The 111,495-nt window shown below is 43.7% G+C and overlaps 6 protein-coding genes and 1 pseudogene across 9 annotated transcripts; 4 read left to right on the top strand and 3 right to left on the bottom strand.

Moving 5' to 3' along the window:
• Positions 1-2,859: 2,859 nt before the first annotated feature.
• On the bottom strand, positions 2,860-6,407 carry LOC306793512 (annotated as a pseudogene). The gene is made up of 6 exons (XR_013773199.1): positions 6,400-6,407; positions 5,246-5,395; positions 4,921-4,993; positions 3,916-3,989; positions 3,693-3,800; positions 2,860-3,548 (listed from the first exon to the last, which is right to left on the bottom strand). The product of XR_013773199.1 is annotated as an uncharacterized misc_RNA (transcript).
• Positions 6,408-10,310: 3,903 nt separating this feature from the next.
• On the top strand, positions 10,311-13,825 carry LOC306793511 (hepatic sodium/bile acid cotransporter-like; the record flags this gene model as incomplete). Its single annotated transcript, XM_079291153.1, has 7 exons — positions 10,311-10,529; positions 10,618-10,704; positions 10,932-11,044; positions 12,191-12,392; positions 12,665-12,843; positions 12,939-13,138; positions 13,764-13,825. 7 exons carry the CDS (start codon positions 10,311-10,313, stop codon positions 13,823-13,825), a joined length of 1,062 nt encoding a protein of 353 aa, XP_079147279.1.
• Positions 13,826-21,286: 7,461 nt separating this feature from the next.
• Positions 21,287-34,918, top strand: LOC306793510 (hepatic sodium/bile acid cotransporter-like; the record flags this gene model as incomplete). The annotated part of the gene is made up of 7 exons (XM_079291152.1): positions 21,287-21,505; positions 21,594-21,680; positions 21,909-22,021; positions 33,108-33,309; positions 33,582-33,760; positions 33,856-34,055; positions 34,681-34,918. 7 exons carry the CDS (start codon positions 21,287-21,289, stop codon positions 34,740-34,742), a joined length of 1,062 nt encoding a protein of 353 aa, XP_079147278.1. The 3' UTR covers positions 34,743-34,918.
• A 721-nt stretch (positions 34,919-35,639) lies between these two features.
• srsf5b (serine and arginine rich splicing factor 5b) lies at positions 35,640-40,814 on the bottom strand. 2 transcript variants are annotated; one of them, XM_079291486.1, is made up of 8 exons: positions 40,692-40,814; positions 40,247-40,396; positions 39,588-39,658; positions 39,298-39,453; positions 38,973-39,045; positions 37,573-37,646; positions 37,350-37,457; positions 35,640-37,205 (listed from the first exon to the last, which is right to left on the bottom strand). In XM_079291486.1, the coding sequence occupies exons 2-8, from the start codon at positions 40,370-40,372 to the stop codon at positions 36,845-36,847; spliced, it is 969 nt and encodes a 322-aa protein (XP_079147612.1). In that variant the 5' UTR covers positions 40,373-40,396; positions 40,692-40,814; the 3' UTR covers positions 35,640-36,844. The 2 variants fall into 2 exon arrangements, with proteins under 2 accessions (XP_079147612.1, XP_079147613.1); XM_079291487.1 differs by lacking the exons at positions 38,973-39,045; positions 39,298-39,453; positions 39,588-39,658; positions 40,247-40,396; positions 40,692-40,814 and adding an exon at positions 38,149-38,870.
• A 1,028-nt stretch (positions 40,815-41,842) lies between these two features.
• Positions 41,843-75,798, bottom strand: susd6 (sushi domain containing 6). Of its 2 annotated transcripts, none has more exons than XM_079290656.1 (7): positions 75,777-75,798; positions 69,979-70,156; positions 47,362-47,556; positions 46,651-46,845; positions 46,394-46,532; positions 45,114-45,604; positions 41,843-44,884 (listed from the first exon to the last, which is right to left on the bottom strand). In XM_079290656.1, exons 2-7 carry the CDS (start codon positions 70,115-70,117, stop codon positions 44,859-44,861), a joined length of 1,185 nt encoding a protein of 394 aa, XP_079146782.1. In that variant the 5' UTR covers positions 70,118-70,156; positions 75,777-75,798; the 3' UTR covers positions 41,843-44,858. The 2 variants fall into 2 exon arrangements, with proteins under 2 accessions (XP_079146782.1, XP_079146781.1); XM_079290655.1 differs by lacking the exon at positions 75,777-75,798 and adding an exon at positions 75,575-75,764.
• Positions 75,799-80,294: 4,496 nt separating this feature from the next.
• On the top strand, positions 80,295-83,295 carry acot20 (acyl-CoA thioesterase 20). Its single transcript, XM_079290533.1, has 3 exons — positions 80,295-80,802; positions 80,892-81,094; positions 81,696-83,295. The coding sequence occupies exons 1-3, from the start codon at positions 80,346-80,348 to the stop codon at positions 82,284-82,286; spliced, it is 1,251 nt and encodes a 416-aa protein (XP_079146659.1). The 5' UTR covers positions 80,295-80,345; the 3' UTR covers positions 82,287-83,295.
• A 1,383-nt stretch (positions 83,296-84,678) lies between these two features.
• gpr176 (G protein-coupled receptor 176) lies at positions 84,679-92,653 on the top strand (the record flags this gene model as incomplete). Its single annotated transcript, XM_079291357.1, has 3 exons — positions 84,679-84,907; positions 88,892-89,144; positions 91,417-92,653. 3 exons carry the CDS (start codon positions 84,679-84,681, stop codon positions 92,651-92,653), a joined length of 1,719 nt encoding a protein of 572 aa, XP_079147483.1.
• Between the last annotated feature and the right edge of the window lie 18,842 nt (positions 92,654-111,495).

Below are 111,495 nucleotides of genomic sequence, written 5' to 3'. Positions count from 1 at the left end.
TGCTTGAAGACAGTGTCTGGCGGTAGGTTTGGGAGTTGATTTTGAGTCCATCTTCGACCCGAAAAGGTCCAACTAGCTGGTATTATTAAAGATGAGCTGGTTGGACCTTTCCACTGACAGAACCCATGAATGGAAGGCTTAGTACCGTTATTGAAAAGAAGGGGGGCTATAATGGTCACTGATCTTTTTTTTTGAAATATTAGAAATGTTTATTTGTACATTTTGAGTTGTTTATTATGCTCACTTTAACAGATGAATATAAACGAGATGGGAACATTTTTGTTTTTCATTTAGTTGCATACTAATTGTGCACGCAGTGTACAACTGCAGGACAGCCATTTTGTTATGCCAAGTCCTTGATTGTGAGTTTTATAACCGGAATTTCTTTGTATATTTCTCAATAAAAATCACAGATCAACAAAAACAATGATTTTAGTTAAAATTGTTTTATTGTTTCAGTCCACCATAGTCAAAAGTCAAAGTCAAAGTAGCTTTTATTGTCAATTTCTTGCATGTCAGGACATATAAGGAATCGAAATTACGTTTCCCACTCTCCCACGGTGGAACATAAAGTGCAAGCACGACACATAAAACACTTCCTAGGCTAGGTAAAGACAGATATCCTAGTTAAAACATATACTATACTACAATAAAACATTCAATACACATAGGAACGTTCAATACACATAAAAACGGGAAAAGTGGGCAATTAATATAATAATTAATAATGTAGGGGCAAGTGGGCAATTGATATAATAATGGGAAAAATGGGCAATTAATATAATAATGTGTGTGTATGTGTGTGTGTGAAAAGTGGGCAATTAATATAATATAAATATAAATATGGATACATATTTACAGTACTTCTGTACTGGGGGGGGGGGGGGGGGGGTCAGCTTCAGCTTCCCGTCAGGCTGGAGGATATGATTGGGGGGAGTGAGGGGAGAGAGTTCAGTGTCCTGACAGCTTGGTGGGTGAAGCTGTTCTTTAGTCTGGTGGTGCGGCAGCGGAGGCTCCTGTACCTTCTTCCAGAGGGTAGGAGGCTGAACAGACTATGTGCAGGGTGACTGGTGTCGCTTGCGATTTGAGTGGCTTTCCGGGTGAGGCGGGTGGTGTATGTTTCCTGTAACGAGGGGAGTGGGGCACCGATGATCTTTCCGGCTGTCTTTACAATGCGTTGTAGTGCTTTTCTGCTGTGTTGGGTGCAGCTACCGCCCCACACAGTGATGCAGCTAGACAGGATGCTTTCAATGGTGCCCCTGTAAAATGATTTCAGCACTGATGTGGGGGCTTTTACTCTCTTCAGCTTGCGGAGGAAGTAGAGGCGCCGCTGGGCTCTCTTTGCCAGTGATGCGCAGTTGGTGGCCCAGGAGAGGTCGTCACTGATGTGCACCCCCAGGAATTTGGTGCTTTCTACTTGCTCCACAGCAGCACCATCGATGGTCAGTGGCGGGTGTACAGTGTGGCCTCTCCTGAAGTCAACAACGATCTCCTTAGTTTTGGTGACATTCAGCAGGAGATTGTTGTCGCTGCACCACGTGGTCAGAAGGTTGACCTCCTTCCTATAGTTGGTCTCATTGTTCTTGGTGAGGAGACCAACCAGAGTGGTGTCGTCTGCGAACTTCACCATGTGATTGGTGCTGTATGTAGGTTCGCAGTCGTGAGTCAGCAGGGTGAAGAGCAGGGGGCTGAGCACACAGCCTTGTGGGGCCCCAGTGCTTAGGGTGATGCTGCGTGAGGTGTTGTTGCCGACACGTACTGCTTGTGGCCTCTCACTAAGGAAGTCCAGGACCCAATTGCACAGTGGGGTGTTGAACCCCAGCTGGTCCAGTTTGCAGATGAGTTGTTGTGGGATTATGGTATTAAATGCTGAGCTGAAGTCTATGAAAAGTATTCTTACATATGAGTCTGCTTTTTCTAGGTGGGTGAGGGCTGGGTGGAGAGCAGAGCAGATTGCGTCCTCTGTGGAACGTTTTGCTCTGTATGCAAACTGAGAGGGGTCCATGGTGGGGGGGAGGATGGACTTGATGTGGGCCATGACTAGCCGTTCAAAACACTTCATAATGATGGGGGTCAGTGCCACGGGGCGATAGTCATTTAAGCATGAAACGGCCATCATATTTTTCACTGAAAATAAAATCCTTACGTACAAAAATGTTGCTTTTTCTTTTTCAAACTCTTGTCTACAAGTTCATTTAAACCACAGTAACAGACACAGTACCTACACGCATTCTTGGAATTACATTATACACATACTGTATGTAAAACAAAAGTCAGCAATGCTGTACACAAAACCCTAATCCAAAAAATAAAAAAGGTAATTACAATGCTAGAATAAACTGCATTCTTTAAACAACATTTTTGAGTGTTGAAATTAAAGTGTTGACCTTATCCTCAAAAGTAGTTTTTACATCTGCCATCAAAATAAAAGTGGACAGTGAACGGCAAGAAGACGTAAGATCCATCACATTAACAGTTAATTTACTCTACAGCTGTTTAACTGTTGAACTCTGCACATCTGCAGTGTTTCTCGATACTGCCAATGCCAATAATACAACTCAAAATTTTGATCAAACGAAAATCACATGCAGGCATCCTCAGGTATAGATATCACACACACCAGCTGTCCAAGCCACAGTAGGTCAGAATACAGAAAAAATTAGGCGAAAAAATGTGGAAATTGATTAAAAGTTTAAAAGATTTAGTTTAAAAGATTAAAAGCAAACGAATTGCAGGGAAAAAAAAAAAAAAAGTAAAGAAAGTGGTCACAAATTACAGATTCCCTCTTCAAAGTTTGAGTGTGTAGTGTGTGTGGATTGCTAAATTTACAGACCCAATAACAGACACTTGACGCTGGTTCACTCGGGACGTGTGAGGAGAAACGACGGTGCAGCAGAAGAGGAGCTGCAGCCTCGATGGATGAACTGGGCGTAAACATATATGGAGGATCACTGTGAAACAAATGTCTTCCGTTTACGGTATTTCATTTTTAACGCCCTATAATTGCAATTAAATATACGAATGAATATAATTGTTCCTGTCTGACAATGTGTCGGTGTTTTAAATGTGAAAAGCTTCATGGATAATTATGATGATCCAGCAGGAGGAGAAAAAAAAAAAAAAAAAAAAGTGAGAAAAGCTCTTGTCTCTGTGTTCAGGAGAGGTCATGGGAGCTCCAGATCCTGCTGAACCAAGTCGTTTCTACCGCCGATTCCCATTAAACTTAAAACGCAGTGTTTAGCGCTGGCTGTCGGTAGAAGGGGAGCGGGAGCGAGAGCGGGAACGAGAGCGGGACACGGGGGCTCTCTGGGCGGGCGGAGAGGAGGGCGGGGTGGCGGACTTGCTCGTCTTGGACGACCGTTTGGCGGCTTCCTTCGATTTGGAGGACGGGGAGGAGGCGGCGCCGACGGGGGACCCGCTGGGGGAGCGGGAGCGGGATCGCGAGCGGTTGTGGGCCCTGTGGGCGGGGCTGCGGGAACGCCTGGGGGAGCGAGATGGAGAGCGACCGCGAGCGAGAGGAACTCTCAGACCGGGAACGACTTCTCGACCTGGGAAATAACGAGAGAGAAGAACAACATTAAGATAATTATATATTTACATAACACACAGCACAACTGGATCTCTTTCGCCGCGGTGTTTGTACAATTAACTGATACAGCATCAATGTGTAGTGATGCAGTGAAGCAGCTCACCTCTTCCTGGCTGCCTCAATGAGCTTGATTTTCCTGCCATTGATTTCCTTTCCAGACAGTTTGTCCATGGCGTTTTTCAGATCGCTGCCAGAAGCAAACTCAACGACTCTGTGGAAACAACACGAGACCGTATTAAGTACAATCGTAGATAAGCTTGATATGGTGCACGAGACTCATGCTGTGATATTCACGAGGGGCTCGACGCCAACAGAGACGGTCTTACCCTTCGTTGAGCTTGGGCCGGTGTGCATCTGCAAATGTCACCTCTCCAGCTTGTCTCATGAAATCTTTCAGATCCTACACATGTAAACATCAGTCAACTCACGGAGAGGCTCGGGACACAAGCAGTCAGAGGCACATAACAGGACTGATTTACCCAAAAAAAGAGATGGTTCGATTTTCTGAGAGGACTACACAGGCTACTGCAGATAAGGAGGATGAGTCCAAGAACCTCGGTGGCCGATTAATCATTCAATAATGTGTTTTATGAAATAAAATACAACAGATTAGTAAAGATGTAATGTTTGCCAATTTAGATAACCAATTTTCACAAGCGCTATTATCAGTGTACAGTATTTGAAAATTCTTTGAGATTCTTGGACTCACCACAACTACAGAGACATGAACACCATCTGCATGAACTGAACTGCAGTGGCGCCACTTGGGCAGCCTTTGGCACCAAGAGCCCCATTTTCCCTGGCAAGGAGGACACAGGGCTCCATGCCGGGACCGCCCCGTCTCGGGCATCGCTCACATGAGCAGCAGGCGTCAACTAGGAGTAGGACAGACTGGCTGAGGCCAGAGGCTCAACCCAGACAGAAGGACCCAGAAGGGGTTAACGCCACCATAAGCGACCTCTTCCATATGACACAACAGTCAGGCTGGCAAATAAAGGGGTGAAGAATTGGTTAAAATTTTGAAAAAAAGAGGAACAAATTAAGTGTGTTCTTGTTGTTACTGCTATTTGAATCATTACATAGCTGCATGAGATGCAGATTTAATAGGACATTTCTAAACAATTTAGTCCTCATCACAATATAACAGTTTGATTAAACATATTAGCAAGTTAAGCAAATTATCAATTGGATTCCAGCTATTCTATGGTTTTTAGCAGCATTGGAATCTACATTTGCATGTGTGTATTGTTGGAGGCAGACTGCTGGAGGTAATAACATGTGTGGTGCTGCAGCTTGTAGAGACTTGTGTATGATAATGTTGCATTACTAACCTGCCAGCTGACTCGAGAGGACAAGTTCTCTACGATCAGGCGGTTCTCAGTGCGCATCGGCGGAGGGTTTCGGCTGAAAATGTGAAAAAGACTCAAATCAGCTGATTGACGACATTGTGGGGCTGAGATACAGAGGAACAGAGCGTAGCAGCTTCCATTAGCTACTTCACAATTATTAAAAAATAAACTTTTTTGTTTTGTTTCGTTAGCTGTACTTGCACACATGTTCCTTCCTCATTTGAATGACATCCAGTGAAACGTATCTGCCTGCCATCATAACGCAGGTGACCTGTTACCATAACTATGGGTGGTGCGACTACTTTACCTCCGACTGTTCTGGGAGCCGCGGCCATAGCGATCAGAGAAGCGGCCTCCTGCACTGCCGCTGCCGCCGCCGCCGCCGCCACCGCCGCCGCCGCCTCCGCCACCACCACCACCACCACCACCTCCTCTACCACGGCCGAAAATGCAGAAGCTTAAATTGTGGTAAATATAACGTTTTCGGTGGACACCGGTCTGTCTGTCTGTTTAGTTTCCAGGTCAGTGTCTGACAAAACAACACGCACAAACTCACGCTACATTCTCCCCGCAGCGTTTAGCTGTTCCCTACTGATTCAAACAGGGCTAAGCAATCGCCACAAGTTTGTAAAAGAAAACAGCCCAAACTGATTCAATTATCCGGACCCTGACCCCACGCAGGACGGGATGCTTCGTAATTAACGGACAATGCATATGGTCAAAATCGATGTAATTAACACAATGACAAGAGCAAACTCAAAAGAACCGTCACACATATTCACAACAAAGCATGACAAAACAATCCAGCAACGCTCACATTCAATTTACATCAGGGAACAATATATAATATACATATCTAATATCCATAAACGACACGATAGGCAAAATGAACACACTGCAGATATAAAGAAAACAAAAGCAGTTTCACTTACCAAATGCTGTTCTATTTCAATACAAAGTCCATCCTCCTCTTTGTTTACAAAGAGGTCAATAACTCGGCTGTGCAGTACATCCGTGCGTTTCAGTTCCAGCAAGAGGTTCTTTTCAGTATTTCCCTATTCTTCTTAACTTTTTCAATGTGGAGCTCCGTTTCCCTGCGAACTTGTTCGTTGATCTGGAGATCCACTCGGGTCCTTTCAAACGTTTTTAAGAGCACCGTAGCTTGCAAGTGTCCCGCCGTACTTTGGTGTCGTGTAGCGGCTTTGCTCAGGCAGCTTAATGTCCTTCTTGAGAAAGGCGTTCCCAGTAACTCCGCCACTAAATCAGCTTCTCGTCCTTCCGCCATTTGATGTTAAAAAAACAAAGCAAAGTAAAAAAAACTAAAAATGCCATAATTTCTTCCATATCTTTCCACTTGAACTCTGACTGCTAACAACCTCAGTTCTGCTAGCAAGCACAAGTTTCACTTTAGTCACGTGCTCGCCCACTGACCAATCACAGCACACTCTGCAGCGCGTGCACCTGGACATGAGCGGTACATAATGCTGACGTCATTATAGGCCGCTAGCCGACGCTGACAAGTCAAAGAATACGCGCAACATGTCAAACTAAAGCTCTGATTGGTTGAACACTATGACAATCAACAATATCGTCCCCATGTACTTTAATCTGCACTGGCGGCAGAGCCGAGGCTGCAGGCATCTGGCATAGACACACATAGAGGTGAGATCTGAGAGCAACTGAGAGCAACTGTAAATAAAATATACATTCATTCAATGTTAAACACAGCTTATACGCGGATATGTGAGTTCTAGTGCACGAAGGTCAAAAACTCCAGGCGGGGCACTCTAGCGCTCGCCTGAACAAAGTGGAAAATACTAGAACTCTGAAGGATAGCCTTTGCCCCAGTTAAATGTCACATAGTCTTACAGAGAACTAGTTTCAACTGCCTGCTCCATCTTAGAGATAGAAAGAGGCGCCCTAGCATATCTAGCGCCCTGCTTATCTAGTCGACCGAACATAACAATATGCTGCTACATCAACATGCACACGCACTGATGACGCAGAGAAGGAGGTGCTGGGACGTGAGCCAGTGTGGGCGGAGATGCTCAGAGCTCCATCAGGCCATCTGAACGCTAAAAACAGATCCGCCTCCTACTTTGTATTCAACCAATAGGCTTCCATCCGAAGAACCTATTCACGGCTCGCGCACTCTGTCTAAGCGCCTGTTAGCTTTTCATTCGCTCCTACAGAGTGAACTTTTCTAGGTCCGTGCACGTTTAACTGCTGGACATAATACTTCTGTTACAAATAAACCTTATTGCTTGAATTGAGCTAAACGCCTCGACCTAAGTCTCTTCACCTGAGTTTTCTCCTCAACATGAGTTTTATTCTCAACACAACTGAGGAAGACAGCTGTGCAATGAGAAAATAAGATAATGGGAAAAATATTTTTATAAATTATAATACATGTAGTGCATTTAAGAAAAATTATTAAATTATAAAATAATTTTTTTTTTTTTTAATTCTTTATTTTTAAAAAATATAAATAGCCCCTCCCTCCTCCTCCTTCACTTACTGCCTACTGCGCGTGCAGTGCTGAGCGTCAGGCTAAACGGCTGAAGCCAACTTCTTCTCTGACCCGGAGCATCAGACAGACAGGTAATGACAGTGCAATACCCCGACGTTGTTTGGTGATAAATTAACAACAACAATTAGCGCCGCTGAAAACATTACGTCGCAACTGGTCCGACGTTTGCTAAAAAACAAACAAAAAAAACCCTCACGAAATCCATGATTTAAAAGCCTTGCCCAGTTGTTTTACTGACGTTTGTCATGTTTAATGAAGAGAGAGGGGAGAGAGGCAGGCAGACATTAATTATTTTAATTATTAAAAAGAAAGGTAGGTCTTAAGTTGAGCTACATGACAGTCTGGTGAGGTATTGTGGTAGGCTATAGGCTATTATTAGTGTAATGCTGCTTATGCTTCAACTGTCAGAAAACAGTAAAAACATGGGTGTGTACTGTGTTGTCAGCTTTAGAGAGATATGTAATGTCTTGATTATTATGCACAACATTGATTTATGTCATTTAAAAAAAATTGCAGCATAATGCCAAGAAAAGAGAGACTACAAAAACAGAAGGACAGGGAAAAGCAGCAAGCAGAGAAATCTGGAAGCTATAATGATGCTCCTCAATGAGATCTGCGAAAGACATCCACCTGACCTGGCCCTAGGGGATGCAAAAATGTACAAAAATGCGATTAACTTCGCATTCATTCTCTGCATGGAAATCACCACCCCAGCATTTGAAGTCACTGCTCTTGCATCAAATGCCATCAGCCCGTCTTTGTTTTGTCTTTGTTTTTGTCTGGCCTTGTTTTTGCCTATTATTCATTTATTTATTCAATTTGATAATTTGAGTTAGTATTGGTTGCGTTAACAAAAATAAATATATACGTTGAAAATATCCGACTGTGTTATTTATTTATTTATCATTATTTTAATTTCATGTATAATTTTGGCGATGGGTGCCCTTTTTTTTGCTTGAGCACCTGCCCCCCAAAATGTCTGTGCACGTGCCTGATCAGATGTGAGGAGTGAATGCTGTAAACCTCTCTCATATAACGCTCAAGCTGCAGAAATCAACAGTTGCAGTAGATGGCACCCCTGTACAGTAGCCTCCATGTGTCATTTGTGACCTGCAGAAAAGAGAGCGCAAACACAGACGTACATTCTGTTCCATAGAGAGAGCAGTAGAGAAGAGGAACATCTGGCCCAACAGGTAACAACACAATATATGAAATATAGCGCTGAACAAATGTGTCAGTTTTACACTTCTAGCAGGGATAAGTGTTTGTTTGTCTGGTGAATCCTCTCAGGAGGCGTTTTCTTGTATTTTGTTCAAACTGATCTCCAGGAATAGGTGTGCAATTCTCACCTTCGGAACAGTCGAGAAGTCAGTTTGCAGTTGAGTGACACATTTATGAAGCTGTGGGGTCTTATCTTTTCATGCATGTGTGTGTGGTTTTTTTATGGGTGCAAAAAAATACTGTGAAGGCAATTTACCTGCACACAGCATGAGAGCATGCCAGTCGGGAGGATGTGGTTGGTTCTCTCGGCATCGAAGCACAAACGACGGGGAGGAAGAACGCAAACGCCAGATTTAAGTGACTTGTTGCAGAAATATGTGTTTTTGGTTGGAAAATAAAAATATAAAACAAGCATATTGTAAAAGTAAATTGAGAGGCGTTTGCGTCTCTTATTCTGTTTGAAATGACATATCTGGAAATGGCTCATCGTGATCACTTTAATTGGATAGCTACAGCAGAACGCACGTTGTTGATATTTGAAATGAATTAAGATTACTGATGAAATGGTGTAACCTTTTATTGAAACATGCTTCAGGAGTTCTTTCCAGATTTCTTCAATACTTTTAATATTGTCAGCCTCAGTTTGTTTTACTATTTCTCTGCTTTGCATTCCTCAGAGTAACAATAACTTGATAGCAACACATCTGTACATAAACCTTGAATAAATGGTTTATAATGCACTCAAATGTAGTTGTAAGCATTTATTAATTATAAGAGAATTAAATATATTTCTAATAATGTGAAGATCACACATATCTATCAAGTTACGTCTCTTTATAGGGTATTGGATTTGTAAGCTTCTTGATATTGAACCAAAATATGAACACATTTGGAAATACAGGGTCTTAGCCATCAGTGGAAAAACTTGACTTCCTTTATAGTTGGAGTTTATATGTTTCAGACTGTACGGCTGAACTACATTTACTGTCTCAAGATCATAAAATGTGTACTTTGAACTGAAAGATAAGGCTCGCACTGCAGAAAAGCACTGCTTTCTAACACAACAGCGACCCGTCCGCCTGTTCAAACACAATAAACGCTTCACATAAAACAACGCAGAGCACACAGAGAAGTATGCAGAGTTATTTATTAAATCAATAAAAGTATCTGACTTCAGAATCTCAATATTTCTGGAGAGGACAGAGTGCATGTTGCGTTTTCTTCTTATCTAAATGACCACAATGGTTATAAGATTAAAAAGAACAGTTTAAGAGATTGGGCAGCACTTTCTATGTAGTTTATATCTATAATGCATTGTAATATCATGTGTTATAATCTGCTTATAGCACAGTATAATAGCATAATAGCATAAAAGCACTCACTCGCGTCGTAAGTATGTTTGTTTTGCATTATAGACGTGGCCGCCATAGAAAGTGCGACTGAAAATGAACTTTGGTGACTCTTTTTATAAATGTGTTTCAAAGCATGAATTTAATGGTGAAAGTGAAAACTATGAAGAAATGTTAAAAGTCGTTGTGGCCACTGGATCTATTACGTCTCTGTGTAACTTTGTGTCCAACACATTGTGCTTTAAGATTACATCTCAACAAGCTGCTCCGACATGGAAGACTCCCTGGACGACACGTCGGATCTCTTCTCTCATCCAGATTTGTGGGAAAATCAAAGCTTCTTGTTCAACATGACGGCTGCCAACACAAGCTCTGTTTTCGAGGCCACCATGTCGCCGGTGATGAATAAAACCATCAACATACTCTTGCTAATCATCACGTTCATCACGATGGTTTCGCTGGGATGCACCATGGAGTTGTCCAAGATGAAGGTGACTTCATCGATGTCCATCTGTTTATAGACAGGCTTTACCATCATGTTGAGATGTCTGTACTAAAGCATCTTTTCCTTCTTTCCAGCGTCACATAGTGAAACCTAAAGGGATGGCGATAGGAGTGCTGGCACAGTATGGTGTCATGCCTCTAACAGCATTTTGCCTGGTTAAGGTTGGTGTTCCTTTTTAATAAAAAAATGTTTAAAAATGTATTTACTTTTTTTGTATTTTACAATACAGGACATGTGTGAGGCCTCCTCCTTTCATTGCTGTTTTCTTTACTTCCACATATTTTCAGCCCAGGCATCACTATTACACATTGTTTTCAGTAACGGACACGGGCAACACAGTCAGGCATCCGATCGCTGTATGAATTCATGATGTCGTTTCACTCCGTAGGCCTTCCAGCAGACTGGAATCACGGCTGTGGTGGTTATGATCTGCGGCTGCTGTCCTGGAGGAGTCCTCTCCAACATCATGGCCCTGGCTCTGCAGGGAGACATGAACCTCAGGTGCACGCCAACAACCTGTCCAACAAATATGCTCCAAAACAATATAAACTGAGGTGACGTCGGTGGCTCCTGAACCTTTCGTGGGCTTAGTAGTACATCAAGTAGATTAAGTAAAAGTATAGCAATACCGCAGTGTAAAAATACTCAATCCAATGATATCACATCACTGCATTTTAAGTATTGATGCATTGATGTGTAAGCATGTGGCAGCTGGTAAGGGTGGGGTTAATGGTTTCATGTAGCTGCAGCAGTTCATGCTGGGTCAATCAGAGCAAACCCTGTAATTTAATAGTAGTACGTTGAATGAGTTGAATGACCTGCAAGACATCACCAGCCTGATCATAAAACTGTGATATTATCACAATAAGGTGTTGCCAAACCCCTTGTCAACCGCTGGGCCATTCACCCCATCAGACACCTTACTCATTGAGGACGACGCGTGTTGTTCAGGAAATGCCTGCTCTGATATCTGATGTGGATCTTACCTGCTCTACAGCTGTTCTGAAAGGACGGGCTTGATGCATTAATGAATCAGCCTTTTTTTTGTTTCAACTAACCAGCAGACAAATCAGAATCAACATGTTGTTACAGGGTAATTCTCAACATTTTACAGTGTTCATAGAGTGTAAAGGGGACTGCTGCATGTCGTTAAGCAGCTACAGGACAATACACTTTGTAAACCTTGCAAAAGCCTCACATGCACACCCTGGAGGCTTCAATGTGCACGACACCTCACATGTTTGGCAACACACTGTCAAGTTTGCTTCATCTCCAGGTGGTAGGACTCATTCCTGCAGCACTTTATTGAACTCTACTGTACTCCCTGTTAAATAGAATTACAGATGTGGGTTTTTTTAGGGACTTTTTTTTCCATGTTAGCTTCAAATCTGAGGTTCAACGTTTAATTCTTGACCCTGGAGTAGCTGTTCTTATCAAAAGCTCCAGATCAGCGTGTTGGTGACATTGTTTTCTCAAGAGTTGGTCAAGGGAGCATTTTAACCCACTTGGTGGGCCTGAAAAAAAGGTCATGGGTCACCAAACTAATAAGGAGTCAAAGATTTATATCACATTTCCTGGCAGTCTTGCTGTTTGCACGAGGTTGGGAGAGAGAAAGTTATCCCCCCCCCACCGTGTGTTTCCCCTCAGCATTTTGATGACGTCCTGCTCCACGTTGCTGGCTTTTGGCATGATGCCTCTGCTGCTCTACCTCTACTGTCAGGGCTTCAACCTGCAGAACGCCGTACCCTACGTCGAAATCACCATATCGCTGGTCATGATCCTCATACCCTGCGGCATCGGCATCCTCATCAACCACTACAGGCCGCAGTACACCAAGACCATCACGAGGGTTAGTGCATACACACAACTTCTGCACCCTGTGTGTGGCACTCAGTCACAAGCCCATTGGCGAGCACTAGAGACATATATCTCAAAAACATCGTAAATGTATCATTTCACTGTCATATTTTGCACATTTTGTTAAATAAGCCACAGTGCTCAAGTCCATGGTGCTAAAGGAACATGTCACACAGTGTTTCCAAAAGCTGTGGATGTCTGTGGAGCGGTGTGTCACACGGGATTTTAATAAATCGAATGTGTCTCCTGTTCTGCTGTTCTCAGGTGGGCCTCACTTTCATGGTAATTGCTGTGTTGGGGACCGTCAGCCTTACCATCTTTTCAGTCGGAGGTGTAATCCTGACGGTGCTGTCTCCTCCCCTCATGGTCACCAGCGCTCTCATGCCCTTCATAGGCTACTCCTTCGGATACATCATCTCCTCGCTCTTCAGACTCAACCAATCGTGAGTCATTTGGTTGAAATATATTGTGACGGGTGGTGTTAACCATGTTAGAGAATAAAGAGCCTTCCTTTGTGTATCCGTGACTTACGAATCAGGGAGAGGAGGACCGTTTCGATGGAAACAGGCTGTCAGAACGTCCAGCTGTGCTCCACCATTCTGAAACTGGCCTTTCCCACGGAGGTGATCGGCCCTTTGTTCCTGTTCCCCATTGTCTACGGGGTCTTCCAGATTGTGGAGGCGGGGCTACTCATATTGCTGTTCAGGTGTCACCAAAGATTCACACTCAAAAAGAAAGGTGAGACTGATCACAGGCTTTTAACGGGTTCATTTAAAGGGATAATGTGAGCACCACACAAAGTGGTTTCGTTTCATTCCAAGTTATTTCTGAGGGGAAAAAAATGCCATCTAGCATCCCCAATGTGAGGATTTGCTGAATTCCTCTGTTTTTAAACAATATAATTAGAATATATTTGGGTTTTGAACAGTTGGTCTGATAAATCGAGCAATTGTCACCTTGAGTTCTGAGAAACTTTCTTTTCAGACACCTTGGCACCACTGATTTGATAGACTAAAGGATTAATTGGTTGATTGAAAACACAACCCTATGAATAGATTTTACCTGAGTGAGTAACACAGACTGATGCAGGATGAAGTCATACCACTGTATTCATGGAGGTGGACAAAAGTCATCCAAAATATTACCTCTCTCAAGTTGATGTAGTGCAGTAAGAGGAATCATCTCAGAAACGTCTAACACCATTTAGTTCAGTCTAGTATTTTACCAGTTATTGACATGTTTGATACAATTATAATTTTTATATATTTAAAATGCGGAATCAATGCACCCGAGTCTGTTGTATTAGCGTAAAGCTAATGAAAATAGTTTGCATTAATAATCTGCTTGTCTGCCTGACCTACAGATAAATACCAGCCAGCCATCACTGAGGACCAGAAGAAAGAGGACCCTGAGGAGACTGTATGACGGATGCATCGTAATATAAGTTTTACTAATGTCAACACTTTCTGATCAACTACCGGTAAATGAAAATTTTCCCATCTCACTTGTTTATTTTCATCTGTTAAAGTGATAATGAACAAACTCAACATGTACAAATAAACATTTCTGACATTAAAAAAAAAAAATAGAAATCAGTGACACTATAGCCCCCCTTCTTTTCAATGACAGTAATAAGCCTTCCATTCATGGATTGTGTCATTGTCTTGATCTGTTGACAATCAACCACAGCCTCCCAGGCACTGTTCAGAGAGGTGGACTGTTTTCCTTCACCGTATATCGTATACACAAAGCCACAGAGAGGACGAGGCTCCACTCCCTCCATTAACCCCGGCACAAACAAACGCATGACTGGTATTGATGGCATGTGCAATTACAAGTCTGGCTGCTATTGTGATGTGCATGGTGTCAGTTTACGGGTTAGAAAGAACACGTGGCCGATTTCTGTATCTGAAGAACCACTGAAGACACTAAAGTATAATAATATACTGAATACACTTTAGACTTTGCTCCCAGCAGTACATTTTCAAGTAGTGTTGATCACATTCTGTGACACACACAAAACACTAAAGACGTATTTGAGCATGTGATCAGCTGGAAACCAAGACTTGTATTGACTCTTAAAACACACTTCTTACATCGAGCGCGGCACTTTATATCATTAATCTTCGTAATTAAGATCCAAGAATGTATTTAAGCACTCCCCTCTGGAGCTGCTCTGTGTGCAATTACTTTGCAGTCATGGACATTGAGTGCCCCGGGTGATTTAACGTGAACACCTAACAGACTTCTCCTGAATATCACTTCTTTGAATATTTTCTCGGTGAATCACCCAATAATCTGGAATAAAAATGTTCTACTAAGCGACAGCCACTTGCCATTTTAAATGTTCTTGTTTGTTTTTTTTACAGAATTCAACTATTCTTGATGCAGTGTTTCCTGAGATGTTCATGGAGGAGGGTTCACACAGCAGATGACACACACACACATGTGTGTGATAGGTGTGGCTGTCATGTAGGCCGTCATCTAAGACCGAATGGATTACAAGACTAGATGCATCCGGATCTGGGCGGATTATCACCTCTACTTAAAAATTGGGTTATATGGATAAAATGTTTCGTGATATATTTAATGATACACCAGCATATCAATACATAGGCTACATTCTCTGATGGACTAATGTACTAACCAGACAGGAGGAACGTCATTATATTAAAGAAATATATCAGAATACACGCTGAGAAGCAACGGTTTATAGACGCATGTCACCTAACTTCACTTCTGAACGACTTCAAACTGTACATATATATTCCAGACTGATGTAGCTTCTGTTTCATTGCATGAGAGGTTTATGAGCATCTCACTTTAGGATGAAGAACAAACAGGTTTACTGATATCAAACTACCTTCATAACTCCGGGTAATTGTACTACATGTTGCGGTGCCTTCTTAGCTACCTGGTATGAACTACGGGAGTTGTTAAGCACATCAGGCAGCCCGAAAAACAGGTGTCCAATTACCTAAGAACACCCATTATCAGCCATCATAAAACCGATAGCTTTAGCCAGCTGCCTGAGAGGACACGCCAGCCGAGCGGCTCCCTCCGTTCTATTCATACCTGACCACGACACTTTACATAACTGCTCCGGGTGGCGCAGCTTCCTGGATACCGATGTCCGTCTCACACGGTCCGCATGAACGCCGGGTGGAGAACGTGGAAAACCTTCCTTCACTAAAAACAACGTGGTAAACACCAATAAAGCAGAAGCTGCAGCGGGGCGAATGACACCACTGGTGTAAAAATAAAAGTAAAAAGATAGCATAAAATCAACAGCATGTTCTGTGAAGCTAGACTCCAAATAGAGCTGCAACAACAGCTGGTTTCATTTTTGATTCGATTATTTTAACACTTTAGTCTATAAAATGTCGGCTAATAGTGTAAAATGCCCTGAGAATCCACGGGGACATATTTAAATCTTGTTTTGTTCAACAAACAGTTAGGAAGCCTCAGGATATTAAACTTGCTGCAATGTCAACATTTGAGAATGAACCTGTGAATTGTAGACTGTTTTGTATTTAAACGATTATATAAACGGTTGCCTGTTCATGTTTTAGCTTTACAGGACATAAAGCAGTCTGTCAGTATCTTATCTCACAAACCCACCGTGTAGGCAACATTTTCAATATCTGCCACACCGTTAGTGCTCACAGATTTTATTTCAATGCTTGCCTCAATGATGCATCTTTTTTTATCGAAATTATCAAATTTGAAAAAAAGTGCCATTTTGAAATTACAAGAGCTGAAATTTAAATTATACCGCACAAAGCCAATTTACCAGTGTCTTAACAAGCTGCAGCAAGTGAAAGTTTAAGCTGGCCGCGTTTGAAGCTATTAAATATTTCCCCAAATAATTCAGCTCTATTTATATGCCTGCAGATTATAAAGCTCTTACAGGAGACATGCAGCGATGGAGGCAACTGTCTGAGTGACACAAACAGCCATCAGGAGATACATATTTTATAGCTTCTGTAATGATGGTAAGTGAACTGAAATCAGGTTTAGAGTTCCTCAAGTGGCTCTGTGATGACGCAAAAGCAACCACGATCACCAGCAGAAAAAAAAAACTATTTCTATCTTAATATCGCGAATGTATATTCTAAAATGCAATCCTATTGATCCCTGAATGCCTTTCTGCACTCTAATGCTGGCAATGTGACTGGAGGTAAGTCGTCGTGTTGTGTGCATCAGTGGAGTCGTGCAGCAGGGTGGTGGTGGAGGAGGTGATGGTGTTTTTTTCCTCTAGCGCCAGTGTGCGATGCAGCTATACCTCATTCATTTAGGCTGCCAGCCCTTTAGTGGGCCTGTAGAGAGAAGATGGCTCTAATCACTGGCTGCAACACAGGAAAACATCCCGCAGCACCTCCTTCCTGACACGGAGGCTTGTCCGAGATGCAGGCGCGGCTACACGCAACAAGCACCTTCTGTTCATCGTCACCCTCATCGTGAATGCGGCACGGATGCAAAACGGTCTCTCTTTACGGAGATGACCTAGATGTGTAATTTGCAAAAAGAAAAAGAAAACAAATGATCAGGAGTGGAACCCCCCGTGGTGTGAGGTGAAGCACCGCGGGGGAAACGACTCGGAGAGACTAACCGACTGCCACCGCTCACAGAGAGATTTGTATTATAGCAGGGAAATAATAAACATGCTACAATAAAGGCTTTGTAGCGGGATAAAGCTTCGGTCTAAATATAGACGTCGTGTCACAGTCTCCCTATGGCCGCGGACAGGCAGGATGGGGACACCCTGCAATGCACTACCGAGGGACACTCGCTACACGTAATTATATAAATGCACTGTAGTTCAATGCCACAGAAGATTACGTGCACGAATATTAATTTTAAAAATGTACTTGTGCCACAAGGCAGAAATAAGTACGTTTGAGCGACATCAACCGCCACAGAATAACCGTATCGGTCGATTAAATACCGGACAAAATAAGCAGAATGTGATGGATAAATCAACTTTACAACAACAGTTAAACATTTCTCAAGATTGGAAGAAAAAAAGAATCCCCCAGCATTACGCACCACACAGTGATATCTCGGTGAGTCTTCCTGCAAAGAAACAGAACAAAAAGTACAATTGTAGCCACATTTGTCCAGCAAATCTTACTGCCTCGCTGAAGTCACTAGAAAGTTAAATTTAACAGGTTTATAATAACGCTCTGTGGCGAGAAAGGCTAGTGTTGCGTTTCAGTTAACAAGAAGCCCGATAAAAACACACTTATGAAGACAGAGGAGCTATCAGGCTTACTGGGAGCTAACGCTAGCGGAGCTAGTTCAGCTACATCGCCAGCTAGCTACATAACATCCGTAAAAAGCTCAAAGTGGCCATACTCACGTCACTATCGACTTCGATATCATCGTTGTCACTCATTCTTCGATAAAATGGGCTAGTTTAAAGGGACGCGTGGCTAAAAAAACAACATGGATCAGTTTAGCACCGACCGGCGCTCTAACAGACTGCTAAATGCTCACGTTCTGTTTGGACAGAACCGAAGTGGACTCTCCACGTGACTACACTCCACACGCTCAGGTACCACTGCGCAACGCGGATGCGCAACATCCTGGGGGCGCGTGGGAAATGTAGTTTCTCGAGTTGTTTCTTCCGTCTATCATTTAAAAGATATGACATTTCTTAGTGATTTTTACAGTAGATTAATTTCGAAATAGAGATGGATTAAGCGATGAAGGGTTTTAACACTAGTACGTTCTTTAATATTATCAAAAGAGAAAGCAATGTTTATTCATAAACTACAATATCCAGGAGTCATTTAGCTTGCATGTAACGTCACAGCGTCTTTCCCTTCAGGGGCTTTCTGGGAATTGTCGTTGGTCATATTTGTATGCCAGAGAAGTTAAATAAGGCCATGGCTGAGACACGTGGATTTTAAGAATGCACTCAAGAAACACACACACACACACACACACACACACACACACACACACACACACACACACACACACACACACACACACACACACACACACACACTCATGTCCAAATACAACAGCCTGCAAATATGCACTAATCATGTGTTTTCTTTCTCTTACCACCTATAATTCAGGTCTATTTACTGATATTTCTTTCATTTTTCTTTATTTTTCAACCACAGTCCAAATCCATAGAGCTGTACTGCTACAATAACATGTGTTGATCTAAAACAGTTAGTCAATGAATTGATAAACCAATTTGCCAATATTTTGAAAATGTATCAATTATTTAACGGAGTTGTACCCCAAACCGGACAGTTTTTAGCTAATGTTTCAATACAATTCACTTACAATGTTGATAAAAATGATCGTGTAATGTTTTCAGTTGATTTAATGGTGTTAAACTGAAGTTAAACTTCGTACCTTTCAAACGAAATATTGTTGTAATTATTACAGTTAGCTTTGCCTTTACCAGAGTCGTTAAAACGATGCTAACACGGGTGAATTAGCCGTGCACTGCTCTTGGCCTGTGTGTGTGTACAGCCCTATTGCATCTTTTTTCATTATCCTCTGGTCTCACCAGTATGATAATAGTAGCTGTTGAACTGCAGGCCTGTTTACTTAGCAAGCTGTTTATACACCTGTTCCCATATTCCTCTGAGTTGCTGGAACGTTACCGCAAAGGGAGCTCAGACGACGGCGAGACTTGTTGTTGGATACTTTCTCTCTGCACATAAAGTACCTTGGGTGAGCATATAATCTAGTTTAAAATGCAGTTCTGTCAATTACAACACATGCAGTCCAGGCAAACAAATTCACAAGAATTTAACTTCCAAGTGTTTAATAAAAGTATCCGTTTCGCTTTCATAGAAATACAAACCGATGCGTTTAAGTGCCGTCACCATCACTGTTTTGTAATTGTATGACCGAAGGCTTTGATGAGGTGTAAACTACAATACTTCATCTATATATTTACAGTAAAACAGTACATTCTCAGGAAATAAAATGAGAGTGGCGAAAAGGACTTCTGCTACATTATTTCAAATACTTACTTGTGTGTAAGTTAAACCTCTTTTCATTTTGATTTTTGTGTAATCGTGCTGTTGGGATGTGGTGATGAACTTGACATAGATGTCATTTTGTATGTGGGAGATCTTAATTAATTGGATTGGATGTGTTTTGGTGTTTTTAGATTCGAAAGAAGTTTTCCTGCCTTCAAGAACACGACTGTTTATGTGTTAGAACCAGTTTTACCAGTTTACTCAAACTATTCTTTATCCCATTGTTCAGTGGCGGGCCGTGCATTTTATACCTGGCCCTTCACTGCTGTTTTACCACCTAATAACCTCATGATGGCGCCACAGCTACGGTTATTTGTTTCTAGGGGTGTAACATCACGTATTCGTTTTAAACCGTTCGGTACAAGGCTTACAAACCGAACAATAATACTGGTGCATTTGGAAAATGCAGAAGAAATCCCAGTTTGGGGCTTAAGCGTCTCCTTTTATCCTTGATTTGGGCTATCTGTTCTCCCCCCACCTATTCTGAACACATGATTTTCATCCCACCCTTTTGTGTGTGCGTTTGTCTCCGGAAAGCACCAGACTTTTCCCTCTCGTGTGTATGAGTCACCTCTTACAGCAGAATTCCATGTCTCATGACTGTTTTTCCGACCCACACCCAAAAACATCTGTTCCTGACTCACTCGGTCTGCTGACACACTATGACACACTGTTTCCACATCTCAGCTCCGGTACACAGAACATTATTATAATCAGTTTTTACATTTGTTAAATCACTCTATGCATTAAACATTTGTTATATAATGATCATAAACCTTATCTTTCGAATACACTTTAACTATTGATTTCTGAGTATATGCTTCGTGCTTTTATATCCTGTCTTTCCCCTGAACGTGTATGCATGTATCCAAGGCGGCTTTCTCTGTGAGCTCAACTCTTCTTGACAAGGTCAATAACTCGGCTGTGCAGTACATCCGTGCGTTTCAGTTCCAGCAAGAGGTTCTTTTCAGTATTTCCCTATTCTTCTTAACTTTTTCAATGTGGAGCTCCGTTTCCCTGCGAACTTGTTCGTTGATCTGGAGATCCACTCGGGTCCTTTCAAACGTTTTTAAGAGCACCGTAGCTTGCAAGTGTCCCGCCGTACTTTGGTGTCGTGTAGCGGCTTTGCTCAGGCAGCTTAATGTCCTTCTTGAGAAAGGCGTTCCCAGTAACTCCGCCACTAAATCAGCTTCTCGTCCTTCCGCCATTTGATGTTAAAAAAACAAAGCAAAGTAAAAAAAACTAAAAATGCCATAATTTCTTCCATATCTTTCCACTTGAACTCTGACTGCTAACAACCTCAGTTCGGCTAGCAAGCACAAGTTTTCTTGTATTTTGTTCAAACTGATCTCCAGGAATAGGTGTGCAATTCTCCAGGAATAGGTGTGCAATTCTCCAGGAATAGGTGTGCAATTCTCACCTTCGGAACAGTCGAGAAGTCAGTTTGCAGTTGAGTGACACATTTATGAAGCTGTGGGGTTCTTATCTAAATGACCACAATGGTTGTAAGATTAAAAAGAACAGTTTAAGAGATTGGGCAGCACTTTCTATGTAGTTTATATATATAATGCATTGTAATATCATGTGTTATAATCTGCTTATATCACAGTATAATAGTTATAAGCACTCACTCGCATCATAAGTATGTTTGTTTTGCATTATAGACGTGGCCGCCATAGAAAGTGCGACTGAAAATGAACTTTGGTGACTCTTTTTATAAATGTGTTTCAAAGCATGAATTTAATGGTGAAAGTGAAAACTATGAAGAAATGTTAAAAGTCGTTGTGGCCACTGGATCTATTACGTCTCTGTGTAACTTTGTGTCCAACACATTGTGCTTTAAGATTACATCTCAACAAGCTCCTCCGACATGGAAGACTCCCTGGACGACACGTCGGATCTCTTCTCTCATCCAGATTTGTGGGAAAATCAAAGCTTCTTGTTCAACATGACGGCTGCCAACAAAAGCTCTGTTTTCGAGGCCACCATGTCGCCGGTGATGAATAAAACCATCAACATACTCATGCTAATCACCATTTTCATCACGATGGTTTCGATGGGATGCACCATGGAGTTGTCCAAGATGAAGGTGACTTCATCGATGTCCATCTGTTTATAGACAGGCTTTACCATCATGTTGAGATGTCTGTACTAAAGCATCTTTTCCTTCTTTCCAGCGTCACATAGTGAAACCTAAAGGGATGGCGATAGGAGTGCTGGCACAGTATGGTGTCATGCCTCTAACAGCATTTTGCCTGGTTAAGGTTGGTGTTCCTTTTTAATAAAAAAATGTTTAAAAATATATTTACTTTTATTTGTATTTTACAATACAGGACATGTGTGAGGCCTCCTCCTTTCATTGCTGTTTTCTTTACTTCCACATATTTTCAGCCCAGGCATCACTATTACACATTGTTTTCAGTAACGGACACGGGCAACACAGTCAGGCATCCGATCGCTGTATGAATTCATGATGTCGTTTCACTCCGTAGGCCTTCCAGCAGACTGGAATCACGGCTGTGGTGGTTATGATCTGTGGCTGCTCTCCTGGAGGAGCCGTCTCCAACATCATGGCCCTGGCTCTGCAGGGAGACATGAACCTCAGGTGCACGCCAACAACCTGTCCAACAAATATGCTCCAAAACAATATAAACTGAGGTGACGTCGGTGGCTCCTGAACCTTTCGTGGGCTTAGTAGTACATCAAGTAGATTAAGTAAAAGTATAGCAATACCGCAGTGTAAAAATACTCAATCCAATGATATCACATCACTGCATTTTAAGTATTGATGCATTGATGTGTAAGCATGTGGCAGCTGGTAAGGGTGGGGTTAATGGTTTCATGTAGCTGCAGCAGTTCATGCTGGGTCAATCAGAGCAAACCCTGTAATTTAATAGTAGTACGTTGAATGAGTTGAATGACCTGCAAGACATCACCAGCCTGATCATAAAACTGTGATATTATCACAATAAGGTGTTGCCAAACCCCTTGTCAACCGCTGGGCCATTCACCCCATCAGACACCTTACTCATTGAGGACGACGCGTGTTGTTCAGGAAATGCCTGCTCTGATATCTGATGTGGATCTTACCTGCTCTACAGCTGTTCTGAAAGGACGGGCTTGAGGCATTAATGAATCAGCCTTTTTTTTGTTTCAACTAACCAGCAGACAAATCAGAATCAACATGTTGTTACAGGGTAATTCTCAACATTTTACAGTGTTCATAGAGTGTAAAGGGGACTGCTGCATGTCGTTAAGCAGCTACAGGACAATACACTGTGTAAACCTTGCAAAAGCCTCACATGCACACCCTGGAGGCTTCAATGTGCACGACACCTCACATGTTTGGCAACACACTATCAAGTTTGCTTCATCTCTAGGTGGTAAGGCAAGGCAAGGCAAGTTTATTTGTATAGCACATTTCAACAACAAGGTAATTCAAAGTGCTTCACATAAAACCATTAAAAGCATCAAAACATAAGGCAAAAGAAAAGGAGATTTAAAAACAATTAAAGAAACAGTGTAAGAAATAAAATTCAGTAGTAAAAAGTAAAGGAGATTTAAAACATACATTGAAACAATAATTGATGTCTCCCTGAGACATTACGCTGCACGCAATCAACCATACACTGCCGCAATTCTGCAATTACTCGCACACAAACCACGTCTGGAAAAGATCTCTGCCGATCTGCGTTTTATAGTGTACGCCTTGCACGAACTCGGTCCCGGAGGAAATGGCGATATATTGTGCAGTCCTTTTAAAACCATTAAAAGCATCAAAACATAAGGCAAAAGAAAAGGAGATTTAACAGCAATTAAGAACAGTGTAAGAAATAAAATACAGTAGTAAAATGCAGAAATGCAGGAAATTGATTAATATATTAATTGAATGTGGTTCAATTAAAGGCAGCAGCAAACAGAAAAGTCTTCAATCTTGATTTAAATGAGCTGAGGGTCTCAGCAGACCTGCAGCTTTCTGGGACTTTGTTCCAGATATGTGGAGCAGAAAAACTGAATGCTGCTTCTCCATGTTTAGTTCTGACTCTGGGAACAGAAAGTAGACCGGTCCCAGACGACCTGAGGGGTCGGGATGGTTCATAAGGTAGCAGCAGATCAGAGATGTATTTTGGCCCCAAACCATTCAGTGCTTTGTAAACCAACAGCAGGATTTTAAAGTCAATTCTTTGTTGGACAGGAAGCCAGTGCAAATACATCAGAACTGGGGTGATATGATCCACCCTCCTGGTCTTAGTGAGGACTCGAGCTGCAGCGTTCTGAATCAGCTGCAGCTTTCTGATGGACTTTTTATAGAGACCTGTAAACACACCGTTACAGTAGTCCAGTCTGCTGAAGATAAATGCATGGACAAGTTTTTCCAAATCCTGTTGAGACATAAGTCCTCTAATCCTTGATATATTCTTCAGGTGATAGTAGGCTGATTTTGTAATTGTCTTGATATGGCTGTTAAGGTTGAGGTCTGAATCCATAACTACACCTAGATTTCTGGCTTGGTTTGTGGGTTTTAACATCAGTGACTGAAGCTGAGCGGTGATTTTCAATTGTTCATCCTTGGTACCAAAAACAATTACTTCTGTTTTATCTTTGTTTAATTGAAGAAAATTCTGGCACATCCAGTTGTTGGTTTGTTCAATGCAGTTACCCAGCCCTTGTATGGGATTATAGTCCCCTGGTGACATAGTTATGTAGATTTGTGTGTCGTCTGCATAATTATGATAACACACTTTGTTGCTTTCCATAATCTGAGCTAGTGGAAGCATGTAGATGTTGAACAGAAGAGGCCCCAGTATTGAACCTTGGGGAATACCACATGTCATTTTAGTCAGCTCTGATGTGTAATCAGCCACAGACACAAAGTATTCTCGGTCCTTCAAGTAGGATTCAAACCAGTTAAGTGCTGTGCCAGAGAGTCCCACCCAGATGTTTAGTCTTTCTAGGAGTATGGCATGGTCGACCGTGTCGAATGCAGCACTGAGATCCAGTAACACTAAGACTGAACTTCTGCCATTGTCTATGTTTAAGTGGATGTCGTTGAAAACCTTAACAAGAGCAGTTTCAGTACTGTGGTGCTGTCGAAAGCCTGACTGGAAAACATCAAAGCGGTTATTTACGGTTGTTGTGAAAATAAAGCTGTCTTTCACACTTAGAGCAGATTTAAGAATGAAACAGAAGCTCTCAGAGGCGTATAGTTATATTAAAGCAATAGATTTATTTATCAACAGAGTTATTCAGCCCAGCAATCAAACAAGCTTGGGTGCTAATGGTTGAACTTCGCAGAGATTCACCATGAGACACACTTGAACACGGCAGTGTGAAGCTTAATATAGGGCTCCTCCCCTTGATGTACATTGGTCAAAGTCAAAGATGCAGGCGTGGCACGTTTGTACGTTATGACACCTGGATGGAGGCCGTGGACGTCCGTCCACCTTGGCCCCTCCCAGAAGGCGTTGGCTTCCATCAGTGTGCATGAAATGTTGCATGAAAACGGACCTGAGAAACAAGTTGTCAAGAGTTGGGCTCTGATGGGGCGTTGTCCCTCTCTTGAATCTCACTGTCCATTGTTCCTGTCTTATCTATCTGAAGATGGCGTCCTGTTCCTTGTGGCGCAGTTAAGTCTGTAATCTCTCTCCTGCTTCTTCCTGGCCCTAGTGTGTGCTGTGGGCACTGTATGAGTGGTTAATAGAGCTGCATAAGCTAATGGTTATTAAAACTACAAATATGCTAGTGATTAATTAAACTGTATATAAGCTAATTGCTACTTAAAGCTGCATATAAGCTAGCTGCTGATTAAAGCTGTATTTAAGCTAATTTTATCAACAAATCCCTCTCTTGACGTCTGAAGGACGTCACTTTCTTAACCTTCCTACCCTGTTCACACGCTTGTGTCTGGCTCTGCCTCTCCTGACCCTACCAGGCTGTTCTGCTCTTCCCATACTGGGTAAGCTCCATAAGGAGGGGGTGGTGGTGGTTCCTTGGAGAGGGCAGTGGTGATAGGACGGCCAACCAAAGAACGAATACAGGGTATTATACAACATCCACATGACACCAGTATTGCAATGAACACACCCACTGACACTGCTATTGACAAGATCAGGTGCTTCCATTTTCCAAACATGTTTTCCATCCAATCTCCAAATGTATTGTTTACACCTGATGCTTCCTGCATTTCTTTTGACAGTGCCTTCAGACTATTCAGTGCTTTTGTGACTGAACCGTCCGGCGCAGTGTTGTTGGGGATGATAGTGCAACACAGGTCTCCAAACATTGAGCAAAAGCTCCAAAGCCATTCTGTTTTGCATAGAAATCAAAGAAGTTGGGGCCAGCTGCTCAGCCAGACCCTCTATTGCATCCCTAGTATGATTAGCCAAACGAAGAACATTGTAATGCACATAATTGATACGATCAACATTTTTATTCACTTTTATCCATGGAATTATACTCACGATACTCTCAAAACCTGCTGCAATTTGGTCTATCAATTTGTATTCATTAGGCACTCCTCTGGGCACTCCGATTGCATCTATGTAGGTTGGACCTTTGTCCAGACTGAACTCAGTTCCAGCTGCTCTTTTTGCTAAGATATGTCTGCGTCTGCGTTGGGTCAGGCTTTGTACTTTAAATATGGATGCCAGAGTCGTGCAATTTGGTGGAGTAGCCATTTTAGTCATATTTGTCATGCACGCGTATCCTGTTGGGTCAGATTCAGGATATAGTGGTGCTGGTTCGGTGAACATAGCTGGTCTAGCTGCAGCACAAGCTACACAGCCACTCATTTTTTTTTTTTTTATAGCATTATCAACAGTCTAATTTAACCAAACATTGTCGCTTCCATGTCCTGTAGCTAATTGGATCACCTGTTGGTGGTTGCTGAAAAGTCAAATTACAAATTACAAAACAAATTATGCATTTTGCGTCAGATTACCTCGGACCTCTGCTAGAGGTCTGGACGGCTCAGGTGCTGGGGCACAGTGTGACAGGTGGTGCCAAGGTGCTCCTGCTTTACCTATGACTTGGACCGAGTGTGAAGTAACCTCCTTCACTTCGTACGGCCCTGTCCACCTGGGGTCAGTCCACTTTCTCTTATGAACTTTGACCCTGACCCAGTCACCCACTCGGATGAGATTTTTTACCTTTTCCTGGTCAGCTGCACTGGTTCGCTGGACCTGTTTGGAGAGAGCCTCCGTGAGAATGATTAATGCAGTCATATATGCCTTCATTTCAACTTGCTGCACATCTAGGGCAGGAATATGACTACCGTCTCTTGGAGGACCAGGCATTTGCCTCCCTGTCATTAACTCATGTGGTGAAAGATGCGTCTCATTTCCTTTTGCGCTCCTCATTGCCATTAGAGCTAGTGTTAAAGCTTCAACCTATGTCAGCTTTGATGCTACACATGTCTTCGCTATTTTTGATTTTAGCGTCTGATTTGCCCTCTCTACCAGTCCTTGTGACTGTGGATGATACACTGATCCATACCTATTTCCTGCAAATGCTTATTACTGAAATGTGAACCATTATCGGACCTTATGCATCTAGGAACACCATAGCGAGGTATCAGTTCTGTTTGCAGCCACTTTATTACTGTCTGTGCGTCTTCTCTTTTAGTTGGGATTGCCTCCACCCACTTTGAGAATCTGTCCACCATTACCAAGATGTACCTTTTTCCTTGTACTCTGTTTTCATGTCCCATGTCAGTGAAGTCTATGCTGATGTCTTGGAAGCAGGCTGATGGTACAGGATAAGAGCCCATAGGTGTTTTGTACGGTTTCTTCACATTGTGATCCCCACAGGTGGTGCATTCGTCGCAGAAGAGGGACACCATACTTTCCATGTGTGGATGCCACCACAATACTTGCATTCTTTGTAATGTTCCTTTCTTTCCTTCGTGCGTGCCTCTGGTATCAGTGAGACACACAATTCTGCCGGTGCTACCACTCTGCCATCATGGGATCTCCAAAGTCCACTTTCTCCTTTTGTTGCTCCTTTCCTTTGCCATTCGGACCATTCGTATGGTCCAGCCTTCTTCTGTATCTCAATCAGTGTTTCTTCAGTGATTTCTGGTTCTTGTATGGCTGTTTTCAGAACCATCTGTTTTCGTCTGTATCCTCCTTCTTCTTTAGCAGCTTCATCTGCCAGCTGCGCTGATGCTGGTTGAGGTAGGATACCTGATGCTACTATTGCGTGTTCCATATCTTCGAATTGTCTCTCCACAGCATAGGATGCTGTGTTTCCTTCATCTCCTTTGTAGCAACATTCCTCCTGTTTCATAGACAATATGTGCTCTTGTGCATTCTTTTTGAATTTTCCGATTTTCTTGCAGCTCCGAACGTGGATTCTTTGCTTAGGAGGATTCTTTGATGCAGCTCCTTCTCCCCCTTTTTTCTGATACAAAACTGCATTTACCATCCCTCTTTTTGTTCAGAAACATCTAGGTGGAAAGGGAATGAATAGTCTGGAGCTTGAAGTGCCGATGCATGTGACAGAGTCTGCGTGTGAAATGTTGATCAACTTTATTATTAACACGTAAGGTGAAGAGAACGAAAACAGTACAGTTATAAATTTATTTCGAAGTCTCTGTGTGAATAGATACAAGAGCTCTTGTCCACTATACTAAGATGGCAATTTTCAGCCCTAATCTGATGGTTTAAGCAAGCAGTTACTTTCAGGGTCACTGTTATCTGTTCCTGTCGTGCGAACGGGTGACGGAATGCCCCATTCGGCGTTTTTGACCTTCTTACAGTGACCTCACAACTCCGCAATATAAGCTTTACAAGTATAACGCATATTTTTAACAGTGTATGAATGTATTTTATTTACAAATCCCCCTTTTCACCCCTGCTAGGTGTGAACTGCTATGTTTTTGGAATTACTAATTCAATGGCTGTAACTCTATGTTTTAGATCATCTATCATCTGAATCAGAAGTTGGTGGGGGTGCTTTGTCTAGTACGGGTGTGTGTGTCTGATGCGGGGATGGAGAGGGAAGAGGGGCAGTTGAATTAGATAGGTGCTGGTGTGTGTGTTACGTGGTTTCGAATTTCTCAGATTAGTATGGCAACTATATGCTCATAACCCCCCCTTTTTAGTTTTCTTCAGCTCTCTGTCCTTGCAGTCGGACACAATCCAAGGCTGCACTGTTCTTTCTTATCAGGAAAGCTCACACTCCTTAATATTCTCACAGTCTGTCTGGCTGAATGAATGCTCGCTGTGTTTCCGCAATAAACTTTGCTAACGGTCCCTAGGGAGCACAATTTTCCAATAAATCAGTAGTTTTTTAACTACGCCAGTAAAACTGACACTTATATTAACCCTCAGCTGTCTCTCAGTCTATTCTAATGTTTTTATGTTTGTGTGTGATTGCAACGCCTGTGTGTAATGCGTGTTTTTTTTTCTGCTCAACTGACCATCAACTTTGAAATCACACACGAACTTGTTGCCACACATCAACTCAGCTTCAGCTCTCAGCTCTCAGCTGTCTCTCTCTCATATGTACGCTTCAAACATCAACTCTCATTCATACCAAATAATCAAAATCACACGCTGCCGTCTCTGAACACTCGACAGTTAATCCACTTTCTCCAAACTCAGCAAACCGACTGCTGTGCTGACTGACCTCTTGGCCACCGCACAAATGACAAACTGCTTCTCAGCAAACAAACACAGTCAAATGATAAACACAAATTAAAATCAAATCTGAAATGCGCACAATTCACAAGCACGGTCCCCGAAGGAAATGAATATCTTTACAAATACAGTCAATTAATAAACATTTCTTTCCCTAACCAACACACAAAACAAAACAACGCTATTTTAATACATCACAACGGCCGCTGCGTTTCATAAAATACATGTTACAGCCGGGTTCGAACCCGGACCTACCGTGTGGAAGACCGTTATGTTAACCACTTCGCTATCAGCACAGTATATCAACAACACATTTAATACACTTTAAATATCCTAGGCCTCTTCTCTGGACCTGTATACTTCTGGCTACTTTCGTTAATATCTTCCGTTATTAACTACACACCGATACAATTAAATTCTGTGCTCTCGTCCAGAAACTTCGTCAAGGGAACTCTAAGCAGAGTAACACTATTTTCCACTGAACGCCACCCACGATTTAATGTCCGAGGACTCGGAGGTCTTAATACGGGAATCAGTTTTCTCAATACAGTTTATCAATGACATCAATGACATATACATATACCCCCGTCATGTTATACAGTTTCTTCGTAGTCCAAAACATCTTATAAATTACGTTAAAGATCACGCTATTTGTGGCATGGATTCGAGTGCTTCGTGATCCACGCATGTGTGCGTTTCACCCTACTTCACATCTACAAGGCCACAGGTGCGTTATCTTTCGCCTTTTATCTAACGTTTTCTGCTGGACTCATTCACTCATATGTACAGACCCCCCAAATGGCTGGGCTGAATAACTCCGCAGCAGTATGATTATTCTTTACCAGTACTCTATGACTATGCCATACTCACAGTTCGGTCAGTCGGATAAAATTTGGATCATGTCTATAATACAATATGCAGAATTCAGTTAAATAGGTTTCTGCCTACCTTGTTAGTTGTGTCGACACTATCAGACTGTTCCCGAACCGCAGGCACGACCTGGTGGAAAATACCAGGGCTCCCAACCTCCAGGGAGACTCGCATTTTTTTCTGAAACACAGATAGAGAGGTCTGTTAACATTCCAATCCGATATGCTCTGTATCAAACTTGCCTGCGCATCCTCCACCAATTTGTTGTGAAAATAAAGCTGTCTTTCACACTTAGAGCAGATTTAAGAATGAAACAGAAGCTCTCAGAGGCGTATAGTTATATTAAAGCAATAGATTTATTTATCAACAGAGTTATTCAGCCCAGCAATCAAACAAGCTTGGGTGCTAATGGTTGAACTTCGCAGAGATTCACCATGAGACACACTTGAACACGGCAGTGTGAAGCTTAATATAGGGCTCCTCCCCTTGATGTACATTGGTCAAAGTCAAAGATGCAGGCGTGGCACGTTTGTACGTTATGACACCTGGATGGAGGCCGTGGACGTCCGTCCACCTTGGCCCCTCCCAGAAGGCGTTGGCTTCCATCAGTGTGCATGAAATGTTGCATGAAAACGGACCTGAGAAACAAGTTGTCAAGAGTTGGGCTCTGATGGGGCGTTGTCCCTCTCTTGAATCTCACTGTCCATTGTTCCTGTCTTATCTATCTGAAGATGGCGTCCTGTTCCTTGTGGCGCAGTTAAGTCTGTAATCTCTCTCCTGCTTCTTCCTGGCCCTAGTGTGTGCTGTGGGCACTGTATGAGTGGTTAATAGAGCTGCATAAGCTAATGGTTATTAAAACTACAAATATGCTAGTGATTAATTAAACTGTATATAAGCTAATTGCTACTTAAAGCTGCATATAAGCTAGCTGCTGATTAAAGCTGTATTTAAGCTAATTTTATCAACACGGCCAAGAAGTTGGTCAGCTGTTGGAAAACCGCTTTTTCAATTATTTTACTTAAAAATGGGAGGTTTGATATTGGCCTATAATTTTTCATCGTTGCGGAGTCTAAACTAGCCTTCTTTAGGAGCAGTTTAATAACTGCAGTTTTTAGGGTTTGTGGGAAGACACCTGAGAGAAGGGATGTGTTTACAATATGTAAGAGATCAGTGGTCATGCAGTTTGAAATATTTTTGAAAAAGTGTGTTGGTAGAATATCCAAGCAGCAGGAGGATGACTTCAGATGTTGTATAATGTCTTCTAGGCTTCTACGGTCGATTGAATGAAATTGTGTCATGATATTTGAATGGATGTTATTCAGAGATCGGGACAACACATATCCTGTGGTTGATGTGGAGGCACTGACTGCTTGTCTAATTTTCTGAATTTTGTCAGTAAAAAAGGAGGCAAATTGATTGCATGCCCAGGTGGATTGGAGCTCAGCAGCTACCGACACTGGAGGGTTTGTTAGCCTGTCGACGGTAGCAAATAAGGCGCGTGTATTGTTCTTGTTTTTGGTTATGATGTCAGAGAAGAATAACTGCCTTGCATTTCTAAGTTCCAAATTATAATTGCGAAGTCTCTCTTTATAGATGTCACAGTGAACCTGGAGATTCGTTTTTCGCCACCTGCGCTCAGCTTTCTGACACTCTCGTTTCTCTATTTTGACCAGCGTAGCATTTCTCCAAGGAGATCTTTGCTTACCCGAGACAACCTTCACTTTAGTGGGTGCAATGGCATCAATAATATTTTTAACTTTAAAATTGAAGCCATCTACAAGCTCATTGACTGAGTGGCAAGAGAGGGCTGGTGTGGAGGAGAACTTCTGAATAAATAGTTCACTGGTGTTTTCAGAGATGTAACGCTTTGTCACAACCTTGGTTTGGACATTTGTGTGCAAGGAGATTGCACTCTCAAAGAAAACACAGAAATGATCAGAGAGTACAACATCAGTCACAGCAACCTTGGAAATGTTTACACCTTTGGTGATGATTAGGTCCAGAGTGTACCCCCTGTTGTGGGTGGGTCCTGTCACATGCTGAGTCAGATCATAGTTATCAAGGACACCACATAGTTCTATAGACTCTCTGTCCTGGGGATTATCAACATGGATCTTAAAATCACCAACAATGACAACACAGTCAAAATCAATACAGATTACAGACAGCAGTTCAGTAAACTCATCAAAGAAGGTTGCACAGTATTTAGGCGGTCTGTAAATGTTTAGGAATAAAGCTTGAGTGGAATTCAGAGCCACATATTCAAAAGAACTAAAATGACCAAAGGACATCTGCTTGCATTGAAGAGAATCATTAAATAAAATAGCAACTCCACCTCCTTTCTTATGCGCTCTTGTTTCGCTCATGAAACTGATGTTGGGAGGTGTTGATTCAATAAGAACAGCTGCACTGTTATCTTGATTTAACCAAGTTTCAGTTAAAAACAAAATGTCCAGTTTGTGCCCAACAATAAAATCATTGATTAAAAATGTTTTTCCTGACAGAGAGCTGACATTTAATAAAGCTAAGTTTAATGTGGTTAAAGCTTTCTTTGCCCAATTTATTTGGACAGGCTGACGAGGAATGTATGCTAAGTTTGATAAGTTTGCATGTTTACTATTGTTTCTTCGCAGCCTCACCTTTCTTTTTCTATAAACTTGCAAGACAGGAATTGAAGCGGCTAGCTGCATACAGGGCCCCGACTTTTCCTGGAGAGAGTCATTGGTGTCATTAGCCTTGTAGCCTGGACCCAGAAGATATCAATTATTTCCGTTATCATGTAGGGGAGACAGAAGATGGTTGTGGAACCATCGAGGTTCTCATTCCTGCAGCACTTTATTGAACTCTACTGTACTCCCTGTTAAATAGAATTACAGATGTGGGTTTTTTTAGGGACTTTTTTTTCCATGTTAGCTTCAAATCTGAGGTTCAACGTTTAATTCTTGACCCTGGAGTAGCTGTTCTTATCAAAAGCTCCAGATCAGCATGTTGGTGACATTGTTTTCTCAAGAGTTGGTCAAGGGAGCATTTTAACCCACTTGGTGGGCCTGAAAAAAAGGTCATGGGTCACCAAACTAATAAGGAGTCAAAGATTTATACCACATTTCCTGGCAGTCTTGCTGTTTGCACGAGGTTGGGAGAGAGAAAGTTATCCCCCCCCCACCGTTTGTTTCCCCTCAGCATTTTGATGACGTCCTGCTCCACGTTGCTGGCTTTTGGCATGATGCCTCTGCTGCTCTACCTCTACTGTCAGGGCTTCAACCTGCAGAACGCCATACCCTACGTCGACATCACCATATCGCTGGTCATGATCCTCATACCCTGCGGCATCGGCATCCTCATCAACCACTACAGGCCGCAGTACACCAAGACCATCGCGAGGGTTAGTGCATACACACAACTTCTGCACCCTGTGTGTGGCACTCAGTCACAAGCCCATTGGCGAGCACTAGAGACATATATCTCAAAAACATCGTAAATGTATCATTTCACTGTCATATTTTTCACATTTTGTTAAATAAGCCACAGTGCTCAAGTCCATGGTGCTAAAGGAACATGTCACACAGTGTTTCCAAAAGCTGTGGATGTCTGTGGAGCGGTGTGTCACACGGGATTTTAATAAATCGAATGTGTCTCCTGTTCTGCTGTTCTCAGGTGGGCCTCACTTTCATGGTAATTGCTGTGTTGGGGGCTGTCAGCGTGACCATCTTTTCAGTCGGAGGTGTAATCCTGATGGTGCTGTCTCCTCCCCTCATGGTCACCAGCGCTCTCATGCCCTTCATAGGCTACTCCTTCGGATACATCATCTCCTCGCTCTTCAGACTCAACCAATCGTGAGTCATTTGGTTGAAATATATTGTGACGGGTGGTGTTAACCATGTTAGAGAATAAAGAGCCTTCCTTTGTGTATCCGTGACTTACGAATCAGGGAGAGGAGGACCGTTTCGATGGAAACAGGCTGTCAGAACATCCAGCTGTGCTCCACCATTCTGAAACTGGCCTTTCCCACGGAGGTGATCGGCCCTTTTTTCCTGTTCCCCGGTGTCTACGGGGCCTTCCAGATTGTGGAGGCGGGGCTACTCATCCTGCTGTTCAGGTGTCACCAAAGATTCACACTCAAAAAGAAAGGTGAGACTGACCACAGGCTTTTAACGGGTTCATTTAAAGGGATAATGTGAGCACCACACAAAGTGGTTTAGTTTCATTCCAAGTTATTTCTGAGGGGAAAAAAATGCCATCTAGCATCCCCAATGTGAGGATTTGCTGAATTCCTCTGTTTTTAAACAATATAATTAGAATATATTTGGGTTTTGAACAGTTGGTCTGATAAATCGAGCAATTGTCACCTTGAGTTCTGAGAAACTTTCTTTTCAGACACCTTGGCACCACTGATTTGATAGACTAAAGGATTAATTGGTTGATTGAAAACACAACCCTATGAATAGATTTTACCTGAGTGAGTAACACAGACTGATGCAGGATGAAGTCATACCACTGTATTCATGGAGGTGGACAAAAGTCATCCAAAATATTACCTCTCTCAAGTTGATGTAGTGCAGTAAGAGGAATCATCTCAGAAACGTCTAACACCATTTAGTTCAGTCTAGTATTTTACCAGTTATTGACATGTTTGATACAATTATAATTTTTATATATTTAAAATGCGGAATCAATGCACCCGAGTCTGTTGTATTAGCGTAAAGCTAATGAAAATAGTTTGCATTAATAATCTGCTTGTCTGCCTGACCTACAGATAAATACCAGCCAGCCATCACTGAGGACCAGAAGAAAGAGGACCCTGAGGAGACTGTATGACGGATGCATCGTAATATAAGTTTTACTAATGTCAACACTTTCTGATCAACTACCGGTAAATGAAAATTTTCCCATCTCACTTGTTTATTTTCATCTGTTAAAGTGATAATGAACAAACTCAAAATGTACAAATAAACATTTCTGACATTTAGAAAAACAAATAGAAATCAGTGACACTATAGCCCCCCTTCTTTTCAATGACAGTAATAAGCCTTCCATTCATGGATTGTGTCATTGTCTTGATCTGTTGACAATCAACCACAGCCTCCCAGGCGCTGTTCAGAGAGGTGGACTGTTTTCCTTCACCGTATATCTCTCGTAAGGGCCCACGAGTTCTCACTATGGTTTAGGTCAGGTGAGGACGGGGGCCATGTCATACTTTCATCTTTAAGGTCTTTACTGGCGCGCCACGCAGTGGAGTACTTTGATGCATGCCATGGAGCATTGTCCTGCATAAAAAAAATTATGTCTTTTTCCTGTACCACTGCTTGAAGACAGTGTCTGGCGGTACGTTTGGGAGTTGATTTTGAGTCCATCGTCGGCCCGAAAAGGTCCAACTAGCTGGTATTATTAAAGATGAGCTGGTTGGACCTTTCCACTGACAGAACCCATGAATGGAAGGCTTATTACTGTTATTGAAAAGAAGGGGGGCTATACTGGTCACTGATCTTTTTTTTTTAATATTAGAAATGTTTATTTGTACATTTTGAGTTGTTTATTATGCTCACTTTAACAGATGAATATAAACGAGATGGGAACATTTGGTTGCATACTAATTGTGCACGCAGTGTACAACTGCAGGACAGCCATTTTGTTATGCCAAGTCCTTGATTGTGAGTTTTATAACCGGAATTTCTTTGTATATTTCTCAATAAAAATCACAGATGAACAAAAACAATGATTTTAGTTAAAATTGTTTTATTGTTTCAGTCCACCATAGAAACGGCCATCATATTTTTCACTGAAAATAAAATCCTTACGTACAAAAATGTTGCTTTTTCTTTTTCAAACTCTTGTCTACAAGTTCATTTAAACCACAGTAACAGACACAGTACCTACACGCATTCTTGGAATTACATTATACACATACTGTATGTAAAACAAAAGTCAGCAATGCTGTACACAAAACCCTAATCCAAAAAATAAAAAAGGTAATTACAATGCTAGAATAAACTGCATTCTTTAAACAACATTTTTCAGTGTTGAAATTAAAGTGTTGACCTTATCCTCAAAAGTAGTTTTACATCTGCCATCAAAATAAAAGTGGACAGTGAACGGCAAGAAGACGTAAGATCCATCACATTAACAGTTAATTTACTCTACAGCTGTTTAACTGTTGAACTCTGCACATCTGCAGTGTTTCTCGATACTGCCAATGCCAATAATACAACTCTAAATTTTGATCAAACGAAAATCACATGCAGGCATCCTCAGGTATAGATATCACACACACCAGCTGTCCAAGCCACAGTAGGTCAGAATACAGAAAAAATGAGGCGAAAAAATGTGGAAATTGATTAAAAGTTCTCCAAACGACCAGCAAAAACAAGCAAACCAATTGCGGAAAAAAAAAAAAAAGAAAAGTAAAGAAAGTGGTCACACGACTTATCAAAAGCGTCGCAGTACTGCCAAAAAAAATACAGATTCCCTCTTCAAAGTTTGAGTGTGTAGTGTGTGTGGATTGCTAAATTTACAGACCCAATAACAGACACTTGACGCTGGTTCACTCGGGACGTGTGAGGAGAAACGACGGTGCAGCAGAAGAGGAGCTGCAGCCTCGGTGGATGAACTGGGCGTAAACATATATGGAGGATCACTGTGAAACAAATGTCTTCCGTTTACGGTATTTCATTTTTAACGCCCTATAATTGCAATTAAATATACGAATGAATATAATTGTTCCTGTCTGACAATGTGTCGGTGTTTTAAATGTGAAAAGCTTCATGGATAATTATGATGATCCAGCAGGAGGAGAAAAAAAAAAAAAAAAAAAAGTGAGAAAAGCTCATGTCTCTGTGTTCAGGAGAGGTCATGGGAGCTCCAGATCCTGCTGAACCAAGTCGTTTCTACTGCCGATTCCCATTAAACTTAAAACGCAGTGTTTAGCGCTGGCTGTCGGTAGAAGGGGAGCGGGAACGAGAGCGGGAACGAGAGCGGGAACGAGAGCGGGAACGAGAGCGGGAACGAGAGCGGGACACGGGGGCTCTCTGGGCGGGCGGAGAGGAGGGCGGGGTGGCGGACTTGCTCGTCTTGGACGACCGTTTGGCGGCTTCCTTCGATTTGGAGGACGGGGAGGAGGCGGCGCCGACGGGGGACCCGCTGGGGGAGCGGGAGCGGGAACGCGAGCGGTTGTGGGCCCTGTGGGCGGGGCTGCGGGAACGCCTGGGGGAGCGAGATGGAGAGCGACCGCGAGAGCGGGACCGCGAGCGAGAGGAACTCTCAGACCGGGAACGACTTCTCGACCTGGGAAATAACGAGAGAGAAGAACAACATTAAGATAATTATATATTTACATAACACACAGCACAACTGGATCTCTTTCGCCGCGGTGTTTGTACAATTAACTGATACAGCATCAATGTGTAGTGATGCAGTGAAGCAGCTCACCTCTTCCTGGCTGCCTCAATGAGCTTGATTTTCCTGCCATTGATTTCCTTTCCAGACAGTTTGTCCATGGCGTTTTTCAGATCGCTGCCAGAAGCAAACTCAACGACTCTGTGGAAACAACACGAGACCGTATTAAGTACAATCGTAGATAAGCTTGATATGGTGCACGAGACTCATGCTGTGATATTCACGAGGGGCTCGACGCCAACAGAGACGGTCTTACCCTTCGTTGAGCTTGGGCCGGTGTGCGTCTGCAAATGTCACCTCTCCAGCTTGTCTCATGAAATCTTTCAGATCCTACACATGTAAACATCAGTCAACTCACGGAGAGGCTCGGGACACAAGCAGTCAGAGACACGTAACAGGACTGATTTACCCAAAAAAAGAGATGGTTAGATTTTCTGAGAGGACTACACAGGCTACTGCAGATAAGGAGGATGAGTCCAAGAACCTCGGTGGCCGATTAATCATTCAATAATGTGTTTTATAAAATAAAATACAACAGATTAGTAAAGATGTAATGTTTGCCAATTTAGATATCAACCAATTTTCACAAGCGCTATTATCAGTGTACAGTATTTGAAAATTCTTTGAGATTCTTGGACTCACCACAACTACAGAGACATGAACACCATCTGCATGAACTGAACTGCAGTGGCGCCACTTGGGCAGCCTTTGGCACCAAGAGCCCCATTTTCCCTGGCAAGGAGGACACAGGGCTCCATGCCGGGACCGCCCCGTCTCGGGCACCCTGCCTCGGTAAAGAGAGTGAACAGGGTGGAAGAGAGGAAACTACTACCTGAGAGCGAAACCCCTTGGGGTGGGCCGCACAGCTCTCCGAGCCCACCATAACCAGATTATATCCATGGGCACCTGGGAGGAATTCACACTCTCTCTCTCGCGATGTGCGGGGGACGGGAGGGGGGGATATCGATCGACCGAAGCCCCTCAAATTAACGAACCATCGGTCAATACGGCACCACCATCGACTCTCGCTCTTTCCTCTCCTTTCTCTCTGCCAACTCTCAGTTTCCTCTCTCTCGCTCTCAGCCACACACCAGTCAGTCATCCCCCTGCCTTCAACAGGGGGCGTTGCGAGCGAGCGTAGGGGCCGACCAGCACCTCTAGTGTGGAGCGATCGCTCACATGACCAGCAGGCGTCAACTAGGAGTAGGACAGACTGGCTGAGGCCAGAGGCTCAACCCAGACAGAAGGACCCAGAAGGGGTTAACGCCACCATAAGCGACCTCTTCCATATGACACAACAGTCAGGCTGGCAAATAAAGGGGTGAAGAATTGGTTAAAATTTTGAAAAAAAAAAGAGGTACAAATTAAGTGTGTTCTTGTTGTTACTGCTATTTGAATCATTACATAGCTGCATGAGATGCAGATTTAATAGGACATTTCTAAACAATTTAGGCCTCATCACAATGTAACAGTTTGATTAAACATATTAGCAAGTTAAGCAAATTATCAATTGGATTCCAGCTATTCTATGGTTTTTAGCAGCATTGGAATCTACAATTGCATGTGTGTATTGTTGGAGGCAGACTGCTGGAGGTAATAACATGTGTGGTGCTGCAGCTTGTAGAGACTTGTGTATGATAATGTTGCATTACTAACCTGCCAGCTGACTCGAGAGGACAAGTTCTCTACGATCAGGCGGTTCTCAGTGCGCATCGGCGGAGGGTTTCGGCTGAAAATGTGAAAAAGACTCAAATCAGCTGATTGACGACATTGTGGGGCTGAGATACAGAGGAACAGAGCGTAGCAGCTTCCATTAGCTACTTCACAATTATTAAAAAATAAACTTTTTGTTTTTGTTTCGTTAGCTGTACTTGCACACATGTTCCTTCCTCATTTGAATGACATCCAGTGAAACGTATCTGCCTGCCATCATAACGCAGGTGACCTGTTACCATAACTATGGGTGGTGAGACTACTTTACCTCCGACTGTTCTGGGAGCCGCGGCCATAGCGATCAGAGAAGCGGCCTCCTGCACTGCCGCCGCCACCTCCGCCGCCGCCGCCGCCACCACCACCACCACCACCTCCTCTACCACGGCCGCCACGCAGACGTACCCGGGCGTGCTCAATAGTCACCCTGAAATAACAGGAAAGGGTTAAAAAAAAGAATAAAATAATACCGTGGAAAACAGGTAACAACGAGAGGATAAATAAAGTTCATACAAATTCAGTTTTTTCACATTTGTATTGTCATTTATCACAAATTCCTACCTTTCATTGCACAGCTCTTTGCCATCAAGCTCATAAACAGCGTCTTCAGCATCTCGGGGGTCGTCAAACTCCTACAACAAACAGAATACAACAAGTTATGCTTTTTCAATGTGTGAGGAGAACAATGACAAACTATTTTAAACATGTCCGTACAGCCTCTCTCACTTAATTCTTTACAGCTGTGGGTCGTTCCTGTGCGCATCATCTTGTGGCACAATAGCACCCATCAAAATATCCATATCAAGGGTTATGGAAATATTGGAAGAAAATTGACACTAACGGGGCATATTTGGGCACCATTTGCAAGTAACTACCAAAGCAATATATAAATGCAAGTAGGGTCAAATTTGCTGTCGAAAATCCTGTTTTCATTTCATCATTACAGTTTATTAAATGTAGATAGAGGGTGAAAAGTAAATTTGACCTAGTCCACAAATAAAGAGTACAAAAGGACACGTGAATACTTTATATATCACGTGATTGAGGCAGATTTAGTCTCTAGCTAATTTAATGTGTGGGTGCGTCATCCGGCTGAATGTGGAGAAAAATGAAGGCGGTAAATTACCTAATGTGATAAATATAATTTACGTTTTTTGAATGTATAGCTGGCGGACATTGAAGTGGTCCTGACTCATTGCCATTAAATTCCGGTGACTCACCACAAACCCGAAGCCTCTCTTGAGATCGATGTCTCGGATGCGGCCATATCCTTTGAAGAATCTCTCCACATCCTTCTCTCTGGCCGAAGGACTCAATCGGCCGATGAAAATGCGACATCCGCTCATTGTTGATGTCGTTGGTGACGCAATCTGCAAACAGACAAGTTACCGTAAATACATCGTTCTGAACGGCTGTAACGTTAGCTAACACGGAGAAGGATAAATTACGTAGTTAAACATGCAGCCGTATAACAGCTACGTTACTTGACCTATGTCGTCTCTGTTAGCAAGCTAACGGTGGGGCCTCGCGACCAGACGGTAACGCACCCAAGCGACGCGCTGCTTTTAGCTAACGGCATGCACACACACGACAGCTCACGTTAGTTTTAACAAACCGATAACTGCATGGCGATGTTACGCTGCATTTTAAAATGTGTACACATACGATTGAAGTGGTCCTGGTGGTGTTTTCCTCGCAGGCTGTCGACAGTGACCGTAAAATCAAACAAAATGGAGCCTCTGCTGTTCAGTGAGAGGGCACGTAAACGTAGGTCCTCCTCCTTCTTCTTCTGCTCCTTCTTCTTCTTCGTCTTCTTTTTTTCTGCTTCTTCTCTGAAAGATTACCGCCACCTTCTGGAGTTAGTTAACGTTAACTCCTACAGTGCGGGGTACCCTTCTGTTTGTTATTGGTGTTTCGTGAAACAAGGTGTTACAATTGTGATTCCACCCCAATATGATCAAGTGAAATGGTGAATTCTGAAAAATCTATTAAAATCAATTAACTTTTTTTTTCCCCCGCAGAATATCTTCAACATTATTTTTCAAATAGCTTCAAATAACAAAGAAGCAAATGTTTTCTCATCCAGAGAAATATCAAAGGGACATTATTGTCCAACATTAAAATGAAGCCTTCCCTTTTATGTCATACATTTGAAATGTAGTAACTAAATGTAAACAACAATGATCATAAAGTAATACAATAACAAACAGTTATTGTAATATTCATGTAACTCTGTCAATGTTTTTACCTTATGTCAAACTCAAAGACATAGTTCACACAGAAAATAACAATAAAGGTAGTTAAGTCAACTGCAAAGGACCCCTTACACCTCACTCGCCACATTGATCACGTTCTCCATCACACAATGATTCCATATGTTTACCTTTAATAGAGTAAGTCATCTTTTAACAGAGAGCTTTGGACAATTATTGAATGTGTTTCTTCTTCCAAGTGAGTGACATAACTTTCTGAAAACAGTAAACAGAGATGGGCAGCAATAGCTTTCTTGGGTGGCCATCAGATTTTGGGTTAAATGTTAAATGCGCAATATATTCCCGAACACGAAAAATTCCGAAATATGGAGAGTCACTCATCTCCCATACTAGTTCCATTAGTGCCGTTTCTAATTGTGACCACTAGGTGTCACTCAGACCCAATGTTATTGTACAGAGAGGAGGAAGGGATCACATAATGTACAGCAGCTATAGATGAAAAGGACCCGGAGTCACAAACAGTAAAACAGCAGGACACATAAGAAACAACCACAAGTTCAGCCAGTAATAACCTTTTTATTCTTCTTCATAGTTTAAAGCATACAGAATTGGTTATAAGAAGTAATTTAACATGTGCTATGGCTTTTATGCCAGACAAATTTCCCCTTGGGGATGAATAAAGTACATTTCTATTCTATTCTATTTCAAGCTCCACAGACATTACGCAGTCAAATCAAACGCAGCAGCATAATCCAGGAAGCAGTTATGAAAACAAGCTACGACCACAGTTGACCAAGAAAGCTTCTCTTTTGAGGAGTAAAATATTGATTTTGAATTGGGAGCAGATGGAGTACCACCCTACTCAGGATATATATTTGGTAAACGTTTAATGAGGTACTATAATGTGACTATATACCTAGGAATACCTTTAGAGATATTACATTGACGTAAGATAGTGTATTCATTCAAGCTGATACTGAACAGAAGCAGGTTTTTCATGTGCAGAGGGTTCAAATCTTCCGGGATCTAATCCAAAGGAAACCGTGGATGATAGTTACTGGAGATGTGTTACCACCTGACCTCATTTCAGTCTGAAAATGTGAACTTTACGTCAGTTAGAGACACATTTTCCTTGAATGAAGCCTGACATTGGCTTAAATAATGACACCTCGTCTTCCACATTCAAAAGAAAGCTTTAATTAGAAAGTTATATACACACACTGTAAAATTAAATTAAACTTTATACAAATATTAAATTACTATCTTCACACCCACTGCCATGTACAGAGGAAAAACAAATCAAAGCTGAAAGCAAACTAAGAATCAAGATGTGTACTTTTATAACCATAATCATTTTTCAGGGACGCAACACTGTACAACAGTGCTTCTGAATGCAAAGGTGATTTCAGTTTTTGTTCTTCTTTTTTCGATCCCATAATATTGTAATGCCTTGTAGCAAAGTAGAAGCAAAAGAATAGTGAAATATAGGTGCTTATAGGTTCATCGTCATCATCATCACAGTCGCTGTAAAAGCTCGGGGAGGACAGAAGAAGAATGGACATTCTCTCAGTCGTGTCCACAGCAAAAGTAAACTGATAAATACACAAAGACAGTTTTATGCATAGAATAGAAAAGAACAGAGTAAGGCCATTTGGGAAAACAGAAACCGTTGCAATATTGTAAAGCAACCAACGAGGAGGCTTAAGATTATACAAAAACAAAAAAAAATGTACAAGTCTAAGGCAACATTCTGTTTACATTAATAATGTAGCCGTTGACAGTGACAGACAGCCGCAAACGCCAAACTAAAATCAGAAGAGCCGATTCTGGGTTTTTTCGGAAGCTTGAAAAGCAATTCTCAGGATCCTCCGGAGCCATGCTGTTTCCAGGGTTACCAGCTCAACCGCCGAAATGTTTCAACTGGAGATGAACACAGAGGATTATTTCAGACAACACACCGTGATTCTCTCCTAAAATGTTTGCACTTGGCATGAGGAGGGTGAGTGAGTGTAGGGCGGGAGGAGGGGTGCTATATAAGCAAACTTCAGCATTACACTGCAACCAGTTGCAGTTGTGTCCGTGACGCACTAAAGTGGAGAGTCTTCAGGTTCAGACGAGAGCCAGTTCCTCTGGAGGGGATTTGTGTTTTCCAGCCATTCAGCAGAGAATGATAAATATTCTAGCTGGAGAGTAGATGAATAATACACACATTGTGTCGTGGACTCGTTGCCTGAAGTGACGCTGGTTTGTTCATGTGACTTATTCAATGCTGGGAGGGACGTTTTCCTTTGGTGAAAGACGGGGGACATTGTGAAGCCAGTCTCTGATCTGAAGAGCGGCAAGTCAGGAAATGGCTCTATCGAGGCCGACCATATGAGGACATGTGCTCTCCTGTCTGGCTGACGCACACACACACACACACACACACACGCACACGCAATCAGCAACTCAAAGCAAACTGAGCAACACACCAATAAATACAGGGAAGAAAACTAGACACGCACAACCCTAAAGTTTAGTCGTGTGCCCGATCACCACATTGAACGACAACCGTCTCCTCATCTTTCAGACTAAAAAGTGAAATGATGTCTCCTCCTCCAAGTAAGATGTGCAGCACGGTCCTGGAACCAAAACACCAATCATTCCCACTCATGCGACAGAAGGAGCACCTTCCCGATAGTGGGTGCAGCTGGCAAACAGAAAAGAAAAAGGAGAGTGTCTTTTTTTTATCGTTGTGATATGGTACTTCGTAAAAACGCTGCACCCTGCTTTTAGCTCTCCTGAAGTGGTTCTCATTCCCACTAATCCACACGCTAGACGCCGCCCTGATACTCAGAAAGAGAGAGAGAGAGAGAGAGAGAGAGACAGAGAGAGAGAGACAGAGAGACAGAGAGAGAGAGAGAGAGAGAGAGAGAGAGAGAGAGAGAGAGAGAGAGAGAGAGAGAGAGAGAGGGACACAGAGGGGGCTTCATGCTTCATTCAGAGTGCTGCTGTGACAGCAATAACTAAAAAAACAACATGCAGCATTCGCAAAGCGGGCCACAAAAACCCAGCTGTCACTCACAACTTTTCAAGTACAGCGGGAAGACGATTGTGAGCGCCACATCGTCAGGAGCGAACATCACAAGTTGTTGTTTTTTGTATCTGCAGTAATCCCAGACAAGAGTCGGCGCGTCTCCATTGCTAGAGCCTTCGCAGATGAAGCCTCTGTGAGCATTGTTGTTTATAGAGAACTACACCCTGGGAGGGGGCAAGTGTATGGTGCAAACATAGCCTAAAGTACACAACCTTGAATCCGTATGCATGTTTTACATTGACATAGGATCTACAGGATTTATGCTGAGCTGGCACCACTTTATTTTGTCCGGATTGTCTTTTGATCCGGTAGCTGGGTCCAGTGGTGCTCCATCACTGCGAGTATTGGTTTGTTGGCTTTGCGCTGCATTGGGTAGTAATGGCAGAAGAGGTTGCGTGGGGAACGGTGAATAGTTCTAGTCTTTTCTCAGCTGGCTGCTGGGGGGGGGGGGGGGGGAGTAGGTTGACAGCAACAGTCATGTCCTGGTCAGCAGTGAGAGAGAGAGAAGTCCGGCTGCTGATGCTGATAGCAGGCTGGGAGGCTTCATGCTTCCTTCAGCAGGGGGATATCTGCAGGAGAACCGAACATACACGTCAGAATAGAGAAGTGGCTCTGGAGTCAGCTGTTTACCCAGTAATCACATAAAACATTCCCGTGTAACTGGACTTCATGTTTAGGTCCTCTATGGTCCTCTATGTAAAAATAAATAATGCTGACGTCATTATCTCAAATAGCAATATTGGTACCGGTCGTCTCTTTGTTACAAAGGAAATGTGTGGAATAAGCGTTTTCTCTTACCGTCAGAAAAGTCGTCTGCAGAGGTGACAGAAAGCAGACTGTGCTGGTCGCTACTCTCAGAGTCTCTACGGAGAGGTAGGGGGCCCGCGCACGCACCCCCAGGGTGCTCTCGAGCCCATGACGATGAAGAGGAGGAGGAGGAAGAGGGCGCCTGATGAACCAGCACCGTCTCTGCATGACGGCGGGAGGAGGAGAAGGACGACGAGGAGGACGTGGAGGGGAGACAGAAGTCTAAGTCTCTGTTGTGGCGTGTTCTGCTGGTGCCCTGGCCTCCCGCGGCTCCCTGAGGAAGACCCTCGGAGAGCACGATCGGGACCCGAGACTCTGGGGGAGCCGGAGGAGGAGGAGGAGAAGGAGAAGGAGAGGGAGGAGGACCGGAAGCACCGCCGGGTCCACCGCTTCCGTACACAGCCTCTTCGTAGGAGGGCAGAGCCACCTGGACGCCCTCGACCATGATGGAGCTGGACTGGCCCGAGACTCCCTGCTCCCTCCTGCCGGTCAGAGAGAGAGAGAGACGGAGAAAGAGTGAGACGGACATGTTGGAACAAGGTGGGTCACGACAGCCAGGATGCAGGCCATGTGTGTCGCAGCAGAACCGCTAAGAGGAGGTGATTAGCGTCGACTGTACAATCCCTTTATAGCGGGCTGCACTAAGCTCTCGGGCCGACAACACAATCAACAAGAGTGCCAATGAGCATTCGATCAAATCATCAAGGCTGTTTTTAATCACAGAGGCCGTTACTGACGCTGACGGGATCAACTCCTACTTCTACTTTCATTCCTCAAGTATTTAAGAAATGCCAACTTGTAAAACTAGTTGTCAGGTCTTGTGCATCTTATGTGGGCAACTAGTTTCAACCAAAACTGAACAATAGGTGTGTCCACAGAAGGAATGGAAGTCTAAATCTGCTGCGTCACTTTGTCACCATTGCAACATTTTTGTCGTCCGTCTCACTCTTTAAGACTCTTCTATATTAAACAAAGATAGGGTCTACATTAGCCTTTTAACAGCTTGAATTTCATGCAAGGAAAAGCTTTATTCACTTGAAATAAATTGTAGTTACTGTTGAGTTACTGTGTGACTATAACTATGATTTGCATGGCACCTAAAATAATGTAACGTAAGAAACTCTATTTGTAAACAGCAGCACCACCAACTGCTGGCTAGTTATTATACCAAGTGATCATCAATTCATTTTAGAATTCTAATATGGTGGCGCTTTGGTATGTATTTGGGGTGAGAACACAGTAATGTGTGTGTGTGTGTGTGTGTATCTTACCTGTTGTGATGGAAGGACTTGAGTTTTGGTTGTACAAGAACAAACAGCACCACTAACAGCAGGATGAGGGCCACAGAGCTAGCTGTGGACGCCACGATGGACAGAGTGGGTATCCCCAGCGGAGAGCTCGGCTCCTTGTCTGACGGGCACAAGAAGAGACGGAGAGGAAGTGAAAATGTGGCTCACATATTTCCACTTACATCACGTGAAAATATAAGGCGATCAAAACAGGTGAAAGTTATCCGAGGCGGCCGGACCTTGCGTGAGTCGGCAGCTGATCTGCATGGGGCCGTCCCACTCGCCGTTCTGGCAGGTGAGGAACTTGTAGTCTCCCTTCAGCGCGTACCCCTCGTCACAGAAGTACTCGATGACGGTCTTCTGGGTGAGGCTGTGGCAGGGAGACGGGTGACAGCGGTAGCCCCCGTTCTCTGGCTCGGTGGGGGGGGAACACACTGGGAAGAGGCAGAGGCGGTAGAGGTTTTAATAAGCGTCGCTGTTGTTGTGTACCCGAACATGTGCTAGCTGTTATTTCTACCTGTGGTCAGGCTTGATTCCCGTGGTTTAAATGCTCATATTGAGGGAAACTGCCCAGTGTTCCCTGCTGGATCTCAAGGACATTCCTCACTATTGGTGTAATGATACTACGGGACACTGAACTGATGCGATGTTGCACTTTTCATGCAGTCATGTGTGTTAAGCACACACCTGCTCAACCTCAGACATCAATAAAGCTGTTTTTTGAGGAAGTGAGAACATGCAATGCAAATGAATTATTCCGGTTACAATGAACGTTTTCTATAGAAAGACACATTCGGCCTGCATGTGAGCATACGTAGCAAAGAATGGCCTTTTAAAAAGCTGCAAAACAGACCATCCACTGCTTTATATTGGATTGAAAACAAAAAGTAGACAAAATGATGTTCTTGTGAGCTTTGTTTCGCGTGTGTATTTGTTTGAGACTCGCTCACCGCTGCTTCTGATACAGCGCGGAGGCTGATGGGACCAGGCTCCAGAGCTGGTGCAAATGATGGTGGTGGTTCCATCTGCAGTGTAGCCGGGCTCGCAGCCATAAGTCAGCAGGGTGCCCGGGGGAAAGGAGCCACGGTTGGCTTCGGTCTGGTTCAGCAAGTCTCCGTGCTGCACGCCGGGGGGCCGCGCACAACCTAAAAAACAAAAAAAGGGGACACAGGAACAAGTGACAATAATAAGAATTAGCCGGCTGATAGAAGACCTTCAGGTTGGACTTATGATCGTCTACCGGCAGCAAAATTGAGATCCTGAACTATATTTTAATTATGTGAGGTAACAAGGTAATTATAAAAGCATGTAAGTAAACTAAGCAGCGTTACAAAACTGCCTGTAGACAGGATATGAAACAATTTATGCAGGGATTGAAATGTATTACAGGCCTGCTGGGGCTACAAGGACAATTTGTCTCACATGTGGCCTCGTTCTTTGACGCATAATGTACCAATATTCTGTCAACTAGACGGAGTATTTACGACCACTAATGGGGCTCGTTATGGCTCCATCACAGTCTGATAGAGAACCTTGATGATTTCAGTATTACAGTAATGTGGTGCTGCTGGGATATGTTGCTGTTCTATCATTACGCCGACACAAACTGTCTGCTGGGCTCCTCTGCAGGCAGTTGCCGCCGGGTCAAACCGCTTTTGAGTTTCAAAGTTGACAGGTTGAGCTGATAATTAAAGCTCAGAAGTATTGTTCGGTGAAACTACAGGCTGCATTTTACACGGAAGCCCTGTATCAACATGACGAGTTAGGTGGAGCCATCACATATAGATCTAAATTTCTCCTGCTCATTAAAGTGTCTTCATCCCAGGCCAGCACTGGGTCTATTTGTCCAGCGGTGAGACGGCATCTTCATTTACTTTGCTCCAATGACAGACCCGAGGCTCTAAGCCAGCCAATGAAGACAGTACGAGGCAGAAGTGTCAGGATCCCTGTCTGACCCACTGTGTGGTTACCTCTGTTTCCCCTCCAATCTCCTCTCCTCATGTGTCTGTCATTCCCCTGTGTGTGTTTTGTTATGCCATGTGCTTGGTGTTTTCTCGGACCTGCCTCCAGACTCCTCCCACTGCTACCGCTCTGATGGATGCCAGCTGCGGACAATCTGGCTCGTTACCCGGCAGCATATAAGCCCTGGGCCTGCAGGCTTGGGGCGTCAGTCTGTATTGTCTTCTGCCTCGGTAGCGTCCGCCGTGTCGTGAGTAAACCCCATGGTATCTTCCTGTGCTAATCTCTCTCCTCTCTGCTACGGGTGGAAAGTACTGGGCGATCTACGAACTCTCCGGTGTCGAGCCACGGGACATCACACCGTCGATCTGTCAACTCTTCAGTGTCGAGCCACGGGACATCACACCGTCGAGCTACCAGCCCCCGGTGTCGAGCCACGGGACTCACACCAGCCACCCACTTGTCTACCAAATAAACCTGTTTCATTGGACTTTGTCTCCTGTGGTCTGCATTTGGGTCCTACCCGTGAACTCCCGTGACAGAACAGACTGACCATAAAATGGACGCAGCGACCACAGGAGCAGCTACGCTGGCCGGACATAGCACGCAGCTGGAGGCACACCAGCAGATGCTCATGGAGATGCGTCAAGCCCTGCAATCCATGGCAGGTGAGGTCTCTGAGGTTGGCCGCATCTTGCAGGGACTGGTTCGGACAGGCCAGCTTCAGCCGGCTCCAGCCCCGGACCCATCACCTGCACTCCCCTCTCCAGGCCTCGCCCCGCCGGTTCGGGAGTCCCCCGTGCCACCTCCGGAGCCCTATGACGGAACGCTGGGGAGATGCCGGGGCTTCCTGTTTCAATGCAGGCAGGTGTTTGACCGACAGCCCCAGATTTTCGCCTCAGACAGGTCCAGGGTTTCTTACGTGGTCGGCTTACTGCGGGGAAGGGCTTTGGACTGGGCCACGAACACACTGAGCATCGACCAGCCTAATCTTGTGGATTATGTCGACTTTGTGGAGGATCTGAGGAGGGTTTTCGACCACCCAGTGGACTCCGAGGATGCAGCTCAACGCCTCCTCCGCTTGCGACAGGGTCAGGCGAGTGTAGCAGAACACGCAGTGGACTTCCGCATTCTCGCCGCCGAGTCCGGGTGGGGAGAGACGGCGCTCAGGGGAGTTTTCCTTCACGGACTATCCGAAGCCATGAAGGATGAACTGGCAACCTGTAATAAGGCCGGTTCGTTGGAGGAGCTGATTAAGCTCTCGATCGGGCTGGATAATCGGATGCGGCAGAGGCGACGTGAGAGGAACTACAGGTCCCTAGGGGCATCACCCGTGACATCGCCCTCTTCCAGCTTCCGCCTGCGTGCTCCGGCGTCAGCCTATCCGGAGGAGCGGAGAGGGCCTCAGGCTTGGGATTCGGTCCCCTTTTCCACGCCGGAGGAGGAGCCTATGCAGCTCGGGCGTGCCCACCTTTCGCCACGGGAGAGAGATAGGCGGATCAGAGCAGGCGAGTGCCTGTACTGTGGCCGCCTGGGACATTCCCTTTCCTCCTGTCCGGTTCGGTCAAACGGGGGCGCTCGCCAGTAAAGGTTGGGATACTGGTGAGCGGACCCGAGCCTTCTCGAGACTCCCTACCAAGACTGTTGTTGCCGGCATCTCTCTCGCTGCACTCTCGCTCTCTCTCTCTCTCGGCTCTGGTGGACTCTGGAGCAGAACAGAATTTCATGGACACGGAGTTTATCGCCAGAGTCCAGATTCCCTTGGAGAGACTAGAGCGTCCGCTAGTGGTCAATGCCCTAGACGGCAGCTTCCTAGCCCGAGTCACTCACCGGACCCAGCCGCTGCAGCTCATCCTGTCCGGTAATCACAGAGAGAGACTTCAGTTTTACGTTTTTCCTTCTCCGCAGAACCCCCTAGTTCTGGGCCACCCTTGGCTCACCACCCATAACCCTCGGATTGACTGGGCGGCAGGGAGGATTGCCGCATGGAGCCCCGACTGTCATGCTAACTGCCTAAGATCGGCGCAACCCCCTGGAGGACCTCCCCAGGACTATCACGAGCCTTTGCCAGATCTCGCCTCCGTGCCCACCGCCTACCATGACATCGGGGAAGTGTTTAGCAAGAGCCGGGCCCTCTCCTTACCACCTCACCGTCCCTACGACTGCGCTATTGACCTCCACCCGGGCGCTCCGCTTCCTTCCAGTCGGTTATATAACCTGTCTAGGCCGGAGAAGGCATCCATGGAGGAATACATCTCACAGTCGTTGAGGGCTGGAATCATCCGCCCGTCCTCATCACCACTCGGAGCTGGATTCTTCTTTGTCTCTAAGAAGGATAAGAGCCTCCGGCCCTGCATCGACTATCGGGGTCTGAACAGCATCACTACCCGGAACAAGTACCCTCTGCCACTGATTAATTCTGCGTTTGAACCCTTGTCTGGAGCCACAATCTTCACCAAGCTCGACCTTCGCAATGCATACCACCTGGTGCGGATCCGAGCAGGAGATGAGTGGAAGACGGGGTTCAACACCCCCCTCGGTCACTTCGAGTACTTGGTCATGCCGTTTGGACTATCCAATGCCCCAGCAGTTTTCCAGGCGTTGGTAAACGACGTACTCCGGGACTTCCTGAACCGTTTTGTGTTCGTGTACATCGATGATATCCTCATCTACTCTGCGGACCTTCTGGAGCATCAGCGCCACGTTCGGTTGGTCCTCCAGCGCCTACTGGAGAACAAACTGTTTGTGAAGGCGGAGAAATGTGAGTTCCATGTGACCTCAGTTCAGTTCCTGGGATTCATCATTGAGAGGGGTCAAGTAAGAACGGATCCAGAAAAGGTCAAGGCGGTAACTGAGTGGCCGACTCCCTCCTCCCGGAAACAGCTCCAACAGTTTCTGGGGTTTGCCAACTTCTACCGTCGATTCATCAGGAACTACAGTAACCTCGCAGCCCCGCTCACTGGGCTCACCTCTTCCAAGACCATATTTGTATGGACACCGGAGGCCGGTCGGGCATTCAAGCTCCTCAAGGAACGGTTCTCCTCCGCCCCCATCCTGATTCAGCCCGACGACACCCGTCAGTTCGTTGTTGAGGTGGACGCCTCTGACACAGGTGTGGGGGCCATCCTGTCTCAACAGTCGGACTCGGACTCAAAGTTGCGCCCTTGCGCCTACTATTCCCGCCGGTTGAACCCAGCAGAGAGGAACTACGATGTGGGAAACCGGGAACTGCTGGCAATTAAGCTGGCTCTCGAGGAGTGGAGACACTGGCTAGAGGGGGCTGTTCATCCGTTCGTGGTCTGGACAGACCATAGGAACCTCGAGTACATTCGGACGGCCAAGCGGTTAAACTCTCGCCAGGCTCGGTGGTCATTATTCTTCGGACGGTTTGACTTCACCATCTCCTACCGCCCAGGCCACAAGAATACCAAGCCTGATGCTCTCTCTCGCCAGTTCTCTCCCGAGGGTCGCTCCTCCAGTCCTGGGACCATCCTCCCTACAACCTGTGTGGCAGCCGCTCTCACCTGGGAGATCGAATCAGTGGTGCAGGACGCTCTCCGAACCCAGCCAGATCCCGGAGGCGGGCCTCCCGGCCGCCTCTTTGTTCCCCTGTCCGCACGCTCCCAAGTGCTCCAGTGGGCGCACACCTCTCGGTTCTCCTGTCACCCTGGCGTCAGACGCACCATTGATCTGCTTCGGAGAACCTTTTGGTGGACATCGCTGGAGGCCGATACTAGAGCCTTTGTCCTCGCCTGCTCAACCTGTGCCCGCAATAAGGCGTCACACCGACCTCCCGCCGGCTTGCTGCAACCCCTCCCGGCGCCTCATCGTCCCTGGTCCCATATCGCCCTGGACTTCGTCACGGGCCTGCCACCCTCTCATGGAAACACGGTCATCGTTACGGTGGTTGACCGCTTCTCCAAGGCGGCTCACTTCCTCGCTCTGCCCAAGCTTCCCTCAGCTCAGGAGGCGGCGGATATCATGGTCAGCCAGGTGTTCCGTCTGCATGGGATCCCGGTGGACATTGTGTCGGACCGAGGCCCGCAGTTCGTATCCCAGGTCTGGAGAGCCTTCGGCCGGGCCCTCGGCGCAACCATCAGTCTGTCCTCGGGGTTCCACCCCCAGTCCAACGGGCAGACGGAGAGGCTTAATCAGGAGCTCGAGGCCTCCCTCCGCTGCGTGGCAGCATCGAATCCCTCCAGCTGGAGTACTCACCTGCCTTGGGTGGAATATGCCCACAACTCCCATACATCATCGGCTACGGGCCACACTCCATTCGAGGCCTCCCTGGGTTACCAGCCACCTCTGTTCCCCGCCCAGGAGGTGGAGATAGCTGTTCCCTCAGTGCAGCGCCACCTTCGTCGCTGTAGGAAGGTGTGGAGGGAGACCCGGGCCGCCCTTCTCCGCACGGCGGAACAGAATAAGCGTTTTGCGGATCGCCGCCGCATCCCTGCTCCACATTACCAAGTCGGTCAAATGGTGTGGCTCTCCGCCAGGGACATCCCATTACGGACCGAATCCCGGAAGTTGTCTCCCCGGTTCATCGGTCCGTTTGCGGTCCAGGCAATTATCAACCCGTCCGCAGTTCGTCTGAAGCTTCCCTCATCCATGAGGATCCACCCGACGTTCCACGTGTCGCTGATCAAACCGGTGTCCACCTGTGCCCTGTGCCCTCCGGCCAGACCCCCACCACCCGCCCGACTCATCGACGGAGGTCCAGCGCATACGGTCAACAGACTGTTGGATGTTCGCCCTCGGGGTCGGGGTTTCCAATACCTCGTGGACTGGGAGGGTTACGGTCCTGAGGAACGCTCATGGGTGCCCCGGTCTAGGATCCTCGACCCCACTCTCGTTCGGGATTTTCATCGACGGCACCCGGACAAGACTGGCAGACCGCCTGGAGGCTCCCGTTGAGGGGGGGGGTACTGTCAGGATCCCTGTCTGACCCACTGTGTGGTTACCTCTGTTTCCCCTCCAATCTCCTCTCCTCATGTGTCTGTCATTCCCCTGTGTGTGTTTTGTTATGCCATGTGCTTGGTGTTTTCTCGGACCTGCCTCCAGACTCCTCCCACTGCTACCGCTCTGATGGATGCCAGCTGCGGACAATCTGGCTCGTTACCCGGCAGCATATAAGCCCTGGGCCTGCAGGCTTGGGGCGTCAGTCTGTATTGTCTTCTGCCTCGGTAGCGTCCGCCGTGTCGTGAGTAAACCCCATGGTATCTTCCTGTGCTAATCTCTCTCCTCTCTGCTACGGGTGGAAAGTACTGGGCGATCTACGAACTCTCCGGTGTCGAGCCACGGGACATCACACCGTCGATCTGTCAACTCTTCAGTGTCGAGCCACGGGACATCACACCGTCGAGCTACCAGCCCCCGGTGTCGAGCCACGGGACTCACACCAGCCACCCACTTGTCTACCAAATAAACCTGTTTCATTGGACTTTGTCTCCTGTGGTCTGCATTTGGGTCCTACCCGTGAACTCCCGTGACAAGAAGACCTCAAAGATAATTGGGCTTTGATCCACCTTCCCACGCTCCATCTAGGATGTTGCAGCGTCACGCCAGCTTCTTGTGTCTCAGTGAGTGTTTCTTCTCAGTACGAGAGTAGCGGAATGTGCGTGCGTGCGCACACACACACACACACACACACACACACACACACACACACACACACACACACACACACACACACACACACACACACACACACGGCGCTGCAATCTGGAGAGAGCAGAGCATCTAAATCTAGCAGGACTGACATAACATTGTAACACCTGTGTAAACACGCGATATGACAGCTTTGCTTTACTTTCAGTCATACTGATCTTAGAGAATGGTCAACAGACTTGAGGTTTTATTAATACTGATCTGGATCATATGTGGAGTGGTTATGCAAGACTTTGGGCTTGGCTTCAGTGGGAATGTTTCCAATTAGAAGGCCACGTTACATTTGCCTTTTCAATGTGACTTTTGTGATCGGATTCCCAAGATCGAGACTCAGCTGTGTCGCCATGTGTCCCCATAACCAGCCCATCAGAGAGTGATCGGATATATTTTGTGGTGAAAGGAGCGGCTGTAAATAAGTGCATAAACACAATTCAATTCCTAGAAATGATTCGTGTTTTTTCCTTCTTTCTCTTCCTCCCTGCAGTATTAGTGATCAGGATGCTTTGCTAATTCGGTGATAAACACATTTTCCTATCAATTAAAGTCTTCCGCTATTTTGTCATTTAAAAGCTTTTATTTTGAAGCAGCAAAATCAGGAACTGGTGGGATTTCATAAGCAGTAACTTAACAGGACTCAGCAGTGCTCCAGCCCCCGGTTTCCTCCCATCTTTGCTCTGCTCTCGCTAGGAAGAGGAACTCCCGTGCAGGGAAGGAGACTTAAGTTTGATAAATTGTCCGGATTGTGCCCACATGCTGTCCATACCTCACTGAGATCCGAGCCACCTCAGCATGTGGTCCGGCTAATCGGATCTCAATGCGAGAAGGAACCGATCTTAGAGATCTTGACCGTTAATGCGTCCTGGCATGATCGGATGACAACAATTTGCATTGAAAAGGACAAGTGTAACCAAGGGTTCAGTTTCAACGCTTAAAAACCACATGAGCCATTATATATGAAATAATATATTTAGTCTGTTATGATAAGATGTATCGGTACATCTTATCTGATTCATCAAATTGAATGATACAATCAACGCTCAGTGACTCCTCCCGGTAACAAGGCCAAGACATCAGTACATTTAAAACACCCCCACAATAAAGAGCACTAATGACCACACGGCTCGTTATTTAATCCTTTGTCGGAGTAGTTATAAAATATTAGCCGCGGTCTGCTGCAGGGCCTTATCGCTGGCTTGACATAAACAAACACGGCGACACTGCAAACAGCCACTTTGTCTTGCCTCGTGTGTGTGTTTAGAGATCGAGAGAGAGAGACACATTCAACACCCACAAACACGCTCCTAGGACGACGTTGTGCGACACCAAAGGGTGTCGCACTGAATTCAGCTGGGGAAGGAGCTGGTGTGTGCTCGAGATGTGTCAACACTGCTTACTACAGGTATACTATGAAACTAATAGTTACTACTAGTGAAGATATTTGGTCGGTTCTACTCAAACCTGATCTTCCTCTATCACAAGATACTTTGTTATAGGGCTACAACTAATTATTATTTCTCATTATATCTTCTGGATTAATCGATTCATTGTTTGGTCGATAAAATGTCAGAAAGTCGTGAAAAATGGTCATTACCCAGACGTCAAATTACTTCAATTAACTATCGTGAAAGACAAGCTGTGCAAGCCGTGAAAGAGAATAGTCACATTTGAGTGATTCGAATTATCATTTGAACTCGAGCTAGATGTCACATGATTACAAGATTGAATAAAGAACGTATAGCCTTTGTCGGCATGTCAAATCACCCATTGAAAAACAGAATCGCAACTATTTTGATGAAATCATAAGCGCTGTAAAGAAAAGAATGATATTTTGTAGTGCAGTGATTCAGCTGTGAGATGTAGAGAGCCCCATCGGCAGATCAACTGTATTGATATTGATTACAGCCACATCAAACCATCTGGTTTAATAAGATACAACATAAGCACACTTAAAGCGGTATTAATCGTTCTCACTCAAAACACATCCCCGCTCGTTCCCTCACATGCAGAAACACTATCTGCTCACCCACATGTCGGGACGCCATTGGACACCGTGAGCTGAGCGGCTGTTGGCGGAGCTGCTCGAGGGCTGAAGGCTCTCCGAGGAGGAGACGGGGTTAATAGAGGTGGTAAAGGTGATACATTGATGACCCATGGCTGGGAAGCAGCAGGGGAGAAAAAAAAATAAGGGGGGGGGATGGAGTTTAGGACAATAGCTGCTGGCCAACCAGCCAGCCACCGTTATGATCTATTGTGGTGCGCAGGAGGCCGTCAATACAGCTGCAGAAGACAGATGAGTGGTAACGGCATTCATTAACTGACTTTGAATGGCTTTCCTCTCTGCAGGATTGTGTCTGAAATAAAAGGCATGTGCATGCAAAGTACTTATATTCATTTTCATACAAACAGCTATACAGCAGTGTTTTTAAATACCACACGCGATGCATGTATTTGCGATATTGGGCATACAAAACAAAGGCTTCTGTCAGAGCGGAGTAAACACTGTGTGATAGGAGATCATAATGAGGGATTAAAGAGACTCCAGGTGGAAGAACATGCAACGTAATCTGGCTTTAACTCAAAGAGAGACAAGATGTGCATCAGTTGCACTAATACAAAATTGGACAGGCCAGTTTCTCTTGTAGCGTCATGCAAATCCACTGTTTGTATTGTTAAATCAATAAGGGACGGCCTTGCGCGAAGAAATAGTGACAGTTAAGCTTAACCTCGCTCTAGGGTTATTTCTTATAGAGAGATCGGGTCGCAGAAGTCACTGAACTGAACCACAGAGCCAGTAAAATGTCAATTTTGAATCCCTTGGTCCTTTTCGCGAAACAAACCAGACTTCTCCTTTCTCATGCCAGGACAGCCTTGTGCTGACTGTACCAACCAGCCAGTTCCACCGTCGTAGCGCTTCAAATGCCATTCGGATCTACTGAACTTACACAAGTACCAAGTGGTTAGCGTGGCGTTAAGAAATTCCACTACAAGCCTTTACCTGCCGGGAAACACACGCAGCCAGGTACTTAATTACAGTATGTGGAAGAGCACAGTGTACCCGTATGGTTTTAAATAAACACAACATCCTCGTCACATTCAGCTCAATGTTGGCAGCAGTAATAATACACGAGCTGACATTACCCGATAGATAAAACACTAATATGTCAGTGCGCCTCTAGGTTATGTTGCTATGCGGGTCCGAATGTCGTGTTTCACTAGTTAATTACTCGACGCTTCGATCGACAGAAAAGCAATCAACAACTATTTTTCTAATCAATTCTTTGTTTCAGTTATTTTCCAAGCAAAAGAGGCCAAACGTATTCTGCTTCTCTCTGTCACACGTGTTCGTAAACTGAACATCTCTGGGTTTTGGACTGTCGGTTGGACAAAACATAATACAACACACAGCCCAAATATAGACTAGATAAGCAGAAAGGAGCACTCGAGACTTCCTTTGCACACCACATCCCCTGAGAAGAGAACAACTCATTCCTAATTCAGCTGAACAAAAGGAAACGGAGACATAATGTGAAAAGATAAAGACACGTAAAAAAAAGAAGTGGTTCTTAAACTTAAAATCACTCTCCTGTGGGATCATACTTGTCAAAAGTAGTCAGAGCTGTTTCACTTAGAGCAGGAGTACGAGACAAATATATAAATATATTAAACATTAAAAAATGACACTACTTTTGCAAATTAGCAGGAGAGACGTGTCGTGGCAGGTCGACCAATACTTGTGCGAGTGAGGGAGAGGCTCCGTACGAACAACAATGGCCGCCGTCACACACAGAACATACCGCACTGTGGGCTGGGCTCTGTCACAGGAAAGAAGGAATGCTGGTTCAGTATCCAGAGATGGGAAGAGTGGGTGAGATTAATAACCTCGCTTGTCACTCCCTTTTCCATCGCCCCTCTCAGCACAGATTGAATATTGGCTTTGGAAAAACACACAAGAGGAAGAAAAAGAAAAAAACCCGGATTAAAGCACTAAGCAATGCCAGAGTGGATTTCAGCACGCCATGTTTTGTGCTTATGAGGAAGGGAATGAGTCACGGTTAAACACAAGCTGTTCTCCCACTGCTCTGATGTTAAGAGCAGGTTTTTCGAGAAATGTAGAAAACAATAATGACTAAAATACAAAGTCACAAGTGCCTCATGAAAGCTAGAGGGAGAAGGTGAGAGAGGAGAAACATACATGAATTCAAAAAATTTAGTTTTCAGGACACGTCAAGAAATCATCCCATGTTTGCTTTCAATATCCACTGAAGACTCGACCCGTGCTTAAGATTCGTCATATCGAGTTAAATGAAGTGGACGTATAAAAAAGGTCAAACTATTTAGAAATCTTCTGGCCACACGACTGTAAGCTGATCAAAGAGCTTAATTGCTAAAAGGTTGGAGGAGAACCTCCATGTAGTGTGGGAGGACAAGGCCCGGACAGAGCGGCTGTGAGGCGGGTCGCTAATCCCGACATGAAGCTCCTTGAAGTGGTGCCGGAGGAGACTCAGGCTATCGGGGGGGGGGGGGGCGTTAACATTTTGCACCTTGCTCCGATGTGCCTGCCTGGCTGTGAATATCTCCCTTTCCCCATCTGCTACGGATGGCAATCGCCCGCTAAGCGCTTCAAGGGGGGTGGATTGAGGAAAACACGGGTGAGGTGGGGGGAGACGAGGCTTTTAGCTCAGGCAAATTAAAATTGTAATTATCCTCTATTACAAGCTGGGAGCACTCTTACGCAGATCAGATACTGATGACTTGTGCAGCCAGCTGTTTGGCTGCTCTATAGAACAATAGGCCATAAAAGAGGGTGTGTGTGTCAAGAAGTAGGGGAATGTGTGTGTGTGTGTGTGTGTGAATGTATGCTAAAGGGGGAGTTGTGTGTTGGATTAAAGCTAAACACCAAGAGGATGATGATGCTCTCTTTGGCCTGGTAAATATGGTTTGTTCCTTTGTAAGCCTCTCGCAGAGTCCTCTGTTGCTTTTGATGATGTCGCTGCCGTTTTTGGGCCGAGGGTTTTTGTTTTTTTGCCACGTTCCCGTCTCTCCCGCTAATCCGTGGGATTTTTAGCCAAGCTGTTGTTATTAGAGTGCAGTACATTTGCGGCAGACCCCACAGAGGGGAGGTGTTGGAAAGAACAGGAGGAGGGGTCACAACTCATTGCTGCCATCAGTGGACAGTAGTTGCTGAAAAGCGATTCTTTTTTTTGCCTTTATTGGACAGCTGACGGGGTAGTTGAGGACAGGAAATGGGGAGAGGAGAGGAGAGAGGGGAATGGCATGCAACAAAGGAAGTACAGTAGGAAATTAAAAACAAAAACAGAAATGATTCACCGGTAAAAGAATGGTTTAATAGAATAGTTTCAGATTTATGGTATTAAACTGAATATATTTGGGCTCTGGAACTTGTATCGGACATTGTATTTAACAATTTGCCGACATTCCATCATCAATAAACAATTCAATAATAGAAACATCTGTAGGTGTAGCGCAATACAGTTCAATAGCACCACAAACTACAGCCTTCAACATGAATAAACACTACAAAAACTAAGCCTTCATGGAGGCAGGATTTACTTCAGAAATGTCGCATTAGACTGCAGTAGTTTTAGATAGGTGCACCGAAAAAACAGGCAACTGAGTGCACGAGGAACACAGCTGTTGAAAACATGTATAAAAATCATTCCGAGTGCATTTTCCAAAACCCAAAGGTGACGACAACAGCCCAAAAACCCCAAAGATATCCAATTTACAGTAAAATTACACAAAGAGGAAAGCAGAATGTGGTGCAAATGACACATCTGGGTTAACGTGGTCTCCCGAGTCCTAAAATATAAAGTGACTAGATTGGTGTGTAGTCTGATAGAAGATCCAACATTTGACAGTTTAAGTCTCACCTCAACTATAAATTATTACAAACTTCAACATTTGACACCGTGTATACGTAGAAGAGCAAGCTTCCTGCATTTACTTTCGTTCTTTCACACATTCATACAAACATCACAGATGAGCTTTCAGCGAGAGACACTACACACAGAATGAGGTGACGCAACTCGCTGCACGCCGACCAGGGTGGGTGACACGGGACGCTTAATGTCTGGGTGAGCGATACTATCAGTGTCATATTCTAGTGGACGAGCGAGAAGTCGCCATGCTATAACACATACACACACGCTCCAGCGGTCCAACTCATTTCTGCTTTCATATATTTTGTCCTCTTACACAACAGCTGGTAACTGACTCAAGTAGAAAACTGAAGCAGATTTTGTATGGCGAGGGGAAAGGTTATGGGAAAGAAAATGTGAAAAAACACCAGCTTCTAAAAAGTGGACTTTGATACTGTACGGCAGAAATAATGCAGAACAAAGCTGAAACCCCCTTTTTTTTCTCCCCCAAAAAGTGCCGTTGTTCCATCTCCAGGCCTCTGGGGGCAGGTGGAGGGACCTAACTGAGGAGGATGGGGGGAGGAGGTGGAGGAGGATGAAGAACAGTGAGGCAGTGCGAGGGAGGTGCAATAGCCCGAGTACACACAGATACAGGCGGACACTTTACCAACTATGCTTAGTGTAGGTTGCAAGTGTCCCAAGCAGCCTTTGTAAAACAGTGTGTGTGTGTGTGGGAGTTAGACAGAGCAGTGACCAACAATGTGATTTCCACAGTAAACCAGAGGTTTGTCAGAAAACATGAGTCAAACATCTGCAGGTTTCCAAAAGAGAATTTCCAAAGAACTTAGCCGTCCGCTCGCCTCTCCCTGCAGCTGCAACACACCGCAACTAACACACACACACACACACACACACACACACACACACACACACACACACACACACACACACACACACACACACACACACACACACACACACACACACACAGATACACACACACTGCATACACCCAGGGTGAAGGAAGTCTCTAAACAGATAGAAACATCCTCACTCTCCCCACCCATTCCTCCCATGCTGCTGCAATGCATTCAGAGAAGCCACGTGTGCTGCATTTACACCCCATTGTCCCCGCTCACTGAGGGACGGGGCACAGTGACAGATTTAAGCAGCGTGCCTCCGAATGGGACAACAGAAAACTTTGCATTTGAAGGGTTAAATATGCATGAGAGGCCAAAGTGGACCGGGGGTGGTGGTGGGGGGGTTATCACCATTGTGTGACCCTCTTTCCAACCCCTAACATCCAAGCACACACACTTTGCCCTCCAGTAACAGATGGGTGGATGTTAGCGAAGGTGAACAGTGAGCTCCCCCTTCTCTCTTCTATCACCCTCACTGTTGAGGACAGCTGGGAGGCAGACATTCCTTCTTCTCAGCTTTCAGAGGAAAACAAAAGAGTGTGTGGGACCCCTCCTACAAGCACGTGCATGTGTTCAGACACACACACGCACACACCCTAAAAAACTGTCAATGCAACTGTGGGCTGATCATATTTCGGCAGCTTGGACGAGCCAGCAGATGTATATAAGAGCTGAGCCTGGGACATTGGTTGATGGTGAAAGCCTGGGGAGATAATCCCAAACCTGCTTACCAGGGCTGGCACACTGATATAGTGGTAGAACCAGGGAAGGAAGGACAGTTTTAAGTCTGTCGAGTGGTGTAATAGTGTGGGTCTTTTTTTTTAAACGCAGTGAGACTAGGCTTAGTCTGCAGCTGGGGTTTCTTTTCTGGCAAATCGCAGCTGTACCTGCACGCTTGCGTTTGTACCGTGTACAGGGTTCGCTGCAAAAGCACAGCACATACTGTCCTACAGGCAACACAACAACAGGGAGGGAACTTTAAATGGAGCAGTCATACTGCAGGGAGCTGAAAGATTTATAACGGGATTAAGGAAACTTGATTGTGGTGATTTATCCCCGTAAGAGACAAAGAGGCAGCGGGGGGAAAGAAATGAAAACTGAGACGTTGTCCCACGCTTTGCATTACATCTCCCATGATTTAACAATGCAGCCACTGTTATCGTCACGCTAATACAGTCCAAGTGAACTTCAATGGAGCAACTGCTCCAGCAAGTCACCAAGAGGGCGAACAAATGGCAAGCAAGTGAATAACCTCTTTAAACGCATGCCGACTGCTCCGCTGGGAGAAGTGGAACGCTGTTTGTCGTCAACAGTGGGTTCTTACACGCCAACAGGCTGTGTGTTTAGTAGAAAGTAAAGTCACCTCAATATACACTTCAGAGTACTGAAGACAGCTACCGATCTCCTTAAAGGGAAGCCGATCAAAGGACGTACTTTCCAAACGTTAAGTGCAGATACAGCCAAGTGTGTTTATATCGTTGGTCGGGTTGCCCTGGGGACAACCCGGGCCTTTTTTTCTTCTTCGATAGATTGTATTAGCTCTATACTTTAAAGCCTGATCCTGAACCGTGGTGTGCTCTGGTTATAGCAACTGCTGCTCCCAATGAACACCAATGTGAGCATGTGGACAGCACAAAATAGCAGTCAGCGATACAAATTCACACATCAGCGTTAATTGGCAAGATGATGAATATTAAGTTGGATGTGGACGTACCCACTTACTGGTATCACTACGCTGGGATTAGCAACAGCCTCGACCTGCATGCGGCAAAGACAAAACTTTCCCCCCAAAAAATATCGAGTTCCTGGGAAACTATATTAGCCTGAAGTATAAACAAAGTGAGATACATCAACACTCCTCAGTAACTTGGAACTGTGCGAGTGTGAAAGGAAGCACAGCACGATAAACAGACACTGAACACTGACATAAACGTGGCAACTTAGAAGTCGTCAAGCGTCGAGTCAACAAATACGTCACAAGCTATTTTCAACTGTGCGATGTAATTACAAATAATCTAAAGTCGGTGACTCAAGCCCATCTACTGTTCAAAACAATGACTTCATCTGACACACATAAACACAAGCTGTTAGAGAGAACATGTTTAAAAAAGCTGAAAGGATTAGCATTTCAACAGACCATTTATGAAATACAGCTTTGATAATTGTTTCAGTTAATTATCAATTAAAAACACAAAGTATTTGCAGATTGCAGCTTTTCAAACGCTAAAGCTTTCCCCATTTATTTTGGCTGTTGGTCAGACTAAGATGTCTTTGACGTCCGTTTGTTATTATTTTTTTGAATTGAACATACATTCAAAGCTTATCTTCTTAAATCTACAGATCTGTACAAATAAATATAGGTGAGACATGCACGCTTCTCATAAACCCTGACACAATTATCCAAATGGACTCCAGTGTAGCCTCTACAAAGGCCGTCGCCATTTGGCTGCTGCTTCCTACAGAGAGCCGTTTACAGATGATGTAATAAGGACAGAGGGCATTAGAGTGGAGCTAAGCCAACTGGCCACTAAACATCGCAACACTCCATCTAATGGACTGGTTTCACGTTGAATTGGGACTAGACAGAACAAAACAGGAACTAATCAGAGGTAGACAGGAAGTACTGAATGTCCATTTGGACGTCCTAGGACGTATAATGTGTGTCTGACAGATTCTGACAGTGTCAAAAGGGTGTAGAGATGCCACGCTTTAAGTGAGGAGCCAGACTCCGGCCTACGATTCAGTAACTACTATCCCTCACAGTTTCTTTGGCTTTCTAATTCTGCCGATTGCATTCCCGCTTCAGAAATCAAAAATCTAAAAAATCAAAGCGATGTTCATCTGTGACGATTATCTTGAACAAAACGTGTTAAGTATCAAAAACTTGTGATTGCCACAGAGCATATTTTCTGCAACAATCCAAAATGGAAAAGAACTCATCGGGTGTTTGTCGAGGGAACCCGTGCGACGCTAAACTTCCGAATCAGACAGCGACGGTGAAGCCGTTTCTGCTGAAACGCACTCAGTTACAGAGAAACAGCTGTACGGCACATCCACCCATAACAACATGAAACAAGGATGCGGCAGGATAGCACAAGTACAGCCCGGCCCCTCGACCTCAGATCAAAATCAGATCAAGTGGTTTACTTTATTTTGCAGCCCGAGACCGACGCTATTTAGCGTCGGTCGAGTTCTGCTCGAGTTCTGCTATTTAGCAAGCAAACTAGAGGACGTTTTTGACGAGAGCTTCTGACAAAGCTAAAGTTAGAAGCTAAAAGCTGAGTCAACAGATTAAGGGCTTGTGCGTGTGATGCTGTACAGTGTTGCCACATTTCCCAACGTCTCGTTACAGCTGTGGCACGTTGAGGCCTGTTCGTATCCACTCTGTACTTCCACGTGCATTCCTAGCAGGAGAGAAGCACGCTAACCGGGGACATGTCGGTCCAGATGCGACAGTTGCTGCCCTCGCCTGAGTTGTTGTGCTAACCCACGACGGCCTTGCAGGCAGATAAAAAGCAAAGCACAGTAAGGAGCTTTACTTTAGTAGTCGCTGTCTGACCCGAGCATTACTGCTGGGTTGGAGTTGTAATTTCTGTGTTAAGACAGTGCTACTGCAAGCCCAAAATGTACTGCTGCTTCACATTAAAAGCATAGAAGCGGCATGAAAGCTTTTATTGTGAAGCAGGCCACAGTAAGAGCAGCTTTATTCGTCACCAAGGTTCGCAAAGAAATGCCATCTCCTTGATCTATAAGGCTGTCTTTCTGCGCCTTTTTTCAGCTGAGGGCTTTACATTTTCACAGTGATATTAAAAGGGAAATGACAAAAGCCACAGAAAACTGGTTGGATGAATGAACCTCAAGCCTTCAAATTGTCATCAAGATATCACCAGTTGGTTAGAAAAGCATTCATGGCGGACCTGCGTCACGACCTGGTTGCTCACAGTCTGACACAGCGCAGATGCCTCAAACGCTGTGCGGCATGTGTGTAGGAAGCTCGGTGCCTTATGTGTAATCTGGTGAACTTGTTTGAACAGGTTGCTGCTGTTGAATAACGGTGTAACGAAGAAGAAAAAAAAAATCAGCCCACACTGTTTCAGTGGGCCTGAAAAACACACATGAAAGAAAACAAGAAAAAACAAAAAAATGGGAGATAGAACAGAGTGAAAATGAAAAAAGAGATTCACATGAATATGTCTTTGGCACGATTTTAAGAAGACGGCTTGTCAATGGGAATACAAGACTCAAAGAAAAAGAAAGTACAAAGAATAAAGAGTGAAGACAAAAACTAAACAGAAAATAATGAATAAAAGACTGAAAGAACTGAAGCAAATGCAACAGAAGACAGGAGAGGCTGGGGGATATATTTAGCAGCTCATTAGTCAGAGATGTCCTCTACTCAGCAGGCTGGTCCCTCAGATGAGGCCCTTTGGAAATCATTATGACTGCCTGCTGCTTCAGACAACCACACACATTTCACAGAAAACTTTACAAGTTTAAAATTTACAAACTGCCCCCCCCCCAGCCTTAATGAAGCTTCAAAAATAATCCTTGAGTTCTGCAGAGAGGCACCAGAAACAAAGCTTTAAACAATGCAAAGTAGCATGGTGTTTTTTAAACAATCGCTGCATGGGTTTTATCATTACAGTCACTGCATTAGCATGACAAATAACCAGTGAGAGTGCGGCTTTTGAATGCTCCGTACAGCTCAACTCGTACGTCATCATATTCGACCTGTTTGTGTGCCTAGTGCTGCCAGTGCTACCGCTTCTTACTTCGACATTCATTAACCTTTACGATGCTTCACCTTTCACCAGAGGAGAAGTAACAAGATGGTGGTCAGCGCACTGCACGCACAACTAGTATTAGAAGTATTAGAAGGAGTATTTCTTTGTCTGGTGAGGTGTTTAAAAGTTTCCCTTGCGGGCCCGGTTGGGTGGGTTCGCCGTTAAATGACGCTGGGTGATAGCAGAGAGTGATGGCTCAAGTGGTAAACGCACAAGTAATGAAAGAGAATGAAAGAGAGGATTTCGACCAGACTGCCGCTAATGGGCTCTGGTCTCACCTGGCTAATGGCCGGAGCCTTTAAAAAAAAAGAGAGAGAGAGAGAGAGAGAGAGAGAGAGAGAGAGAGAGAGAGAGAGAGAGAGAGAGAGAGAGAGAGAGAGAAAGAGAGAGAGAGAGAGGGGGGGGGGGAGGGAGAGAGAGAGAGAGGGGGGGGGAGGGAGAGAGAGAGAGAGAACCAGAAACACAGTCTGAAAGTGGCTGTGCAGTGCTCAATATACTCTCTCTCAGAGAGTTAGCAGTCCTAATTGCAGACTGGTGATCTATTGGAGTGGCAGCTTGCTGTGGTTTGGCCTGTGGTTTCCAACCCCCCCCACCCTAAAAGCCCTCTTTGTTCTCACATTTCAGAAAAGGAGTCGGTAGCCAGCGACGGATTGCTTTACTCCTGCCTGCCTTCAAACGGCCTCGCTAACAGGACTTCAGGGGACTATTCTGAACAGTTAATTGCACAGGACCCATCGTTTCCCTCCCTCGGGCGGCACTGTTTGTACACACAGCCGATCTAGCGAACTTTTGCGAGGGCTGGACATCAACAGTGTGCCGACACACACACACACACACACTTTAGTTTGGCTACAGAAAGCAACACGTTTCAAAGACTATACAGCTGTTTGAAGACGCCTGAAGTAGGCCAAGGCTCATTCAGATATTTTCCGCTGTGGCCAGTGAGTGACGCTATGCTAGGCACTGGAGTCTACTCTGTTATTAAAAAGAAAAAGAAAAAAGGGGGGGGGGGGGGGGGGGGAGTTGTTGTGTCTTTTTCCTTGAGCTTGACTTTCGAGAAAACACCCTCATGTCCTTGGGTTGGTCCGACACCCGTGATGCAAGACCTGCCAAAACAAAGGGATCTGTATGTACCGGTACACTGGGCCTTCACCAGGTGCAGAAAAAGTGTATTCAACTCGAGCCAAGAACGGACAACAATCGATTGTCAAAATTGTGGGAGTCTTCTGGTCCTCGCTGGCACTTTCCTGTAACAGCTTTAACTCCACTTCAGAAGACAATGGAGTTTTTTTAGACGGCATCGTTTATCCGTTAAAGTGGACCCACAAGGATGGTCCGAGTCCTTTTTTTGCCTCCTGACATATAACGCTGTTAGAGCAGAAAAACACGGCGTGTGAGCCGTGTGAATAGACCCTGTGGCGCTCAGAGTTTCCATCTTTATTACTACGACAGTTCTGACTCACTGTCTAGGTCCGCTTCCCCTGAAACAAACCACAAAAGGCTCACTGTGAGGAACTGACACCATATTAGGAACTGAGCTCTATGCGGCCAACATTAGTGGGGATGTCAGATACACTCAGAAAAGACAAGTAATGTTTGCACTGTGCCCTGAAAAATCCTCCAGACTGATGCCATTTATCTTGTGCATACACAAAACCCAGAGTGCCGCTTTGTTGCTGTGTTTGTTTACTGGCACCCTGCTTGAAAGCAGAGGATGTTTTGCTCAGCATGCTGCTACTTCTGGAAAAATGTATCATGAACACAAATCATACATAGTAATCACAAGCACAAATTTAAGCCATTTACATGAGCTAAGCAGCTACTCCGCTGGCAATCTTGTTTACAATGAACAGCTGAACAACAGATAAAAAAGACACGGCTCAGACCGCGGTTGGTTCTATAAATACCTCTGCTCCAAAAGGCTTTGTGACTTCTCCCTAACAGGTACACGAAAGTGAAGCCATCAATGCGGAAGTTCAAAGCTGTTCCTTTCTTTGTTAAAGAAACCAAAAAAGCGGGAGCGAAGAGTCGCTCAACCTTTGCCGTCTATCGTCCTGTCTCTCCATCTTATTTCCCATCACTTAAAAGGTCAAATACCTAAAAAAAAAAGGAGTCAAAAATAGGAGTTTGATGCCGCTCGGTGGCATCTCTGGTGTTTAGAGCTTTTGCTCTAGTATGCAAATGCAGCAGAGTATGTATTCTAAGTCTCCATTTCTATTCATACAGCACGCTGCTCTTTGTATGAGTCTGGAATAAGCCTGTCAGCAGTGATAACATTTCATATTCATGAAAATTTCCAGAGCAATCGCCATCCCTGGAACACGCCAAGGGATCACCTCTGTGAATTATGGATGCCGAGCAGGGAGGGAGGCCAGTGAACAGAACTGATACCATGATGAGTACTAAGCAATCTTTTTCTGAATCTTCCATTCCTCAACACAAGCAGCTTGTGATGTGTGATTAAATATTTAGGTTCACACTACACTGACTGAATTCTAAATTCCCTCATCAGATATCTGAGGTTATGTACTCAATCACAATTAACCAGTTATGGAAGAGGCTTTTTTTTATATATAAAAATATATTTGTTTAATACAGGAGAGCAAATATCAAGAGCGTTTTAAGACCCAGAACTGTGAGTCAGCCTGAATGCTGCTCTATAAGGAAGTGATTATGTCACAAATACACTTGACACTTTGACAACACCCAAAGCCAACCTTTGTATTGTTGAACGCTCACTCAAAGCACCGTCTGGAATTTTCCATTACGTGCTTGAAATCTAGGTTCATGACAACGTGAAGTAGTACAGGTATCAATAAGAAAAAACAAATAAATATGTAACATGTCCAGGCAGATGTCTTCAAGCATTCAATGAGATAGCAGGTCTATAGGCATTTAAACATGCCAGTGGAAACAGTCTAGAGACCCTCCTGTCATTTTACATCAGCTGACTGGCAGTCTTAAAGGCACAGGTGCATCATGGATACTGGAAAAGAAGAAATGTGACCCTATGTAATGCACCAACTGTCATGAACATGGTGGATACAGGGTCTCTCTTTTGACACTGAATCACATGATTTTGGGGTACAACCTATTACTATATGTGATACGTATAAGATCCACAAGTAACCAGAGTATGTGGAGCACACACAGAAAGATACACACACATATACAGTACACAGAGCACGTGGGCTGTATGTGTGTGAGCGTGTTGGATGCAGAACGTGAGGGTGATACCAGCCCCTCTGGGCTCCACATGAATCATGTGTATTACATAAGAGTTAGAGAGAGAGAGATGATACACTCGGGATCAGCAGTGCCCTCTCCCCTGTCCGTCTCTCACAGACCTCTAATCCTTCCTTTGCCGTTTCTCACACACATTCCTTTATTTAAAGGCATTAAAGAGAAAGTTGATCAATTAAAGCTTTAAAAACATCCCAAAGCCTTAAACCATCCCTCGCACACATTTACTTATTCACACATACACAGTCTGCCTCCACTCTGTGGCAAGGACATCTGGCACATTTCACACGCTGGCTATGTGAGAGGAGTGCGTGTGTGTGTGTGTGTGTGTGTGTGTGTAGGTGTGTGCGCGTGTGTGTGTGTGTGTGTGTGTGTGTGTTTGTGTGGGGGGAGGGGGACTGGAACATTGGATAGCTGAAGTGAAAGGAAAGCTGGCACAAGTGAAGGGTTCAACGAGTACATGCCATTAACATTGTATTCCTGAAGAAAGAAACAACAAAAAAGTGCACAGGCTCTATCGGCCCTGTGGAGACTGTGTTACATATGTTTACTTTAATTTCCAAGTGTCAACCAAATTTAAAAAATAGCCAATATATCCAGCCAATATGGATCATCAATGATCAGCAATTAGCAAAAAAACATGATCAGGGATCGCTAAAAGTTATGTTCGCTCCCTTCTTTTCTTTTGTGCTGATCCGATCCGAACTGTTTTATGGCCCGCTGCACCACTACGTGCTAGCTATGGCGAAAGCTCTCAGAGGACACTAAATGTCATCGCTGATTAAAACCTTATGACAGGAACGTGACCGCAGCCAACATCATCTCTCTGTTTCACTCAATAGTGGAAGGAGCAGTTGTGACTCATTAGGGCAGTGAATGGATTCACAGGATGGGGGGGGGGGGGGACAGAGCAACCTCACAGACCTAAGGGTAAAGGAAGCCAATTTAATCGAACTGACCTGCATGACGGGGGGGGGGGGGAATAACCTCAATCAATTCCCAAGAGACGGGCGAAGATGGCGGATTAGTCAACATGTATCATATGGGAGCGGAGACGGAGAGAGAGAGAAAGATGTGTGTGTGTGTGTGTGTGTGTGTGTGTGTGTGAATCTTACCTGATGCGTGACCATTGGGGAGCAGGGTGAAGAGGAGAAGGAGCGCGGAGGCAGCCAGCCTGTGGGCTAGAGAGGAAGAGGCTGAGGAAGAAGAGGAGGACAGGGCTCTCATCTGAAACGCTACCATCCCATCGCACATCTTTTCCTCTGGCGACCAGCGAGTCCTCTCCGGCTTAACCTGTCCAGGCCACATAGAGAGGGAGGGATGGAGGGGGGAAGGTAGGGGGATTACTATCAACATTCAGCGAGGATTATGTAACCAAACGCAACACAGAGAGACGGGAGGGAATAGAGCGAGAGATTTAAAGACTAAAGGGAGAGAGAGTGACAGACAGAGAAAAGGCCATCTCGGCATGTCATCAGGTAGCGTTTGGGTTCCAGATAATAATGTGTATTTCCTATTCTCATACTTCTGCAGCATTCTAATACTTAAACCACCGACAGGCAGCCAAACGGCAGTTTTCCAGCGTTCTTTTTTTGAAAGCAACAGCGGGAGAGTTTCCTCTGATCTCCCCTCGAACCCAGCGCCTTGGATCCGACACAAGATCTAAATAAATAAAGCAGCCATTACGCTCTGCTGTAGATGATGTAACGTGGAAACAGATCCCTGCTGCTGCTGCTGAGGTAGTAGGATCATTGGGGGTCGAGAGGCTGAAAGTGTGCGAGAAAGTCAAAATAAAACAGTGGTTACCAAAGCTTCATCGTTGAATAAGTCAAACTTTAGGACTCCCTGGTGTTTGGGCGGCATTGCCTATCAGAAGATCTTTAAAAAACACTTGTTAGTGTATTTATTGGTCATTATAAGTTTGTTAATGCATTTATAAATGTACATAACCAAGGGATTCCTCAAATGTAGTTTTTAAAACGTTTCAATAAAGAGGGACCAGCACTTTACAGTTGAATGACAAACAGATGCCATGCCGCCGTCTGCTCGGCTGTGATGCAACGCCGCCATATGCTGCACGCTGTCATAAGCAATTGAGTGTGATGGATAATATATTTGAAGATAACTTCATCAGATGCTACTTTCTGAAATATGTCCTGTATTCTTTTCAGTCAACATCACCCAAATAATAAGCTTCTGTTTGGTCCTTGCCCGCTCGTTACCGACTGTCAAAATGTTATTGTTCCATTTGTCGAAGTTCTTATCTAGCAGGTGGTGGTATCTGTTGTAAATGTTAAATCAAACGTCTCTGTGTGATACCACTTAAAGAAAAGATTCCTGAAAGCGTTTGTTGGTTGATTGATTGAGGGGGGACACAATGAGACTCACACCATCATCACATAAACGAGCTGCAGGTGCACTGTCTTGATTACGTTGCTACGGGATCGGGAAGAAGTAGCAGTAGTTGCGTTAGCGGTGGAACTAGCTTGCTGGCAGGCAGCATATCCTCAAGAGAGGGCAGAGGGCCCATTACAGTTACTCAAGGCTGCTGAGCTAATGGCTACAGTAATGGTGCGGCTGCACTCAGAGAGAGCTGTGAATTTGATTGCAGATCTGCTGCGTGGCCGCTACCACCGATGACCCGGAACTACAGCAATCAGAGAAGTAAGTGTAAACACACACGTGCACATTCGTGGTTTGTTTTTGCGTATCTACCTGTGCTTTCACATTTGCGTGTCCCGCAGGACGTTTGAATGATCAAGATACTTGAAATTGGCAGAAATGAACACAAACAGCAGGGCCTCCTTCTGCCTGCCATCTCTCTGATGTGCGGTGGAGAGGCATACCTGCATGTGGCCCACGCCATCGGGTGAGAGTGACGCAAGCCACATTTGGCAGGACAGTTTGGGTTCTGCATTGAGCCAAAGGGCAGGCAGTCAAAAACACATGCATGGGACCTGCGGCAGCCATTTGATTCATAGACACTTTTGTCATGCGGCCATGTTGGGATCAGAGCACTGCTGCTGAGGCCCTGCGGTAACTCAGATGACGATGTGCCAGATGAACGTCTTATAAATATCGAGGACAAACAAAAGTCACAGCCTGGAGAAAAGACGGCACGTGTTTTGTTTAGAGGTACTTGTTGGGATGGCATTTATAATGCGGGGCTGACCTCCTGAGAGAGTCGAGGGCGGAGTATTGACCGGCCGGTATGCTTGTAAAGTGAAAACTTAAGCAGAATTAGCCCAATTGCATGCATGTACATAAGAGCGACTGAGAAAGGACAAAGTCATTAACTCTGTGCTAAGGTGGCCCACAAAATACAGCTTTCCAATTAGCTGGAACAAGATGGCTTATTGGCTGTATGCTCACGCATTTAAATTGATTAATAACACAGAAGCCAGTTTGACAGCGAAAGCACAAAAATACTTCAAGTATGGATGTCAACTTTGTAACTTTCAACTGTGTGGGTTTCCTGTCAGACACCGCCAAAGATGTTGAGCTCGACGGATCGCATTAAAGACGGTGCTGCTATTTTTAACTTTCAGTTTGTGTTTCCTGGAAAAAAGACTTGAGTCAAACCATGTGAACAAACACTTCCTGTTAGGAGCTGCATCTGGACATGTAACATCAGTTTACCTGATCACAACGTACAGCCTGGGGTGCCATTGCTGTATGTACAGTCAAACGGTGCGTGTTTAAATAGCCATCAGTATCATTGCAAAGCCATTCTAAATGGCTGACATCCAAGCCATCGTTGCAGTATGACTGCTCACAGTTATATTGGTGTTACTGGAACAGGATAGTGGACAGAATATGATACACATCTCATCAAACTTGAAGCAGCTACCGAAATGAGTACAACTGCTAGCAGAAAGCAAAATCATCTAAACGGACTCGACAGAATTGATAAAAAAATTGTTTTAGACCGTGTAATGACACGTACATGTTGTCAGCCCACACACACAGATGTTGCAAGAAAGTCAAACACATACTCATACAAAAGAACAAGAAAACTTCCTTGTTTCCTGGATTCGCCCTTTTCTCGGTTCTATATCTGTTAACTGAATATCTAAGGTTTTTAACTGTTGGTCAAATAAATAATCGTTAGATGCTGGCCTCAATGACATTGCTAAAAATAGCAATGCTATTTGTCCGTTGTATAGGCCATGTTTGGGCCCATTTCATGCAGAAATTGGAGGTTTTTATAGCATAAATACTTTGTCTGTTTAGGCCTCCACTTGGGGGAAAAACTATGCAACTTTCCACTTCAGACACCAGTGAGACAAGCAGCCAGCCAGCATGCTGCTACTGCAGTTTTTCAGCTGCCCGAGGCTCCTGGAATGCAAAGGGAGCCAAGGAGAGCAGCAGCACAGGCATGTGTCCGGGAACAGAGAGTACTCAGTGTGCCAAAGAAACAGCCGGGAGGAGATTTCCACCCGATAGACCCGAATGCTACTGCTGCTGCTAGAGCCCGCCTGGGCCTGTGGAGGGAGCCCAGAGATGGGGCTCTGCATGGCAGCACAGAAAGGACCCTTTGTTTAAAAAAAAAAAGAAAGAAATGCATGTAGTGCTAAGCCCCTCAGCGACCAAGCATCCCTCTGTACCGCCGCAAGGGAAGGGGACAGAAACAGAGTGAAAGATGGAGAAAAGCAAAAAGGAGCGAAGTAAGATAAAACAAGAGAGACACTGTCATGTTATGTTGACAGCGGTGAAAGGGTGGGGGAAAAGGCGAGAATGGGACTGAAGCCAAACGCAGTGTTCTTATCTGTACTCACAAGATGTTTTCTCTAAGCTATGTTGTCAAACAGAAAAATGCCTCTGAATGCTGGACTGGGACTCACTGCAGTCACACAATGAGTTTTAAATTGAGAGCCATTAAAGCTGCCCATTGTATATCTGCTGTATATCAGTGAAAGCCAGAGTGTGTACAATGTGTAAGAACAAAACAAGTAAATCGGAACGATGCGAGTCAAATGAGCGATTCTTCTGACACTTTAAAAAAGAATCCGCTCTGATGAGTTCTGCAGTGAGAGACATCTTTAGGTTTGAATAAGGCTGTGGGGAAAGTGAACTCACACTGCCCAGCAGAATAAGCGGCCTCTAAATCTATCATAGGGTATAAAAACATTATAAAGTGTCAAGAAATAATGAAAGAAAAACATCAACACACTTAAATTATTACAATTGCCACGTAAACTAAAAGCTGCCATCAAAAACCGTGTTGGCATAAGGCACAAAGTGGATCACTGACTCAGTGCAAACAACATACTGTTTGGTCAGTGTTTAGATTTGGTCGGTGAACGTGACAAAGTAGCCCACTGTCTGGAAAATGTTCACCAACAGTGGGTTCTACAATAGTGGGGAATTATTTTCCAGCGATGGTGATTCATTTTGTTGAAAAGAAGAAACACTTTTGGGGATGGGAAATATGGTAGAACTAGCTGTATACGATATAGAGCCTCATATAATCCAGGTAATGCAGAAAATCTAATGAGAAATAGTTTCTTTGTACGCTGTAATGGATCAAGTATTCAGGCAGGATTGTCTGGTTTTGGCTATAACCCTGTCATATCAAGGCAGTTCACCACACTTATGCATAAAACAACAACGGACTAAAGTCCAATCTTACCATAAAGTAGGGATAGCTGCCGCAGTATAAAGAGTGTGGCAAATACATTATCATATCGTCCCCACCAGCTCTGGTTTGGACCCATGTTAGACCCAGGACACCAAACTATTTGCTTCGAGGGAAGTGTAGTCCTACCTTCCTCTCTTATGAAATGTACATGTCATCTTTGTTCTCCATTATGATGATGAAAAACAGCTCACCTTTGGACTTCCCTGCCCTTTGCTGCAGCGTGTCATTTCTAACAAGAATGACTCAAACTCTTGTTGGGACACAAAGCGAGGGAGTGGGAGATTACAAAGTTATATCTGAGCAAGACGGGCCCTTAAAACTCAGTCATACTTCTCTGCTCTTCTCTTCTCTATGGAACGTGGTCAACTGCGTTCACGGCAGCTCTAAAGCAGAGTCACAGGCTTCGACACGTGTAACTGTACAGCGAGCTATTTAAACAAAGAGTGTGTTGGGCTGCCAGAACTACACACACACACACGTTGAGGATAAAAACAAAGACAAAACCCAGGCAAACTCATTCTAACAAAGTGGCTACACATACGATTGTTAGGTCTTTGTCTCAGCTAGCCTCACACCATAAATAATTCAGAAAGCCTATTGTGTTCGACAACGTTTTGTATCTGTACTTTGTATTATTGTCCACATTATGTAAATTAAATAACAACAATACAGTAACTCTACAGCTGTTAACTGAGACTGGACGAACTACCTACGAGAGCCGGTTAATCGAGTGTATTGTATCTCTAAGCACTTTGTCATGCAAGGGTGTGTTATCCGATAAACAATTAAAGCCAACAGAATACGATAATACACGTATCATAGCGTTCATACACAGCGTATTAACGTGTGTCACTGGCCACGGCTAGCTTAATTAACAACACACTTAAGCTAGTTTATGAACACACAATTGACAACTCGTTTTTTTCCTTGACAAATAATTAAATGTTGCTATAGCGTGGGAAACATTCCCCCTGTTTCTAATAGTACAATAAAGAAATACAAACGGGGAGGAAAGAGAAAGAGAGATCTCCTAGTGGCCTATTATGTGCGAAAAACAGGCAAAGACTCACCAACGTAAAGGTTAACCTCCTCTCACGGCTTCACACTCGATACATTGACGGTTGTAAACATCGACACACACAAAAACCAGAATGTGGCTGAATAATATTAGAAATATTATGTTTTCGTCGTCTAGTTCCGTGAGTACTGTCCCGTTGTTCCTTGTCCTCCTTGTTTTAGGTGAGCGGAAACACTCGCTGTGAGAACTCTTACCAGCTGCCTCGCTCTCGCGCGGTCTCCATGGCTACCTCGTTAAAAAGGGCGGATCCTAATCTGTCAAGCCAACCACAAGGAGATCGACTTCAAAATAAAAGCACAGCATTTTGGTGTGGAGATGGGGGGAGAGACAAAAGAAATCAAGAGATACACGACAAAGAAAAATACACCAACACTTAGAACAATACAAACTGCAAATATATTGTGCTTTATGGTGCATGTAGATAATTTTCCTGTAGAAATAATAACCTCATTGTGTGGTGTAAGCCTATTTACCTGTTGACATACATATTAAATAAATAAAATACGAAATAATATTCCATAGACTTTGGATCTATTAATAATTTACTTTTTTCTACTTGCATCCTGAGCTACATCCTCCAACTGTGATGTGTTTTGTCTGCCATATCAAGACAATTACAAAATCAGCATACTATCACCTGAAGAATATATCAAGGATTAGAGGATTTATGTCTCAACAGGATTTGGAAAAACTTGTCCATGCATTTATCTTCAGCAGACTGGACTACTGTAAGGGTGTGTTTACAGGTCTCTGTAAAAAGTCTGTCAGAAAGCTGCAGCTGATTCAGAACGCTGCAGCTCGAGTCCTCACTAAGACCAGGAGGGTGGATCACATCACCCCAGTTCTGATGTCTTTGCACTGGCTTCCTGTCCAACAAAGAATTGACTTTAAAATCCTGCTGTTGGTTTACAAAGCACTGAATGGTTTAGGGCCAAAATACATCTCTGATCTGCTGCTACCTTATGAACCATCCCGACCCCTTAGGTCATCTGGGACCGGTCTACTTTCTGTTCCCAGAGTCAGAACTAAACATGGAGAAGCAGCGTTCAGTTTTTCTGCTCCACATATCTGGAACAAAGTCCCAGAAAGCTGCAGGTCTGCTGAGACCCTCAGCTCATTTAAATCAAGATTGAAGACCTTTCTGTTTGCTGCTGCCTTTAATTGAACCACATTCAATTAATATATTAATCAATTTCCTGCATTTCTGCATTTCACTACTGTATTTTATTTCTTACACTGTTCTTAATTGCTGTTAAATCTCCTTTTATTTTGCCTTATGTTTTGATGCTTTTAATGGTTTTAAAAGGACTGCACAATATATCGCCATTTCCTCCGGGACCGAGTTGGTGCAAGGCGTACACTATAAAACGCAGATCGGCAGAGATCTTTTCCAGACGTGGTTTGTGTGCGAGTAATTGCAGAATTGCGGCAGTGTATGGTTGATTGCGTGCAGCGTAATGTCTCAGGGAGACATCGATTATTGTTTCAATGTATGTTTTAAATCTCCTTTACTTTTGCCTTTATGCTTTTAATGGTTTCATGTGAAGCACTTTGAATTACCTTGTTGTTGAAATGTGCTATACAAATAAACTTGCCTTGCCTTGCCTTGCCACTGCTTTGTCTGAAATACTTATCTGCAAGCACCTATAGCTATACTATACCACCTGAAAGGTTCTTACTGTTATTGCAATACCTCCTTCATATCTGATATCTTTTCAGTTGGCTGTCTTTTTGCTATTTCATTCGATCATCTCAAGTGTTTTTTCTTTATAGCTGTGGCTCCTGGAGAAAATGCATCATCACAGTGTGCATGCGCACTAAATACACAATTAGATGACTAGCTTCTCGATACAAAAGATGATGAATAAATAGACGGGTGATCTAAATGTTCTTATGTGTATATTCCATCATATGAAATACATTACTGCAATGTATTTACACAATGTGCTTGAATAAGTGGGTGGAAATCTCACTTACCGCACTTCACCCTGCACTGTAACCTTGCAAAACATTGTGTCACTGCAAAGAAACATCAAAAGAAAAAAGACGTATTTAGTTCTATACCCAAAGAGAGTTCATAAAGTATTTGAAAACATCTCTGTCATACAGCTGAAGATCAGAACATTTTTTAATCAATCATGTCGTCCACATATATGAAGTAGTTGTTCGAAAGAAAATTGAATGTGTTATTGATTTTCTGGATCCATGAAATATGGGAAGATATGGTGTCAAAATAAGGTTTATAGAGAAATGTTGACTTGGAAGACATAAAACAAATTTGGCTTTAATATGAGAATAATGTCATCTATATCATACAACAATCTTTCTTTTATGCTCTTAGTGATTTTCACTTCACATAGAAAGTAATAGAGCCCTTGAAGAAACTACAGTTAAAAAGATATTCATGATATTTGTATGGTTATTCAATTAGCATTTTACAATTGTATGTGTTGTCCTTCTACTTTCAAATATTTATCGCATTGTCCTTTAAATGTTGATCTAAATATGTCTCTGTCGTTGTTATGATGTTATCGCACTCAGCAAATGGTGCAAAGGTCCACTCAAGTCATGTGAATCTCATCATGCAACGATTGCTGGGAAGGAAATGAATATGCAACGACCACAGAGGTGCTACTTCAAATGAAAATATGCATTCTCGGGTTGAAAGGTTCTACAATGCGTCAATGTCCAAAAACAGATCACTATTAGTTAAAACCATAACACAACATTTCATTTAATTGGCACAAACATGACTGTCAGATGTTTACAACTCTGCTGATCCTGTACAGCTGTTATTAAATCCACTCTTATTTTAATATTGGTTCCCTCCTTGGTTTCTACACATTCCCTCCTGTCTTGTTTTCCTCTCCTTGTCTATAAAGGATTCCTCTCTCTTCGTGATCCCAGAGGGTTTGAATCCCTGGCACTGGCCAACCAATGATTAACGAGATAAACTCCTGCTAAACACCTTGACATGACACTGAGTCCTGCAAAGAACCTCTGACAAGACACCCACAGGTCTAACCCTGGAAATAAACAAGATTCTCCTGAACCCAGTGTCCCTCCATTTTTCTCATTAATATGAAAATATATGCAGCAAGCTGGTTCCACTAATCAGATAATCTATTCCAGAGGGGGAGCATGTGTTGTAAATAGTTTCCTATCAAGTAGGCTTCTGTTGTCTTACTGTTTACATGCCGATAACATAAGGGCATGCTCCAAATACCCTGTACTGTGACATTAAATTATAGTCTTGTACAGGAAGGACGTCTTAACCTTTAAGGTGGTTCAATCTGAGCCAATGCTGACATCTAGTGGCTGCTTCACCTCCCTACACACACGTATAGGTTCATGAGTCAGTTATATTATTCGGCAAATAATTATTAATTTTTTTAAATGAAATTGTAAGCCTATTTGATGTTGTCTTTGATAACAACACTATAATTTTAAAATCTCTCGCTAGCGGCCTATTGGTGTCGACTGACCAAAAAATGGACGGTTACATTCCACAGGGGGGTAAACCACTGCTTTCCTTGTCGTGCTGTCACACATTTCTCTCTAGATTTTATTTTTACACTATTTTAAAATACTACTGTAATACTGAATACACATAGTGCACTTACTAAACAAACAAACTGACACCACAGGCAGCTGATCCAAAAAAACGGTTTACCCCTTATTTGGCAAAGTGGTTGCGCCCAGTTGCCTTCCTTTTCATGATCGTTTTACTTTCTTCTGTATACAAACTGCTTCGTAGTTGTACAGGTAACGTCATGCTCTTCAGTCATTTATATATATAGATATATATATATATATATATCGAGAGGTATTTACTGGTATTTACTGTCCATCATGTAACGTTAAAGTTAGCTTTCATGTTTTGGTTGCTACTCGTCGCAGGTTCTTTTTACATTTGGAGACTAGTGAGTTGTGTTATTTTGACCTTTTACCCAGTTGGACACTACGGTGTCCCTGAATGGAATCTTCATCAACTGAAGACCCTCACAGCATTTCTCAGTGAGCTAATTTACAGAGACAACTTCATCACGTGGTCAATTACAGGCCATAGCGTGTTGTTTATATATGACGTCATTGGTCTGACGTGTTTCCATGATTGTACTGATTTTACACCCTAATTTCTTCCTGGGTGACTCAAAAATCCATTCATTCATTCATAGAGAAGCCCACAGTCCCTAAACCAAACAGTTGGTTCAGTGCTCTATCTCGCAGCTCATTATGTTGTGACCAGGTTCAAGGCACCATAATGTGAATTTAAAATGCCCAAAAATATGAGAAGATCTACTGAAGTTCTATGAATTTCAATTCCTAGACATATAGGTGCCTGAGATAAATATAAATATACATTTTGGGTCCCACTAATTAAGTAATAGAAACAAAACCTTTGTACAAAAGAATCAATTAATTTGCTTACACAGAATATTGCTGTGCAACCTCAAATAAATGTTCAAATATTTCAATTTGAAGACAATTTAAAGATTTGTGAAAATCCAGACAGCAATGTTTCTCAGTTACACTATTTTGATACTATGTTTGTTATGAATATGTTTAATGAATGAGATGATATTTGACAGAGCTGAGGCACACATAGGTGTATTTTATGTGAAAACTATGACATTCATTTCATTCTTTACTGCCTTGACAGATGCAGCGACAACATCGATGCACCGACAAGACTAGAACAAAGGCTTCAGGGCTATTCAGGCCATTACAGTGAGTCACTGTTCCCATTTCGAAGAGCTCAAATGGCTTACTCACAGATCCGCCTGAAAATTCTCCCCAGCGCTCGCTGTCTCTTCGATAAACTGGTGCAGGTAAAAGTGGAGGGACTCGCTCCTCACAAACATGTTAAATTGAGATCCAAGCTTGTTGACGACAGAGGGGTGATTTTCAAGGCTTCTGCCCTGTACAAGGCAGATGAAGCCGGCCTGGTGGATGTCTGCCGCGCGCCCTCTCTGGGAGGAAGTTACACCGGAGTGGAGCCCATGGGTTTGTTTTGGGCCATGGCGCCGGAAACTCCACACAGTAAACTCGTGAAGAAGAATGTGCAAAGCCCCACAGTGGTGGCGATAGAAGCACTGAGTGCAGAGACGGGTGAGGTCTTAGCCTCTGAAACCAACGAGAGAGGATACATGACAGAGGGGATGAAGAGAGTACCTGTGCAAGAGGGAAGAATACGAGGAGTCCTCTTCGTACCACCGGGTTCGTTGTGTTCTGTAGATGATAGCTGAGCGGTAGGAGACGTGTCAGTGTTCTTCTTAACTTTACCTCTTCCTTTTTTCTCTCTCCAGGAAAGGGTCCCTTCCCAGGAATCGTGGATTTGTACACATTTGGTGGACGTCTTACTGAGCCCAGAGCCAGCCTCCTGGCAAACAAAGGTTTTGTTGTCCTGGCACTGGCCTATATTGGCTACGAGGATTTACCAAAAAACCCTAAAAAGTTGGATCTGGAGTACTTTGAAGAGGCTGTAACATATCTGAGGAAACAGCCAGAGGTTAGTGTTGAAGATTGAAACAGTAAAGATAATCACGTTTTATAATATTTGAATGTCCAGGTTATCTTTGCTTTGTGGCGCAAATATTGTTTTGTATTTATTGAGAAAAATGTGTCCAATTAATTAATAACATATATAGTGAGAATGTATTAGATACATAGGCCCATATTTGACTTAACTGTGTCAATGTTGCCATCTACTGGCTACTTTCTGATGACACAAAGATATTTCAAGAGCTAAAACAATTAGTTGAGTCAGTGAACAGGAAATTATAACTGATTATTTCAGTCCAGCTTCTTATTATGCAAATGTGTTCATCTTATGTGATAATCGACTCGACGTGTTTAAATTTTGGACCGTTTGGTTAGGCAACATTTTTCAGTATTTTCTGAGATTTTGTTTTCGATGAAACAACTAATTGATTAATTGGTAAAATAATCCACAGATTAATAAGTAATGAAAATTATCGTTATTTCCAACCCAAGTTTGTTTGTGCTCTGGTTTCACATATAATTGAAGCATGGTTGTTCTTTACTGGTCTTATGAAATAGGACACATTAGCAGGGATACACGATTATCAACCCAATACCTTTCTGTGCAGGTCAACGGTCCTGGGATTGGCATCATATCAATTTCCCACAGCGGCGGTTTGGCGTTGCTCATGTCTTCATTCCTCTCTGGGATCTCAGCGACCATCTGTATTAATAGCTGCAGTGCAAATACAGCGATTCCTTTACACTACAAAGACACGGTTATCTCTCCGCTTCCCCCTGTCATAAAGAATATCAGAATCACAGACTCTGGGCTTGTAGATATACGCGACGCCTTATCTGACCCGTCCTTGGAAAAGAACAGGGCCTCATTGATTCCAATTGAACGTGCCAGCTGCCACTTCCTGTTTGCTGTTTCTGAAGACGACCACAACTGGAACAGTGTTTTTTTTGCCAAGCAGGCCGCCGCAACGCTGAGACATCACGGCAAAGAGCATTTTCAGGTGGTAACGTACCCTAAAGCCGGACACCATTTGGATGTCCCTCACATGCCTCATTGTCCGTCTGCGTTTCATGCATTCGTTGGGACCGAGGTGGTGTTTGGTGGGGAGCCAAAGGCTCACTCTGAGGCTCAGCTGGACCTGTGGGAAAGAGTCCAGGAGTTCTTCAAGAGCCACTTGGACAACAAGGGCACTTGTTAGCAAACAATGCATGCTTCAAGTGTATCAAGCATCCACAATTGGCCGTCATTAGCGATGCTTAACCTTGCCTGTAGATACTCATGGAGGAGGCTTTCAAAGGGGTATTAAATCATACTGTGTGAGTATTGTTATAGTGAAGCTTTGGACTCTTCTCGAGCTGAAACAATCTCAGCATACTTTGATTCCAACTGGCTCGTTTCCCCCTATATGCTTCAACTCACTTTGATAGGGATCATATTGTGACAATGTTATCACCGCTTTGCATTGAACAAAATGATTGTTTTACTGTAATTCTATGCACATTTGCCACATGATAAATATATACCGTACTGTATATTGATTCATAAAAACAAATTGCTAATATAAATAGATTGATGTCACATATTGCCAAGCTATTGGTGTGAGTATTGGTACACTTACTGTTCTCTTGTTATTTTATTAATACTCTGGTGTCACTGTTGTTGGAGGTTTAGTAAACTAAACGCACAATAAACAATTTAGATGATGAAGTTATAACGTGTTGATATATATGAATTACAGTCTTACACTATGCCAATTAGTGTCCTCTCATTGTTTCGCCCTGTATTCGTGATGCTTCCTCTTGCACCAAACTGTGACATTCATTAGTCTCCCAGAACTAGTCACTTGTGTAAATGTTGGTGTCTAGTGGCGGGCAAGCCTTCCTATATTTATCTTTAATGTCTATTAATGGGATGTGTGTTTTGTCACATACAATATAATGTGTAACGGATCTTTATGGAAGATTGTGAAACAAAAAACACATATTTTGAATTGACATGAATCCCATTGTTCTGGTTTTATTCCCCTGTGAAAGTTCAAAACCGTGGAATTTTACATGAAGGGCTTTTCTCTGTTTCAAAGGGCAGTGAATGTACTTTGATGATGTAAGCTTTTTCTCTTCGGGATTTTATGAACAATGCAGCCTGCATCAAAGAAGGGAGCGTGACTCTGAAGTTGGAGACAAAGACGTCTCTCTCGGTTACATCCACCTGAATGAATCACGTCTTTACAGAATCCGGTGCGGACATGTTTGTCTGTCTAAATCACACCATGGAGGAAAATACTTTGTTTGTTGAGCCAATGCCAGACAGACATCTCGACTGATGAATGCTTGAAAATTGGAATACAGGGAATGTTTTTTTCAGTATAATGAGCATTATTAGTAAAAGAAAATGAGTTATGATTCTTGCTTCATTTTCAGAAGAGTGTTTCTAATTCTAGTCCTGCTCTAGAGAGGTTTATTTTTGAGTGTTTCTATGTATGGATATTCATTTTTGATCTTGATCTGTTTCTCTACAACGGGTCCCTTGCCGGCTTGCACAAAGTAGACAAACTCACTGTTATTAATAATTAAAACCGAAAGTAAATTATGAAACACGGTTTTGCTTTCCTGAGGTATGTCCTCTCCTATTTTGGTATTTTCAGCAAACCAAAGAGGAATGTCACGAGTTCCCGTGAGTGGACAGTCTGAGAAAGACAACATCGGGGTTGTGGTTGAGATTAAACCCCATGTTATGTCTGGTTACCTCAGTATATCTGAAAACAAGCTCCTAGGTTTGAACACAGATTGATAGTGTGCCTCATCATTAGAAAGTGTGTACCCAGAGACCCATGCAAGTTTGGAAAATGTAACAAAAGTTCACCCATCATTACATCCCAACAGCATTACTGATCAGTGTGTAGGTGCTCGCTTTGCTTGCCAGACTCAGTGGAGTTCCTCTGTGCTCTATGAAGAAGAAGAGGAGGGGCTCCTCCTCTCCGGTCTTGCACCTCACGCTGCGAGATATTCAGTAGCAAGGTCTCTGCACACCAGCCAGTCTACCAGTTCCCAGCCTGTGAAACAGCGCGCAGCCCGACAGCCACAATATTTTCTTTTCTTTTTTGTCCTTTTTCTGGACGGCTCGTGTTTTCTCGGAACGGACACTTCGCAACCCGGCGTGGTTTTCGGTGCACCGGGTGTCACAGAGCAGCATCCTGCAAAAACCTCACTGCGCACGGATCTCAGTGACTGATTTCTGTCATGCATCCGCATTGGGGGATTACGGGTCATGCAGCATAGGCTTTATTATTTCCCTGTGCTTTGATCCATGATCATTACACCATGTTTTTTCCTGATTTGTCAGACACATGTAGTGACAGAAGATCATTTCATTGTTGGCAGCTGCACGCATTGCCTGCCTGTGTCTGTCTCACATCTTCACTGACATCTCTGCTTGCACGCTGTGTTTTGTAGACCCCCCCCGCCCCCCCTCTCCCCTAATATTTTTTTGGGGGGCAAGGCATCTCCATCATCCTCACAGAAATGCAACACCAATGCTGGCCGCTGACATCCCGCCAGTCTTCTTAAAAAAATAACAATAATAAAACCGACATGGACAGCGGGAGCCGGGCTGCGACGGTCGGAGATGGTGCAGCCAATTCCACAGCAGCCCGCCTCTGGCTGGATCGCCTGAACGCCTCGAGCCCGCCGACGTGGTGGGACAGCAGCCCGCCACGCGAGGGGACCGGGCTGGGCGAGCTGCAGCGCGTCATCCGAGAGCAAGCCTACCGGGACTTCACCACCACCATCCAGGTTTTCATCCTCATAGGTTCGCTGCTCGGTAAGTCGCCTCGAACAAATACACGTATTGTGCAGCCAGAAAACATAATCCTCCTGCTTCAAATGAGCGCCGCACATGAATGTGTTCACAAATGTGGCTATAACGTCCTGTCTTCTCGCTGCTCAAAACACACTCAGCCATGATTGCTCGTGCTGTTTGGAAAAGTATGGACTCAATCACAGGCTGCACAAATAGCTCACTGCGATGAAAGGGATGAAGCGGACTCCAAAAAAGGCACAAAAAAAAAGACTGACTCAGTACCACCTCCTGCTGTGCAGTGCAATGTGGCAGGGTCGGGAATATGGGGTCAGATCAGTCTCAATCATCACAAATGCACACAGAAAGACTCACAAATGCAAACTGAAAGATTCACGAATGCGCACAGAACAATTCACAAATATATTCGATTTACAAATGCACGCAGAACGATTCACAAATACATTCCAATGCACACATGAATAAATTACGATTTATATAAATGTAAAAGAAAATCACAAATATATTTCTGCATTTGTATGTATTTCTGTGTGGATTTTTTATATTTGTTTGTGGATTTGTATGTATTTATTTGTGGATCACACTGCATTTCTTTGCGGATCGCTACACATTTGTTTGTGGGTTTTTGAGACTCCCCTGACGTGGCTGGATTCGCAAATGCGTTTTTTCAACGTTCTGTGATAGTAGGCAACATCTGATGACTTCTCAAAATGTCGACTTTTTCCTCCGTATGTTGTGTATGTGGCTTGAAAAACAAAGGATATATATATTTTTTCCTTTTCAAACAACATCATTTAGATGTGTAAAATGTAAAATAAGAAGGAAATCCAGTACGTTGCTCATTAAAGAGGCTGCTGTCTTAAAGGCAGAGGTTCCCACAGTACTTGAACGCACCGCTGCAGGATGTAAATAAAGCATGTAATAAACACAGGCATGATGCTTGAACATTTTAGCAAAGGATTCAATTCAGTGAAGTCAGTGTTTTCTAGCAGATTGTCAAAGCCACTGTTTGAAGAATTAAATAATGTTTGACTTTGGCGCCCCAAGTGGTCGCCCCAAGAAAAGAAAACTGCAGCTCACAGCAATTACAGACTGATAAGTTCTGCAAATATTTTGAAATATATAAACAGAAATAATGCAGATGATGTAAATACATGTTGCCTTTTGCTAATGACATAATAAACTCAGGCGAGTGAACTGAAAAAGGTGAGCGTTACCTTTTCCGTGACACAGAGTGTATGACCATTAAGTGTAGAACCCAAACTAACATGAAAGATGAAATGCATCAAATACCTGAATCAATTTTAGGAACAGTCATAACACCACAGGGATAGAAGAAGGTGTTAATGGTGTTAATGATGTTTCACACTTTGAATTTGAACAGCTACTGCTACTATGTTTGACACCTGGATGAGTCGATAACAGCAGCTTGTTACCACCAAAGCAGAGATGACACAACTTGCTCTCATGTGTTTGAAGCAGACAAACAAAACAAGTTTTAAATATTTTTGAGTGTTTCACGTCGCTGCCTTTTGGACTGCGATTTGTTCAGTGGAAAAAAAGCAATCATGTTTAGTGCTTGCTCTTTCTCCCCAATGGCTGCATTGAATATGGTTGCCAAGGTGTTTCTCAAGTGCCAAGTGAGTATTTCAGGCACAAAGGGACAAAGTGATGTTACAGACGGCGCAAGGTCTGATGATACAAGAGTAAATGTCCCAATGTTGTGCATGAAGGCACTTACAAGGACACATGTTATTAGTCAGTTACAGTTATGTGAAGCACTTTGCAACCCAGGACTTAAAAACCGCGACACCAATTAAAAAAATGCTTCAAATGTTTTCAAAAAAGCACTCAAAGTCGTACTTAATGTTTGTGTACAATTTTCACACACAAAAATGGCATAATGTATACCATAATGCGTATAAAGGATATAATGAAATTACTTGTTAATTAGAATCTGAAAAAATGCACTCTTTGGTGCTGTTTGTTTCGGTAGTAAATGATTTAAAATGTCCCACCTACAGTATGCCCACTTGCATTGCAACCACTGGGAAGGTGTGACATCACACTATTGCACCTGTACCAAAGTAAGACTCTCACTTAGATCCAGCAACTGTCAAGAGCCTCTCTCTTTGCACGAATATTAATACTGAAAGGTATCACATCTCTTCACTTACCCAATGAAATATCTCAACAACCGTTTGATGGATCGACATGGAATTCAGTACATACATTCATGTCCCTCGCGGGATGAATTGTAATAACTTTGGGGATCCCTTGACATTAAATCTGGCGCCATCTTCAGGTAAAAGTTTCATTTTGTCCAATACTTTGATTCAAGACCTGCAAAATGAATGACATTCCCATCAACCACAGCTGTACTTTGTGTTTCGTGCCAAGTAGCAAAAATGGGCACACTAAACTAAGATGGTGAACTCTGTGCTTGCTTAGCATCGGCATGCTAGCATTGTCATTGGGACCTCATTTTCCTCTTCTGACTATGCAAATTATGACTTTCGGCTCCATCTAAAACCTCTCAGGCCAAATTCAACAACCTCATCCACCATAATGGATTTTTACATCTAACCTTGCTCTTATAGCTTTTATATCCCAGCAAGCTGTAGTAACCACCTTTATTTTTCTTGCAATTGATGGTGAGTGCTTGTATTTCCGACTGCGTCCTGAACATTTACAGACATCAGAAACAAATAAGTGCACCACAGGGAGTATAAAGTTCACCTTTTTAAAACCTTATTAACAAGTCATTACGGTCTCATTGCTCCAAATTATGGAGGGACCTGAACATGGAAAAGCCACCGTTTCCCCGCTTGCACCTGATCGTGTGCTGTCTCACTCAGTCTAATTCATTTCTTCACCCTGCAAAGAGCTGCAACATTGTATTTTATCTGCAGTAGTTCATAGTGTTGAGTGCTTGTGTGCACAAATGCAGCAGATAATCAAACATTTCTCACAGTTCTTGAAATTGTTACGAATCAGTCTACGCAAAACTACAATTTAAGACAAAACACTCTATGTTTGTCTTTTAAAGAGATACCTGAAAGACCACCCTGAATCAGTAGTAATATGAATTATTAGTTGCAGAATTCGATTTTAATCAAGTTGCAGGAGTACACGCTGCACCTTATGTTTTGTTTTTTGACCAAAAAACGCTATTTTAAAAGAGCACATCTGTTCAAACGGACTGTGATCTGGACATTTATATGTCCGCAGGTCCAACACGTGTTGTGTTTCCTTCTGCAATAAGATGCAGGTCAGCACAGTTCAATATAAACAAGGTCCTCTTGCAATGAGCAGAGAAACATTTTTGTTTTTACTTGCAATTAATACTTTCCAGATGTGACTTTCTCCTCAATTGTTTTGTATTGGTAATTGTTAAACCACCCTGAACATGTATTATCGTTGTCTTGCCTTGCTGTGTGGCGCAACATTTTTTTATTGTTTATGCCTTAAAGATGCACCAGTTCATCGGTAAATGAAATGATGTTGCATAGTGTAAGATGAGGAACATTGAATCAATGCTTTTCAACACATTATATTGTTAAAGCTTTACGTCTCACTCCTCGTTCATCCAATCCTTTCACTCCTGAATCTATTCTATCACAGTCTCTGTGCTGGATGGACGTGAGGAAGACTTGGTCGATAAATCATCAATCCATCTCTGCTAACTCACATAGATTAGACGGACACAGGCCCGTCTTTCATACCAGATTACTCTGCCCAATACGTTTTTTTTTTGTAAACCTTGTAGTAGTAAAAAAGGAAACTACAGATGAAAAATAGCCTTTTGGCTAACTCTGGCACATTTGCAGAAATGTTTTTATTAATGTGCACTGTCCCGTTCAAATAAACTTTAAAATTTAAAAAACCTAAAACTAGACAAACAACAACAACAAAAGACAACACAAATGTCTTGAAATCAGAAGACAAACTGATTATTCTAAACAATTGTTCCCTCCTCCCCTCCAGGAAATGCCTCGGTGTTGTGGTGCACCTGCTGCACGAACGTCTTTAAATCCGTGACCAACCGATTCATCAAGAACCTGGCGTACTCGGGTATCTGCGCCGGCCTGGCGTGCGTTCCCTTCGACGTGGCGCTCGGAGCCAGCCCTCGCTGCTGCTGGTGGCTTCACACTCTGCTGCTCTGCAAGGCCATCAAGTTCCTCCATAGGGTCTTCTGCTCGGTCACTGTGCTCAGCTTCAGTGCCATCGCACTCGACAGGTCAGTGAATCATACGCGTAGTTAAAGTAGACGGAGACGATACAGTCGTAGATTATTGTGTTGTTGTTTTTTGAAGAAGAAATCGATTTTCCGATCAGTTTATCAATACATTGCTTGGCCGAGACATTCTGTTCCTGACTTGGAAGTACAGACATCCACGCTGCACAAATGGAGCAACATCAAACTGGGGCTAAACTCTGGAAGATCGTTTTGTTGTAGGGGAGAAAGCCTTTTCAACTTCCATCTACACCCTGTGAACGCCACGCTGAGCAGCCGTCTCCCAGGCATCCCTGCAGCGCTAAAAGCTGCAGCCAAAAGCAGCCTGAGATGACTGCTACACACACACACACACACACACACACACACACACACACACACACACACACACACACACACACACACACACACACACACACACACACACACACACACATGCTGATGCCAATGCTGATCATGCCTTTACTGATCAGGAAAGTCCAAGCTAATTAAATTGACAATACTAAACCCTAATCTCATTAAATGTATCTGTTTATTGTCTAAAACTTTAGAATATTAAGTTCCAGAAAAAGAAAGAATCTGTCTCAAAAACACAACATGTGATGATAAATTCTTATGTGATTCAAACCACCAAATTCACAGAGATATTACCTTGCTGGCTAACTACTGTAGCTATATGCTAACACGCTAGTCAGCTGGGAAAACTCTAGCACCACAGAAAGCACCATGCTCTCCTCCGTAGCGGTCACTTAGCAAGCTAGCTCGGTCACTAATGGGACGATAAGTTCAGACATTTCAAAAAATGTGTTTGTACCATCGACTCCTGTCTTATAACTGTTAGTACTCACGAACAGATATGTATACTGACAGATAACATAACACCAGCGTGTATTCACATCCTGCAGTTTCCTCAAACTGTATCAGACTATATAAAAAAATGTACATTGGACGACTTCAGTATAACGGCTACTGCACTGATCAGCCTCATTCTCCATCATTTAGAATCAATGAAAAACTTCATCACACCACCGACTACAGTATAACACATCTAAGTTTGAGTGTCATTTATTTTTTATGGTGAGTGTAGTCAGATTGTGCATTGTTGCAGCTTCGCCTCAGCCTTAGTTTCACTGCTACAAAGATGATTTTGCCTCCACAGCAACTAATGCTGTCAAACCGATGAATTATTCATTTTCAAGGAGGGCATTCGAGGCTGTGTATGTACAGACGGGCTGAGACTGCAGCAGTTATCGGCTGGTTAACACACACACACACCCACACACACACTCATACACTAGCGTGTAATGATGAAGAGACACTGAGCAAGTCCTTCACGTGATTTGTTTTATTTATTACGAAGGAACAACAGGATGATAGACAATCTGCATATAATATTATGTATAAGACGGACAAAAGATCTAGTGTGTAGGTGTGCTGTGAAAAACAACACACTAGTTCATATACCACACATAAAACATTGTTAATATATCTCCCCATTTGATAACCAGCTGACCGATTTTTATGTTGTCATTCAAAGATGTTTTTTTATTGATGACATTTTTTGGGGGGATTGTTCGCGAGCATTTGATAGCTTGAAAAATGGCAGATTTGTCTTTCATTTAATATGTTCATTTTTTATCGAAATATACCGGGGCAAATCATATCAATAAGCCTCTGTAATACAATAAATATTTATAATATACAGTAAAAAAAACCCACCATACATATGTTAAGAGGCACAAGGATACATTTGGTGTCTACAGATTTGACGAAAAACAACTGGGTCTCTTTCCTTTTTTTTTTTTTTACCAGTATCTCAGCTTATATAATAGGTGCATGCATTTTATATTGTACTCTCTTTCCAGCAAAACCACTTGAAGCTCTACTGTGGCGAGAGGTTCAGTTTTTCAGTTTAAAAATAGTGGAAATCCATTTTCAGAGCAGGATACAGATTCTGCATTTCCATTTGTATTTCCGCGTAAATCATCTGATGAGAGATCTTCATACGCTGAATCAGCACCACTGCGTGCAGGCAACACTCCAGTCAAGCAATAAACGTTTTTCACAGCAGAAGTTTTGACAGGTGTTACTAACAATAACAATAATAATGATTGCTGAGTTGTAAAGTGTCTTAATAAGCCATGACGGTAGCAGCTAAGTGGAATTCAGCCCTCATTGTTATTTAACACCTGGGATGTTTCTGCTGTGAGTCGACCTGTCAAAATTTCCTCTGTGAAAAAGACCCACAAGTCTCTTTTTGTCTTTGCGTCTCCAGGTACTACTCTGTGCTCTACCCGTTGGAGAGGAAGATCTCAGATGCAAGATCCCGAGATCTGGTCATCTATATTTGGATCCACGCGACGGTGGCAAGCCTTCCCGTGTTCGCCGTGACCAATGTAACAGATGTGTACGTCACCTCGTCCTGCTCCGATGACCACGCCCGCTCCCTGGGCCACAAGGTGTACGTGTTGATCTACAATGTCACCACGCTGATCCTCCCCCTCGCTCTGGTCTTCCTCTTCATGCTGCTGATCCGCAGGGCGCTCAGTTCCAGCCAGAAGAAGAAGGTGATAATCGCCGCGCTGCGGACTCCCCAGACCAGCATCTCCATCCCGTATGTGTCCCAGCGAGAAGCTGAGCTACACGCCACTCTGCTGGCTGTGGTGCTGGCCTTCTCAGCCTGCAGCGCCCCCTATGGGGCATTGGTGGTTTATCGCACCATTTTGGCAGACACTACAGAGCTACCCATTTCGCTGTACCTGACGGCCCTCTGGCTACCCAAGGTGTCCCTGCTCACCAACCCACTTTTGTTTCTGACTGTGAACCGCTCAGCGCGTCATAGCTGGCTGGACCTGCTGGCCAGGATTCACAGACGTTACAGCCGCCGAAACGTGGTCAGCACCGGGGGTCTGGCCTCTTTAGGAGCAGAGGGTGTGATCGGGGAGCCGGTGGGACTGGAGACGGCCGGCCGCTCTGGGAGCCAGCTTCTGGAGATGTTTAACATTGGCCAGCAGCAGATCTTCAGGCCCTCTGAGGAAGAAGGGGAAGAAGACGACGCGGAGAAAGAGATCCCTTGTCAAGGATCAGAAGGCTGCTCTGGGCCTAAAGAGGACCTCAAGGGTGGGTCGAGACTAGGAAGCTTCAGAGGGGAGGTGATCACCAAAAAGGATCCTCTGCAGGGGACAGGGGGAGGGCTGGTCATCACCAAGGACGGGCCTCCTTCAACCATAGCACCCCGGGCCTCTCCGGTCCACACGTGTGCTTACGCCTCTTCATCTCAGGTGGCACCAGCTACACCCACAGAAGCTGAGGACTCCACACAGTTTGGTTTTGGACCCTTCGAGCTGCCACCTCAGTGGTTACCAGAGACCAGGAACAGCAAGAAGAGGCTGCTGCCTCCGCTGGGTAACACACCCGAGGAGCTGATCCAGACCAAACTGCCCAGGCCGCGGCCTGAACGGAGAATCAGCAGGAACAACAAGGTCAGCACCATCTCCACTGTCGACCCGTGAACTATTCTGGCCTCTGACCTGCAACACTGTACACAGCTCATTACAGGGAAGACGTCTTGGGTTGGCACAGGCCTTCACAGGATATTGATGTGTCACGTTGCTCGGTTAATTTGACCCCTTTTAGAGGTCCAGGTTTTTTCACTGAACTGCACAAAAGCTAGACTCCTGAAGCACTGCAGTTTTCTTATTGGCAAGAATCAATTTCATATTGAAAATATTTACAATGCTGTGAGAAATGTGTCTGCATGATTATTGAGGAGGCAGATACCTTTTTTGAATCTTCTTGTTTTGATGAGAGCTGGCATCAGTAGTTTAATGAACACTGTACAAATCCAATTATCCTGAGAGATGCACTGATACAAAAGAATACATTTCCATAGAGTCAAAAGAATCAAGCCGGATATTGAATCTCCAAAACAAAACATTTTGTACTCTGTTGCACTCGGTAAATGAACGAGTGTCAGTCCTTTCACTGAACCCTTTGTCTCACTTTTGGAGAATATTCAGATTTCTTCTAATGTGGTAGATGTTGTTGTCATTTGTACTTTAAATGTATGTGGAATTGATAAAGACGAAAAATGCAGATGTGTGCAAATACATGTGAAAAGAATGTGTTATGTTCAGAGTTTAATTGGTGTTCAGACATGTTTTCTGGAACACAAAGTGCATCAAATATACAGAAAAAAATGGAAGAATATTACAAATGTGCTTTGATGAGAATAAGAAAAGAAAATCCAGGTCGGGCATCTTTTAGTCCCCTTCAATCAATATTATTGATTCCTCCCCGGTTTCCTGAAAATCAATTGCTCAATGAAATTACTGTAAAATAAAGCAAATAAGAGCTACAAGCGCACATTTCTATATCACCAGATAGTCTGTGAAATGGTTTTCAATTTTCAATTTCTCTGACACATGGTACTGTCTGCTCTGCCTCCTTTGTGATGCATAATTCAACAGCGGCAGCCTCAACCTGAAGCTTTGGATGAGGTAAACCGAGCTGGGCGACACTTCAAATATTTGTCAAGGCGTAACTCCATTCGGGGCTACCCACAATCCCCTGCTATGTCCACAAAGGACCGGAATCTATACTGCATCCTACCCATGCTGTTATCAGGCACAATTGTGCAGTCATGCCTGACTGGAAACAGTGTCCATTGCTGCCACAGGAAAGAGACGAGTAACATGTTTATTGTTATACGTCTGCAAGGACACACCTTGAAGGCCGGTCCGTGAAAATATTGTCTTACATGAAACCGGTCCGTGGTGCAAAAAAAGGTTGGGGACCACTGGTGTAGAGCAGGGGTCTTCAATGTTTTTCAGGCCAAGGACCCCCAAACTGATAGAGAGATGGAGCAGGGACCCCCGACCATATATATTGTATAAAAATGTGTTTTCATGCTCATTGTGTTGAGTAGATTGGGGAGTGTCCTGCAGCACCTCTTAAGACAGGGGTACTCGGGGGCCTTGAGTTTGACACCCCTGTCTTAAGAACTGCATTCTGGGAAGACTACGGAGTTACCCAGGTCGTAGCCCTGGCTTCTCGGGGCCAATGCTGACGGTGGGCGTTTGGACTGTGGGGAAGACTCAGTGGCGCTCTTAAGCCCCGCATGGTGATAGGTGTCGCTGTGTGGGGCAAGCCAGCGCGGCCCGGAGGACTTGTTCCTCTGGAGCTTGAGTGGCTGCCGTCAGCAGAGTATAAAGATGGCCGGCCAGTCTTCAATGCAGGCTTCCGGTGTGTCCGATGTAGGCTGCTGTGGTAAGACACTCGCACCAAACTCCTGTCGTGTAAACCAGCAGCATATCTGACCTGTAACTTTGGATTCAGAATAGATTTTGTCCGTGAGCACTTTTCGTAATTTAGCTGAGTATGTTTGGTGCCACTAATAATTTAAGGATTACCAAATCCCTCCTTGAATGTCAAATTGTTAGCATTGATTATTTACTGAGAGTAAAGTACAGTACAACTTAGAGAGCTTTGCTTAGAGGAGGGATATTTTGAAATATAGTATTTATAATTATACAGTTGTAAATTAATTAACTGTGTAAAGTTTGGGGATGTACTCTAACCTCCTACATTAGGACAGTCTTGTTATGCTCTCATTCACTCACTCATCTCTCTGGCTCTCGCTCTCTGGCTCCTACTCTATCAGCTGACTGGGCGATTTCGCCACGGCCTCCCTCAGCCAATCATATATTTCCTGTCAAACTTGAAAGACCTGTTCTCTTCTGTGCAGTCAGCTGTCATTTCAGTACAAACCCATGTGACCCTCCTCCCCATTCATCATCACATCTGGTGCTCAAGGTTTCTTCCACTGAGGGCAGTCCCACTCAAACATGCCGTCATCTATCTTCAACCTGCTCCTGCTGTCTTCAACACCCCCACCAGTGTCGACTCTCCAAAACTTTACTTTGCAGGATTTAATAAATGTACCGTATTTGGTCACTGTAAATTAAGTTTCTCCTGATTTTACAACCTGTGTCTCCCTGTAAGTGTGTGAATTATCTCCCAGTGGCTTCAGTTCTCCTATTTATTATGTTTTTTGTGATGTATGTTTTGTTATTTCAAACTAATTTGCAATCATAAGAAGCGTGGTCTTTGTTGGTGAAATGTTTCTTATATACAAAGAACAATGGCTCATCGTAAAACTCCAAAAATATAGCAGAGTAAAATCTTTTAGGTGTGTTTTCTAGAAACTACAGGTCTGATGAGGAAAGTGGGAACAGGTGTGTAGGTGGGAGGGGATGTCATGTGACCAGGACTGGCAGGTCTGGGGAGTGAGCAGGGGCTGGAGAGAAGGACAGAGAGCCAGGACGGGCAAAACCACCAACCCACTAGAAAGTCTCTGACCTCCCTCCAACTTCTCAGACAGTTTAAGTGGTTTGTCAACTCTTATCATTTCATAAAGAGGTCATTCTTTTTGATTGTGCTTAAAGTGCTTAAAGTAAGTGCTTTAGTGTGTGTGTGTGTGTGTGTGTGTGTGTGTGTGTGTTTCTTCCAGATGACAGGGGACTGGCAGTACATCGCCCTCGTGGTGGACCGTCTCTTCCTGTGGTTGTTCGTCATCATCACCACGCTGTGCACCCTGGCCATGTTCTTGGACGCTCGTTTCAACTACACGCCCGACAACCCCTTCCCTATATACAGAGAGGCTTCACATGAGTGAGTTTAGAAATCCTTTACACTTCTAGTGTTAAGGGCCTTTAAACTTATTTTCTCAATCAGCTTCTTACTCTGAACGATGGGTTCCTACTTGTAAAGAAAACGTGTGAAAAGTGAGAACGGTTTTGGTAATTTCACGACCTCTTTCTTTTAGTATTGATGTTTCTGTCTGTTTTTCTCTCTGGCTTGAAGTGGGCGGGGCTCAGTAGGAACAAGGTGTGTTTTTACACCACATACTTTCACCTCTTATTCAGTCAGGAATATTAATAATTATAGAAAAAATGATTTTGATTTTAAGCGTACTTTTCATTGTATGTCTTTGCATGTTTTCATTTTTTGCTGATGACTTTTGGTCTTTGATGGAAAAACAAGCTCCATGCAGCAGCTGTGCTGGAGCTGTCGGTGAAATCATATGATCTTCATCCGCATGTCGTCCAATAATCAACGATGATCTCCATTTCCATGACAACTGGAGCTCCATCTGAGCTGAGGAAGATCATGTGATATGATTGAATGCTCCAGAACGGCTACTAATCTGACATAGTCATGATATATATATTTTTTACTGTTGAGAAATTGGTGATCATTTATAGTATGTGCTCCATTTGTATGCTCCACATATTTGCCACATTTACAGTGATACATGCAGTATAATGCACCATATACAGCATCCTTACACAACCACTTTACCAGCACACAGGTAAAACTCCAGTACTTAGTTTTTGGTTTTCGTTGTGTTTTCACAGATTGTTTGACGAATGGGGTCGTGAACGTCTAGATGTATTAATAAGAGATCAGAGGCTTAGTGCCTATGCGACAGCTCTAATGTATTCTGTCAGCAGCACTGGGTTTGGCCATCAAGCAGCATGTTAACTCTCAAATTCAGGTTCAATTCAGTTCATCAGAGTTTCTCTAAAACCAGCTTTTATGAGCTTGAACACATCTCTCGTTAGCAGAAATGGCAGAGGAAATCAGGCTCGCAACATTTTACATTGTAACAAATTCTAGCAGCTGCGATCCAGACTGTAAAAGTAGTTCAATCTTCTTTGCAGTCTGTGTAAGAAGGAGCACATGAGGGATTTTCGAGCAGCAGAAGCAGGAGAACAAAGTCTCTGTTTGTTGTCAACTTTGGTTTATTGCAATCCAAGCAGGAATTGTCGTCAATAGGTTTTTTTCACGTCGTCACTGGTATCGTCATCCATGCCCCCCCCCCCCCCCCCCCCCCCCCAGTTCTCATGTCCATGGAAAGTCCACAAAATGGTATTGTATTACTGGTGCAGTCTTAAGCCAGTGCGCACAATCAGTTCACTGATGTTATCAAGGGACAGAAGACAAACACAACAGGTAAGAGACAGATATTTCAAGGGAAATTAACAAGATTCTTTAATCCACAAAAAGGCTTTTAAGGGCCTTTATAATAGGATTTATATTTTATTTTTGACAATGCATTTTTATGAAAACATTATTTTAACTGAGCTAGAGGATTTTTAAAAAATTGCATAAATCTTCCTTTTTCAGACTAACTTGTGGAAATGCATCCCAGTGGATTTGTTCCTCGTTCTATTTATGCTAAAGAATTATGCAAATCCATCCAGTGTGCATTTGAACTGGAAAGACTCCACTCAGGATGTTTCTCATTTGAATTAGAGCATATTCTATTTAGGCTGTCTGCCATTTTGGCTCCAGTTTTTGGATGGGTTTTCTCCTCATGTTCAGTTCAGTCTGTTTACAGTAACCAATTCAATTTAAAACTAGGTTTTATTATCTTTTTTTCCCATTATTCTTACCACAATCCCAGCAATTAATCAGTAAAGATGCCAAACTAGAGCAGAATGAGCATAAAAACAAAATTGTTCCCATGAAGTTAAAGTGTGTAAAATTAAAATAGCCCATTGACAATCACTCTTGACACAGATGGCAGTGTGCTGGTGAAGAGGTGAAAGGGCACACACGGTAATGACAGCAAAGATACATCATAGGTAAGCTGGTTTAAAGGGCAGTTTACACAATTTACCACAGCAAAGAACTTTCCTCTAATAGCATAGCAATGAAATATTTGTTTAATTATCCATATAAACATTTTCTCCTCATGATTATAGCATCTGTCTGTGCCTTTTTAAGAATATTTCATACAAAATAAAATATTCTTATGAGAATTTTCTCATCTGTCAACTCTGTGGTTCAGCTTTGGTTCAATTTTAGCAACTAAACTGTGGCGGATGTGACTCGGTGTAGAGCGGGTTGTCCTGTAAAAAGAACCGAACTGAACCCCAATCTGCTCCCTGGGGATTCACAGCAGCCCGCTGCTCCTGAATGCTTAGGATGTGCTAAATGCAAAGGTCAAATTTCATGTATGTACCAATGAGGATTCAAATAAAGTTCACGTTAAGAAACAACTACTTGGCTAAGGTCAACATTGAGGGACGCAAACAAGTACAGGTCTCTTGTATCAAAGTGTGATGCGTTACAACGTCACACTACTTCTGCCTTCGACAACACTGTCAAAGCCACCGGGAGGTCGCTTGTAACATAACTTGTTAAAGAAAGTGGAACAAATGTCGTTGTTCTGGTGAGAACAGTCTCGGCTCGTCAAGATCTATGTCCTTGTAAATCTGTCCGTGTTCGATATTCATCTGGGACTTCAAAATGTTCACAGCAAGACTGTGACCAAATCCTGCAGTGGTGGAAGAAGTATTCAGGTCCTTTACTTAACTAGAAGTATTAATACCACCGGGTAACAATACTTCATTACAAAGTTAAAGTCTGTTTTAGTATAAAAGTATAAAATAATAGCAGATTTCTAATGTAATAGCAGGATTTCACTGATGTAGTTGAGGTGGAGCTCATTTTTAACTGTACGACCACAGACAATTATTACTTGAATTATGGATTCATCTGCTGATTATTTTCTCCATGAATCAATGTATCCTGCAATCTCGTTCACATCCATTAACACACATTGAAACGTTGCTCCCAGATGCTGAGAGCTAACAGGGAATCACAGAACACAACCGTGCAGAAGAACATGAGATTGCTTCATTCAAATGCAATAATAATCATGATAATTAAACATGCTGCGTCAAAGATTATCTTCATCACAGAAAATCAATCACCAATCAGTTGACAGATTCATTATCAGGGCCGTGGATACATTCACGAACAACAAGTTCACTCATTCCACTTACACATAGATGCAGCATGAAAGAGTTTTTAACAACTTGATTTTTCTTCTTTTTTTTGGGTCATCATTAGTCGTAATAACTGGAAGTCTGATTTAATCAGCATGGTTGCTAGGCAACAGGTAACCCAGATGCTGTTAGCGCAGGTTCTGTGGCAGCTCGTGTTTCTTCCTTTCAGCTGGCTTCAAACACAGAGCGGAGGACAGTTCAAGTGATGGCGAAGGACCCTTTCTGTTCATGTTAACAGCTCCACGGCATTTTATTCTAATCAGTTTCTCCTCTATATAACTGAGCTCTTTTTAAAATCAGCGTGACATGTTGTCTGTTTTCTGGTGATTCAATTCAGTTCTGAGAAACACATCTCATGCTGACAATGACGGAGCTAACATACTGATGTTTAGCAGGTATGATGTTTTCCATGTTCCCCTTCTTACTTTAGTGTGTGTTAGCATGCTAACATCTGTGAACTAGCGCCACACACAAAGCCCAGCTGAGGCTGATGGGAATATCATTCATTTTGAAGGTATTTGGTTATAAACCAAAAAGTATTTTATACACAAAAAAATGTTTCACCCAACGATGGCGCCAGATGAAAACTCAGGGGGATCGCCTAAATGATTCAAATTCATCCTGAAGGGAACAGTAGTGTGCACACCGTGTGTCATCTCAAATAGTTATTGAGACCGACAAAACCACAAGTCAACTTCATTGCGGTGTCAGGAGACGACTCAGAGTATCATCAAATATATTAGGATGCATCCTCTGGGGAACATGAGTGTACAAAATTGCAAATAGATATTTCAGTCTGCTCCAAAGCGGGCAGATAAAACACACCTTTATCTCTCTCTCTCTCTCTCTCTCTCTCTCTCTCTCTCTCTCTCTCTCAGGCATCTGTGTGATTTCACACTTGTTGTTGTTGAGGCCTTGATGAATGAATGCAGCCCCATCCGACAGGTTGAAGGAAGCTGTTTGAGTGCCTGAGGGCAGAGAGACCCAACTTTTCTTCTCAGCCGCCGCTCACACTGTCTTGACAGCCCGGAGAAGAAAATGTAGCGAGTCACAGTCGTGTGCTTCTGCAGACTTTTTGTTTTTCACATGAGTTTGAGTGAGTCAAACAATTCCCTCTGCCTGAAACCCACTAGCAGCAGCACGTCACTTCGAGTGTGTGTGTGAGGGCAAACCTGTAGGTGTGGATAATGTGTGTGTAAGGTGTGATCACTATGTCAGGTCTCCTCGACACTGGCACTCGACCACATCTGTGAACGCTTGACATTCGTACAGCAGTGTGTTCCAAACGCTTCAGGATGTGGAGGAAATCCCCAAAATAAAATAAAAAGACACACATATTATATATTCAGACTGATAGTGTGTACATGACCTCAGAGCTCAGCCGGCACCTTTGCTTGGAGCCACTTGCCTCTCCTTTTTCATCAGGTGTTTCTTGGAGACAAATGGCTGTCATGATGATTCTCTCGAGGCTCTTGCAGCGCTGATGCTGGCAGGAAATATACAGTGCATGTGTTTAACTGTGCAATTAGACGACAGCAAAGACAATGGAGCGTGAGCTTGACCAACATTTTTACTGTAGTACAGTGTCTACAAGCAGGGCATATGAATATTTTATATTGTATGAAAAACATTACAAATATTAGTTTTAAGTGTATTTTTGACTGATCTGCTTTTAACATTTTTTAAATGTTTTGTCCAACTATAGGAAAGCCAATCACTTTCTTTCCAAAGATGAGATGAGAAGACCTGCAATGTATCTGGTGCTGAAGTCCAACTGAAATTAAATTGTCTCTTAAGCATATCTGCTCACTCAATTTAATATCTTATGGTTTTGGTTTCTGTTTTTAGAGCACCCGGTCTTTTTTTAAAGATTTCTTTTGCATTCTTTCTTTCTTTCTTTGACAAATAGAGAGAGGTTACGGAAATACTGTGGAGAGAGATATGACATGCGACGAAGCCAAACGTCATATTTCTGATGACTGCAATATCTCCCACACAGAAATAAATGAATTGTGAGTTATTGTAAAAACCTTTGAGCTCAGCATAAAGGTACTATATAATGTCATCCATTCACTGTTAAATGCAGTATACTTGCAATGGATCCATAGCAGTGAAAATCTGCAGTTGTCATGCTTTGTCAAGGTGACAAAAAAAACTTCTGATGTCCTAATACAGGAAACAAATACATTCACTCGATCTTGATTAAGAAAAAAACCCCTCTAAATATCACAAATAATGCAGCAAAAAGTTTGTACAAACACATATTTTACTTGATTAGTTAATGCTGTTCAAACTAAACAAATTGTGCCTTTTGTTGTCTGTTTTGTCAGAACTCCCTCCATTGTCTGTCGAGTGGTGAATGTGAGTAGGCCATGAGAGAGAGAGAGACGGAGAGAGAGAGAGAGAGACAGAGAGGGAGAGAGAGAGGAGCAATTACCTGTGCTGGTGAATGGCGATGGACAAATATCCCCATGGCAACCTCTACCCCAATTCTCGGAATAATGGTGATGATGGTGAAAGCAGGAATAGACCGACCTGTTATGTAATCTGTATGATCTATACTGTAAGATCGTTCAGGGGAAATACACGCGTCTTTCATGGTCCCTAACAGTTTACACTTCATGTCTCAGGAAATCTGATTTGGATTTGTGTGTGGAAAAGTATCCTGTTGATCAGGTGATCACAGCTAAAACGTGTAAAAAATGTCACCATTATTTAACTGTTGGAGACAGCCAGAGAGAGCGCGGGCAGGACCTAACCTGAGCTTTTCCTGGCCTGTCAGAGGCGTTTAGGAGACAGATCATCATCCCTCTGGGAGTCCGGCGTTCGCCCGAGGCGTCTCCTGCTCTCTGGGACTCTTGCAGGGTTTGTGTCAGACCGGTAATTCCAGGAACGACGACAGCGAAACACGTCCAGAAGTCTTTGGGAGGTCTGGAGGTCTCACTGCCCGACAACCAACCTGCTGCAGGTGATGAATGTGTAAATGAGTAAATAAGAGGGTGAACAGAATCAATTATCAAAAGTGTCAGCAGATCAATATCAGGTGATGCTGATCTTTGGTGCATTTTATATGCACTGCAGTTCCTTAAGCAACGTAGACGTTGGTAAAAATGGTGGCATTGCATAACATTCACAATCTCACTGCCTGTCTACTCTAAAACATAGAGCTGGTGTTTCCAGATTCATCCATTCTGGAAAACCTCATGTTTAAGTGTCATTGCCTTAGTGCGGGACAGACGGCCCAAACAGATAGTGTGAACATCTTTATAAAAAGGTCCTGAATACACTAATGTGGATGCATGTTGCCTTCAAACATAAACATTGTTTTCAAAATTTGCCCGGTTATTGTCGATGTAGTATGAATATCAAATTAGGCACAGGTTGGACATGAAGACACAAAACCCCTTCGATTGGAATGAAACACTCACAAAACAATCACACCAGCATTAGGACGTTCAAAACAAGCTTGTAAACTGCATTTCAGTTACATCACCGCGTTTAACAGATCACATGTTCCATATGGCTTTATTTGAATGTGACTTTAAAGGCTTAACATTTTCACTTTCTCATTACATGCCGAAGCACACGGCTGACCTTTTGTCCCGAACATGACTGTAATTCTTAATTCTGCTGTGAGCTCCTTCCCCAGACATTCAGCACTCATGGCACTAATGTAGTGTGACATTTCATTTTCTAAATTGGTTTACTTGAGCAGAAAGGTTCGGTGACATGATTGGGTGTTGTATTTGTTTAAAAAAATTGTAATTTACCTGACCTTTATTTAAATATTTAAATCTTGTTACAAGGTAAGGAGTGGACTTTATTATCCCTGCAGGGAAATTCAGCAAAACAGTAAAAACTGGACATACAGATGATATAAAAGTATACTACTGCATTATATAGTCCAATAATACACACTGTGCTCTAATAATACACACAGAACTGCTTTAAAGAACATTTTAAAAGTATAAAAAAATAATTCTAATGGAATACAAACTTATTTTCCTTCAAAGAAATCTTTCTAGAAAAGCAACTGCACAACGAGTTGTAGACAAAAACAACAACAACATTGGTTGTGCCAATAGGGGGCAGTAGTGCCCCATAGGAAACACTTTTTGACCATTTAGTTTCTTTCCATTTTATCTCGGCAGCACCAGGAGACATAGGACATGTCTTACATATTCTCTGCAGACAGAAGAAACCATGGCCCACACTCAAACATGCCATCATCAACACTTGGAAACAACAGACAGACATCTGATTTACTAAAGATAAAGTAGACAAGTAGGTAGCAAAACCGTTAAGTGTTGAGGAATGTAAAGTGGGTTAGAGGAAACCAGTGATATTCCCAGTGCATGCTGCTGGAGTGAGAGACGGACGTCTGGCTGTGATGACTCGTCACGATAACAGGCCGTCCCATCCTTCAGGCACTATCTCCATTCCTGACAATTAAAACACACGCTACTGAACAGCTTTCACACACGAGCCTGGCACGTTTTCATGATGTTTCATCATGTTTATCATGACAGCGGCCATCACAGCTTCAGTGTTCTGGGGGATTTAGAGCAGATTCACATGTGGAATGTGAGCAGCAGCAGCAGCAGCAGCAGCAGCAGCAGCAGCAGCAGCAGCAGCAGCATCAGCAGCAGCATCAGCATCAGCATCATCAGCAGCAGCAGCAGCAGCAGCAGCAGCAGCAGCAGCAGCAGCAGCATGACAGAGAGGCAGGCTGACGTGCTGACAGACGCCCATCAATCTCTTTATACCAGCAATGGTCACAGACAAACAGCCTAGCAGGCGTTTGATGGATGTCTGTGGTTCAGACGAAACCCTTTTCTGTGTCTTGAACATGACATCTAGGTTCAACTTCATGCATAACATTCTCACAATCTCACATCAGCTGATTGAATCTGAATGATCTGAATGGATTGTAACCTTATACACAACCCAGTCAGAATAAAGCCGTAATTATCCCTAATCAAGGACTTCAGCTAAGTTGGAGTTCTATCCCCATCTGCTGGATAAAGCAGGTTAAAACACATTCATTTACTTAATGCAGTGAGAGTTTTAACACAAGACAAATGCATTTTAGCTTTTAAACTGTACAGCCAACTTTATGTTATGTTTATCTGACGGACAGGCCGGATATGACACAGTCTGCAGGCCAAACGTTAGAGGAAGAAACCTCGATGTCATTGAATATGAGTTGAGAAAAGGACAACCATGAATGCGGAGAATGAAAGTATAACAATTTGATGTTGTTGTGGTCCATGTCCTGGCTCAGAAGCTGCATGGTGCTGAGTTACGGCTTTGTTGCATAAGCCTGATGAATGAGAGAAGAGAGAAGTCTGTTTTAAGAAAATGTGTTATTCTGGATTCACGGAGCAGAGCGGACACTTGCAACTAGCGGGGGAACAGGGTCTCACCCCGGTGCCAGAAACAACTCCTGGGTGCCAAATGGACTTGTTTTTAGAAAGGGAGTCCAACAAAACAAGCGAGACTTCTGAACCATGAACCCAGAAACCTGTTTTGAGAGGACCATAAAATTCCTTTCTAATTACTTGTATTTATGAGCATGTGTTTTTTATTATTATGTACTAAAATCAGCATAACAATTAAAATACCAGCCATTAAAGCGAAATGTTTCTGACCGAAGAAGCCTCTACTATGATGTATTGCTGCAAGCTTTATTTAAACCTCAGACTGCAGAGCAACATCCATTTCCCACAGCTCAGAAGGGTGTCCCAATTCAATACCTTTACTGATGCACCTTTTCATTTCTACAGCGAGCAGCCTTTTGTAGAGATGTTTGGAAGGTGTGCTCAAGTTTTCATGACCCTTTTGTACTACCGCTGCTTCCTTCTTGTATTTTCTTGTTCTTACTTTTTTTGTCTGTTTCTCCCTTCCTGGATCTCAATCTTTGTCTCTTGTTCCTTTGGCCTCTTGTCATTTTAAGGGAGATTTTCTGGTTTTACAAGCATTCTCAGTTCCCCACCGTGGCTCTGGCTGTGTGTTCCTCCTGTTATTTCCAATCCAGTCGCCTCACTCTGTGCCACATACCAATTTAACTGAGTCCCATATAAAAACATGCACAATGGCTCTCAGAGTCTCATTCTCGGGGCCGAGTGTTGCTGCTACCAAGGTACAGTTTTACCAGCTGGAAAATTCACACATTTTGTGGCATATTAAAAAAAGAAGAGAGTGAGAGCGATGAACCCACAGAGAATTCTCTGTAGTTCCTCAGATCTGCAGAGTGTTTTTTTTTTGCCTTTAGCTCATTGTTTGGCTTTTACTGGCGGGTACTTTACTGTTTCGGTTCGCTCTCACCACTCTCATCATCAGCGTTGCTTCTAGCCGCATCAGGCAGCTGTTTTTAGCGAAATATTGTTTTGGGTAACTCCACTATACGCTGTCTATCCAGCACCAAATAGCTAACAGATTGAGTTGAAGGGAGCAATTAGCAGTTAAAAAAGAGTTGATGGAGACCAAAAAAAGAGCTACAGCAGAGTGAATATTGAATACATTCCCCAGAAGGCCAGGAACATGACTCCAAATGAATGCTATGTTGCTCTGTGTTTCTTTGATGTGTAAATATATACATATATAAACTTTATATGAAGATGTTGCTTTAGATGGAGCTGGCACTGCCAATAAGTGTCCGAAGAACTCAATTCAATTATACCAAAATAAAAAACGAACACAAACAAGAACTTGTCCCCATCCATTTTACCATTCGGTAAGGACAAACTAAGTGTAGATTTGGAATTGGTGAGTCATTAGTGTCACAGCCAGCATGTCAGCGAGTTGTAACACGTTTGGTTTAGATCAATGGAACCTTGTTTTGAAGAGCTTGTGTGGTTTTGGAAAATAACACACCTCGTAGTTCTTTTTTTGTGTCAACTCAGATCATGTAAAGATGTCTTTTGGATGAAGTGTTTCCATTTATTGTTTATGTTCATGAATTTGGCTGAGCAGAGTTCCCGTGAGGGAAATTTGTCTTTTTATTTTGCCAAGCAAAGGTGACCTCAGGGAAGTGAGGTGGAAACAAACGAAGGGCTTCCCATGTGAAAGTGGTTCCCATAGCGGACCGGCGAGAACGCTCGTCCTAATTAGCGGGACTGGATGCCGGCTGGAAAAGCTGAGCTCAGGCATGCAGGGTGAGATGGAGCAGCAGCAGAGGCAGCCATACTGCTGCCGTGCAGCAACACTGAGTCCATTGACCTGCCAGCTAGCTCTCCCTGCAGCCTCTGATCCAAAGCAGCATGGCTGCTCAGACACAGGACAGGGAGGTGAGACTACAGCCAAAAGGCCTGACACAACGTGGAAAACCTCGTGTGGGAACAATATGGGGTTGTGATACAGCAGAGAAAGGGAAGAAATCAGATGGGTTCAGTGTAGTGTCAAGCATAATACCGCAGGGATCTCTCGGCAGACCCTCCAGCAGCCGGCCCTGGAGTCTGGAGATGATGTAAGACCTACGAGGCAACACAAAGACTCATTTGTGCCACTGTGCCACACAGGACCTCACGGTGCCCTCCGTATGCACCAGGCTCTCTGCGAGATTATGTTTCAGGAAATAAATACCTTTGCGGTGCAGAAACCATTTCAATATGCATCCTCAAGGTCGGAGAGTTTTTTTGGACTGCCTTCAAATTCAGATCAGGAGGATGGGGGGGGGTACTGCAACCAACAGCGGTCAGGGACGGAGTGTTGGGACCCTGCCTACCTGGTGTGTCTGCCCAGCGACAGCTGCTTGAGCCCACGCTGGGCTAACACCACGTATATATCATGTTGTGGCAGCTCTACACTGAAACTTGGACTTACGTGCACTTGTTTGGTGGCCAAATATACATGATACGATGATGTCGTCCGAAATGATATACAGTAACTCCACCTGTCGCCGGAGCATCATTACTTTAGTGACCAGATGTGATGGACCTGAGCCACACCTGGTGATATTAAGTGAACCAACAAGCCGGTAAAACCCAGCCCGACATCTTTAGAGGAGGTTCATTAACAGGTACTGACCCTTAATGAATAACGCACCTCTCAGGTTACCTGATCAGTGTGCGTTGATGGCCAGCTGAGTCATCTTCTTCTTGAAGTAGAGACACTGAAGAAGAAAAAGAAGAAGAATAAGAACAAGGTTGCCAGTGACACGTCCCCAAATGAATGACAATGTTGCTCCGTAACTGCTGGATATGTGATGAAACAACTGTTTGCTAACAAATATCAACTTAAAAAGGTGAGAACGTGTCACTGTTGTGTTCACAGGCATTTCCACTGCCCCTAAGTAACCCCAAAAATCAGATATTGCAGGTTAACTTCGCTCTTTACTGCAGTTTGCGGTGTCACAGCCTGATTGTATACAGACAAGACCTCTCTCATTACTTGTTTCACATGGATTCATTTGTATTCATTGTAATATTTTGTCTACTGCTTGTCGCAACAGTTAGTTGTTGTTTGGGTTTCTGTGTCTGGTGTTTGGAAAAACCCAAATAATCTTAATGAGGTAAAAGACTGAAGAAAAAGCTTTGTCGACCATGTTAGGCTCCAACTATGGCTCAAATCTTGATCTGGTTGAGATAATTAGCGGTGTTTACGCAACAAATGAGGTCATCAAAGTGTTGGTGTAGATGATAAAGAAAAAAACTCATTGTGCAGCAAGTTCAGTGTGATACACTGTGTGATTTAGTGTCACCACGATGCCACTCTTTTGCCCAGGTGACCCATTTGAAAACAAATGAACTGTAATAAAATAATAAAAACACTAAGTCCTACTTTTCCATACTGGTCATCATGTGACCAACCTTCAAAATTGGAAACATCTCACAGATTGTCCCTATTTCATTGCTTTTCCATTCATTTTCAGGTATGTCTGTCTGTTAATTTTGTGATTTTAATGCGTCATTCACATTCTTTTGTGGATGGGTAAAGGGCAATGGATTTCAAGTTGAAAGAGGACAGTGATGCCTTTTTCCACAACTAGCAGGACGTCCAGGAAATGTCTGGCTGCAGCTACAGCAACAACACGCAGCGGCCTGTGGCCTCTCCGCTCTGCGTCTATGGTGCTGGAGCTGTCTTTAGACACTGTGTCTGAATGTGGCCTTCTGCAGTGCAAATGCGCATGAATTCAGCTTCAAACTCGGTTTAGTGTGAGCAATTGATGAAAGTCTCACTGAAAAAACTGAAATGGCATTAGCTGGATAAAAGTATCCAGAACTTGTGTCATAAAAAAAGAAAAAGAAAAGACAAAGCACTCCTGAAACACAGCCAGTCTTCTGATTGGCTGCTAGCACTGAGGAAAAAGGTTCAACCATCTTTGGTGAGTTCTACTTTTCTAGCTTTGAGATCAAAGTCTTGTCATATGCAGTGAGAACAATGTATTATTAGCTTACAATACTGTCTGATTGCCATCTATAGAGCACAAATACTAAAAATGTAATCAGGAAGTTTGGGTGCAAGAAAATCACCAACAGAAGCGAAATATAAGAATGGATAAAAATGACAAAAAAACGGTGTTTATTCAGACCACAATATGGCTCTATCTCGGTGCTATCGACGAGTAAAATCTGCAGCTTTAATCCAAAACGGAGTTAATTTCCAGAACATGGCCAGCTGACTGAGACAGTCTCCCTTTGAGACCCACGCAGGTGACCAGGGAACGTCTTTGGGAGAGGTTTGACCTCAGCAGTCAGTCTGGGAGCATCATCCAACGCGGCCCTTTCATCTCTGAGGGTTGCTATGCGGCAGACAGGCGTCATTAGGCTGCTTGAAGAGTGACCCCCAGGATAGCATTCATCAGCTGTTGATTAGCGACATGCACCCTGTGGGATGTCCACAGGGTGCATGTGGTGATGAGCACTCGTCTCCCGGGAGACTTAATCAGTGACCTTTGACATCTGAAGGAGGGAGGTTTTTTTTCGAGCTTTCTAATCACACCTGGTGTTGACACTCAATGGGATGTTGTACGTGGGGAGTGGGAGTTTGCAATGATGAAAACGGTATTGATGAAAATATTTCTTATTTAAAAAAAAGAATTGTATGACTGTATGTACATGTGTACATAACTCTGCGTTCCAGCACAAGAGCTATGCCACACAGTATAATATCAGGATGTCTTGAAGCCGTCCACAGGAGCAGCCTTATGCCATTATCAATCTCTCAGACGTCTTAGTCAATACGCTCCTTACTTTGAGGGAGTTGGAACAGAGGTTTGTACAGGGGATTCACGGCCATTCACGGCGAAAAGCATTACAAACAAATACTGTAAGACCATAGTTGACATGATTGGCTGGCGTCTATCGCAGCTCCTGAGGTATTTTTAATGCTCACGGCTCTCCAGTTGAAGACCACGTTTCCCATAAACACTCTGCTCTCCTCTCATGCATCAACACATAATAATCCCCGTCGTCCGTTGGTTAAACACATGCACAGTGTCAGGAAACGTCTCGGTGTGCTGTGCCACCACCACCCTCTTGTTAGGGGCCACATCAAGCCAGGGGGCAAATCTGGAAATGATGGGGGAAGACACTGAGACGGCGGCTGGTTTTGGGTGGTGCGCTGCTACATCTACGCTTCTATTTTAGAAAGCTTGGCTGTGCCCAGATGGGAACTTCTCCGGCAAGGAAAAAGTTACTGGTCGAGAAATGTAAAGGTCAACAAAGACAGTCTGCACAAATTTAAAAAATCTAAAGTTTTTCTCTGAACTCTTCAGGGGTTAGGGTGATCTTCTATTCTGCAATTCAACTTTATGAATTCAGCTGATATAACGGGTGTACTTTCATACAAACCTGTGACTAGCAAAGCTTAAAAGTTGTTTGTAACCTCAGGCAGCATATTAAGAGAGAGAGAGGAAATGTCATGTGTGACAGACACACCAGTGGTGGAGTCCCATCCCTGTGTTCACCTTGTACTTTATCAACTGCATCATGAGCACGCGCTAGCTTTTAGGAATTCCCTACAAACAACGAGGCGTTTATGTGGAAACCTTGTTGATGTTTTCTTTTTGCCGACTGCGTTCATACGTGTGGTTGTGAAGTCACAGTTACCCGCCGAGTGTACGGGTTGTGTGGCGAGGCCCCGGCGTGGCAGCATCCCATTAAGGCTTCAGACTCCAGCTGACCATAATGACGGGTCGTGCATGACTCAAATAAAATAGCTTTTTAGAGGCCATTAGTGCAGTTAAGGTATTGTGACATTTACACTCTGGTGACACAAAGAAGTGCTTCTGCAGTTTTCAAATGTACAAAACATCTCACGCATCCCTTTACAATGTGATTTTCTTTCTGTGGGAGTAAACCAGAAGGCCCTCGCTCTGGATGGTCTTGCACCGCTGTTCCTTTCTAGAAGAGACTTAAATTATGGGGCCCACATGTGCCCTGAAATTTTGTATTATATTGTATTGCATAATTTTCTTCGTCAGAGCTGTGTCAGTCAGGGTGAAAAAAATGCAATATCTCAGCCCTGATGTAACTAAGATTGCATTCCTGGTCAAGTGCAAATTGATTTGCTGTTGAAAGGTCAGTTAGACTCCAGCCAGCCGGCGAAAATGAATTCATTTTCTCCGTCGGATTCTTGGAGGAGCTAAGTAAAGACAGCATCTGCTCAGAATCACCCCGGTGTCACCGAAACCCCCGACGAAAAGTTCTGTATGGACTCCGATCGCTGATGTGCTATATCAATTCTATTTAATCCAAGGTAGAGTTCAGGTCGCTTCAATGTCAATCACCATAAAGTGTGTGTGTGTGTGTGTGTTTTTGTGTCAAAAGCAGGAGATCTGAAAAATCGGACACCCATATTGGGATTTCTTGGACGACAAAAATCTACCAGACTTTATGATATTTCAGTTTTCATTCTTCATAGGACATTTATGGAGCAGGCTGGCGAGCTCCAGTTTTCCTACTGCACCAACACATGACACAGTGGAAATGGATTTAACAGCGGACTGAAGTTGCAAGTTGCAGCTCTCCACACATCTTCCGGCAGAATGTGATGCCGCTCAGCTCAAGGACAGCAAAGTTCCAAAGGGATGCAGTAGTGTGTATGTATTGTGCTTTTATCTGTGTAACGGAGATATCTGTGGTTGTTGCTGGGCTTCTCAGTTGACTGGATGGTGAATTCCTTGCAGGAACGCGAGTTGGAGGCCCATTGTTGGTGAATTGCAAAATCTGCCTTTTGTATTTTGTTTTACAGCATCTGTTCCGCGGATCAAATCTGCATGGAATATATTTTTGCCTGCAGTTGATTTGTCTGTTTTTCTTGAGGTTCATATCAATTACATTAAGACAGGATGTCCATATTGGTGCGGTGTTGCACATGCAGTAGCGACACCTTTGATCCTGTATTGGTATGTGGCTGCTCTTCAACAAGTTATTATTTTGATTAAGTGATTTAGTTTTGTTCACGATGCAAAAAGACAACTGTAAAGCTCATATTGTTTTGCGTAACGCAGCTTTCATGCCCTGCCAGCAGTGGCCAAAGGCTCAGTGTGC

This window comes from Melanostigma gelatinosum (genome assembly GCF_949748355.1).
Source record: "Melanostigma gelatinosum genome assembly, chromosome: 19".
Classification (NCBI taxonomy): Eukaryota; Metazoa; Chordata; class Actinopteri; order Perciformes; family Zoarcidae; genus Melanostigma; species Melanostigma gelatinosum.
Note: the sequence above shows the minus strand (reverse complement) of the source record. Positions and strands in the feature narration are given on the sequence as shown.

Bases quoted from the DNA above. Each gene is read 5' to 3' on its own strand.
- srsf5b (XM_079291486.1), bottom strand. From the start codon at position 40,372: ATGAGCGGATGTCGCATTTTCATCGGCCGATTGAGTCCTTCGGCCAGA. The intron at 37,458-37,572 runs GTAAGACCGTCT...TTGTTTCCACAG, and splicing joins CGGCCCAAGCTCAACGAAGG to AGTCGTTGAGTTTGCTTCTG. The intron at 37,206-37,349 runs GTGAGCTGCTTC...GTTATTTCCCAG, and splicing joins ATTGAGGCAGCCAGGAAGAG to GTCGAGAAGTCGTTCCCGGT.
- acot20 (XM_079290533.1), top strand. From the start codon at position 80,346: ATGGCTTACTCACAGATCCGCCTGAAAATTCTCCCCAGCGCTCGCTGT. The intron at 80,803-80,891 runs GTTCGTTGTGTT...TTCTCTCTCCAG, and splicing joins AGTCCTCTTCGTACCACCGG to GAAAGGGTCCCTTCCCAGGA. The intron at 81,095-81,695 runs GTTAGTGTTGAA...CTTTCTGTGCAG, and splicing joins ATCTGAGGAAACAGCCAGAG to GTCAACGGTCCTGGGATTGG.
- susd6 (XM_079290656.1), bottom strand. From the start codon at position 70,117: ATGTGCGATGGGATGGTAGCGTTTCAGATGAGAGCCCTGTCCTCCTCT. The intron at 46,846-47,361 runs GTGAGCGAGTCT...GCCTCTTCCCAG, and splicing joins GCGCTGTATCAGAAGCAGCG to TGTGTTCCCCCCCCACCGAG. The intron at 45,605-46,393 runs GTAAGATACACA...TCTGACCGGCAG, and splicing joins AAGTCCTTCCATCACAACAG to GAGGGAGCAGGGAGTCTCGG.